General features: G+C 39.7%; 1 non-coding gene and 3 pseudogenes across 1 annotated transcript; 2 read left to right on the top strand and 2 right to left on the bottom strand.

Annotated features, from left to right (window-relative positions):
• The first annotated feature begins 13,034 nt into the window (after positions 1 to 13,034).
• LOC129481454 (small nucleolar RNA U2-19) lies at positions 13,035 to 13,113 on the top strand. Its single transcript, XR_008657443.1, has one exon. It is a non-coding gene; the product is annotated as a small nucleolar RNA U2-19 (small nucleolar RNA).
• A 14,610-nt stretch (positions 13,114 to 27,723) lies between these two features.
• Positions 27,724 to 28,603, bottom strand: LOC129480087 (putative zinc finger protein 137; annotated as a pseudogene).
• A 58-nt stretch (positions 28,604 to 28,661) lies between these two features.
• LOC129480244 (zinc finger protein 701-like) lies at positions 28,662 to 100,638 on the bottom strand (annotated as a pseudogene).
• Positions 40,270 to 41,009, top strand: LOC129480245 (large ribosomal subunit protein uL30-like 1; annotated as a pseudogene).
• Positions 100,639 to 121,306: the final 20,668 nt, after the last annotated feature.

Consider the following 121,306-nt stretch of genomic DNA (forward strand, 5'->3'; position numbering starts at 1 on the left):
TCTAAGGTGTGGTACTGGTATTGTGGTTCTGTAGAAGAATGTCCTGTTCTTGAGAGCTGAAGTACTTAGGAATGAAGTGTCCTGATGTCTGCAGCCTAATTTTCGGATGGTTGAGAAAAGGGAATTTCTGTGTATATGTCCGTGTGTGTGTGTGTGTGCGTGAATGCGCGTACGCGCGTATGGAGAGAGACCAAGGGGATTGGAGGAAAGAGGGGCAGAGATATCAGATATGGTATAAAAGTTACTGCATAATGAATCCAGCTGAGGTTATAGAAATGTGTCCTATTTTGTTCTTTGACATTTTTCAATGACAAAAATTGCACTTCTTAAAGTATGGTTTTAAAATGGTCCTGATATTATATTTTGCTTATTAATATACATAAATTTAAGTACACATATAGGCATATAGTATCTACCAACACAAATAATTTGCTTTGTATGTTTTTAATCCAGTGGTAAATTTACCTTATAGTCTTGTTAAAATAATATCCAATATTAGAATAGCACATTGCTCCGTACATGGTTATGCTCAGCCAATTCTTGTAAGACACACCCAGTGTCAATAAGCTTTTTTTCACAACAACTGTGTAACCTTCTCTTTCCCCAATAAATTCTGATCTTTTCTTGTTTTTCAGACATACCGTAGGCCACCCTAGTCTGTAGGTATGTACCAGATTGCAATCTTTCTTCTTCTTCTTCTTTTTTTTTAATCTCAGCTCACTGCAACCTCCACCTCCCAGGTTCAAGAGATTCTCCTGCCTCAGCCTCCCAAGTAGCTGGGATTACAGGCACCCGCCACCACACCCGACTAATTTTTGTATTTTTAGTAGAGACAGGGTTACATCATGTTGGCCAGGCTGGTCTTGAACTCCTGACCACAGGTGATCTGCCCGCCTTGGCCTCCCTAAGTGCTGGGATTACAGGCATGAGACACCACACCCGGCCAATCCTTCTTATATATAATTCCCAAATAAAACCTTTTTACCTTAAGATTCATATCTCTATATTTTTTATGTTGACAATTGACTAATGGATAGTTACTAAAATCTTTGGACTAAGTTTTGGGATGAATACATAGCTAAGATAATTGGGTAGTTGGGGTAAATGAATGAGGTAGAAGTACAAGGAGATTGGTTGAGGCAATAAAGAGAATGGGGCTGGTATCCATGAGGGCGAAGGTTCCTTCAGGTGTTGTTGGAAACCTAGAGCATGTGAAAGCCCTATTAACATGTCTTTCTGGAAATCATATAGAGAGAATATTGCTGCATTCATCCTTCAGGGCTACCTACTTTATATAATCCAAAATGCTAGTGTGCTTCTAGGTGTGGTGCTATTTTGGAGAATTACAGAGATGTCCTCTATCTGCTTTATGTGGGTCCCAGCAAAACAAGATGTCACACTGAAATAAGGCAATTTAAGAAGAGTAGTTAATAAAGGGATGATATACAAAGGCATGGACAGTACGTGGAAAAATTACTAGGAAGAGCACATGTATTAGTCCATTCTCACACTGCTATAAAGAACTACTTGAGACTAGGTAATTTATAAAGAAAAGAAGTTTAATTGGCTCACAGTTCTGCAGGCTATACAGGAAGCATGGCTAGGGAAGCCTCAGGAAACTTACAATCACGGTGGAAGGCAAAGGGGAAGCCAGCATGTCCTGCATGGCTGGAGCAGGAGGAAGGGAAAGCAAAGGCGGAGATGCTACACACTTTTTTGTTTGTTTGTTTGTTTTGAGATGGAGTCTTGCTCTATCACCAGGCTGGAGTGCAGTAGTGCTATCTCGGCTCACTGCAACCTCCACCTCCTGGGTTCAAGTGATTCTCCTGCCTCAGCCTCCCGAGTAGCTGGGACTACAGGCATGTGCCACCACACTCAGCTAATTTTTGTATTTTTAGTACAGACAGGAGTTCACCATGTTGGCCAGGATGGTCTCGATCTCTTGACCTCGTGATCCACCCGCCTCAGCCTCCCAAAGTGCTGGGATTACAGGTGTGAGCCACCGCGCCTGGCCCGCTACACACTTTTAAACAACCAGATCTCATGCAAACTTACTATCACAAGAATAGCAAGGGGGAAATCCACCCCCATAATCTAATCACCTCCCACCAGACCTCTCCTTCAATAATGGGGATCACAATTCGACATAAGAGTTGGGTGGGGACACAGAGACAAACCACATCAGCGCAACACCACAGTGCTGGTAGCAGCAGGACTCTGCTATTCATCAAAGGCTGAAAGGGAGAGAAGAGGGAGCAGCTGGAGAAATTTTAAAGAAAAAAGGGCTGTGTAGACAGAGCCACCTACCTGGCATTGTGTCTTTAGTTTATGGGTCCAGCTTTTCCCTGTGACCCCAAAAAGAGGGACTCAAGGAAATAAGTACTTCAACTTTACTGTCTTTCTTCCTGCTGATCTTCTGCCAGTGGTCCCCATGTACTATGCCCATCTGGAAGCAATGACATAGCCCCTACAGATGAGCCTCCGAGGGCACAGAGCAGGTGAAGAAGGGTAGAGACTGGATCAGAGAGGAGCTTGAAAGATCTGTACACCGTGAGACTCTGGATGGGGTATGGAAATTCTCCCTTATTCTGTTTTTCTACCTCATTTTGGAGATAATACTTTTCAGTATCTTCATGACTTCTTGGAATGACTTAACAAGGTTTGTTTTGTTGACCAGATCTTACTGATTAAAGAGGCACTATAAAATTGTTCCAAAGAACGTTCTTCAGAGTAAAATGAAATAATTATAAGAGACCAAAAGCCACTGAACTAGGATGAACTGGTAGGTCAGTAGTGATCAACTGGCTGTTCTTGAACCCTTACAGGATCAGTCTCTAAGCTGGCTGCATTCTCTAAGTTGGCTCACTCCCTTCCCCACAGTGCTGGGGAAATCTTGCAAGGAAGATGGTATGGCAGGCAGTTGCCTGAATTAGGCTCCAGTACAGTCAGGATCCCCTTGTGGGTGACTTTGTCAATGAACCCCATTCTCTTTATCCCTAGTCCTAGGATTAGGAAAGAACATAAGTTCCAGAAAAATCAAAATGAACTCCTCAACAGGAAAGGCTGGCAGATGCCTGGGCAGATGGATCAAGATATCTTATAGCAGTCAGATAAAAGGTGAATTATTTTAAGCCAAATGGCCATGTAGTCCATGGGAAAAAGAGGAAGAGCTGCAAACAGTGACACCTCCTGCCAAGAATGACTAAGCAGGGTACAAATTATGAAGGCACCTACTGTGAGTCACACTGCCGGCTCCACAGCCTTGTGTGGGCACCTGCACAATCAGCAGGAACTTTTGAATATGGAAGATAATGACATCGATTTATGGAGAACAAGATACACAACAATACAAAATCCACCAATAGAAACGTGCAATCTGTTTTGGCAGAAATCTTATCTTACATTTTAATCTGACCCTTACATCAAAAGAACTGAGGTAATCAGTGCATTAGTAATAATGCATGCTAGAAATATCTGAAATAGAATAACAAAGCATACGATAGAATGGAAATGCATCTATATTTGTTTTGCTCTGTATACCTCTATATTGTTTGAATCTTTCAATGAAAATTTCATGTATCATTCACGTAATTAAAAAGAAATATTTCTACATCTCTACAGACACTATGCAGAATGTACAGAATGTAGTGGTTCTTCATTCTGATTGTGCATCAGAATCACCTTTGTTAAAATGTGAAATTCTAGAAACCTGGATATCACCTCAGCCCTAAAGAATAAGAATCTCCTGCATGGAAGTTTTTGTTTGGTTTGTACTCCTCCACAAGCAATTCTGACACACAGAGAGATTGAGGACCACCAGGGACATGGTTTCATGTTCTCATTTTGGATTGAACTGTTTGCCGTGGTTTTGCATGATTATGTTGCTGAGCTGCGGCCCACACATACTCAGATCCTTGTCCTGCTACTTATCTCCTGGGAAACTTCATATACACAAGTTAATGTCTTCAAGTCTCAGTTACCTCATTTCTAAAATCAGGGTAATAGCAAGACTGATCTCATCACGATATCATGAGAATCGGGCAAGATGACACAATCAGAACATTTAGTACAGAATGTGGCCCCTGGTAAACACTCAATAAAGATTAATATTATTTAGCTATATAGTCACCCACATTCTGGTATTTATATATTTATAACAAAATAATTATACAGATGTGCCTTGACTTACAGTGGGGTTACATCCCAATAAGCCCATTGCAAATAAAAAACTATTGTAAGTTGAAAATACATTTAATACCCTGATAAACTCACTGGAAAGTAAAAAAGTCATAAGTTGAGGACTATCTTCAGTTGTATGGACATATTTCATTATGATGATAAGCTCCACATTGCATTTTGCAGATTCAGAGGTTTGGGGATTTTTTTCACGCATTTTCATATCCATTAACTAAAAAGCAATGCTTGTGATGAAGAAGTCACTTTACTGAAATTATAAAATGAGAATAAAATATATTGTCCAACTTTATATCGGAATTCACTTTAAATAATGGCAGGTTCTTTGGCACACAAATCAGTGATTCAGTTTATAAAGCCTCAATGAATAGAAAACCTCATATGACGAAAGTTTTCTGCTTTTTTTTTTTTTTTTTTTTTTGAGATGGAGTCTTGCTCTGTCACCCAAGCTGGAGTGCAATGGCGCGATCTCAGCTCACTGCAAGCTCCGCCTCCCAGGTTGAAGCAATTCTCCCATCTCAGCCTCCCGAGTAGCTGGGACTACAAGGGCGCACCACCACGCCTGGCTAATTTTTGTATATTTAGTAGAGATGGGGTTTCACCACATTGGCCAGATTACTCTCAAACTCCTGACCTCAAGAGATCCGCCTGTCTCGGCCTCTCAAAGTGCTGGGATTACAGGCATGAGCCACCGCGTCTGGCCGAAAGTTTTCTGCTTTAAGATTACAGCTGAAGTCAGAATTGTTTGATTACCTGTTTTGAGTTGCTTTTGTTTCTGAAGGACTTCAAATCCAGTATGACTGAAAAAGCTGACTAGGGAATTAACTAGGACTACCTGACGTTAAATTCTAGCTTTGACAAGTATTCACTGTGTAACATTAGGCAAGTTATTTAATCTCTCTGGGCCTCAGGTTCTCATTTGTAAAATGGTGATAATAGTACCTACCTCGGCAGGGCATGGTGGCTCACGCCTGTAATCCCAGCACTTTGGGAGGCTGAAGCAGGTGGATCACCTGAGATTGGGAGTTCGAGACCAGCCTGAACAACATGGAGAAACCCCGACTCTACTAAAAATACAAAATTAGCCGGGCATGGTGGCTCATGCGTGTAATCCCAGCTACTTGGGAAGCTGAGGCAGGAGAATCGCTTGAACCTGGGAAGCAGCGGTTGTGGTGAGCTGAGATGTTGCCATTGCACTCCAGCCTGGGCAACAAGATCAAAAGTCTGTCTCAAAAAAAAAAAAAAAAAAGAAAAAATACTACCTACCTCTCAGTGTTGCTGTGAGTATTAATTGCATTGTTTAGTAAAATGCTAAACGATGAGAGACTGGTGCATAATACAATGCTATGTTGAATGTTTACTATTTTTATTATTTATTCATTCTAATTATAGGCATGTGTAGACTGAAAAAGTAAGAGTCTGAGTTATAGAATGGAATTGAAGCAAGCATAATTTTATTCTTTACAAGAACTCATGGTATACTGCTAATATTAGGCAGCAAATTTAAAGCTTTATGACATATGTGGTAATTCCCCTAGGGAGTTTAGCCTTAGTTATGAAAAATAAAAGGCTCTGATCAATTTCTCTTCTATCAAACTCTGTTTCAAACTCTTATCCGTAAACGCCTTCATACTAAGTCCCTTATTTATACCTGCACCACAGCCCTGATCTGTGTGTAAAAAAACCCATAAGGGACAGTGCAGTACCTCAGGACTATTAGGACCATGGTATATGAGGTTCATTGTTGATGGAAGCATTATGTGGTGCATGACTATACATTAATAATTAAAATGTAAAATAATGTATACACATGGACGTAGGGTGTGGAATAATAGGCATTGGCAACTCCGAAGGATGGGAGGTTCGAGGAGGGTGGGAGATGAGAAATCACCTTTTGGATACAATGTGCATTATTCAGGTGATGGACCCACTAAAAACCCAGACTTCACTGAGCAATATATCCATGCATGGTGGTTAATATTGAGTGTCAACTTGATTAGATTCAAGGGTGCACAGTATTCTTCCTGGGTGTGTCTGTGAGGGTGTTGCCAAAGGAGATTAACATTTGAGTCAGTGAACTGGGAAAAGCTGACCCACCCTCAATCTGGATGGGCACCAACTAATCAGCTGCCAGTGTGACCAGAATACAAGCAGGCAGAAGAATGTGAAAAGACTAGACTGGTTTAGTTTCCCAGCCTGCATCTTTCTCCCACTCTGGATGCTTCTTGCCCTCGAACATCAGACTCCAAGTTCTTCAGCTTTCGGACTCGGACTGGCTTCCTTGCTCCTCAGCTTGCAGACAGTCTATTGTGGGACCTCATCTTGTGATCTTGTAAGTCAATATTCCTTAATAAATTCCCCTTTATATATACATCTGTCCTATTGGTTCTGTCCTTCTAGAGAACCCTGACTAATACACCATGTAAAAAAATTGCACTTGTACTCCTTAAATGTATACAAATAAAAAAATGAAAATAACTAATTAAAATGTGACTAGACGTCACTAGGAGTGATTCAGATAAAAAGTGTTATGCGATTGTCAGAGGAAAGAAAATTTAGTGGAGTAATGATGGGCAATTGATGAACAAAGACTTCAACAGAAAATGGAATTTATATTGGGGTTTAAAGAATGAGCAGAATTTGGATATATGGAGATTAACATTTTAGGCAGAGAAAACCATGGCGCAGAGTTGAAACAGTCAAGAATGAGAAGGGAAATGTTGATGAGAAAGGTCGGGAACATGGGCTGGGTATGTTTGGGGTCACAGTTTGAGACTGTAAACTTTGACAAGAGATTAGTTCATCTTAAACATGATGATTATATTTTAATGCATGTATAAGCAAAGATGAGGTGATTTTTTAAGATTTGTTAAATTATCTACTAAGCAGAATAGTCACCTTTAATCCAGAACCATTTTCATGCCTAAAGGACATGGGTTGAGAGTATTTGCATTACCAGAACATTTGCTGACTGAGTCTCCTTGAAATTAGATTGGATGAAAAATAACTTTCAGAATCTTCTCTTATTATGTAAAACTGCACAATATTTGTACTGTAACATGTATATGAAGAAAAACCCAAGATTGTAAGTTTGATCTTCAACAGGAGATCAAACTTACTACCCTCTGATTATTTCTCAGGTTTCAGAATAAGATCTATACAGTTAGAAAAAGGGAGCCAAAAGCAGCTGAGGGGATTTTTTTTTTTTTTAATTTGGTGGGGCTGCCGGTGGTAGGATGGGGGAAGGTTTGGTATAGAAAGTTGTAGTGGAAATAATTTTAGCTTTGGAATCAAAAACTACAAGCCTCAAATTCCAGTTCCATCAACTGTGTGGTCGTGGGCAGTTCCATTATTTTTCTGAGCCTCAATTTCTTCTATCAACCTATTAAATGGAAAAATAAGAGGGGCCTATGTATAGTTGTGTGTACTGAATTCACACACATCCAGGGCAGGCAGTAGCGTTTAGCACAGGTATTGCAGGAGTAATACAGGCATAATAGAATTGTGGTAAGGAGTCATCCTCATGGGGCAATTGAATCATGATACTCTCAAAACCTTAAATTCCTCCCCATTTCCTATTAAAGAGATTTCAAACTCATATTTGGCAATAGTATCCTATGATTAAATAAAAACTACTTTTTGGGATTTCCTCTCTGTTTTATTCCTTTTCAATAATACTTTTCTTCAGTTTAATAATATTCTCAGTACCCACTACACTCTTTTCTATTTCTGTGTTTCTCTTTGTAACGTTTTCATGTTCCTGGAATTCCCTGCTTTTCCATATTTACTTATACCCCAAACTTACTGGTTCTTCCAAGTTGAACCCAAAGTCCACCTATTCCATGAAGCTCTCCCTGATTCTCCCTTCTCTGACTGAAAAACATCTTTCTTTCACCAATTTGCCCAGCATTGTTCCTGCATCTGCCTCCACCTGAGTCTTCCGCCTTGGGCTACTGGTTTTATTTACATGTCTTATCCTCCCTTTCCCACTGGGAGCAGGATGGAAACAAGATCCACATGTGCATTACCATTATATTCCTCACAACACTGAGCACAGGGCTGTGCATAGTCGGTGTGCTGGATTACCTAGGGTCAACTTGGCATCAGTGCTACCCCTCTCTAAGGTCTCCACTGCAGGAGAAGCTGAGAACATTTCCCAGAAACCCATTGCAATGGGAAGCAAGTGCACAAGATTTGGAAGAGAAAGGAGTCATTATTTTCTGGAAGCAGCTGCAGGCACATGACCAAGATAGAAGGTTTGAAGCAGTTTCCAGGTACGCTTCCCAAAAATCACCTGCATCACTCCTGCAGACTGAGAGGTCAGAGGGAATCTCCCAGAGGTTAATTTCAGGTGTCTTTTGTGCAAACTCTTGAGAACCTCATAGTGCAAAGGCTGAGATTGTTGCTGACAGCCTTCACCTTGGTTTCTGCAGCCTTCTAACAATTGGGTAAGCCTCTAATTCCCTGCATTGAAAATATTCATACTTGGAATATATTGAGAGGCTTCTGCTTTCATGCCTAATCCCTGACTGACTTGTTCAATAAATATTTGGAGAATGAATGAAAAATAATTCCATCATATTAAAAAGTCAGTAGATATTCCACTGATACCTATCATTCAAGGGGAAGGGGCTAATACTAATTGCGAGTCATGTGGCAGGCAGTTTCCTATGCATTATTTACCACCTTCCAGTAATCTTGATAGATCACTATTATTGTCTCATTTTATACATGAGGTTATGGAAAAATGAGAATCAAACAGATACACCAACTCACAAAGCATTGCCATAACGTTCTACCATGTTACCTTAGTGTACGTCAACTTAGTGTATGCTTTTGTGGATAATCACAAGCAATTTCAAGGGCCATTTGAAACCCAATATTAGCCACATTTTTCAGTTTTTCCTAACCACCCAGAGCAATAAATCCTGAGTTCCTCTCAATTATACCACTGAATGGACTACCTATAGCCAATGAATTCAATTAAAATATTTGAGTCTTTTTTTTTCAATTATTTAGATATTATATACTTACCTATTGCTAAGAATGAGCATTTTTTATGGCAGGTAAAATGGCAGTGGTAGAAATAATTTTTTTAATATCTAAAATTTGGGATGAGGTGGATTTAAAAACTCAAAATGGAAAGAACATTGTATCATAAAAGACCAAGCAATATACATTACCAGTTTAGTTACCCTACTAAAATCTGTTTAGCTCCTTTGAAACATGTCCAATAACTACTTCTCCTTGACCTTATGTAAATGCTGAAGACTTTGATCCTAAATACAATCACCTGAAATACTTTTTAAAGAGTTATTGTTCGTTACAAATTATGCAGAATGTTTCAGAGAACATAATTACTTGTGTGCTTATAAACATTATAGCCATTCAATAAGTTATTTTCTATATGTAACAATAAAGTTAATTTATACATTTGATTCAAAAAGGAAATAGACAAAATTATCAAAAAATATAGTGGTAGGAAAATGTAAAATATGTAGTAATATATTTCAGAAAAAATCTCATTCAAAAAGGATTAATGTTCATGAGTTAATATTTAACATTTTGCTAGAAAATTGGTAATCCTACAAAAAGATTAAAATACCTAGGAATATAGCTAACTGGGGAAGTAAATTATCTGCAGTAAGAATTACAAAACACTGCTGAAAGAAATCAGAAATGACACAAACAAATAAAAAAATTCCATGCTCATGGATAAGAAGAATCAATGTTATTATATTGGCCATACTGCCCAAACCAATTTACAGATTTAATGCTATTACTATCAAACTACCACTGTCATTTTGCACAGAATTAGAAAAAACTATTCTAACATTCAAATAGAACCAAAAAAGAGCCTAAATAGCCAAAGCATTCCTAAGCAAAAAGAACAGAGGCATCACACTACCTGATTTCAAACTATACTACAAGGCTACAGTAGCCAAAACAGCACGGTACTGGTACAAAAACAGACACATAGACCTAGAGAACCCAGAAATAAAGCTGCACACCTACAACACTTTGACATTCAACAAAGTCAAAGATAACATGCAATAGAGAAAGAAGTCCCTATTCAATAAATGGTTTTGGGATAAGTGGCTAGCCATATACAGAAGATGGCAGAAGATTGAAACTGAACCCCTTCTCTCATAATATACAAAAATCAACTCAAAATGGAATAAAGACTTAAATGTAAGACCTAAAACTATAAAAAACCTAGGAAAAAATCTAGGAAATACCTTTCTAGACATAGGCCTTAGCAAAGATTTCATGACAAAGTCTCCAAAAGCAGTTACAACAAAAACAAAATTTGACAAGTGGGAACTAATTGAACTAAAGAGCTTCTGCACAGCAAAAATAATTATCAACAGAGTAAACAGACAGCCAACAGAATGGGAGAAAATATTTGCAAACTATGCATACAACAAAGGTCTAATATCCAGAATCTATAAGAAACTTAAACTCAATCAGAAAAAAACAAAGAACCTCATTTAAAAAGTGGGCAAAGGACATGAAAAGACACTTCTTAAAAGAAGACATATAAGCAGACAACTAACATGAAAAAATGCTCAACATCACTAATTAGCAGAGAGATGCAAATTAAAACCACAATGAGATAACATCTCACATCAGTCAGAATGGCTATTACTAAAAAGTCAAAAACTAACAGATGTTGGCAAGGCTATGGAGAAAAGGGAATGCCTATACATTGCTGGTGGGAGTGTAAATTAGTTCAGCCACTGTAGAAGGCAGTGTGAAGATTTCTCAAAGAACTAAAAATAGAACTACCATTTAATCCAGTAATCCCATTATAGTTACATACCCAACAGAATATAAATCATTCCACCAAAAAGACACATGCACCGTATGTTCATTACAGCACTGTTCACAATAGCAAAGACAGAGAATCAACGTAGGTGCCCATCAACAGTGGACTGGATAAAGAAAATGTGGTATTTATACACCATGGAATACTATGCAGCCATAAAAAAGGAATGAGATCAGCCAGGCATGGTGGCTCACGCCTGTAATCCTAGCACTTTGGGAGGCCAAGGTGGGTGGATCATGAGGTCAGGAGATCGAGACCATCCTGGCTAACACAGTGAAACCCTGTCTCTACTAAAAATACAAAAAATTAGCCAGGCGTGGTGGCAGGCACCTGTAGTTCCAGCTACTCGGGAGGCTGAGGCAGGAGAATGGTGTGAACCCGGGAGGCAGAGCCTGCAGTGAGCTGAGATAGTGCCACTGCACTCCAGCCTGGGCGACAGAGTGAAAATCCAAAAAAAAAAAAAAAAAAAAGAATGAGATCATGTCCTTTGCAGCAACACAGATGCACCTAGAAGCCACTATCCTAAGCAAATTAATACAGAAATAGAAAATCAAGTATCACACCTTCTCACTTATAAGTGAGTGCTAAATCTTGGTTATACACATGCATAAAGATGGGAACAGTAGACACTGGGGACTCTAAAAGGAGAGACGAAGGGAGAGGGGCAAGTCTTTAAAAACTTTCTATTTGGCACTTGGTTCACTATCTGGGTGACCAAATAAATAGAAGCCCAAACCTCAGCATCACATAAGATACCCTTGAAACAAATCTGTGCGCAGGACGCCGGGCGTGCGGCAGTCGAAGGCGAGGAGGCAAGGAATCGCTGCGGCGTCTTGGTGTTCTCCACTCTGGTTCGCAGGTGAAGAGATGGCGTTTGTGAAGAGTGGCTGGTTGCTGCGACAGAGTACTATTTTGAAGCGCTGGAAGAAGAACTGGTTTGATCTGTGGTCGGATGGTCACCTGATCTATTATAATGACCAGACTCAGCAGAATATCGAGGATAAGGTCCACATGCCTGTGGACTGCATCAACATCCGCACCGGGCAGGAATGTCGGGATATTCAGCCCCCGGATGGAAAGTCAAAAGACTGCATGCTCCAGATTGTTTGTCGAGATGGGAAAACAATTAGCCTTTGTGCAGAAAGCACAGATGATTGCTTGGCCTGGAAATTTACACTCCAAGATTCTAGGACAAACACAGCGTATGTGGGCTCTGCAGTCATGACCGATGAGACATCCGTGGTTTCCTCGCCTCCACCATACGCGGCCTATGCTGCGTACCCGCCAGGAAACAAACCTGTGCATGTTCCCCCCCAAATTAAAAAAAAAATTAAAAATATTTTTAAAATCTCATTTTTAAAAATAATATGATCAATTAAAATAACTTAAATAACTTGCCAGCAAAACATATAACAATCCAGAATTAAAATATTCAGAAAGCAAGCAAGTCATCTTGTACTACCAGATTCTTTTTGAAGAATGACATTTATAAAATGAAGAGAACCAATTTTACCTGCCTGTACTAAAGGAAAATAAGTTCAAGAAATGTCCTAGTTATAATTTGCAGTTAGCCCAACATTAACATTGCCCAGAGTTTAGTGTGACAGCCACTTTGAAGCCCTTGTAAATTCTGTCACCTTGGATGAATCACAACTGATTGGTTTATCAATGCATATAATTCAGATTGTTCTGAATAAAGCTGGCCTCCCTGAAGGACCCAAGATAACTTCATGAAATAAATGTATCACATCCAGTTAATAGATGAGGCAAAGAACATTATTTATTTCAAAAGAGAAATCTTATTCTTTTGTGGTAGAGTAAAACAAAGATTAAATACAAAATAAAATTGCTAATTAAGAAAAAGGAAAGCCACCTATACTCGTTCACTCATGAAAAAGAAACCTAGCTGAGAAGACTGGCAGGCAAGAAACACAGTGGACTAGTATGCAGGAAGGAGAATGTTGGAATAGAAAAGTTTATTTGTTCTCTGAGATCTGCTCTTATTGAAGTGGATCAGGATGAAAATAACCAAATTTGATCATCAGAAGATCTTCCAGTCTACTTGATGCATGAGCTCTACAGTTTTAAGAAGCAAAACTATAAAACAGTGTAAGAAGATATATTTTCCCTCACCTCACCTCTATTTGTAATTTCATCTATTTATCCTTAAAAGCCACTCTTACAAAAGGATAAGCTTTATACATATTTGCATGGTAGGCACATTCACATATTGCTGTTGTGTTTTTCATTTTACAAGAACAAAATATGTTCATTAGTGGGAAAATAAAATGGAACCATAGACAAGCAAAAGACAGAAAATAGAAAACACTCAGAACTTCACTCACAGACCACTAACTTCAACTTTGTGTGCCCACTTCTAAGGCCTAATCTTTACTTAAAAATTATTTAATTTTAAAATGCAGACATAAATACACATTTCTACATGAACATGAACATATCAAACATATTTTTTCAAATGTTATTTATTTCAAAAGAGAAACCTTATTCCTTTGTGGTAGAGTAAAAGAAAGATTGAATAGAAAATAAAATTTCTAATTAAGAAAAAGAGGTCTAGGTGGCTGGCAAGATGGCCAAATAGGAACAGCTCCAGTCTGCACCTCCCAGCAAGATCAACACAGAAGACAGATGATTTCTGCATTTCTAACTGAGGTACCTGGCTCATCTCATTGGGACTGGTTATACAGTGGGTGCAGCCCATGGAGGGTGAGCCGAAGCAGGGTGGGGCATTGCCTCACCCAGGAAGCACAAGAGGTCAGGGAACTCCCTCCCTAGCCAAGGGAAGCAGTAAGGGACTGTGCCATGAGGAATGGTGCATTCTGGCCCAGATACTATGGTTTTCCCACAGTCTTCACAACACACAGACCAGGAGATTCCCTCAGGTGCCTATGCCACCAGGGCCCTAGGTTTCAAGCAAAAAACTGGGTGGCCATTTGGGCAGACACTGAGCTAGCTCAGGAGTTTTTTTTTTATACCCCAGTGGCACCTGGAATGCCAGTGAGACAGAACCATTCACTCCCATGGAAAAGGGGCTGAAGCCAGGGAGCCAAGTGGTCTAGCTCAGATGATCCCATCCCCATGGAGCCCAGCAAGCTAAGATCCACTGGTTTGAAATTCTCACTGCCAGCACAGCAGTTTGAAGTTGACCTAGGATGCTCAAGCTCAGTGGGGGGAGGGGCGTTTACCATTACTGGGGCTTCAGTAGGGGGTTTTCCCCTCATAGTGTAAACAAAGCCACCAGGAAACTTGAACTGGGCAGAGCCCCCCGCAGCTCAGCAAAACTGCTGTAGCCAGACTGCCTCTCTAGATTCCTCCTCTCAGGGCAGGGCATCTCTGAAAGAAAGGCAGCAGCCCCAGTCAGGGGTTTATAGATAAAACTCTCATCTCCCTGGGACAGAGCACCTGGGGGTAGGGGCAGCTATGGGCACAGCTTCAGCAGACTTAAACATTCCTGCCTGCCAGCTCTGAAGAGAGCAGCAGATCTCCTAGCACAGTGCTCAAGCTCTGCTAAGGGATAGGCTACCTCCTCAAGTGGGTCCCTGACCCCCGTGGCTCCTGACTGGGAGACACCTCCCAGCAGGGGTTGACAGACACCTCATACAGGAGAGCTCTGGCTGGCATCTGGCAGGTGCCCCTCTGAAACAAAGCTTTCAGAGGAAGGAAAAGGCAGAAATCTTTGCTGTTCTGCAGCCTCCGCTGGTGATACCCAGGCAAACAGGGTCTGGAGTGGACCTCCGGCAAACTCCAGCAGACCTGCAGCAAAGGGGACTGAAGGAAAACAACACACAGAAAGTAATAGCATCAACATCAACAAAAAGAACATCCACACAGAAACCCCATCCAACGGTCACCAACATCAAAGACCAAAGGTAGATAAATCCATGAAGATGAGGAAAAACCGGTGTAAAAAGTTGGACAGTTCCAAAAACCAGAATACCTCTTCTTCTCCAAAGGACCACAACTCCTTGCCACCAAGGGAACAAAACTGGATGGAGAATGAGTTTGATGAATTGACAGAAGTAGGCTTCAGAGGTGGGTAATAACAAACTCCTCTGAGTTAAAGGAGCATGTTCTAACCCAATGCAAGGAAGCTAAGAATCTTGAAAAAATGTTAGAGGAATTGCTAACTAGAATAACCAGTTTAGAGAAGAACATTAATAACCTGATGGAGCTGAAAAACACAGCACGAGAACTTCATGAAGCATACACAAGTATCAATACCCAAGGCAATCAAGTGTCAGAAAGGATACCAGAGATTGAAGATCAACTTAATGAAATTAAGTGTGAGGACAAAATTAGAGAAAAAAAAATGAAAAGGAAAGAACAAAGCCTCCAAGAAATATGGGACTATGTGAAAAGACCAACCTACATTTGATTGGTGTACCTGAAAGTGACGAGGAGAATGGAACCAAGTTGGAAAACACTCTTCAGGATCTTATCCAGGAGAACTTCCCCAACCTAGCAAGACAGGCCAACATTCAAATTCAGAAAATACAGAAAACACCACAAGGATACTCCTCTAGAAGAGCAACCCAAAGACACATAATCATCAGATTCATGAAGGTTGAAATGAAGGAAAAAATGTTAAGGGCAGCCAGAGAGAAAGGTCAGGTTACCCACAAAGGAAAGCCCATCAGGCTAACAGCAGATCTCTCTGCAGAAACCCTACAAGCCAGAAGAGAGTGAAGGCCAATATTCAACGTTCTTAAAGAAAAGAATTTTCAACCCAGAATTTCATATACAGCCAAACTAAGCTTCATAAGTGAAGGAGAAATAAAAACCTTTACAGACAAGCAAATGCTGAGAGAGTTTGTCACCACCAGGCCTGCCTTACAAGAGCTCCTGAAGCAGGCACTAAATATGGAAAGGAAAAACCCATACCAGCCACTGCAAAAACATACCAAATTGTAAAGACCATCAACAATATGAAGAAGCTGCATCAACTAATGGGCAAAACAACCAACTAGCATCATAATGACAGGATAAAATTCACACATAACAATAGTAACCTTAAATGTAAATGGGCTAAATGCCCCAATTAAAAGACACAGATTGGCAGATTGGATAAAGAGTCAAGACCCCTCAGTGTGCTATATTCAGGAGACCCATTTCATGTGCAAAGACACACATAGGCTCAAAATAAAGTGATGGAGGAAGGTTTACCAAGAAAATAGAAAGCAAAAAAATAAAAGCAGGGGTTGCAATCTTAGTCTCTGATAAAATAGACTTTAAACCAACAAAGATCAAAAAAGACAAAGAAGGGCATTACGTAATGGTAAAGGGATCAATGCAACAAGAAGAACTAACTATCCTAAATATATATGCACCCAATACAGAAGCACCCAGATTCATAAGCAAGTTCTTAGAGACCTACAAAAAGACTTAGACTCCCACACAATAATAATGGGAGACTTTAACACCCCACTGTCAATATTAGACAAATCAACAAGACAGAAAACTTATAAAGATATTCAAGACTTGAACTCAGCTCTGGACCAAGCAGACCTAATAGTCATCTACAACCTGTCCACCCCAAATCAACAGAATATACATTCTTCTCAGCACCACATAGCAGTTATTCTAAAATTGACCACATAATTGGAAGTAAAACACTCCTCAGCAAATGCAAAACAATGGAAATCATAGCAAACAGTCTTTCAGACCACAGTGCAATCAAATTAGAACTCAGGATTAAGAAACGCACTCAAAACCACACAACTACTTGGAAACAGAAATAACCTGCTCCTGAATGACTACTGAGTAAATAATGAAATTAAGACAGAAATAAATAAGCTCTTAGCAACCAATGAGAACAAACAATGTACCAGAATCTCTTGGACACAGCGAATGTAGCAAATTCAGCAAACACAGCTAATTCAGCAAATGAGAGAGGCAAATAGCACTAAATGCCCACAAGAGAAAGAAAGAAAGATCTAAAATCAATTAAAAGAATTAGAGAAGGAAAAGTAAGAAAATTCAAAAGCTACCAGAAGACAAGAAATAACTAAGATCAGAGCAGAAGTGAAGGAGATAGAGACACAAAACCCCTTCAAAAGAATTAACAAATCCAGGAGCTGGTTCTTTGAAAAGATAAACAAAATAGCCTGCTAGCCAGACTAATGAAGAAGGAATAGAAAGAAGAATCAAATAAACACAATAAAAAATGATAAAGGGGATATCACCACTGATCCCACAGAAATACAAACTACCATCAGAGAATACTATAAACACCTCTACACAAATAAACTAGAAAATCTAGAAGAAATTGACAAATTCCTGGACATATACACCCTCCCAAGACTAAACCAGGAAGAAGTCAAATCCCTGAATAGACCAATAACAAGTTCTGAAATTAAGGCAGTAATTAATAGCCCACCAACAGAAAAAAAGCCCAGGACCAGATGGATTCACAGCTGAATTCTACCAGAGGTACAAAGAGGAGCTGGTACTATTTTTTCTGAAACTATTCCAATCAATAAAAAAAGAGGGAATCCTCCCTAACTCATTTTATGAGGCCAGCATCATCATGATACCAAAACCTGGCAGAGACACAACAAAAAAAGAAAATTTCAGGCCAATATTCCTGATAAACATCGATGTGAAAATCCTCAATAAAATACTGGCAAACCGAATCCAGCAGCACATCAAAAAGCTTATCCACCAAGATCAAGTTGGCTTCATCCTTGCAATGCAAGGCTGGTTCAACATATGCAAATCAATAAACATAATCCATCATATAAACAGAACCAATGACTAAAACCACATGATTATCTCAATAGATGAAGAAAAAGCCTTCAATAAAATTCAACACCCCTTCATGCTAAAAAGTGTCAATAAACTAGGTATTGATGGAATGTATCTCAAAATAATAAGAGCTGTTTATGACAAACCCATAGTCAATATCATACTGAATGGGCAAAAGCTGGAAGCATTCCCTTTGAAAACTGGCACAAGACAAAGAGGCCCTCTCTCACCACTCCTATTCAACATAGTATGGGAAGTTCTGACCAGGGCAATCAGGCAAGAGAAAGAAATAAAGCGTATTCAAATAGGAAGAAAAGAAGTCAAGTTGTCTCTGTTTGCAGATGACATGATTGTATATTTAGAAAACCCCATCATCTCAGCCCAAAATCTCCTTAAGCTGATAAGCAACTTCAGCAAAATCTCAGGATACAAAATCAATGTGCGAAAATCACAAGCATTCCTATACACCAATAATAGACAAACAGAGAGCCAAATCATAAGTGAACTCCCATTCACAATTGCTACAAAGAGAATAAAATACCTAGGAATCCAACTTGCAAGGGATGTGAAGGACCTCTTCAAGGAGAACTACAAACCACTGCTCAAGGAAATAAAAAGAGACACAAACAAATGGAAAAACATACCATGCTCATGGATAGGAAGAATCAATATTGTGAAAATGGCCATACTGCCCAAAGTAATTTACAGACTCAATGCTATCCCCATCAAGCTACCATTGACTTTCATTACAGAATTAGAAAAAAACTATTTTAAATTTTATATAGAACCAAAAAAGAGACCATATAGCCAAGACAATCCTAAGCAAAAAAAAACAAAGCAGGAGTCATCACCCTACCTGACTTCAAACTATACTACAAGGCTATAGTAACCAAAGCAGCATGATACTGGTACCAAAACAGGTACATAGACCAATGGAACAAAATAGAGACCTCAGAAATAACACCACACATCTACAACCATCAGATCTTTGACAAACCTGACAAAAACAAGAAATGGGGAAAGGATTCCCTGTTTAGTAAATGATGCCGGGAAAATTGGCTAGCCATATGCAGAAAACTGAAATTGGACCCTTTCCTTACACCTTATACAAAAATTAACTCGAGATGCATTAAAGACTTAAACGTAAGACCTAAAACCATACAAACCCTAGAAGAACACCTAGGCAATACCATTCAGGACATAGGCATGGGCAAAGACTTCATGACTAAAACACCAAAAGCAATGGCAACAAAAGCCAAAATTGACAAATTGGATCTAATTAAACTCAAGAGCTTCTACACAGCAAGAGAAACTATCATCAGGGTGAACAGGAAACCTACAGAATGGGAGAAAGTTTTTGCAATCTGACAAAGGGCTAATATCCACAATCTACAAAGAGCTTAAACAAATTTACAAGAAAAAAATACCCATTCAAAAGTGGGCAAAGGATATGAACAGACACTTCTCAAAAAAGGACATTTATGCAACCAACAAACATATGAAAAAAAGCTCATCATCACTGGTCATCAGAGAAATACAAATCAAAACCACAATGAGATATCACCTCATGCCAGTTAGAATGGTGATCATTTAAAAGTTGGGAAATAACAGATGCTGGAGAGGATGTGGAGAAATAGGAACGCTTTTACACTGTTGGGAATGTAAACTAGTTCAATCATTGTGGAAGACAGTGTGGCGATTCCTCAAGAATCTAGAACCAGAAATACCATTTGACCCACGAATCCCATTTCTGGGTATACACCCAAAGGATTATAAGTCATTCTACTATAAAGACACATGCACATGTATGTTTATTGCAGCACTGTTCACAATAGCAAAGACTTGGAACCAATCCAAATACACATCAATGATAGACTGGATAAAGAAAATGTGGCACATATACACCATGGAATACTATACAGCTATAAAAAGTATGAGTTCATGTCCTTTGCAGGGACGTGGATGAAGCTGGAAACCATAATTCTCAGCAAACTAACACAAGAACAGAAAATCAAACACCACATGTTCTCACTCAAAAGTGGGAGTTGAACAATGAGAACACATGGACACAGGGAGGGGAACATCACACACTGGCGCCTTTCATTGGGTGGAGGGCTAGAGGACGGATAGCATTAGGATAAATACCTAATGTAGATGACGGTTTGATGGGTGCAGCAAACCACCATGGCATTTGTATACCTATGTAACAAACCTGTATGTTCTGCATACGTATCCCAGAATGTAAAGTATAATAAAATAAATAAAGAAAAAGAAAAAGAAAGCCACCTATACTAGCTCATTCATGTTTTAAATTTAATTTTTGTAAGTTAAAAATACATTTAATGATTATGCAAAGGCAGCAGAACGTTGAGAGAGGCAAATAGTGCAGGATTAAGCCCACAGACTCTAGAGCCAGACTACCTGGCTTCCTGTCCTGGCTGTGCCACGTACAGCAGTGTGATTTATTAGTACTTAATTGTTCTGTGTCTCAGCTTTGTCATCTGTAAATTGAGGGATAATAATATTATTAAGATTATATTTTAATATATGTTTTATATTCTATTACTATATAATGTTATGAGGATTAAATGACTTAACTGCTTTTGAAGTGCTTAGAACAATATTTGATACATAACATTCCTTGGTAGGCATTTAAGTTATTACCAGTTTTCTCCTACAATAGCCAATTTTGTAATGGATAGTTTTTTTAACATATGTCCTTGCACACTTATTCAATTATTCTGTTAGATAATTCCTAGAAATAGAATGGCTGTGTCAAAGGATGTGTACATTTTAAATTCTGATAAAGAGATTGCATGAAAAATTGGCACATTATAAAGAATATGCCAATTTTTGTTCCCTCTGAACAGTACTGAGGCTAAGTATAGTTGTATGTTTCAAAATCTAGTTCTCAAACTTTGGTTTTCATAAGAAACACCTAAGTGCTTATTAAAATAGTAAATTATCAGGACCGTCCTGCAGAGATTCAGTAGATCCAGTATGAAAACTTGGAATCTGCATTTTTTTTTAGATAGAGTCTTGCTCTTTTGCCCAGGCTGGAGTGCAGTGGCACCATCTCTGCTCACTGCAACCTCTGCCTCCTGGGTTCAAGCGATTCTCCTGCCTCAGCCTCCCAAGCAGCTGGGAATACAGGCGCGTGCCACCACACCCAGCTAATTTTTGTATTTTTAGTAGAGACAGGGTTTCACCATGTTAGCCAGGATGGTCTCCCTCTCCTGACCTCATGATCCACCCGCCTCAGCCTCCCAAAGTGCTGGGATTACAAGCATGAGCCCGGCCGGAAGCTGTATTTTTTTAAACAACACCTTGAGTAATTCTGATGCATGTGGCCAGTGGATTGAGAAATATTGTGCCTTATCTTTGACTTCCCTTCTGACACTGATAACTAAAACCCCACTGACATGATAGTCATGTTCAGTAAAAACAATTCTACCAGGAGCTGGGCAGAAAATACCATCTTTCACAAGCCAACTATTAATACATGTTTTTTTTTTTTTTCTTCATGTGGTACAAGAAATTAACCCCTTTTTGGGTGGGTGCAGTGGCTCACAGCTGTAATCCCAACACTTGCATGAGGCCAGGAGTTCGAGACCAGCCTGGCCAACATGGTGAAACCCCATCTCTACTAAAAATACAAGAATTAGCCAGGCATGGTGGTGCACACCTGTAGTCCCAGCTACTCAGGAGGCTGAGGCAGGAGAATCACTTGAACTTGGGAGGCAGAGCTTGCACATTTCCATCAATGACAAATTATTCGGTTATATCACCAAATTTGTTCACGCATAATTTTCCCAATGTAGATCTCATCATTTCAAATGTAGTTTTTATCCTACAAATGTGTCAAACTTCTATACAGTATGCCAAAGTGCAAAATAAAACCAGTTTTTAAGTGTAAGATAAAAGCCTGAGGCTAGCAGTATTGGACAGTTGGGCAGACACAAATGTCTATTTTTGTACATGTGAGACTTTTTGGCCTGGGTGTGTACCAAGGTTGATATTTTTTTAAGCTACCAGTCTAATTAGTTTGTTAGCTCCCCTTCTCATAAAGGCTGGATGCAGAAGGTTGGAAAGAGGTCACTGTGTGCCAGCATCAGAGGCAGCTGTCAAGCAAAACAAGACTCCCTGGCGATTGTTAGAACTAGCTAAATAAAATTTTTAAATTGGAGGAAATCAGCACCAGTCATTCAAATTAATAAGGTAATATCACACCTTTTAACACCAACACATTTATAACTTAGTCTAGTTACAGTCTACCTTTATTTAAAATAATGATGAATTCCAGAAACAGAGAAGTTGCTTTTTAACAAAGAGTTTGCTTCTAAGCTAATCATTCTGCCAAATAAGTAAATATTTAAAGATTATTACTATTTTAGGCTAACATTTCAAAGGTTAACTCCACTTGATTATGTGAATGCCCTGTGATCTTACCTCAACTGTTCCCTGATAATATGCTTCCTTCTCTCTATCTCCATGGACTGCGTATTTCTTTTCCCTTCCCCTCCTCATCCCTTTTGGCTACCATATGGAGTCTTCCCTTCTTTTCACTCCTAAACTCACAGGATTTCTCTCTACTTTCGCATCATTCACTTTCCCATTGATTCCCAGCAAGATGGTTTGTAACCCATCTACTCCTTTGATGAACCAGCAGTGTTGAAAGCCACAAAAAATTTTAAGGGTTAAATTCAATGGACATCGACTCTCAGACCTCATGCCTACTCAGTGCTTTGTTAGGCCCAAAGACTGTTTTCTCTTGTCTTTCTTTTCTTTTTCTTCTTCTACTTTTCCTTTTATTTTATTTTATTGTTTATTTATTTATTTATTTATTGAGACAGAGTCTCACTCTGTGGCCAGGCTGGAGTGCAGTGGCATGATCTTGGCTCACTGCAAACTCCGTCTCCCAGGTTCAAGCAATCCTTCTGCCTCAGCCCCACTACTAGCTGAGATTACAGGCATGTGCCACTATGCCTAGCTAATTTTTTTATTTTTAGTAGAGACAGGGTTTCACCATGTTAGCCAGGCTGTTCTTGAACTCCTGACCTCAGGTGATCACCCGCCTCAGCCTCCCAAAGTGCTGGGATTACAGACATGAGCCACCGCAACCAGCCTTCTTCTTTTTATTTTTATTTTTGTTCAGCATGTTTTAGCAAAAGTTGTATTTCTTCATTTCAGGAACTCACCTGTATCTTCAAACATTACTGCCTGACCATGAGGACACGTGCACATTTATAATGATGCATAGACTATTGTGAATCTTCCTTGACCTCTCTTCCTCTAGTTCCCACTCTTCTTCCCAAAGATAATTTATGGCCATCTAGCTCTTTTCATATCTATAAATTTATCATCAAACTTATCATTCACTCTAATAACATCAAATATTCTGTCCAAGCGATTATCCTAATTTTGACATTTTCAGTCTTTACTGCTGAAATCCCAGTTGTAGATTGCCAACTAATTTCCAGAAATTTCTATTCTTAAACTCATTCTTTTTAAATATATATACATTAAGTTGTAGGGTAACTGTGCACAAGATTTGTTACATATGTATACATGTGTCATGCTGGTTTGCTGCACCCATTAACTTGTCATTTACATTAGGTATTTGTCCTAATGTTATCCCTCCTCCATCTGCAACCCATGCCAGGCCCGGGTGTGTGATGTTCCCTGCCTTGTGTCCAAGTGTTCTCATTGTTCAATTCTCACCTATGAGTGAGAACATGTGGTGGTTGGTTTTTTTGCCCTTGCCACAGTTTGCTCAGAATGATGGTTTCCAGCTTCGTCCATGTCCCTACAAAGGACAGGAACTCATCCTTTTTTCTGGCTGCATAGTATTCCACGGTGTATATGTGCCACATTTTCTTAATCCAGTCTATCATTGATGGACATTTGAGCTGGTTCCACGTCTTTGCTATTGTGAATAGTGCCACAATATATACGTGTGCATGTGTCTTTACAGCAGCATGATTTATAATCCTTTGGGTATATACCCAGGAATGGGATCACTGGATCAAATGGTATTTCTAGTTCTAGATCCTTGAGGAATAGCCACACTGTCTTCCACAATGGTTGAACTAGTTTACAGTCCCACCAACAGTGTAAAAGTGTTCCTATTTCTCCACATCCTCTCCAGCACCTGTTGTTTCCTGACTTTTTAATGATCACCCTTCTAACTGGTGTGAGATGGTATCTCACTGTGGTTTTGATTTGCATTTCTCTGATGACTATTTGATGGTCAACAAATGATGAGCATTTTTTCATGTGTCTGTTGGCTGCATAAATGTCTTCTTTTGAGAAGTGTCTGTTCATATCCTTTGCTCACTTTTGAATGGGATTGTTTGATTTTTTCTTGTACATTTGTTTAAGTTATTTGTAGATTCTGGATATAAGCCCTTTGACAGATGGATTGATTGCAAAAATTTTCTCCCATTCTGTAGGTTGCCTGTTCACTCTGATGGTAGTTTCTTTTGCCGTACAGAAGTTCTTGAGTTTAATTAGATCCCATTTGTCAATTTTGGCTTTTGTTGCCATTACTTTTGGTGTTTTAGTCATGAAGCACTTGCCCATGCCTATGTCCTGAATGGTATTTACTAGGTTTTCTTCTAGGGTTTTTATGGTTTTAGGTCTAACATTTAAGTCTTTAATCCATCTTGAATTAATTTTTGTGTAAGGTGTAAGGAAGGGATCCAGTTTCAGCTTTCTACGTATGGCTAGTTTTCCCAGCACTATTTATTAAAAAGGGAATCCTTTCCCCCTTTCTTGTTTTTGTTAGGTTTGTCAAAGATCAGATGGTTGTAGATGTGTGGTGTTATTTCTGAGGTCTCTGTTCTGTTCCACTGGTCTATCTCTCTGTTTTGGTACCAGTACCATGCTGTTTGTTTACTGCAGCCTTGTAGTATAGTTTGAAGTCAGGTAGTGTGATGCCTCCAGCTTTGTTCTTTTGGCTTAGGATCGTCTTGGCAATGCGGGCTCTTTTTTGGTTCCATATGAACTTTAAACTGGTTTTTTCCAGGTTTGTGAAGAAAGTCATTAGTAGCTTGATGGGGATGGCATTGAATCTATAAATCTATAAATTACCTTGGGCAGTATGGCCATTTTCACAATATTGATTCTTCCTATCCATGAGCATGGAGTGTTCTTCCATTTGTTTGTGTCCTCTTTTATTTCATTGAGCATGTAGTTCTCCTTGAAGAGGTCCTTCACATCCCTTGTGAGTTGTATTCCTAGGTATTTTGTTCTCTTTGTAGCAATTGTGAATGGGAGTTCACTCATGATTTGGCTCTCTGTTTGTCGATTATTGGTGTATAGGAATGCTTGTGATTTTTGCACATTGATTTTGTATCCTGCGACTTTGCTGAAGTTGCTTATCAGCTTAAGGAGATTTGGGGCTGAGATGATGGGGTTTTCTAGATATACAATCATGTCATCTGCAAACAGGGACAATTTGACTTCCTCTTTTCCTAATTGAATACCTTCTATTTCTTTCTCTTGCCTGATTGCCCTGGCCAGAACTTCCAACACTATGTTGAAGAGCAGTGGTGAGAGAGGGCATCCCTGTCTTGTGCCAGTTTTCAAAGGGAGTGCTTCCGGTTTTTGCTCATTCAGTATGATATTGGCTGTGGGTTTGTCATAAATAGCTCTTATTATTTTGAAATACATTCCATCAATACGTAGTTTACTGAGAGTTTTTAGCATGAAATGCTGTTGAATTTTGTCAATGGCCTTTTCTGCCTCTATTGAGATAATCATGTTGTTTTTGTCTTTGGTTCTGTTTATATGATGGATTGCATTTATTGATTTGCATATGTTGAACCAGCCTTGCATCCCAGGGATGAAGCCAACTTGATCTTGGTGGATAAGCTTTTTGATGTGCTGCTGGATTCAGTTTGCCGGTATTTTACTTAGCATTTTCTCATCAATGTTCATCAGGAGTATTGGTCTAAAATTCCCTTTTTTGGTTGTGTCTCTGCCAGGCTTTGTTATCAGGATGATGCTGGCCTCATACAATGAGTTAGGGAGGATTCCCTCTTTTTCTATTGATTGGAATAATTTCAGAAGGAATGGTACCAGCTCCCTTTGTACCTCTGGTAGAATTTGGCTGTGAATCCATCTGGTCCTGGACTTTTTTTGGTTGGTAGGCTATTAATTATTGCCTCAATTTCAGAGCCTGTTATTGGTCTATTCAGGGATTCAACTTCTTCCCGGTTTAGTCTTGGGAGGGTGTATGTGTTCAGGAATTTATCCATTTCTTCCAGATAAATGTACTGTCTCCTTTGTCGTTTGCCTTCCAAAGAAAGCTCCCAAGTCTTTCAGAAATACATCCCTGGGTCATTAAACTGAAAAAAGATTTAGTTTCTCAAAAAACCAAAGTTAGCCAGGCATAGTGGCTCATGCCTGTAATCCCAGCTACTTGGGAAGCCAACGCAGGAGAATCGCCTGAACCCGGGAAATGGAGATTGTGGTGAGGCAAGATCATGCCTTACACTCCAGCCTGGGTAACAAGAGAAAAACTCTGTAAACACACAACACACACACACACACACACACACACCCCTCAGAAGACAGAGGAAATGCATTTACAAATTTTCTAGCTGAATGTGCTAAGAAAAGAGACAAAAGGAAAGAAAATCTCTTCCTTTATTTTTAAAGGTTTATTTTAAATAAACCTCTCATTTATTTGCTTGTTTGTTTGAGACAGGGTCTAGCTTTGTCATCCAGTCTGGAGTGTGGTGGCCAAATCAGAGCTCACTGCAGCCTCCAACTTTCTGGCTCAAGCGATCCTGCGACCTCAGCGCCCCGAGCAGCTGGGTCCACAGGTGTGCACCACCACACCTGGCTGATTTTTTTTTTATTTTTAGTAGAGATGAGGTCTCACCACGCTGCCCAAGCTGATCTGAAACACTTGGGCTCAAGCTGTCCTCCTGCCTCAGCCTCTCAAAGTGCTGGGATCACAGGCGTGAGCCACCACTCCGGGCCCTGACTTTATTTCCATGAAATATAAAATTGTCCTTCACCTCCTTTGTGTAATAGGCAGTTTTGCATGTCACCGTTCAGTTTCCATTATCCACTCAAACAACCCAGGACCTTACTTAAAAAGCCGTTCTAGTTGTCAGTCCCCGCTGCAACCAGCGCCCCACTCCACCCCTTTACCGAGGTCCCTGCCCCCTCCCCCGCCCTGCCCCAGACGGAGGGGAGCTTGCACTGCCTGCAGGATGAGTGACTCTACCTGCTCAGAAAAGGCGCTTTGTATTAAAACCATTTTCAACTTAAGAGGAAAAACGATTCAGCGTTCACTACAGGTTGCCCAATACAATATGTTGTTTTACCTTCGATTGTTTGAAATAATAACTTAAAACGGAGGAAGCATCCCTGTGATATTAGGGGTAATATCACAGCACATCAGAAACAATCCACCAATCAGTACCCGGAGGATCCAGTCCTGCAGGGCAAGAGGATGACAGCAGGCGACATCTGGGGCCCAACTGAGGAGAAAGCCAGGACCCGCCCCCTCCAGGCCCTGCCCTTCAGAACACCTCTTCCAGGCCTCGCCCCCAAGATGATGATCACCCTGTGGCCCCGCCCCTTCCCTCTGTCCGCCGGGCCCCCAAGCAGCCTCCTCATTCTTGCCGCGCCCAGATCCTGTTCAAGGTCCCGCGCCTTCTAGCCAGGCCCCTGCCCCACAGCGGCCTCCACCCCCTCGTAGCCAGGCCTGGCTGTGATCTATGAGCCTTGGCCTCCCAAAGTGCTGGGACCACAGGAGTGAGCCACCCCACCCAGCCCAATCTTCTTAGCATAAACACTTTAATGTCAATTAATGCTTGAACTCAATGTTAAGTCAACTCAATCTCAAGTCAATGCTAAATTGGCTCTAATGTCAATTAAAGCTTTATGATTTTCTATAGTCATTGTATTTGGAACAATTATCTCAAAAATGAATTTTCTGATGTTCTGCAAGGATTGACCTCGGACTGAAGAACTTGCCACACTTATGACATTTTTAAGATTCCTGTCCAGTATAGATTCTCTGATGTTTAATCCCGTGTGAAAGTGAAGTCAAGACTTTGCCTCAATCATCACACTTGAGGTTTCTCTCCTGTATGAATTCTCCTATGTTTTGCATAAGATGAAGCTTGACTGAAGACCTTGCCACAACCATCACATTTGTAAGGTTTCTCTCCAGTATGAGTTCACCAATCAACTGCAAGGTATGATCAATATCTGAAAAATTTGCCACATTTACTACACTTGTAAGATCTCTCTTCATTATGGATTCTCTAATGATTTGCAAAGGTTGTAGCGTTACTGAAGACTATGTAAGAATCATTACATTTGTAAAGTTTTCCTATACCATGGATTGCTTGATGATGAATAAGTGTTGACTGCCCACTAAAGGCTTTGCCATACTATTACACTTGTAAGGTTTCCCTCCAGTATGAACTCTCTGATGTTGTGCAAGGTTTGATTGTTGATTAGACACCTTGCCACATTCAGCTGGGTGTAGTGGCTCACGCCTGTAATCCCAGCACCTTGGGAGGCCAAGGCAGGTGGATCATGAGGTCAGGAGATGGAGACAATCCTGGACAACATGGTGAAATCCCATCTCTACTAAAAATACAAAAAATTAGCCAGGCGTGTTGGTGGGCACCTGTAGTCCCAGCTACTCAGGAGGCTGAGGCAGGAAAATGGTGGGAACCCGGGAGGTGGAGCTTGCAGTGAGCTAAGATCGCGTCACTGCACTCCAGGCTGGGCAACAGAGTGAGACTCCGTCTCAAAAAAAAAAAAAAGAAACCTTGCCACAGCCATTATACTTGTAAGATTTGTCTCCAGTATGAATTGCTTTATGAATTACAAGGGCTGAATTTCAAGTGAAGGTCTTGCCACACTCATTACACTTGTACGATTTCTCTCCAGTATGACATCTATAATGGCATACAAGATTTGCTTTTTGACTAAAAACCTTGCCACATTATATGTATAAGGTTTCTTTCCATTATGAATTGCCTTACGCATTACAAGGGCTGAATTTTGAGCAAAGGTCTTGCCACACTTATTACACTTGTAAGGTTTCTCTCCAGTATGAACTCTCTGATGTTGTGCAAGGCATCAATCATGCCAGAAAACCTTGTCACAAACCTTACATTTGTACCGTTTCTCTCCAATATGAACTCTTAAGGCGTGAAAGGCATGAATTATCCCAGAAAGCGTTGTGACAAACCTTACATCTGTATGGTTTTTCTCCAGTATGAATTCTCCTATGTGTTTCAAGTTGTGATCTGCAACTGTAAACTTTGTTACATTCTTCTCATTTGTAAGGTTTCTGTCCAGTATGAAGTCTATGATGGCATTGAAGGGATGACTTCTGATTGAAGGTCTTGCCACACTCATTACACTTGTAAGGTTTCTCACCAGTATGAACTCTATGGTGGCATACAAGGTATTACTTCTGATGAAAGACTTTGCCACATACATCACATTTACATTGTTTCTCTCCTGAATGGGTTATGTGATGTCTCCCTAAGTGTGAGCTATAATTAAAGGCTTTCCCATACTCATTACATTGGAAAGATTTTTCTCTCATGTGTACTTCCTGTATTTGTGTGAATAATGAAGAATGGAGGAAATTCTTCCCATACTTATTAGAAAGATGGGTTTTGAGCCTACAAGAAATTATTTGGGATGTTGAAGCTGAGGAAGCATCATTGATAGACTGGTCCACTTGATTACCAATTTTCCGTTCAGTCTGAAATATGTGCAGTTCAGGCAGATGCAAATGAAAGCTTAATCCAAGCTGATCTTTAATAGGCTTGTTTCCAGCATGCCATTGATCATGTCAGTCTGTACTACCAGTTAACTCTTTGGTTTCTGTCATGGGTGCTTCATGGCCATTTCTTTCCATTTCTTGCCACTGAAACCCAAAGTCATGAATATCTTTCTTGGTTTCTGGGAAGCAAAAATCTCCAATGTGATGATTTTCATGTCTTTCCAACGTCCCTGTGTGGAACACTTCTGTATTGCCTTGCCCTGTTGATGAGAACTCCATCATGGATTTTAAAGAGCTATCCACAGACTCTAGGTTCCTGTAGTTCTCCAACATCACGTGCCTGTATAAAGGCCTCTGCACAGGGTTCAGGCATTTCCACTCCTCCACTGAGAATTCTTTTTTTTTTTTTTTTGAGATGGAGTCTTGCTGTGTCGCCCAGGCTGGAGTGCAGTGGCGCGATCTCGGCTCACTGCAAGCTCTGCCTCCCGAGTTGAAGCCATTCTCCTGTCTTAGCCTCCCAAGCAGCTGGGACTACAGGTGCCTGCCACCAGGCCTGGCTAATTTTTTGTATTTTTAGTAGAGATGGAGTTTCACCGTGGTCTCGATCTCCTGACCTCATGATCCGCCCGCCTCGACCCCCCAACTCCACTGAGAATTCTATAGCCACATCCCTGAAACTCAAGTGTCCCTGAGGAAGAGCTGCTATCCCTGGCTCCTTTTCTTTGCTCTTCTTGGTGGCTTCTTTACATAACATGAGTCTTTGGAAATCAATCCCGGACGTCTCAATTTTCTCTGAGTTGACAAAGAGGGGCCGGAATTTCCAGGTCTGTGGGGACCCCACGTCCCCGATATAGCAGCACCAGAGAACTTGAGACCCTTTCTTTTATGAGTCCTTTATTGCTTACTCAGTTATGCCTCATTAGTTACTAAACCTGATGAATAAGAAAGCCAATATTTAAGGCACTGGAGGACATATCACTGGCTAGTGACAAGGTTGTTAAATAACATCAAGGTTCTCGATGTTCACACTTAGCATTCTTTTCCCTGGCTAGATGAGGTGGCTCACGCCTGTAATTCCAACCCTTTGGGAGGCGAAGGTAGAGGGATCAATTGAGTTCAGGAGTTTGAGACCAGCCTGGGCAACATAGCAAGACACCATCTCTACAAAAAATTTAAAATTAGCCAGACATGGTAGTGCACATCTGTAGTTCCAGCTACTTGGGAGGCTGAGATGGGAGGATCACTTGAACCCTGATATTCAGTGCTACAGTGAGTTATGATCACACCACTGCACTCCAGCCTGGGCTACAGATACTCTGTCTAAATAAATAAGAAAAATAAAACAGCATTCTTTCAATTGAGTTAGCTTGCAATCCTGGCAACAGAATTTACTGCATTTTATCGTGGGGCTCTGTGGTGTAATGGTGAGCACTCTGGACTCTGAATCCAGAGAATTTACTGCATTCATGCACTATCTTCTAATCCAAAAAATTTAGTAAGCAATATTTTCCTCAATATTAACATAATTTTAGGATGCTGAAAGAGTTCATTCAACTGACCAAAACATTAAGCATTAAATTAAAAAGCAAATTTACAAAGAAAAGATAGATTTTATTTTTAAAAATTATTCCTAAAAATGTTCAATTTGGATCTAAGGAAACTTTGAGAATGTAGTGGTGATAAGGATTCTGATTCTGGCTAACATTCCTTGATGATGGATTTCATCTCATCTTCACAGCATCCCCATGAGGTACGTATGTATTATTAGTCCTGTTTATTGATAGATAAATGGAGGTTTATGAACATTAAGTAACTTGGACAAGGTCATGTAGTTAGAGCCAGAGCTATAACCTAGGTCACCTGGCCTGATTCCAAACCTTGTGTTCTCAATTGAGAGGAAACGTGTGGGCCAAAGTATTCCAGATTTCTCAGAAACTCTGCAGTTCACAGCATAGTTTCTTACTTTTTTTTTAATGCCGGCACATCTTTTCAACAGACTCTAATCCTAAATTGCAGTGCTGATGTTTTCCAGGAATTAGACAAATCATGAACAAAGTGAGTATTTCTCTGCAGAGCATTCTGCAAATCACAGGTAAGAGCAGACCTCTCCATGGCAAAGCTTCTCTTTGCCCAAGTAGTTGTAGAGACTGTCTTGTTTGTTATTCCTAGTAGAGAGACCACTTTCCTGCTGAGAGTGATTCGTTCAGAAAATACGTTTGAGAAGGGGTCATGCATGTGAGGAGAGCAGCTGTGAACACTCATACAGCTCTTTGTTCTCTAATATTTTCTATATTCAGTTCATAATCCACTTGAGCAGTGGTGCCAGCTGGCAGGTCCAGCAGCTCATTTTTCTTCTCATTTTCAGCAGATCATCTAGTTTCTTCCCTATGGGTTCCTACCCCCATTTCATAGCCACTCACCTATTGATAAACAGGCTCTGCCTAAAGCACGTCTCATCTTCCAGTCCATCAACGCAGGATATGAAATTTTCCCAAACTCCAAATTACTATTGTAGTCCTTAATACAACATATATATTTAAATGGGGACTTTGAACACACACAGATGATGAAGGGCTGAAGTAATGAATCCTTGTGCCTGGGTTCTAGTCCATCTGATAGTGGTTTACCCTCTTTGGCCTCTGTTCCCTCATTTATTTTGCAGATTAATTCAGGTTACTAATTCTTATGGGTTTTAAAGGATGCTGAATTCCTAACTCCCAGTCCCGAGAACGTGACCTTATTTAGAAAGATGGTCAGGGCACGATGGCTCATGCCTATAATCTCAGCACTTTGGAAGGCCTAGGTGGGTGGATCACTTGAGGTCAGGAGTTCAAGACCAGCCTGACCAACATGGTAAAACCCCGTCTCTGCTAAAAATACAAAAATTAGCTGGGTATGGTGGCATGCACCTGTAATCCCTGCTACTCGGGAGGCTGAGGCAGGAGAATCGTTTGAACCCTGGAACCTCTGCAGTGAGCCATAATGGCACCATTGTGCCCCAGCTTGGGTGACAGAGCGAGACTCTGTCTCAAAAAATAAAAATAAAAAAAGAAAGAAAAATAGGGGCTTTACAGATGTTCAAGTTAAAATGAGATAGGTCATTAGGGTGGGCCCTAATCCATTATGGCTTATGTCTTGATTTTTAAAAGGTGGAGAAATTTGTATACAGACAGATACTAGTAAGGGAGAAGGCCGTCTACAAGCCAAGGAATTTGTATACAGACAGATACTAGTAATGTCTTCCCCTTACTAGTAGAGAGAAAGCCGTCTACAAGCCAAGGAATGCATAAGGCTGGGAGAATCTAAGAGAGGCATGGAATGAATTCTCCCTCACAGTCCTCAGAAGGTTCCAACCTGCCAAATGCCTCCATTTCAGACTTTCAGCCTCCAGAACTGTTGAGACAATACATTTCTGTTGTTTAAACCACCCAGTTTCTGGTATTTTGTGATGGCACATTAGCGAATTATTGCACTAGACAGCTGACTTTGAATTAAGCAAAAGGGAGGTTTTCCCAGGTGGGCACAATCTAATCACATGTGCCATTTAAACTCATTTAAAAGAGTAGCCAAAGAGAAAGTCAGAGCTGTTCCAACCATGAGAAGGAGTTGATGAGGCAGTACAGGGGCTCTGAAATGGAGGGGCCCCATGGCAAGTAACAGAGGGAAGCTTCTAGAAGGTAACAGTGATCCAACTGAAGACGAGAAAAGATTAAATCCATCTAACAACTGCAGGAAGCAATTCTGCCAACAACCTGAATGAGCCTGGAAGTGGATTCTTTCCCAGAGCCTCCAGATGTAGGAGGCCAGCCTGACATGGATTCCCCGAGCTGGAGACCCCGGATGAACCCATGCAGATTTCTAACCTATAGAACTATGACATAATAAACACGTGTAGTTTTAAGCCACTGTCTGGGGTAATTTGTTATGTAGCCATAGAAAATACACTCTAGCTAGCAAGTATTGAGTGCTTTCTTCACCAGTCACTATTCTAAGTGTTTTACATTCAAAGAAAAAAAAAACCCACAGCTAAGTATTGCCATAGAACTATTGTTGTCCCAAAGCAATAAAGATAAATTTACAGCTGGGAGGGGGGAAATTATGTGACATCTGAGGAACAGCAGCCTGCAACAGACAGACGATAAACAGAACATCCTACTAAAGAGAGAGCAGAAACAGTAGAACAGACAGAATGGGAATTAAAAATAAACACAATAAATGTCTTTATAAAAATAAAGAAGAATGTCAGGAACATGACGCATGAACAAACAATTATGAAGAATCACTTAGAAATATTTTTTAAATGTAATCGTTGAAATACAAACATAGTAAATGGCAAAACAAATCATGCCTGATGGTCCAGTAAAAGCCTGGGGCATCATTTTGCAACTCCCTGTGAGAGTAAATTTCCAAGTGCGTAGAAATTACTGTCAGAAGTTTTTGAAAGTCCAAAAAGAGACTAAAAAATATCTTTAGCAGAATATAATCTGAATGTTTAAACAAGATAATCTTTTAAGAATAGAGACTCTTGAAATAGGAATTAAGAAGTACTATATCTAATTTATTCTCCCTCCCCAAATATCCCACTGTATTACTGAGGCTAAATAAGCCTATTATACATGTGAGGAAAATTCAGAGCAAAAACTTTTAGCCAGGTCACAAACATGATTTAGCTGCACCTAGATTCCTATGTAGACTTACAATTACCTCTCCTCAGGAGCTCGTAAACTTACAATTACCTCTCCTCAGGAGCTCGTAAAGTTAAGAAGAGCAAATAGAATATCAACCAGGCTGAAAGGCTGACCCAGGTGGGGATATTCACAGGCGAATGTTAAGCTTTGGCCAATTTCCAGCCTCTGCTTTCCTCCCCTCCTCACCGCTTGTCCCAGGACTAACCCTGAGGGTCAACAGGAGGGATACAGCATCCCTACAGATGGCCTAGCTCCTCCTTGTCCAATTTTCCCCTAGTTGAAGGAGAGTCCAGCCAGGCTCCAGAACAGAGTGCCCTTAGTGCCCTGTCTAGTGCCACAGTGAACTGGACACAGAGGATGGAGAGCAGACATACAACCAAGGTCAAAAGCCAGTAGCTTGTTACAAAGTAAGCCAACTCTGGCGAAGGGGGCTAAGGTACTGTGAACCCAAAATATCTGAGACAGGTCTCAGTAAATTTAGAAAGTTTATTTTACCAAGGTTAAGGACACACCCATGCCACAGCCTCAGGAGGTCCTGATGACATGTGCCCAAGGTGGTTGGGATACAGCTTGCTTTTATACATTTTAGGGAGATGTGAGACATCAATCAATATGCGTAAAGTGTACATTGGTTCAGTCAGGTAAGGTGGGACAATTCTAAGTGGATAATGGTGGGGGCCTTCCAGGTCATAGGTAGATAAGAGACAAAAGGCTGTATTCTTTTGAATCCTTGATCAGCCTTTCACTGAATACACAATACAGGGTGTATTCACTGAATACACAATACAGGGTGTATTCACTGAATACACTGGCTCAGTGAATCTGCATTTTTACATAAATAGGGCAGAAGAAGCAGTCAGATATGCATTTGCCTCAGGTGAGCAGAGGGATGACAATTTGTACCTGTGAAGATAATTTGTGAAATTCAACAGAACTGTTTTAGGGTAAAGATCTTGAGGTCTACAGTGAATTTCCTTGTAGGCAAATTGTGAGGGAGGTAACTCATATTTTTAGCTATCTTATTTAGGAATTAAAATGGGAGACAAGTTTGCCTGATGTAGTTCCCAGTTTGACTTTTCCCTTGGCTTAGTGATTTTGGGTCCCAAGATTTATTTTCCCTTCACAGTACAAAGTCCAAATGCAGGAGATCAATGAATTAGGAAAGCCACAATTAAAGTAACTGGTGAACCAAGTACAAGGTGGACTGGAGAAGTTCCACTGACAAAGGGCACCTATCTGGGACAGCCTTTTCTGTAGACTAATGGGGCGTTTAGAGCATGAATGAGTGACTTGGAGTTTTGCCCCCGAACTCCAGCTCAGTGGTCCGAACCCTACTACCACTGACAAACTTTTCTGATATTGACTCTCAACCTGACTAGAAATGAAGGGTATTTCTCATTCTTAGATTTTTCCATCAGGATACTCTACAGATTTCATTTAGAAGTCTAATGTCATTTGCCACACTCTTTGCACATCAAGCTCTGTCTGTTGCCACCTGAGTGGTTGGGACTTACCTGGCTCAGGCTATGACTAGACTGCTTCATCCTGTTGTAGTTGAGTGATACATGCAAAGAGTCAGAAATGTGACAAAACTTCCAAGAACAGGAGAGGGCATATCACATTTTATAAATCGCGAAGTCTGTGAGTAAAAGTCTTTGTGCATCATGTTCTGAATATAGACATTCTTGGAATCTCAAAGGTGGTCATTTAGATCAAATCAAAGTAGAGTTAACCTTCAAACAACATGGGTTTGAACTGTGCATGTTCACTTATATGTGGTGCCTCTGCCACCCATAAGGCAGCAAGAGCAACCTCTCCTCCTCCTCCTCCTCAGCCTACTCAACACAAACACGATGAGGATGAAGACCTTTGTGATGATCCACTTCCACTTACTGAATAGAAAGTGTATTTTCTCTTCCTTATGATTTTCTTCATAATATTTTCTTTTCTCTTACTTTATTATAAGAATACAGTATTTAATACATATACCATATAAAATATGTATTAATTGGCTATGTATGTTATCAATAAGGTTTCCAGTCAACAGCAGGCTACTAATAGTTAGGTTTTTGGGAAGTCAAAACTTATACTCAGATTTTTGACTGCACGGGGGTTGGCATCCCTAATCCCCACGTTGTTCAAGGGTCGATTGTACTATTTTTTGCCTAAAGTAGTTATGTCAAAACTACCGGCAAAAATTTTATCAGAGTTGGTGGTCTTGGATCCATGATATAAGAAGACATTCATGAAGGATCTGAGTGAATCCAGGTATGAAAGCTCTATAATAGATTATTAAGAGAAATTAGGGAATATTCTTAGTATTACAAGAGGTTGATGTCCTAAAGGACAACTGCATATGGACTTTTCCTTTTTGTGTATGTAACTAACTCCCTCAGTCAGTGCATGTGGACTTTTGTTGACTTTTTGGAAGGAAGGATATATCTCAGCACCCATTTTCCCTTCCTAAGGGCAACTTTATTTCATGTAGGGGAATTATTTCTCCCAGGGATAGGCAGTCTTGGTGGCACTAAATGTGATCAGGACCTTTGTTGCCTTTCCCCAGCAAAGGAGTGTGTGATTTCATTTGGGACAATAGGAATTTCTCTCCTGGTACTTTGAATTGCCAGCAGGCTGAATTAAGACAAGGAAGACAACTTTTGAGCTTTTCATTCTAAAGAGAAGCCCAGAGTGGATCCTGCTGGCTAGATATCTGGAAGCTGTTCTAAGACTTGTCTTGGTTCTTCAGTTGTCTAACCTCCCATCCATCTGAGAGTTACTACAAAACTCCCTCTGCTTCTTGTTAACTGCAACAAAAAGAATCTCAATTGATATGCCCTCTGCAAAGTAGTATACAGTTAAGGCATGGCTGATGTCTGCTCTTGCACTGACTGGGTTAGTGATTCTGAGAAACTTTATTAGCCTCACTGAGCCCTAGCATCTTCACCTGTAGAATGAGAAACAAAGCCCTCCTTCCAGGTTGTCAATGGAATTAAGTGAGTATTTATGTGAAAGCCTCCTAGCTTACCCAGAAAGAAAATCTGTGAATTTCCCCGTCAAAGTGGTTCATTAACAATGAAAAATTAGGCAGGGCACAGTGGCTCATGTCTATAATCCCAGCACTTTGGGAGGCCAAAGCGGATGGATCACGATGTCAGGAGTTCGAGACCAGCTTGGCCAACATGGTGAAACCTCATCTCTACTAAAAATACAAAAATTAGCTGGGCATGGTAGCACATGCCTGTAATCCCAGCCACTCGGGAGGCTGAGATAGGAGAATCGCTTGAACCAGGGAGTCAGAGGTTGCAGTGAGCCGAGATCGCACCACTGCACTCCAGCCTGGCGGCAGAGGGAGACTCAGTCTCAAAAACAAAACAGAACAAACAATGAAAACTTGGTAATTTGGCTAAAGATGCCAAGATAGAATGTCAGGCAATCATTTAAAATCAGAGATTTTGTAAAGAAAGTTATACTTAATAGTCAAAATACATTTCCCACTTATTACTGTGCTTGGCAGAAGTCAGAATTAGATTTTCATGGGTATATTAATCCTGACAATATTTATTCTTTGTTGGCAATAAAGGTAACAAAGTTTCCTATATGAATATTTAAGAAAAGGGCCGGGCATGTTGGCTTTGAGAGATGAGGTGGGAGGATTGCTTGAGGTCAGGAGTTTGAAACCAGCCTGGGGAACAGAGTGAGACTCTGTCTCTATAAAAAATTTTAAAAATTAGCCAAACATGGTGGTGCATACTTGTAGTCCCAGCTCCTTGGGAGGCTGAGGCAGGAGGATTGCATGAGCCCTGGAGTTCCAGGCTGCAGTGAGCTATAATCACACCACTGAACTCCATTCTGGGTGACAGAGTGAGACCCTGTTCAAAGAAGAAAGGAAGGAAAGAAAGAAGGAAGGAAGGGAGGGAGGGACAAAGGGAGGGATGGAAGGGAAGGGAGGGAAGGGAATGAAAGGGAAGGGGAGGGGAAGGGAGGGGAGGGGAGGGAAGGGAAGGAAAGGAAGGAAGGAAGGAAGGAAGGAAGGAAGGAAGGAAGGAAGGAAAGAAGGGAGGAAGGGAGGTAAGAGAAGGGGAGAGGAGGGGAGGGGAGGGAAGGGAAGGGAAGGGAAGAAAGGGAAGGGAAGGGAAGAAAGGGAAGGGAAGGGAAGAAAGGAAAGAAGGAAGGAAGGAAGGAAGGAAGGAAGGAAGGAAGGAAGGAAGGAAGGAAGGAAGGGAGGGAGGGAGGGAGGGAAGGGAAGGGAAGGGAAGGGAAGGGAAAGGAAGGGAAAGAAGGAAGGAAGAAAGGAAGGAAGGAAAGAAGGACATCTCTGTTTACAATGCTACTTTACATAAATGTTACTTTTCCATCTGAAGTAAGGAATAGACAATACCGGTTTACCAAAAAAATAATTTTTTTGAGCACTCATATCACAGAGAACTGGCCTTTTCCTGGAAGAATTAGAATCGTACCTGGAAGGTTGCACCGTCTCTGGCTTACCAATGCTTTGTTTGGGTTAATATGCTGCAGGAGCTTCAAATCATACATGAATTCTTGCTATTGACCAGGAAAGTAAGAAAGCAAGTTGGCTTCTTTTGATCACTCTCCTAAAAGTGAGAATTTTAAAATTATGCATTGGTGTAACAGTAAATTTTTAAAAACAAAGAACAGTAAAGAGTATCCTATAAAGGGACCCAGCTCTGTGCTAGATAACATAGAGCAGTGGGTCATGGAGCCTTGTTGTGCCCTGCCCCACCTCTGTTCACACTCCATCAAGCAGGAGGAGCAGAGCATGATACAAAACTGGCCTTCTTTACCTGTGATCCACCTGGACTGAGTGAGCACATTTATTTATGAAAATGTGTGCAGGCCAGGTGTGGTGGCTCACACATGTAATCCCAGCACTTTGGGAGGCTGAGGTGGGCAGATCATGAGGTCAAGAGATCAAGACCATCCTGGCCAACATGGTGAAACCCCGTCTCCACTAAAAATACAAAAAAATTAGCTGGGCATGGTGGCACACGCCTGTAGTCTCAGCTACTTGGGAGGCTGAAGCAGGAGAATTGCTCGAAGCCAGGAGGCAAAGGTTGCAGTGAGCCGAGATCATGCCACTGCACTCCAGCCTGGTGACAGAGTGAGACTCCATCAAAAAAGAAAGAAAGAGGGAAAGAAAGAAATGAAAGGAAGGAAGGAAGGAAGGAAGGAAGGAAGGAAGGAAGGAAGGAAGGAAGGAAGGAAAGGAAATGTGTGCAAACTGAACAGTCCATAGATCCTGGCCAAAGGAGAAAAATAGAAGAGCCCAACCACTGCTTTAAGGCAACATTTTTCAAAGTGTCATGTGAGATTTATTCTGCAACCAAATCATCTTGAAATTGTATTTTTTAAAAAAGTGTATATGTGGGATTCACCTTGCTTCAACGAATCAGAATCCCTGCTACTAAGACCTTAAGAGACTCTTCTGCTGAACTCAAGTTTAAGAAACACTGACCTGGGGACCTCAGAAATCTAATTCCTTGCCTTCCCCAATCTACCTTCTAGTCAAGAGAAAACTAGAAGAAACAATGCATTTAGTAAATAATTATAGATTCAGTGTTATGAGAGCTAAAATGCGAGAGAGAATTCTGGATGGAAAGGGATGCACAAGAGACTCTTATTAATTGCAAAAATATATGCTTTCCTCCAATAATACATGTCTCACTTAGTGGTCATCACCTGGCCACTGGAAGCCAGCACAGAACATTTCCCACCCATAAACAACATTGATCAGCACAGTGATTTTTGAAATTTGAACTATCTATGAGCATTTTAGACATAAAAAGATATGGAGTCCTTACTGAAAAGTCAGATCGGCAATAATTGGTTATCACTGAGTAGTAGACACCCTCTTTAGATGGGTATTTGCAGTTGATTTTACAATATCCCCAACATTGTCTCTTCTCCCCAATAGGATGAAAGTGTCTCTTGACATTTATCAATAAGCTTATGCTGGTTTTCTTGCTGTTCAATTAAGAAGAAAGTAAAAGAGCAACACTAGAAAGATGGTGGAGCCAGAGCAAAGAAAAACTCCTTTGGTTCTAGAAAATCTCCTGAAAAAGAGGAAGGCTTCTCAAGCCCTCAAAGCCACCCAAGCAAAGCAGGCAGTTTGGCGAAGAAGGAGCAGAGGAAAGGAAAAGAGCTCAGATTTAAACGACTGGAATCATTCCTACACGATTCCTGGTGGCAGAAACGTGACGAGATGTGTCTCAGACGACTAGGTAAAACCTCACATCTTGGAATTGCCAGATAAACATTCCTTGGCCTTTGTTGTACACATAGAAAGGATTGATAGCGTGAGCTTGCTGGTGCAGAGAACCATTGCAAGACTTCACCTAAAGAAAATTTTTAGTGGTGTCTTTGTAAAAGTCACCCCCTAGAACCTAAAAATGCTGTGTATAATGGAACCTTATGTGACCTGGGGATTTCCAAATCTTAAGTGTGTCTGGGAACTCTCTTTGAAACATGGACAAGCCAAGGTCAAGAATAAGTCCATCCCTCTGACACACAACACAGTGATTGAGGAGCACCTGGGGAAGCTTGGCTCATTTGCTTCGAAGACCTCATTCATGAAATTGCCCTCCCAGGGAAGCATTTCTAGGAGATCTCGTGGTTCTTGCACTCTTTCCACCTCTCAGTGGCCCATCATGCTACCCAAAATACAGTGGGCTTCCTCAAGGATATGGGCACACCTGGCTATCAGGGTGAACTCATCAATCAGCTCATCTGCCAGCTGAACTAGACCCAGATGCCAAACTGCAGTAAATTTTTATCAATGAAGTGGAAGCATGTGTTTTTGTGTTTTGGGGGGAAATTTTTATCGAGTATCTTCAGAGATTATTTCCTGCTTTATATTCAAAAACTGGAAAGGAAGGGTCAAAGAAAAGACAGTAGCTGGCCAGCTGTGGTGGCTCACATCTGTAACCCCAGCACTTTGGCAGGCCGAGGCAGGCAGATCACCTGAGGTTGGGAGTTCGAGACTAGCCTGACCAACATGGAGAAACTCTGTCTCTACTAAAAATACAAAAATTAGCCAGGCGTGGTGGAGCATGCCTGTAATCCTAGCTACTCAGGAGACTGAGGCAGGAGAATCGCTTGAACCCAGGAGGTGGAGGTTGCAGTGAGCCGAGATCATGCCACTGCACTCCAGCCCTGGCAACAAGAGTGAAACTCTGTCTCAAAAAAAAAAAAAAAAAGAAGAACAAGACAGTAGCTTATGTTCACAGCAAGCACCTCTCTTCACAGTCCAGTTCCAAGGAAAAATTCCAGCATTTTCTACATTGGCTGGCGCCTCGTCTGAAATCAGCACATTCCATGGAGGAAGGCATCCTGCTTTGTTGCATCTTCTAGCCCAGGGTTTAATGTTGGTAACTGAGTAACTCTAGCTTTTGTACAAGGCTCCCTAAGACTCCTGCAGCAGTCGACCAAGCCCAGGGACACAACTGAATCTGGGGATTCCTGGGGCCTTGTTTTGTAAAAGACTTGAAATACATGTAGGGAGAAAGGCACAAAAATAAATGTTCACTTGTCTCTGTAAAAGAAAAAAAAAAGAAGAAGAAGGAGAAGAAAGTAAAAGATTATCATTCTAGGGGTTGTCATTCATTACCCACAAGGCCCTGGCCCCTGGAAGCATTCGAGTTTGAAAACTCAAGCAATATTGAAGGAACCCCTAATCCCAGTCATCCTGACCCCACTGTTTGCAAAATCTAGACAGATAAGGTTACTTTGTCAGACACGTAGGCTTTCCATTTTGTATAATTTTGCTATAAGCAGCATTCTTTATCAAAACTCTTGGAGTGCAATTCAGAGGAGGCATTTGAATACATAAAATCATCTATTCAACAGAGGGGGAAAACACTACCTCTAAAAATGTCTTCCAGCATGTTGAAAAAGCACTCAATTTGGAGGCAACAAAGCCAAGCCAATACTGACTGCACAAACAATAGGGTACTTCTTTTCAGATCAAGTAAAACATGCATACATAGGAAACTTTCAAAATAGAATTTTTGCAATCTGCTAGTGAAATAATTTAAGAAGTATACATAACATTTTACATTTTATAAAATGACATTATACTACTCCTTTCTATGTTCACAGCAACCCTGAAGAGGTTATATTATTATCTCATTGTATAGATCAGGACTCTTCTATTTAGTAGTGAACTGATTTATGTAAGGTCAAATTGTACTAACCACTACTAACCAGCAAAGCTGGAGTCAGACATAGTTCTTTTGACATAAATGTATTATTCTCTCCATTACAAAACAACCACATTCCATTATTTGCCTTTCACTAAAATTTCAGAAATATATTCATAAAAATAAAGCCAGAAGGGATATAGCACTGCAAATCATACTAACCATCAGGAGACATCTCACATCCCAGGCACTCAGATCTTTATTTCCCCCAAACAAAATAGAGAAATAAAAAGATAACTACTTTAAACAATTCTTCTTCCTGTTCAGGTTTTAAAAACAATGTTTTTGTTTTTATGTTCTAGATGATTAGTCAAGATATTTACTAGAGGCAATGAAAGGTCATGGAAATACTTATGCTACAGACAAGTTCATTGAAAATTTCAACAAGGAAGTTGTATAGACACAGCCTATTAAAACTGAAAGAGATTCTAAAATTGTGTAACCTGATTCTCTTATTTCTAGATGAGGAGGCAGAGCCCAGAAAAATGGCATTACTTCTAAAGCTGACGTGTAAACCCCCAATCTCCAAAACCCTAAGAGTGTACATTTCTCATTAATTTCTGAGTTCATCCTTTTTGTTCATATTATAACTGTGATCTTTTCCCCCTTCGTATTTTCTGTTTGGAAAGTGATTTCTTTGTAATAATTGGCCTGTTAGAGTTTATTTCTTTTCTGGTGTTCATCTTTGTATAAGAGTTATTGTTAAGTAATATATGGTAACTTAGTGGCAGCGAAACCACCATTCAAACCAAAATCTAGGGCTTTGTCCATAACATGCTACAAATGAACATACACTCCTCTCCATCCAATCTTTCCATACCACTTTATACACAATCTCTCCTTATGCTGAATCTTATATTCAGTCTTGCTGCCCTCTGTATATGGGTCTATTGCATCTGTGTGTGCTCCTAAAAAGTTTGCATGTGTGTCTGGAAATAAACCATCAGATTAAGAATATTCACTCTTTAGTTTTTGTTTTTTGTTTTGTTTTGTTTTGCTCGTCTCTTTTCTTCTTCTCACACTCTAACAATGATATCTTCAGACAGTAATTAACTTTCTGCTTTTCTCTCTAGCAACTCTTTTTTTCACAGACTTGATTCTGTCAGGCTTCAAACTCCAGAAACTTCACCTCTCACTTGGATTCTAATGATGCTATAGTAGATTTCTAATCTCTACCCACCTCTAATGACATCATCTTAATTGCTTATGTGCTTGGACATTGTTCTTTGAATTCAGGATTTTTAATGCTAGTAGTTACATAAGCAGAATATGCATGTACAAAAAAAGAAATAAAGTTACTAAATATATACTCTAAAGAAATCAAGGTGGCCGGGCACAGTGGCTCACGGTTGTAATCCCAGCACTTTGGGAGGCTGAGGTGGGTGGATCACGAGGTCAGGAGTTTGAGACCAACCTGGCCAAGGTGGTGAAACCCCATCTCTACTAAAAATACAAAAATTAGCCTGGCGTGGTGGTGGGCACCTGTAATCCCAGCTACTCAGGAGGCTGAGGCAGGAGAATTGCTTGAACCCGTGAGGCGGAGGTTGCAGTGAGCCAAGATCGCACCACTGCACTCCAGCCTGGGCAACAAGAGCAAGACTCCATCTCAAAAAAAAAAAAAAATCAAGGTTTGGCTAGGAAAAAGTAAATAGCAGAGATAATATTTAAGTTGGAGGAAGAACCTCATGGAGAAGAGCCACCATTCCAGGCACAGATAACAGAAATCTGGACTTTTACATGACAATTATTTTTACCTTGTCTAAGCTACTGTTACTTGAGCTCTTTCTATTTCTTATCTCTGAACCTAATTATAGCTAAAATGTTGGTTTCTGTGGGCCATAAAATAATAATGGCTAACATGAACTGCTTATTTATTAGTTTCCAAGACAGGTGTGAAGAACCGAACATCTACTACCTCATTTAATCTTCATACAACTCTCTGAGTTGGTCGCCACTATCATTCTCATTTTAGATAAAGCTTTTTCTTTCAAAGCACCTGGTTCAGGGTCCTAGAGTCAGAAAGTGATTGAGCTAGGATTCCACTCTTAACCACATCTCCATTCTTCTTTCTCTCACAGGTACTTCATAACAACATATGGACTGCTATGTTATTAAATTATAAACCACTAATCTGTTAGATAAACTGACTTTCTAAAAAGACTTTCTAATTACTTTATTTCAGTTACTGAAGGATCCAGTGAAAAGAACAAAGATCTTTTCACTCAGGGCCCAGATCCAGCTGTAGCAGGGTTTTCTGTCCCTTACCTACTGAATTTTAAAAAATTCAGGCCTGAGGACTTTTTGTAACTGGTCCTTCAGATGTAAATAGCAGTGTTTACCCTCTTGTATCACATAAAGATGATGAGAGGATTTGTTTTATGGTTCAGAGAAGTATTGAAGCACAATTTTTCAATCCTTATGGTAATTTTTACCAGTGAGAAATTGCTTCTGTCTGTTTGCAATGTGACCTGACTACAGTGGTCTATAAATTAGGGCTGTTTATTATTAGGTGGCAAAAAGGAACTCATCCCAGCTGAATCAGGCCCTTGTAAGGAATTTCCAGGAAGCCCCATCCAACAACATTCCTCATACATTTTATTGATTGTCCACCTATAAATGCAAGGAAAGTTTAGAAATGCAGCTTGGTATATGGCTGTCATTAGCTTGGTATATGGCTGTCCCAAATACAATCTGTTGCTAAGGTAGAGAAGGAGGAGAGACTGGGAAGGCAACCAGCAGTCTCAGCCAAACGAATAACCACCATGGGTAGAGCACACAGACACTTCACTGTTGACTCTGCTTACCCCTACATCTAGACCTTCACGGGAGTGTGGATGGTTTCAACTAACATGCAACACAACATGTTTTTATCTTTTGAAGGTCAGCATATCAGGCAGAGAATAAGAGAGTGAAGACCCTGGAAGATGCTGGAATGTCTGCTTCCAGTTCAGGAGATGATGGACTCCTTTATTCATCCAGGTGGACTTCTTTTGAGTATTAATTGGGGTAACAGTTCTGTTATTAGAAAAGGGAACTTTTTCACCTTGGTTCTGATGCTGCACTGAAAACCTGACATTTTGATTCTTTTTAGATGGCCCTATTGAAAGCAACACAAGGAAAATACTTAGCATGTAAATCTCTTTCTTTTTCATCTGAAAATAACATCAGTTATTGCATCATCTGAAAAGAAGTAATCTCTTACAGTTAATCAATGTCATTGCCTTTGAATATTCAATTCCTGTCAACACAGAATTTGAAACTTCAATTAAGTTGTATTAGTTAATGATTATCAGGCCTACTAAATGACCTTCTGTAACCTGTCATCTGGGGAAATGGAAACAAAGGGATCTTTCCAGTAATTACAGTTATTGAAATGATTTAATATATGCTTAGAATTGAAAAAACTTAAATATGTCCGTATAGGACAATATGCAAATTTAGATGATTCAAATAATGCAGTTGCATCAATAATATGGGATTATCATTAACTTTTGTAAGCCTTAATGCCACTAGTTTAGGTAAATTTAAAATCCCTCTAAAAGTCAAGCCTTCCTTACATTTGGTCATCAATCAAACACTTCCCTCTGGGTTCTCCGTCTTGGAAACAGACATCAGCCTTCTCCCAGGTATCCAAGCCAGAAGCATGTTAACAGAATAACCAAGTTCTGTAAAATATTTAAAGAGGTTTACGCTGAGCCAATATGAGTGACCATGCCCCAGGGTACAGTCTCAAGCTATCTTGAAAGAGTATAACCAAGGCAGTCAGGTTACCGTTTTGCTTTATGCATTTTAGGAAGACAAGAATTATAAGTAAATTCATAAATCAATACATGAAAGGTATACATGGGTTCAGCCTAAAGAGGCAAGATATGTTGAAGTTGGGGGGTGGGAGGAGAGGTGAAGGGTTGGGTGAGGGGGCTTACAGGTCATAGGTGGATTCAAAGATTTTCTAATTGGCAGTTGGTTGAAAGAGTTAAGCTTTGTCTAAAGATTTGAAGTCTGTAGAAAGAAATGTTTGAGTTAAGATAAGGGGGGGTTGTGGAGACCAATGTTGTAATAAGATAATAATATAGATGAAGACTCCAGATAGCCGCCTTCAGAGAGAATAGATGGTAAATGTCTCTCTTCAGACCTTTAAGGTGTCAGACTCTCATTTAATCTCTCCTAGATCCAGGAAAGACCTAGAAAGGGAAGTTCTGGCTGCATTAATGAAGATTCTTTACACATGCAGGTTTCCTCCACAAGACATCGCTTTGCAGGACATTTCAAAATATATCAAAGAAATATAGTTAGGGGTAAAATATTTTCAGTTCCTTCAGGGTGTGCTATCTGTCATGTGATGCTATACCAGAGTCAGGTTGGAATTTGATATCTTATTGAAACAAAGAATCTGTTTTGTCAGTCTTATGATCATTATTTCAATGGTAATGCTGGTCAATTGTGCCCAAACCCCAAAAGGGAGAGGGTATGACTTCACTTTTCATCATGGACAGGAATGCAGTTTTGCAGGTTTTCCTGGGGTCCCCTTGACCAAGAGGGGGTCAGTTCAGTAGGTGGGGAGGCTTAGGATTTTATTTTTGGTTAACAAGCCTGAGAACCAACCTAGACTGTTCCCTTTTCCCTCATGCCCACCCCCATCTAGCTAGTTACTTTGTCCTGAGGATTTCACCTTCCCAGTACTAATTGCACCTGCTCTGTACTTTCCTCTTCCAGGCCACTGTTCTGGTTAAGTCCTTGTCATCTCTTATCTGACAAGGTTTCAGCAAGAGTCTCTGATGGGGTCCCTTTGCCCACAATTTCAACTCATTCAGTCCATTCAAATCCTGTAGAGTTCCAGAGATATTTCTAAATTACAAATCTGAACTTGTCACTACTCTCTTGTTGAAAATCCTTTATGGCTCTACAATTTCCAGGATAAAGGCCAGTCTCTTTGGCTTAGCACTTGAGGGTCTTTTTGTCCTTGCTTTTGCCTGTCACTCTAATCTTATCCCTGTCACACCCTTTACACATCTTTGCTCCAACCTCACTGAACAACTAATTACTCCCTATGTATGTCATGCTGTTTACTACCTCCATGACATTTCAGTTCTTTCCCTCTAAAATTCCCCTGGAATCCCTTGCATTCTCTTCCTTAATTCTTTAGCGTCTTCATCTTGTCCTTCCAAACTGCTCAAGTGCTACCCTTCAAAGAAGCCCTCTTTTCCTACCTTCTCATTTAGCTGCCCAGCCTCTGTGCTTCTAAGTCACCCAGCACACATCTAGAAATAAGTCACTCTACTTGACCACTTGGAATTCCTTCATCTACTTGGGTCTCACCACTAATAAAGAAAGAGCTCCTGGAAGACAAGAGCTATTTTTTTCTCTCTTTTATATTCCTAGAGCCCAGCACAGTGTCTGTCACAGAGTGGATGCTGAATAAAACTTTAGTAAGCAACATAAGGAAAGAATCACAGAGTTTGGAATATTAAGCAGTATCAGTTTTTACAAGTACCCACATTAGCATACTCAAAAAAAAAACAGCCTCTGCCATGCCACATCCCAGCCACCTTTCACTCATCCCTTACTATTTGCGATTAACACTGACATAGTGAAGAGCACATCCTCGTTCTCAACAATTCTACTGAGGGAAAAAATGAAGCACCTTTTTTAACCTTTTGATTACATTTGAAACACAGAAGAACTTGAACAGGAATGGAAATTACCCAAAACAAGTGTTGCTCCTCCTTTCTCACATTTATGGCAGACATAACCATCTGATGAGAGCACTCTATTCTCTGAGATCTCAGAACCAGACTCCTATCATCCCATGAGACAGCCACAACTAATCAGTCAGCATGTGCTCTCCCTGAACTAGATTAATAGGTATGTGTGACATAGAAACACTAAACTATTGGAGGGGAGATGGGGAGCAGGTTAGCACATGGGTCCCTCTAGACTGGGATAGTGGCAAGTGCCCCTTCCATCTTCAGAATGTCTCCCCTGTTCCTTCTGGGGAATGTCCTTGCCCACTCCAAACACGGGGCTTGAATGGATGCTGCCTTTTCTCATAGGCAAGCAGTGGGCGCTAGACTAAAGGTGACTTAGTTATCATCGTTTTCTGCTGTTTTAAAACTCGACACTATTAGTGTCACTATCAATGTTGAGTTTTAAAATAGCAGAGGCAAAGTGAAATGGGAATAATCTAGTAGTAGTATTAGGTTGGTGCAAAAGTAATGCGGTTTTTGTCATTACTTTTAATGGCATTGCCATTACTTCTAATTTGTCATTACTTTTAGTGGCAAAACCACAATTAGTTTTTCACCAACCTAATATAATCAAGTCATTGTGTAGTAGTATTATCAAGGAGAGTGAGGCTCAGGAACCGTTGGTCACCATTTTTACCTCCATGTTGACAAATCAATCTTCCACAGGAGAGAAACCGGGGTGATAAAGAGCAAGTCTTGAAGGTTATTAGTGATCAAGACCCTAAGCCCCAAAGTAGGCATCACATGTCAGCTCTTCCCACAGATAGTGACTTGTCCTAAAATCTTTCCAATATGCCTCTGCTGGCCTTAAACTGATTCAAGTTAGTTATCTGTAACTAGTAGCACAAAGAATTCTGACTAATTCAAAACTGTAATACCTAGGACCTTAATATTCATAGAATCAGCAAGACTTAGCCAAGAATTTGTGGCTTTAAAGCTGTTAGGAGAAGTGTTGTAAAACACTGACAAACAACATAATTTACCCTTTGCTGCTTTAAGCTAATAGAAAAGTGACTGATATGTTAACATTTTTACTTTTGATTATTACAAAACTCTTTTATCTTTTCTAGGAAGCACTAGGGTGAAGTGGGATAAAACCCTATACTGGGAGTCAGGTCCCTTAGAGTCCGTTTCTGTCCTACCACTAATTAGTTATGCAATCATTAAACCCAGCCAGTCTTCAGCCATGCATGTTTTTAAAGGAAGCACAAGATTTCAATGCACAAGATTTTGAAAATATTTGGCAAACATCAGTTTAATGTCTTTAGAATACTTGAATAAGAGAAAGATGAATATTTCAGCAGAAAATAAACAAAAGATGTGAACAGGCAATTCATAAAAAGATATAAAAGGTTAATAGAGCTTTGAAATAGGCTTAACCACATTTATCACCAAAGACATACAAATTAAAACAACCGAGATGTGGGGGCAGTTCCAAGATGGCCGAATAGAAACAGCTCCAGTCTACAGCTCCCAGCATGAGCGACGCAGAAGACGGATGATTTCTGCATTTCCAACTGAGCCTCCACTGCTGATACCCAGGCAAACAGGGTCTGGAGTGGACCTCCAGCAAACTCCAACAGACCTGCAGCTGAGGGTCCTGACTGTTAGAAGGAAAACTAACAACCTGAAAGGACATCCACACGAAAACCCCATCTGTACGTCACCATCATCAAAGATCAAAGGTAGATAAAACCACAAAGATGGGAAAAAATCAGAGCAGAGAAACTGAAAATTCTAAAAATCGAGCGCCTCTCCTCCTCCAAAGGAATGCAGCTCCCCATCAGCAATGGAACAAAGCTGGACAGAGAATGACTTCGATGAGTAGAGAGAAGAAGGCTTCAGACGATCAAACTTCTCTGAGCTAAAGGAGGAAATTCAAACCTTTGGCAAAGAAGTTAAAAACCTTGAAAGAAGATTAGACAAATGGCTAACTAGAATAACCAATGCAGGGAAGTCCTTAAAGGACCTGATGGAGCTGAAAATCATGGCATGAGAACTACATGACGAATGCACAAGCTTCAGTAGCCAATTCAATCAGCTGGAAGAAAGGTTATCAGTGATGGAATATCAAATGAATGAAATTGAAGCCAGAAGAGAATTTTAGAGAAAAAAGAATAAAATGAAATGAACAAAACCTCCAAGAAATATGGGACTATGTGAAAAGACCAAATCTATGTCTGACTGGTGTACCCGAAAGTGACGGGGAGAATGGAACCAAGTTGGAAAACACTCTGCAGGTTATTATCCAGGAGAAATTCCCCAATCTAGCAAGGCAGGCCAACATTCAAATTCAGGAAATACAGAGAACGCCACAAAGATACTCCCTGAGAAGAGCAACTCCAAGCCACATAATTGTCAGATTCACCAAAGTTGAAATGAAGGAAAAAATGTTAAGGGCAGCCAGAGAGAAAGGTCGGATTACCCACAAAGGGAAGCCCTTCAGACTAACATCAGATCTCTACAACCTAGAAGAGAGTAGGGGCCAATATTCAGCATTCTTAAAGAAAAGAATTTTCAACCCAGAATTTCATATCCAGCCAAACTAAGATTCATAAGTGAAGGAGAAATAAAATCCTTTACAGACAAGCAAATTCTGAGAGATTTTATCACCACCAGGCCTCCCGTACAAGAGCTCCTGAAGGAAGCACTAAACATGGAAAGGAACAACCGGTACCAGCCACTGCAAAAACATGCCAAATTGTAAAGACCATCAAGGCTAGGAAGAAACTGCATCAACTAATGAGCACAATAATCAGCTAACATCATAATGACAGGATCAAATTCACACATAACCATATTAACCTTAAATGTAAATGGGCTAAATGCTCCAGTTAAAAGACACAGATTGGCAAATTGGATAAAGAGTCAAGACCCATCAGTGTGCTGTATTCAGGAAACCCATCTCACGTGCAGAGGCACATATTGGCTCAAAATAAAAGGATGGAGGAAGATCTACCAAACAAATGGAGAACAAAAAAAGGCAGGGGTTGCAATCCTAGTCTCTGATAAAACAGACTTTAAACCAACAAAGACCAAAAGAGACAAAGAAGGCCATTACATAGTGGTAAAGGGATCAATTCAACAAAAAGAGCTAACTATCTTAAATATATATGCACCCAATACAGGAGCACCCAGACTCATAAAGCAAGTCCTTAGTGACCTATAAAGAAACTTAGACTCCCACGCAATAATAATGGGAGACTTTAACACCCCACTGTCAACATTAGACAGATCAATGACACAGAAAGTTAACAAGGATATCCAGGAATTGAACTCAGCTCTGCACCAAGCAGACCTAATAGACATCTACAGAACTCTCCACCCCAAGTCAACAGAGTATACATTCTTCTCAGCACCACACTGCACTTATTCCAAAATTGACCACATAATTGGAAGCAAAGCACTCCTCAGCAAATGTAAAAGAACAGAAATTATAACAAACTCTCTCTCAGACCACATGCAATCACACTAGAACTCAGGATTAACAAACTCATTCAAAACCGCTCAACTACATGGAAACTGAACAACCTGCTCCTGAATGACTACTGGGTACATAACGAAATGAAGGCAGAAATAAAGATGTTCTTTGAAACCAATGAGAACAAAGACACAACATACCAGAATCTCTGGGACACATTCAAAGCAGTGTGTAGAGGGAAATTTATAGCACTAAATGCCCACAAGAGAAAGCAGGAAAGATCTAAAATTGACAGCCTAACATCACAATTAAAAGAACTAGAGTAGCAAGAGCAAACACATTCAAAAGCTAGCAGAAGGCAAGAAATAACTAAGATCAGAGCAGAATTGAAGGAAATAGAGACACAAAAAACCCTTCAAAAAATTAATGAATCCAGGAGCTGGTTTTTTGAAAAGATCAACAAAATTGATAGACCGCTAGCAAGACTAATAAAGAAGAAAAGAGAGAAGAATCAAATAGATGCAATAAAAAATCATAAAGGCAATATCACCACCGATCCCACAGAAATACAAACTACCATCAGAGAATACTATAAACACCTCTATGCAAATAAACAAGAAAATCTAGAAGAAATGGATAAATTCCTGCACACATACACCCTCCCAAGACTAAACAAGGAGGAAGTTGAATCTATGAATAGACCAATAACAGACTCTGAAATTGTGGCAATAATTAATACCTTACCAACCAAAAAAAGTCCAGGACCAGACAGATTCACAGCCAAATTCTACCAGAGGTACAAGGAGGAGCTGGTACCATTCCTTCTGATACTATTCCAATCAACAGAAAAAGAGGGAATGCTCCCTAACTCATTTTATGAGGCCAGCATCATCCTGATACCAAAGGCTGGCAGAGACACAACAGAAAAAGAGAATTTTAGACCAATATCCTTGATGAACATTGATGCAAAAATCCTCAATAAAATACTGGAAAACCAAATCCAACAGCACATCAAAAAGCTTATCCACCATGATCAAGTGGGCTTCATCCCTGGGATGCAAGGCTGGTTTAACATTCGCAAATCAATAAATGTAATCCAGCATATAAACAGAACCAACGACAAAAACCACATGATTATCTCAATAGATGCAGAAAAGGCCTTTGACAAAATTCAATAGCCCTTCATGCTAAAAACTCTCAATAAATTGCGTATTGATGGGACATATCTCAAAATAATAAGAGCTATCTATGACAGACCCACAGCCAGTATCATACTGAATGGGCAAAAACTGGAAGGATTCCCTTTGAAAACTGGCACATGACAGGGATGCCCTCGCTCACCACTCCTATTCAACATAGTGTTGGAAGTTCTGGCCAGGGCCATTAGGCAGGAGAAGGAAATAAAGGATATTGAATTAGGAAAAGAGGAAGTCAAATTGTCCCTGTTTGCAGATAACATGATTGTATATCTAGAAAACCCCATCGTCTCAGCCCAAAATCTCCTTAAGCTGATAGGCAAGTTCAGCAGAGTCTCAGGATACAAAATCAATGTGCAAAAATCACAAGCATTCTTATAAACCAATAACAGACAAACAGAGAGCCAAATCATGAGTGAACTCCCATTCACAACTGCTTCAAAGAGAATAAAATACCTAGGAATCCAACTTACAAGGGATGTGAAGGACCTCTTCAAGGAGAACTACAAACCACTGCTCAATAAAATAAAAGAGAATACAAACAAATGGAAGAACATTCCAGGCTCATGGGTAGGAAGAATCAATATCGTGAAAATGGCCATACTGTCCAAGGTAATTTATAGGTTCAATGCCATCCCTATCAAGCTACCAATGACTTTCTTCACAGAATTGGAAAAAACTACTTTAAAGTTCATATGGAACCAAAAAAGAGCCCGCATTGCAAAGTCAATCCTAAGCCAAAAGAACAAAGCTGGAGGCATCACGCTACCTGACTTCAAACTATACTACAAGGCTACAGCAACCAAAACAGCATGGTACTGCTACCAAAACAGAGATATAGACCAATGCAACAGAAGAGAGCCCTCAGAAATAATGCCACACATCTACAACTATCTGATCTTTGACTAACCTGACAAAAACAAGCAATGGAGAAAGGATTCCCTATTTAATAAACGGAGCTGGGAAAACTGGCTAGCCATATGTAGAAAGCTGAAACTGGATCCCTTCCTTACACCTTATACAAAAATTAATTCAAGATGGATTAAAGACTTACATGTTAGACCTAAAACCATAAAAACCCTAGAAGAAAACGTAGGCATTACCATTCAGGACATAGGCATTGGCAAGGACTTCATTTCTAAAACACCAAAAGCAATGGCAACAAAAGCCAAAATTTACAAATGGGATCTAATTTAACTCAAGAGCTTCTGCACAGCAAAAGAAACTACCATCAGAGTGAACAGGCAACCTACAAAATGGGAGAAAATTTTTGCAATCTACTCATCGGACAAAGGGCTAATATCCAGAATCTACAATGAACTCAAACAAATTTACAAGAAAAAAACAACCCCAGCAAAAAGTGGGCGAAGGATATGAACAGACACTTCTCAAAAGAAGACATTTATGCAGCCAAAGACACATGAAAAAATGCTCATCATCACTGGCCATCAGAGAAATGCAAATCAAAACCACAATGAGATACCATCTCACACCAGTTAGAATGGCAATCCTTAAAAAGTCAGGAAACAACAGGTGCTGGAGAGGATGTGGAGAAATAGGAACACTTTTACACTGTTGGTGGGACTGTAAACTAGTTCAACCATTGTGGAAGTCAGTGTGGTGATTCCTCAGGGATCTAGAACTAGAAATACCATTTGACCCAGCCATCCCATTACTGGATATATACCCAAAGGATTATAAGTCATGCTGCTATAAAGACACATGCACGTGGATGTTTATTGTGGCACTATTCACAATAGCAAAGACTTGGAACCAACCCAAATGTCTAACAATGATAGACTGGATTAAGAAAATGTGGCACACATACACCATGGAATACTATGCAGCCATAAAAAATGATGAGTTCATGTCCTTTGTAGGGACATGGATGAAGCTGGAAACCATCATTCTCAGCAAACTATCGCAAGGACAAAAAACCAAGCACCACGTGTTCTCACTCATAGGTGGGAATCAAACAATGAGAACACTTGGACACAGGAAGAGGAACATCACACACCAGGGCCTGTTGTGGGGTGGGGGGATGGGGAAGGGATAGCATTAGGAGATAAACCTAATGTAAATGATGAGTTAATGGGTGCAGCACCCCAATATGGCACATGTATACATATGTAACAAACCTGCACGTTGTGCACATGTACCCTAAAACTTGAAGTATAATAAAAAAAAGAAAAGAAAAAAAAAAACCAACGGAGATGTAATTTTCTGACTTCCACATCACCAAAGACTTAAAAGATACACAATTTCTAATATTGTTGAAGGCATTTGGGATCAAGAATTCTCATACCTTGATCTTACGAGATTTCTACAGGCAATGTGAAAAGGCGTAGTAATATTTTATTGTGTACTCCCTTTATCCCAGCAATCCCACTATGGGGAATTTATCCTAGGGAAATATCAAAACAAGGGCGCAAAGATGTCTGTACAAGTTCTGAACATTGAAGTGTATCATGGCAGTGTTTGTCATGTATAAAAGTAGGAAAAACCTAAATTTCCATCAATCAGGTATTGGCAAAACGTAATATCACAGTGAATCCAATTAGTAGAATGTTGCACAATTTTATCAAAGGGAAGAGTTAGATCTACATGCCTACAATAGTGGCAACCCTAGAAAAGTGTTTGGTGCTGAGTATGTGCTCAATAAACAGTTGTTAAATGAGTGAATTATTCTTAAAAGGTGTCAGATATTATAATATATTAAAATATTAAGAGTTAGAACATGATCTTATTTCTTGAAAACAAAAATGAGTTGTTTTTGTACGTGCACAAACATTTTTAGGAGAAGATATGTAAGCTTTTGTGGTGGTTATGTTCCAGAGGTTTCACAGAGAAACGTTCACTTTCTATTTAATACACTTCTGTACTTTTTGTTTGCTTCTTTTTACAGTATGTATTGCTCTTATTTATGAGTTTATTAATTGTATAATTAATATATGAATACAGTCTCATATTTTAAATATTAAGCTATATAATGTAATTGTGCTCTCTTGACCAACCTCCAATTCCAGCCCCCTTTCCAGAAGTAAGACTATTGACAGCATATTCTTCTAGACCTTTTTATACGTGTTTAACCACACTGGTTTAGTTTTACTGGGTGCTGTTTCTCGCCTTAAATTATATCATATTGTGTGTATTACTCAGCTACTTCCTGGTTTTATTTAACAGTATGTCCTGAGAGTCTTTATGTGTAAGATAGACGTATCTTACTCTTTTTAACTGAAGCATAATATTCAAAACTATAGCTGTACCCTAAAATTATGTAACCATTATTTTATTGATAGAAACTCAGGTATTTGGCATTGTTTTGTTTTTCAAACTTGGCCTAATTAAAACATTGGTACAATTAAAATTTTTGAATAAGACTTCTTACACACATTTCCTAGCTGTTCTTTAAACAGGTATCTGGGAATTGAATTGCTTAGTCAGTACAAAAGCCATTAAAATTCTTAATAATTTTTCATAGGCACTGCCCAATGCATACCAAAACAACTTTACGCTTACACCAACAGTGTACACCAACCATATATACCAAATATATACACCAACAGTATATATTTTCTATACACTGCTCTGATACACAATAGATTATTTTTTCTGATCCTCTCCCTTCCCCACCCTCTTCCCTCAAGTAGGACCCATTGTGCATTGTTCCTCTCTATGTGTCCATGTGTTCTCATTATTTAGCTCCCACTTATAAGTAAAAACATGGTATTTTGTTTTGTTCCTGCATTAGTTTGCTAAGGATAATGGCCTCCAGCTCCATCCATGTTTCTGCAAAGGACATGATCTCATTCTTTTTTATGGCTGCATAGTATTCCACGGTGTATATGTAATAGATTTTCTTTATCCAGTCTACCATTGATGGGCATTTAGGTTGATTCCATGTCTTCACTATTGTGAAAAGTGTTGCAGTGAACATGTGGCTGCATGTATCTTTACAATGGAATGATTTATACTCATTTGAGTATATATCCAGTAACGGGCTTGTTGGGTCAAATGGTAGTTCTGTCTTTAGCTCTTTGAGAATCCCCACATTGTTTTCCACAATGGTGGAACTGATTTACATTTCCAGCAGCAGTGCATAAGTGTTCCCCTTTCTCTGCAACCTCACCAGCATCTGTTTGTCCTTTTTTTTTTTCACTTTTTAGTAGCAGTCATTCTGACTGGTGTGAGATGGTATCTCATTGTGGTTTTGATTTGCATTTCTCTAATGATCAATGATATTGAGCTTTTTTTATTATTATTATACTTTAGGTTTTAGGGTACATGTGCACAATGTGCAGGTTTGTTACATATGTATACATGTGCCATGTTGGTGTGCTGCACCCATTAACTCGTCATTTAGCATTAGGTATATCTCCTAATGCAATCCCTCCCTCTTCCCCCACACCACATCTGCATCAGTCCTGACTTGATGCAGAAAACATTCAATAGCAACTCTCCCTAGAGGTTTGAGTTGATGGATGAATTAATAAACAGGTCAATGAAAAAAAATAAAATAAAATAAAAAAAGTAAACAGGTCAATGAATTGGGAGACATCATTCATCAAAATTCAAGGGATCTTTATCCTCAGTATCCCAGAGAGAATTTAGTTTTGACTTCAAACTGAGGACTGTGCTTCAAAGATTCTTGCTGCAGCAGAGAAAAAAACATGGACTCAGGAAAATCAGAATTGGACTCCCGGTGCTGCTCTCACTAGCTAGTTTACTTTGGTCTGGTTACATAACCTCTTTGAGTCTCAATTACTTTTTTTTTTTTTTTTGAGATGGAGTCTCGCTCTGTCACCCAGTCTGGAGCGTGCAGTGGTGCGATCTCGGCTCACTGCAAGCTCCACCTCCCGGGTTCACGCCATTCTGCTGCCTCAGCCTCCCCAGTAGCTGGGACTACAGGTGCCCGCCACCACGCCTGGCTAATTTTTTGTATTTTTAGTAGAGACGGGTTTTCACCGTGTTAGCCAGGATGGTCTCGATCTCCTGACCTCGTGATCCACCCACCTCGGCCTCTGAAAGTTCTGGGATTACAGGCGTGAGCCACCGTGCCCGGCCGAGTCTCAATTTCTTAACCTGTAAAACTGAAATAAGAACACCTTCTCTGAAAATAATAACGATGACTATCTTACATACTTTGGCCCAAGCCACCATCCGCCCTCACTGGATTAATGCAAAGCTTCTGAATGCTCTCCCTGCCTTCACTGCTGCTCTCCCTCCAGTCTATTTCCTGCCCATCAGCCTGTCAGATCGTGTCAATCTGTGAGATTCAGAGGGGTTCTTCCATCTCACTCAGAGTAAAAGCCCAAGTCCTTCCTACCATAGTCCTATCAGATCTGATCTCTTGTTAGGTCTCTGACCTCTTATTCTGCTTCTCTCCCCTCACTCACCACAGACCAGCTCCACAGGTTTCCTTGCTATGCTTCAAACATACCAAGCACGCTTCTTCAGGACCTTGGCACTGACTCTACTCTCTGCTGGGAGTGCTCTTCTCCAGGTCTCTGTTTGGCTTTCTGTACTCAAATATCACCCTCTTAGTTAGCATCTGTCTTTCGTGTTCTGCCAAAAAGTTCAACCTTTCCTTCTCCCAGATGCCTTCTCTGCATTGGTTTTTCCTCTTAGCAGTTATCACTAGTTAACTGCAATGAACCTAGTGTGTCCTCCCCACAATTCATATGTTGAAACCCTAACCTCTAATGTAATGGCATTAGGAGGTGGGGCCTCTGGGAGGTGATTATGTAATGAGCCCTCATGGATGGGATTAGTGCCCTTACACAAGAAACTCCAGGGAGAAGCCTCGGCCCTTCCATCATGTGACAACACAGCAAGAAAACACCATTTGCGAACCAGAAAGCTGGCTCTCACCATGCAACAAATCTGCTGGCACCTTGATCTTGAAATTTCCAGCCTCTACAACCGTGAGGAATATATTTCTGTGTTTATAAGCCATTTGTTCTATGATATTTTGTTATAGCAGCCTGAACAGACTAAGACTCTAACATACAATATATTTTACTTATGCTAGCTATTGTCTATTTCTACAACTAGAGCAGAAGCTCCATGTAGGCAAGGACTTCTTTCTATTCTGATCATTTATGTTCTAGTGCCAAGAATTGTTCTGGCTCCTGGTAGATGCTCAAGACATATTTGTTGAATGAATGAAGAATAATTAGAGATAGTGCTTGTAAAGCAAAAAAAGTATAGGGTAGCAGTCCAGAGTACAGCTTTTGAAACCAGACTATGTAAGTTCCCATTTAACTTTAATGCTTAATAGACATGTTACCTTGGGAAAGTTACTAAACCTCCCTGGTCTCTGGTTTTATCATCTTTAATATGGAACTAATCATAGTATCTATGCATAGAGTTGTTGGGAAAATCAAAGGAGATAATATATGTAAAGTGTCTGCAATAACGGCTGGCACATAGGAAGCTGTCAAAAAGGTATAACAGTTGTGATGGACATATCTAGCCCACAGTAGGTGTTTTGATAGTAGTTGTCATCGTTATTAAACTCAATCTCAAGAGGCTGGGGGCATCAGAGAATGAGTAGGTTTAAGAGGTGGAGGATGCAGTTATCTTGGACATTAGAACTGAAAAAGCAAGCTTGTGAACTGCAGGGGAGTCTGTAGCGAAGCTGACCATCTCTAATTCAACTATATGTATGCAGCTAAGCTAAGAACAGCTGTACCCCAGACAGCTGAGTAAGCACAATATGATTAACGGAGAAGTGGCACCACATAGGACAAAGGGCCAAGGCTGTGGTCACAAGGTTGTTCTAAGTCAGAAGGCTCACTTCATTTCTCTGGGAATGCAGAGTATAATTAAACAGAGGGGAGCACAGAGGCCTTCTGTTTCTGAGTCCCCTGAGCAGTCTTGTAACGGCTGAATGAGGAGGCAGGCACAGGAGATTATTAACCATTCCATAAGCAAAGGCACATAAAAGCAAAGTTGTCCTTTGTCAGCAAATTCCATTGCAGACATATCATCCAGTGACAGAAGAGTAATCCTGGAAGCAAAGAAGCTATTCATCACATGATTCTCAAACAAGTCAGTACCTCCCTTTCACCCAACTTCTCCCCCTTCTGATGATGAGTTTGTGAATTTTGGGGAATCGGTACAAATCATTGCTATTCTCAAATCACATAAGCTGTTAAATGATCTAAAAGAATTACAGGGGCCGGACGCGGTGGCTCACGCTTGTAATCCCAGCACTTTGGGAGGCCGAGGTGGGCGGATCACGAGGTCAGGAGATCGAGACCATGGTGAAACCCCGTCTCTACTAAAAATATAAAAAAAAAATTATCTGGGCGTGGTGGCGGGTGCCTGTAGTCCCAGCTACTTGGAGAGGCTGAGGCAGGAGAATGGCGTGAACCCGAGAGGCGGAGCTTGCCGTGAGCCGAGATTGCACCACTGCACTCCAGCCTGGGCGACAGAGCGAGACTCCGTCTCAAAAAAAGTAAATAAATAAAAAATAAAAGAATTACAGGCTTTCATTATTATTTAATTAATTGTGTAATTATTATTTTATTAAAATAAAATAATTATATTATTATTATTCCATGATTGTACTTATAAAAGTGCTAGCTGAAAAATGGAAAAATACTTAAATGAGTTTTTTTTGAATAACCAGTTTGACCTACTCTTGATGACTGAACTGCCTATTGTTATGTTATGGAGTCACCATCTAAGGTTGGTGCAAAAGTAATTGCAGTTTTGGACCATGAATTTTAAATCATTATAACTAGGCTCAAACAAATCTTTATTACTCAAAATAGGAAACATTACAATCAACACATTTTTGCCAACAAGAAATAACTTTGTTTATTCCTGTAGTACAAAAATTCGGTGAAACCCCGTCTCTACTAAAAATACAAAAAATTAGCTGGGCGAGGTGGCGGGCGCCTGTAGTCCCAGCTACGCGGGAAGCTGAGGCAAGAGAATGGCGTGAACCCCGGGGGGGCGGAGCCTGCAGTGAGCCGAGATTGCGCCACTGCACTCCAGCCTGGGTGAAAGAGAGAGACTGTCTCAAAAAAGAAAAAAAAATTCGAGCTTTGGGATTCAACAAACTCTTGAAAGCATTTTTTGCATCCTGTTGGTTGTGGAAGCATTTTCCCTTCAAAAAGTTGTTGAGATGCTTGAAGAAGTGGTAGTTTGGTGGCGAGAGGTCAAGTGAATATGGTCGATGCGGCAAAACTTTGTAGCCCAATTCGTTCAACTTTTGAAACATTGGTTGTGTGACGTGCCATCAAGCATTGTCGTGGTGAATTGGGCCCTTTCTGTTGACCAATGCCGGCTGCAGGCATTGCGGTTTTCGGTGCATCTCATCAATTTGCTGAGCATGCTTCTCAGATGTAATGGTTTCACTGGGATTCAGAAAGCTGTAGAGGATCATAACCGGCAGCAGATCACCAAACAGTGACCATGACCTTTTTTTGGTACAAGTTTGGCTTTGGGACTTTGAAGCTTCTTTCTTGATCCAATCACTGAGCTGGTCATTACCAGTTGTCATATAAAATTCACTTTTCATTGCACAATCCAATGGAGAAATGGTTCATTGTTGTTGTGTAGACTAAGAGATGATACTTCAAAATGATGATTTTATTTTATGTTTGCTAAGCTCATGAGGCACCCGTTTATCGAGCTTCTTTGCCTTTCCATTTGCTTCAGTGATGAACAACCATAGAATGGTTGACGTGGTGTTCTTGGGCAATTTCTCATGTGGCTGTAAGAGGATCAGCTTCCATGAGTGCTCTCAGTTGGTCGTTGTCAACTTCCGATGGCTGGCCACTATGCTCCTCATCTTCAAGGCTCTCTTCTGCTTTGCAAAACTTCTTGAACCACCACTGCACTGCACATTTGTTCATTAGTAGTTCCTGGGCCAAATGCATTTTTGATGTTGTGAGTTGTCTCTGCTGCTTTATGACCCGTTTTGAATTTGAATAAGAAAATCGTTTGAGTTTGCTTTTTGTCTAGCATTATTTCCATAGTCTAAAATCAATATAAAATAAACAGCAAGTAATAAGTCATTAGCAAAAAAAAAGTAAAATGAGAAATATGCATTAGAATGATGTATAACATAGCCACATTTACTTAAGAATGTATTCCAGTGTCAAATGGCAAATTTCAACAATGCAAAAACCACAATTACTTTTGTACCAACTTATATAGGTTGTTATATGAACCAATTCTATAACATATAGAATTATGAGGAAGAGAAATAAAGCCATGACCACATATCACTTGAATCTCTGCAAAATGTCACTCATGTATGCCTTTGCCTCACAACCAACGGCTCCCCTTTCCCTCCTAAGGAGGGAGTCTTTGGGATCAGTCTTGCCCCAGGACAGAAAGTAAACCCTAGTTCAACAACACCGCACAAGTGAATCTTAGGGCCAGACTGACTTATTCTAATTGCCGAGGTCCACTTCATTCCCTCATGTCTGAGTGCCTATTGCTAGTCGGCTTCCTTAGATTCAGAAATCCGACTTGGATGACCACTCCTGCCTGTCCCCACTGAGATAACAGACCAGTCCCTAACCCCCAAAAGGAACTGTTTCCTCACAGAAATCTCAGATTTTGGGGACGCCTAGATGCCCTGAGACTGAGTTCCAGCCATCAAGGAGTCACTGCCTTTCTCTCTTGGCAAGCTTCCCTCTTGCTGACAATTTGCATAGATGACCATCCTTAGCGCTTCGCTCTCTCCTAGCTAGAGTTCTTTCTGTAGCCTGCGGCCAGGGCTACTGCCTGCAGCTCTTCCCTCCAGCTCCACTCCAGTGGCTGGGTCTGGGTGTGGGTCTGCGTCTGGATCTGGGTCCAGCACATTCTGTTTGGCCTGATCATGTAGCAGGCACTTTCATGTGCAGTCCTCCATTTCATACACACGATTTGGTGATACAGGTATCCAAATTCTTATTACCATCCCCATTTTACAGTTCAGGAAATTGAGGCTCAGAAAGGTTAGTGTCTTGCCCACCTCAAGGCAAGAACTAAGTGGAGTCTGGTCTCAAAACCAAGTCTTACAACTGTACAATAAAATATAACTCATCAAAAAAGGAATGAAGTGCTGGGATATGCTACAATGTGGATGAACCTCGAAAACATTATGCTAAGTGAAAGACGCCAGACACAAGGGGTCACATTAAATGATTTCATTCACATGAGTACTCAGGATAGAGACAGAACACAGATTATTAGCTGCCCATAAAATTGCTGATAATGAAACTGGTGATGAAAATATTTTGGAACTAAATAAAGGTGTTGGTTGCACAACACAAACTGAATTGCTTACTTTAAAATGATTCAGCTTAGAGAGACATGTTGGCCACACCTGTAGTACCAGCTACTTGGAAGGCTGAGGCTATGACTGTGCCTGTAAATAGCCACTATATACCAGCCTAGGCAACAAAGCAAGACCCCCAGCTCTAAAAAAAATGAAAAAATAAAATAAAATAAAATGGTTACACTTATGTCATGTGAATTTCATGTCAATCTTTTTTTTAAAAACTTAGGTCTTTGGATTTCCACAGCCTGAACTTCTTTCACTGAATTACTTGTTTGCCAACTCTGAAGATACATAAAAATTTTATTATCTTCTATTACATTGTAAAAGTAGATATAGAAAAGCAACTTATTACCTTATTACTTTTTTACCTTTTTGCTTTAATATGCGATACAACAAGAAAGACTTTAAGTTTAAATAATATAAAAGTGAAGGCTGGGCGTGGTGGCTCACGTCTGTAATCCCAGCACTTCGGGAGGCCGAGGCAGGTGGATCACGAGGTCAGGAGATTGAGACCATCCTGGCTAACATGGTGAAACCCCGTCTCCACTAAAAATACAAAAAAAATTAGCCGGGCGTGGTGGCGGGCCTGTAGTCCCAGCTACTCGGGAGGCTGAGGCAGGAGAACGGCATGAAGCTGGGAGGCAGAGCTTGCAGTGAGCCGAGATCATGCCACTGCACTCCATCCTGGGGGACAGAGTGAGACTCAGTCTCAAAAAAAAAAAAAAAAAAATGAAGTAGGTACATGAAAAAGTTTAAACAGTATACAATAGCACAGATAACAATACAAGCTTACAACTTTCCAGCCACCCCAATCTCACTCCCTAGAGATAAGCATTTTTAACAGTTCTCTGTGTAATTTCTCAGAAGGTTTTCTGAGCATATGTATAACCATATAGTCCTGTTTTTTCCTTCTTTTTTTTTTTCAATTAACAACAGCTCTTGGAGAATGTTCATAAGAGAAAATATATCTAGCTTATAAATTCTAACACATGCATAATATTCCATTTTATGGACATACCATAATTTATTTCACTTCCCTTGCACCCTAATACCTAATACTTCTCTCCAAATGGTCCTCCATTCTAAGGTGTCATGTTTAAAAGCCCTTTGCAGGCATAAGGAGTAAGAGTAGTTTTCAAACTTCAGTATGTGTAAAAATCATGTATGGAGTTTAGTAAAAAAAATAAGGATTCCTGAGCTTCATTCCCTAGAGAGTCTGATGTGGTGTATCTAGGGTGGGTCCAATAATTTCCATTTTTCAAAATAAGTACCCTAGGTTATTCTGATGTGTTTCCTAATCCTACTTTGAATAATACTGAAACAAAACAAGGAACCTCATTCATTCCAGCAAACCACCATTGAGCTGTTGCTATGTTCCAAAATCTGTGCATGCGCTGGGAGTGCAAATATTAATAAAACACAGCCCTGCCCTGATGATAGAGAAGAAAAGTAAACCAGCTAATGCCACCACATGAGGAACATACAATAGAAGTACATACAGAGTTCTGGAGCTCAAACAAGGAAAGACTTACCTTGGGCAGAGTTAGGCTTCATCAAGGAGATGATGGCTAAGCCTAACAGTGGTGGATTTACAAGGATTTTCCAAGAAGATGGAACTTGAGATGGCACATAGCTGAAGCTTCCAGACAAAAGGAGCATCTTGTGAATAGTCATCAAAGTAAGAGAGAACAGAGAAGAAATAATAACAATCCTATCATTGGGTGCACCATATTAAGGAGCTGGTCTTAATCTGTGGGTAATGAAAACCATGAACTACTTTGAACAGGAAAGTAACAAGGATCCAACTTGCATTTTAAAGATCATGGTGGCCACCAGGGGAAAGATGGATTCAGGCGGTCCTGAAGTTGTAGGCAGGGAGATTCATTAAGAGCCTATCACAAAATCATGACAAAATGATGATAGTTTTAAAAGAAATGTGTAAAAATACTGGAGGAAAACATGAAAAGATCTCCTTACAATTTTAAGTAGGGAAAATTCTTTTTAAGTTTGTTATAAAACTCTCAAAAAATGATAAATTGGACAACAAAAAAATTGAAAGTTCTGTGTATCCTAAAATATAAAGTTCAAAACACAAACAACAAACTAGGAGAAATTTTTGCAACCCTTATCACAAGCGCTAATTTCCTCAATATATATATGAAGAATTTCTGTGAATCACTGAGAATAGACCAATGATCCACTAGAAAAATGAACAAAGAAAATGAGTGTCATTCACAAGAGGGACCTATAAATGGCTTTTACATAGTAGTCAAAAGATGCTTAATCTCATTCATAATTAGAGCCTACCCAAAATGAAACTATACTAAAATGCTGTTTTTGCTTAGCAAATTATATTGCCATTTTAAAACTTCTGAAATTTTTTAAGAAAAAAAAATCCCAAAGACAAGAAATTATTAGAGCATAAACTAATAAAATGGTTGTGATGCAGATAACTGTAAAGTCCAAATGCAGTGAGTACAGAGTGGTTACAGGCAGCTGTGCAAATGCCCATGTGGAAGAACACCTATGGCGTTAGCCGGCAATAAATGCAATAGGCTTAATGCTGAAAAACAATACTCTCAGGATGATTCCACTCATATAAAAATGTTTTAAGGGACTTCACAAAATCCAAACAGTTTTATAATCTGACGTGGTTACAGAAGCAAAAACAAACAAAACCAAAACATCCACTGGGGTTTTGGTCTGCCATAATAGAAATATATCATCCAACTTATGGAACATGAAGCTCCCTCACACACTAAATATAGAACAGCCTTTACATTTATATTAGCTGAATTTCAATTCTTTCTATTGAATGATTAGAGTCCAATAATCTTACCTTTCAAATCTTTCATTTTCCTGTTTGTAAAATGAGCTAACAATGATCCATTCTCAAAGTTTTGAGGAGATTAAGGAGATAACGTGTGAAGCACCTTAGCTTTGGTGCCTGGCACAGAATCTTTGCTTAATTCATGTTAATTGTCTTCTGTTTTTTTCTCCTCTCTCCTGAACCCCTCCCCTCCTAGGGGACTACATTGGTGGAGAGTACTTAATTATCGAAAGAGACAATGGCAGAATTCTTAGACGAGTTAAAGCTATGGAATTAAAAAAAAAAAAATTAACAGCTAAGCCAGCCAAGCAGAGCTTCAGAATAAAGTGGGATAGAAAGGGCTGAAAGTCCAAGTTGAGAGAAAGGAAGAGGGGTCAAGGGTTTGTTCCAGCGAAGCAGTGCTGAGCAGGCTGACTGCGTCAGTAGCCTGGGTCAGCCACAGGCACTTGCAGAAAATATTCACATCTGCAGCACATTTTCAGAAATGTCTCCTTCAGCAGCAGTAGAAGGGTGAGAGGCAGATTGAGGAAGCTCCACTCAGAGCCAGGGTGGTAGCAATAGCCAATGTAGAACCAAGGAAATCAGAGTCCCAGCTGAATCCAAGCAGGTCAGAGGACGGCGAGCTGGAGCCAGATACAAAATTAGAGCAGTCCTCTGGCAACAGGCTGTGGAACTGGTGAGAATATCCACCAGCTTTGTTTCTCAGCCGCAGAGCTACTCTGAGAGGCTGGGAAAATTCAAAGGGATGCAGATAAGTATGAGGGGAGAGGTGAGGGCCTCTCTACAAGGCCATAGCTGTTGAGCCAGAAATCAAATGGAATCAAAACCACTAGGGACCTGAAAGGAGAATGTTAGCAATTCCTTGCTCCTAGAGCAAAGGTCAAACCTACGAACTGACCCCCATCACCTGTGAAATAGCCCCAAACATCAGTGGCAGGTCATTTGTCGCAAAATTAGGTGGGTTGGGAGGTCTTAGTGAGGATAAAAAGAAATGGATATCTTGGTTTTAGAGAAGCTGTGGTCAGGTTAAAACCAAAGGCAGATTCCATCCTCAGCCTTTTCTCTCTTCTTTCTCTCACCATGGTCCTATCATCCACTGCTGTGGCTTTAAATACTCCCCATATGTCAGTGATGTACCCAGTTGGGCTCCATTCAATGCTGCTCCCTCTTCTCTCCCCACCCCACTCCATCATGGACAACCTCCTCACTCTGCTCAAGTTCTGAGGTTAAATATTTCTTCCTAAAAGCTCAACTTTGCATATGATTACAAAATGCAAATTAAAATAAAAAGCCATTTTTAACTATTAGACTGTCAAAGATTAATAAAATTGAGCTGGGCACAGTGGCTCACGCCCGTAATCCCAACAACTCAAAAGACTAAGTCAGAAGAATTGCCTTTGGCCTGGAGTTTCAGACTGACCTGATCAATATAGCAAAACCGTGTCGCTACAAAAAATTTTTAAAAAAAAAATTTAGCCTGCACTCCAGCCTGGGTGACAGAGTGAGATCCTTGTCTTTAAAAAATGGAAGTATGTAAATAAATAATAAAATTGCAGATACCTAATGTTTGGAAAGGTATGGGAAGACAGCACTTTCGCTGAACAAAATTTTGGAGCAAACTCCTTAGAGAACAATTTTTTCCTGTCTTTTTAAAATTTTTTGATTAACAAATAATTGTAATGGAGAGCAATTTGAAAAATATTTTGCAAAATGCAAAAGGTGTGTGTGTGTATATTCATATAACTCCCTTTGACTCAGTAATTCCATTTCTAAGAATTTTTCTGACAATTTTTCAAATGAATATCCAAAGATAAATGTAGAAATTTTAATTGCAACATTGTTTGTAATCACAAAACAAAAACAAAAACCAGCCTAAATGTGCATTAATAGAGAAATATTTAACTAGATCATGATATGCTGAAATAATCTGAAGCCATAAAAAAAATTGAGGTAGAACTTCATGTGCTAATAAGCAACAACCTTCAGAAGACATGGTTCAGCTGAAAAAAAAAAAGTAATTGAATATGCAGCACAGTATGATTTCATTTGGTTTAAGTATGTATGTGTATGCATAGACATTTTCAGGAAGGATAATAATATGAACATTACCATAGTATAATTCCATTGTTAATATACATAGAAATTTTCTGGAAGAATGAAGAAGAACCTGTTCATAGTGATTTCTTCCAGAAGAGCAAGACTGAGTCAAGGAAGAATGAGGTAAACTTAATTTTCCTTCTGTTATTCTGTATTGATGAGTTTTTAATCATATGCATGCATTGCTTTTATTTTTAAAAATAATTACATTTTAAACTATTTTGCTGTTTATTAGTCATTTATATTTTCCATGGTCAATTTTTTTATTATTAAAGTTTCATTAATATTTTACATTTATCTGTCATACCCATGAAATATATTTTTACCTTTTTGCCTTTGACTTTTTATTGACTATATAGGTATGGACGAATATAAAATAAGTGTACTGCTCAGTGAGAAGTGTAGCTATCATGTAATCAAACCCAGATCAACAAACACAGCACTATCAGCATCCTAGGCCCAGACACCTCCCCTTCTCCCTTTCAATCTCTATCTCCATGGCTGACTTCTAATTTTATTTCTAATTTTTATAAAGAAAGGTCTACTATGCTTTGGTTCTTCAACTTATTGCTCTATTCCTTTGAGAATATTTTCATTGCTTTTGTACATAAAAGTCCTTCTTCATCTAGAGATAAAATGAATACTCACCCATATTTTCATCTGGTATTAAGAATGTTGGCCAGGCATGGTGGCTCACGCCTGTAATCCCAGCACTTTGGAGGGGTCTCGGCAGGTGGATCACCTGAGGTCAGGAGTTGGAAACCAGCCTTGACCAACATGGTGAAACCCTGTCTCTATTAAAAATACAAAAATTAGCTGGGCATCATGGCATCTGCCTGTAATCCAGCTACTAGAGAAACTGAGACAAGAGAATCACTTGAACCCGGGAGGCGGAGGTTTCAGTGAGCCAAGATTGTGCTATTGCACTCCAGCCTGGGCAACAATGAAATTCCATCTCAAAAAAAAAAAGAATGTTTTATTTCTGTACATCACTGAGCTTAGTGAAATTTATTTTGAGATGTGGATGAGGATTTCAATTAAATTGTTTTGCCAAGTAGTCAATCTTTTGTTCTTAGGAGTTCACAGCTAGATAATTTAATGAACTTCATTTCATCATCTTCAAGGCCCCACAGCACAGGAATCATGATTTCAGTTTAAGGAGAAGAGAAGGATCTCCCTGAAGTATTAGCCCTGGCTGCTCATACTGAGAAATCCAGAAGAAATATTTATAATAGTGTAAAAGAGTATACATCCTTATGGTACAGTACTAAAGTGACTCAAAAGTTTTATATACATATTTAGACCTAGCTAAGCAGATATTCTGAAATGGGATGGGTAGGGCTTGGCTAAACATTATCCCAACAATATTAGATAAGTGAGAAAATTGAAAAAAGGCCATTGCCTTCACCAGAGAACATCAAAATGGTAGTCTTTGATATTTTCTGGGGGAAAAGCCCACAAAATTATTCACAAACGAGCCAGGAAACAGTTTAAATGGAGGCTCAGTGAGGGAGTTTGGCCACAAACCACAAGAACAATGTGGTGTCTCCAGTGCACCACAGCTTTCCCATGCATGGGAGGATTGTGCTTGAAAGGCAAGCTGGAGACAGCAGGCTGCAAACTGTGGAAATGAGTCAGGGGATGGGCTGCTCTGCCTGACTTGCTGTGGAACAGGAATTTCTGGTCAAGTGAATTAATTGAAAGGAAATTTAAAAAGTCATCAAAGATGAGATTGAAATTTTTGAGAATTTTATTTCTGTGCTCTCCTTCTGAATGGGAAAAGATCGTTCTGAAGCTATAGTGGAAAGAATGTGAACTTTGTAGTCACACTAGGATCCAAATCCTGGCTCTACTCCTTCGTATCCATGTGGCCTTAAGCACATTTATTCACCTATGAACTGCAGTTACCTTCCTGTAAAACGGGGGAAAGAGCAATACTTCTTTCACAGAATTGTAAGGATGAGATGAAGATACACATAAAGGACCCAACAGAGTGGCTAGCATGAAGTTGGTACTTTATAATTCATCTTTATCATTTCTGTCAAGAGTGTTTTCCTCTACCTATTTATAAATACCAGGTTTATTATTTTAATGTCAATAAAATTAAATTTGATAAGTGTAAACAAGAGATGTCGTTATTGTGATCCCCTTGATATTAACATCCCCCATAATCTAGAGTGAAGTTTCTCAACAGCAGCACTGTTGACATTTTGAGAAGGAATATTTTTGTTGTGGGGCTGCCCTGTGTATTGAAGGATGTTTAGCGCATCCCTGGTCTCTGATTCCCGTAGCATCCTCCAAATTATGGCAACCAAAAATGTCTCCAGACATTGCCAAATGTCCCCTGGTGGCAAAATTCCCTCCAGTTGAAAACCATTACTCTAGGGGGCTTTTCTGGTAACTAAAGGGAAGATAGGGAAGAGATCCATCAGGACAGCGGAATGGGCAATCAAGGATATGGGGTTAGCTTCAAGTATGGTTTTCAATAGTACAATATAGAACTGTTTTTCATTGTTTTATGAATATTTTCCCAGTAGTAAACTAATACAAGGGATGGGCTAGACATATATTCAGGTAGCACAGAGCTTAAAAGTTTAGATAAGATGACTGTTTTTAAAAGGCTTATCTAAATATCTCCTATCAGCAAAACCGACTGAAACACTGGAAGAGAGCCTGATCATGACAGAAGATTTTGGGTCATCTACGTCAAAACCAGGAAGTAATTATATACAGATAGGTCTTGTAACTAACGATATGGAGGACATCTTCTAAACTCTCCAGAGCGTAGGTGAGCAAGGAGTTCCATGATGGCCCTATGATTCACCTGACACATCCCATAAGGATAAGCTGAGTCTCACACCTTATTCCAGGAACCCTGCCTCAGCCCTATTTATTGGCATTCTCCTGCTCATCATTGAAAAGTAGACTTCTCTAGAGTAGAAACTAGCAGCTGTTTAAACATCATCAGAATACTGTGCTGAAGTTCAGAATAGAAAGCAAAGGGAACTTTTCCAATTAAAATCACAGGGATCACTCAAGAAGTTAATAAACAAGCCACATGTGGTGGCACACACCTCTAGTCCTAGCTACTTGGGAGGCTTAGGTGGAAGGATCACTTGAGCCCAGGAGTTTGAGTGTGTAGTGAGTTATGATCATGCAACTGCACTCCAGCCTGGGTGACAGGAGCAAGACCCTGTCTCTAAAAAAAAAAAAAAGTTGATAAACAAGGGTACTCTGACAGTGTGTTCTGCAAAGATCCACCCTGAGCACCATGACATTAGAGAACCACAGATAGCCACTGAATGCCATTTCTTTTTAAAAACCTCATGAAAGTCTTTATGGACTTTCATGAGGTTTTTAAATATTTATGGAAATATTGGTGCTAGGAAAAAAGGCTATATGATGATGGCTTTGAATTTCTGATTCCAAATCATGTATTCCTTCCACTAGTATTTGTCTAGCACCTGCACACCAAATATTGCCTAGGCATTGGAAACAGCAGTAATCAAGACAGTTCAGTTCTTTCCCATTTTATCTGGGGATGTAAGACTAGCTTCAGATAAAAATAGGAAAACTGGAATTGCGTGCCTTTCAAGTCTTTTCCAATCCTTATGCCCTAAGGTATGGCTTCAGTAGCAAGCCTCTTTGGTACTGAACACCAAGAGGCAAAAATAAGGAAACAGTTAAGTGGACAAATTCTGAGATAGAGGTTCAAATATTGGTTATACCATCTGCTAGCTATGAGACTTTTTGAAGTATATAACTTAGTGCCCAGTTTCCTCATCTGTAAAATGGGGAAAAATGATAATACCTGCATTGTAGGATTTGTGAGGGAATTGAATAATAAAATCTATACAATTATTAAGCACGAAGAAAATGCACAATCAGTAGTAATTAGAATAACGAAAAGAGCAAGCACACATTGCTCCAGAACTTGGGGCCTCATACCATCTTTTACTTGAGCAGACCTCAAAAGCACCACTAGCATCCTCCACCCAGACATGCTTTTCAAATCAGATCTCCCAACCCCTTGAAGCCTTGCACTGTAGAGCACTGAAACTCTCTCATCCAAATTCTAGTCTCCTTATTTGATTTCTCAGGGCTGGAATCATTTGAAATGAATGGAGGCTAGAAAGGATCTTGTAGTTTGAGGGTTGCAATGGACCAGCAATACCCTTGCTAGTTTGGGTTAAAAACTTCTGAGAGCTAATGCTATAGGAAATCATGAAAAAATCAGAGAAATATACAGACATCTCAGAAAGAATGGTTTTTTTGAAATATAATAACATTCTAGGACTCAAGAGAAATTCTGAACTATAAAAGCTAGACACCAAAGAATCCTTCACTAAGTAGTGGGTTTTATTTGTGGGGAGGGAGGGCTGGGAAACATCTGCTGCAGTAGCATCGTAGACCAGCTATTACTAAGTGACAGCTGGCCCAATGATAGCAAAGCCTTTCCTTTCAGCAAGAACAACAAGGAATTGCTGGATATGGGTGCTAATTAGCCATGTTGACTTTGCAGATATAATATCCATAAATATGATATTATTTTTATGGGTTTAGCCCAATGGGGGCATAAAGCTGATTTGAGGTCACCTGATGTGATTTAGATAAGGGATAGTGGATGAGTTTTGTCATGAGTACCAATCAGATGATGTGGTAGTGGGCAACTGAGACAGTGTCTGGGGAGGGTGTGAGGTTATATACAGACTTTGTAAGGAGAGTATGTGGTGAACTCTCTATCTATTGATGATTGAGCTGGGCAGATGAGCAGATAAGGAAGGAGTATCAACTTAATGCTACTAGTTGAAAATGAAGATTAAGCTTATTGTGGTTTTCCCCATTAGATTTTTTTTTAAAGTAGACTTTAAGAGTCCAAGCAAGTTTATTCAATAGATAAGTCCAAATAAAATGACTTTAATATAAAAAAGTATTTTCCATTTATTTTTTTGCTCAACAAATTAATCATTATATTTTAGACACCGTGCTGGATGCCGGGGGAAGAAGAATAGAGGATGTGGTCTTTACCCTCATAAGGCTTAGGTGGAGAGCTAGAACTTAAATAATCATCCAGATAAACATAGAAGTGCAAACTGAAATAAATGTCCCAAGAAAAATATCAGGGAGCTACGTGTATATAACAAGGGGGCTTAACACTTCCTCAGTAACTAGTTTGGACATTGTGTGCATAGCTTCCTCCTAGGGGCACAAGTACAAACATCTTCATTCAATTAATAATAAGTATTGGAAGTCAAGTACTGAGTTAGTTGTTGAACACACAAAAATTTAAAAGACATTGCAACTCTCTGGACTTACTCTCTCAGTGATCTCTTCCCATCCCAAGGCACTGAATACCATCACCTGATGATATTCAATTGATGACTGAATGAGATCAAACTGATGACTCCCAGAAGTATATTTCTAGCGAGAACATCTTCAATTGCTTTTACAGCATGGGCATCTGCATTTTTAATTGAGAACTTGCTCTTCTCATCCAACCTACCTTATTCCTCCCTCTCTCCCTCCCTCAGTCTTCCCCATCTCAATCAATGGTAACTCTACCCATTCTTTTGCTCAGGCCAAAACACTTGTATTCATCTTTGACCCTTCCTTTTCTCTCACAACACACATTCAACCCATCAGCAAAGCCTGTTACCACTACATTGAAAATAGTTACAGAATCCATCCACTTCTCACCACTCCCACTGCAACTCCACTGGTTCAAGTCACCATTATTACTCACTTAGATTGTTACTGTAGTCTCTTAACTGGTCTTTCACCTTGTGCTTGTGCCTCCTTCAATTTATTCTGTTCAAAATAAATGCAACACCTAGAGAGATCTCTTTAAAATATAAATCAGGTCAAAATATAAGTCAGAGTTCTTCCTGTAACCTTATCTAATCCCAGTGGTCTGGCCTCCAGGCAGCTCTCTGACCTCATCTCTTACATCTCTTCCCTTTGTTTGTCTCCTTGTCCATACATTCTAGTCACACTGGCCTCCTCACTGTCATTCACGTAGCAAGTGCCTTCTTGCCTCAGGGCCTAAGCACCTGCTGATCCTTCTTACAAGAACAATCTCTGTCTACATTTCAAACACCTCATATCCCTGCCTCTTCCAGCTCTTTACTCAGAAGTCACCTGCTCAGGAAACCTTGCTCCTGGGATATCCTATCTGAAACTTCAACTGTCCTTCCCCTAACACTTTTTTTTTTTGAGACAGGTTCTCATTCTGTCACTCAGATTGCAGTGTAGTGGCACAGTCACAGCTCACTGCAGGCTTGACACTCCAGGCTCAAGCAACCCTCCCGTCTCAGCCTCCTGAGTAGCTGGGACTACAGGCATGCACCACCACACCTGGATAATTTTTTTTAAACATTTTTTGTAGAGAGGAGGTTTTGCTGTGTTGCCCAGGCTGGTCGTGAACTCTCAGGAGCTGATTTACTCATTAGGCAGAGTAGTCACAGTGCATAGGGCCCATAATACTTTCAGGGTCCCACAAAATTGTTTTAATTTTAACTTCATTTAAAATCAGAAGAAAAAAAGAATATAAAATAATGAATCCAGCCTGGACTAGAATTCTTTTTATACGAATACAGTCTTCAAATAAAAATTCTAGTATTTCTACATAAAGGAAGGGTCCCATAGAAGCAATATGCCTAAGGCCCATGAAAGTCACATGATGCCCTGGGAGAGACAGACAATTAACAAGATTTAAAAGTAAAATACACAGATGCCCCTCGACTTATGATGGGGCTACATCCCAATAAGCCCATTGTAAGTGGAAAATAACATAAGTTGAATTGTGACATTTTTAATTTAAAGATGGGTTTATTTGGATGTAAACCCATCATAAATTGAGCATACCGAATGCACATGGCTTTTGCATCATTATAAATTCAAAAAATCATGTGTAACTAACTATTGTTAGATTTGGGGACTGTCTGTATAGTGTATTAGAGAAAGAAACAAATCAAGAAATGGGAATTAAAAGTGTTTGGCAAAGGAGGCTGGGCATGGTGGCTCACTCCTAAGAACACTTTGGGAGGTCAAGGCAGATGGATCAATTTGAACCAGGTGATGTGAGAGACAGTGGTAGTTCCTGGACTTTGGTAACAGTGAAGCAGGAAATTTTTCCTGACCCCTTTGCAGGCAGGAACTGGAGTGCACAGGCATCATCAGGGGCAAACTCCATTTACTCGAACTCACCGCACTCAACCTTTCTGCAGGAGGGAACATGCAGGTGAGTGGGTTCAGGAGCCGGGGCGAGTGCTTTGGGCACCAGCAGGAATTAACTCCGTGCTGGATCTGCAGCAGCATCTAGGAGGGTGCCCACAACCCCTGAAGCCCCAGAAGGAGTGCTACAGTCAGTACTCTTTTAGCTTTGCCATCCTTGGATGGTTTAAGTGTTAACAGCTCAGTGGAGAGTCAGTGTGACAGCCTTTTGCACCTGCGCCTGAGTTCGTGTCCAGCGTCCAGGAGGAATGAGGTCACATGAAAAAATTGGAGATGGTAAATGAGGGGGATTTTATTGCCAATGAAAGTGGCTCTCAGTGGAAAAGGGAGCTAAAAAGGGGACAGAGTGGGAAGGTAATCTTCCCCCAAAGTCCAGCCGTCCTTAGCCAGACTCCTCTCCAAAGCAATGCCATCAAACTGCTCCTTTGAAGTCAAACTGCTTCTCTTTGAAGTCCAACTGTAGTCTCTGGCATCCAGCTACTTCTCTTCTTCTCCCTCTGCCAGCAAAGCCTGGGGATTTTATGGGCACAGAATGGGGGGCAGGGTAGGCCATGGGTGATTTTGCAAAAGGCAGCATTCAAGTGGGAAAACAGGGATGTGAAGTTCTCATTTTGGGCTGTGGTTCCAGCTTGAGGGTGGAGTCCTCACCAGAATTCCCCCTGCCTCCTGTCCCTGTCAACAGGTACCAAAAGGGCTGTTCCTCCAAGACACCATTCTCTGTTGTAGACATCTCAGTCTGAACCCTCGCGAGGGCAAGTGGAGCAAGTGTTTGGCAGCTAAGCAAGTATTGGTAAAGGTTAGTATGATGGCTTGAAGATATCTCACAGAGACTATTTCCTGTGTTCTGCTGACCTTGTCAACAAGTGTGCTGTACTTCAGACAGTTCTATTTTAGAAGATGTTCTCTTACATGTCTGTGACATGAAGTGAGGCTGTCACATCAACTAGGGCTTTTAAATACAGCAGTCGTATTCTATCAGGAAATATCTTTGAAAGACTCCATTTCAAACTATACATATAAGGCAATTCTGCCACATGTCCCCAAGAAGGCTCTAAAACCAACAGTTGAGGTCGTTGGAGCAACAACAAGCAATGTCTTCTCTAGGCTATAAATTATATTTCAAAAATTAAAATTGTTTCACGTTTAAATTGTCAAGTTTATCTGTATTTTTATCTTGGGTGATGTTTGTGTGCTCTACAAATTAGAAGATAATCAATGAGTTTCTTTTCTTTCAAACACTCACTTTGTCTGCTATATAGCAAGGGTCACAATTTAATTTATATCATGTTTACCCCAGGATTCAGAGTGGGTGAACTATCATGAGTAGTCTATTTATATCAGGGGTCCAGGAACATCCTGAGAAAAACTCATTTTTTTGCTTTAAAGGAAAAGCATCAAGACTGACAAGTTTCATTCAAGAACAATGAGGAAGTTTTTGAAGGGAGAAGGGAATTGAAATTGAGCACAATATTTGTCATATGTTTACTATCATCTCCCCCACCACAGAGAAGAATGTAGGTTTTATGAGAGCAAGGACTTCATCTATTTTGCTCACTGATGTGTCCCTAACCTAGAACAAAGTGTGTACATTGCAGGTGCTCAGTAAGTATGTGTTGAATAACTGAATGAATTGCACAGATTTCTCTGAATGGTCACATGAGGGAGGTACAAAAACGAAAGCATTAGTCCTGTTTTGCAAATTCTGAAGACACAACACAGCTGCTGGACTGCTGACAGAAGTTTGAACAGTGGCCAGAGAGAGTGCTGGCACCTTCAGAAGGTTGCACCCTTACACCAACATCAATGTTCTTGGCTTCAGACATGGCAGCCATGAGCAAAAGTAATGAGTAGCATTGGAGGTCGTGGCCTTGGTAGCCACTGGCAGAAGAGCTACTGCTTTTAATAGTGATGGAAGACATTAGTCCCTGGGAAGCAGAGCTGAGAGGGAAAGAAATGGAACCCACAAGGGAATCAAGAAAAGTAGTTCATGACTCAATAATCTCAAGTACCAAACATCACTATGTTCTAAAGTAGTTATTTTTAAGCGCTACGACCTGTCTTGAATTGACTGTTGATCTTGAAAGTTGATTTGCCTTGCCTGCAGCCATCCAACTTCCTGCTTTTAAAAGTATTCTTATTGGCATTAGAAGATATTTTGTAATGAGTCCTGATAACATCAATAAGAAAACAGCAAGTTCCAACGATGTTCCTTTATTGCGACAAAATTACCTTGGGCTAATCCTGCCCTAAGTCATTATTTCATACAGTGTCAGGGACTCAAAAGGAACATTATTGAACCACAGTTTTTGTCTTACAAGTACCCCTGAAGTCTCTGTCCCTTCTCAGGCAACATACATTTTTATAAAGACTATTTATAAACAATATCTACATCTTTATCATTTAACCCCAATGTCGAATTTGAAAAGGGAATTAGAGGTCAGTCAGGAGTGAACTACAGCTCAGAGATGAGCAAATTGAGGAGGGACCCTCAAAGGGGACATATTTCAGTGCCCCTCACACCACACCACTGACCTGTGTGGAGGGCTGTTCTAGGATTGTAATCATTAGTGTCTTCTCTCTGGTCCCTGCTAGGTCAAAATTTAGCCACGGATAAACCCAGTTAGGACTTGAGAGAAACACAATGGTCTTCTTTCTTTTTAGGAGAGTCTGTGAGATCCTTAAGAACTAGTCTTGGACTGGGACCAAATGGGCAGATGTTGGGGCCAGAAGAAGATAAACTAACACTGGAGCTGGAGAAGTACCCACAAAGGAGGCTGACACCTGGAGGGGCATCCCTTCCATGGGATTTGGATCATAATCTCAAAAGACGCAATCCTGAACACCACAATCCCAAATGTTGAAATCCCAAAAGATCAAAATCCCTAAAGTCTAAAATCCCCAAAATCACAATCACAGGAATCATAGATAAATTTTAAAAAGAGCAGCACCACATAGAAAATGAATATGAACATATTCTCCAAGAAAAGCCATGTCCTAAAAGAAAGAAAAAGCAGCTATTCATTGTAATGCAAGACTTCAAAATACAGTTAATGATTGTAAAAGCTAGCCATCTCTTATAGAGTATCTCTGTGCAATTGCCCATAACCTATCCCTGTAACATACTTTTTCATATGTTGATTTTTTTAGTTGTTTTGTTGTTGTATTCTTTTTTTTTTTTTTTAGCTTTTCCCACTATTTTAAATTGTCAGCATTGTTTTTGACAATTCACTATGCTCTGTATTTTTTCTTGGCATCATTTCCAGTATTGGAGGTATAAATTGTGTAGAGATTTTGAGAGTTCTAATTTACTTTATGCAAATTTGACTCCACAAAAGTACACACAACGTTGACTTGTGTATACTTGTGTGTGTACATACAAATGTCAAAAGTCCCTCAATAAATGAAGAGATGTCCTTTTTGTACATCTGCATTTGTGAAAGACAAAATTTCTTGGCTCTCTGGGTGATGGCATATGCAGTAGTGACCCATCACAATTTTCGACAGATCCCGTCAAAGGCCCCAGTTGCTTAGCACCGTATTTCAGATGACCACAGTTATAAAGTGGAGTGCACACAATTACCAACCATAGTGACATGCATTTATTCATTTCCCTTTTTGTCCTGTTTCTTTATAAATATGGTTCATCTACTCATACTGTTACACCCACACAACTGTTTTTAGTATGTGTATTTATGCTTGCAAAAACAGGTATGTTATCATTGCTTATTTTACTGTGTAAAGTGGCCTATGAAGTATTCTTTCATGTTTTTATGTGTTTCTCAAGTAAACCACCTTTTAAAATGTAAATAAGCCTGAGCAATATAGGGAGACCCTGCCTCTACCAAAAATTTAAAAATTAATCTCTCTCTCTCTCAGTTTGAACTCTCACCAGCGTAAACTGCTTAATCTATCTCATTTACCAAGCTTTTAGAAGATGGCCCTACTCCAGTTTGGCATTCAGATCAGCTAAAGTGCCTTTTAAATGTATTAAAACATCCTGGATACTAAACTACTTGACTAAGTTTTAAATCCAAACCAAACATTGATACAGGAAAATTATGTTCTGCAAAAGTAAACAGCTGTTTCAACATTATATGGTCTAGTTATAGAAAAGAGTGGTGGGAAATATTTCTATTAAATGAATTTGCGTTGAGTAATTCTACATATTCATCACAGAATATTTCTGAAGACTTATTTTAAATATATTTTTTATCATAGTTCTACATGTCAGGAAAGGCTGTTCTTGTGAGCACTTGTAAAATATGTCTGTGCCAATAATTGAGTTGTCTCTCAGCTCCAAACCCTCCCTCCTATTCTTCTTTTTTTTTTCTTTGTTTTTCATGGGGATTTTTGTGTGTGTGGCTTTTTTGTTTTTGTATTTTTGAGACAGGATCTCACTTTGTCACCCAAGCTGGAGTGCAGTGGCTCAATCATGGCTCCCTGCAGCCTTGACTTCCTGGGCTCAGGAGATCCTCCCGCCTTAGCTCCCCAAGAATTTGGGATTACAGGTGCGCACTACCAAGCTGATCTAATTTTTATATTTTTTGTAGAGATGGGGTTTCATCATGTTGCCCAAGTTGGTCTTGAACTGGGCTCATGTGATCCACCCACCTCAGCTTCCCAAGGTGCTAGTATTGCAGGTGTAAGCCACCGCAGCCAGTCCCTCTCTCCTATTTGTTAGTGGATCCTATCAAGAAATGGCAATTTCTTGATAGGATCCACTAATGGGGGCACAAAATAAGACTGGAAGGCTTGAGGTAAACGTGCCTTAGGCCTTTGTGTTTGCATACTGTTCTTGTCAGGTCACTCTGAAAACAGCTCTCCCCAACAGCAGCCTTGATTCAAGCTTCTAGCTTCTTCAGTCCCTAGGGGTCTGAGTCCTGCTTCTGTAGAGTTCCTCCTCTAAGCTTTTAGGTTATGGTAATCCCTTCTCTGGGTTACCTCAGTCATCTTTTTATTTGCTTTTCAGACTCCAATGTCTGTTTAACTAATTCCCTATATTAAATCCCCTCTATTTAAAAACCTAGTGTGGTTTCTAACTGGCCCCTGACTGATAGTTTACTTAAAAACAATCTATCTCATAGAATTGATGTCAAGAACTCAATGAGATTATTTATGTATTTATTTATTCATTCATTCATCCATTTACTTTTTATTTGTTTATTTATTTGAGACAGGGTCTCTCTCTGTCTGCCTGGTTGGAGTCAGTGGTGTGATTATGGCTCACTCACTGCAGCCTCAACCTCCCTGGCTCAAGAGATCCTCTTGCCTCAGCTTCATGTAGCTGGGACCACAGGCACATGCCAACACACCTGGCTAATTTTTTTGTTTGTTTGTTTTTAGAGATGAGGTCTCACTTTGCTGCCCAGGCTGGTCTCCAACTCCTGGGCTCAAGTAATCCTCCTGCCTTGGCCTCCCAAACTGCTTAAATAAAGCACTTGACCATAGGTTAATGTGTCTGACACATAAGAGATATTCGGTAAATTTTCACTGAAGTCTTAAATGGATGAATGAATAAATATTATCCAAATATGATTTATTTTTATTAGGCTTAATATAGATTGTGATAAAATAATAAAAATGAAAATTGATAAAATTTCAGTTGAGGATGTGAAATAATTTTTCTTCGTGAAAATAGTTTCAGGGATAGTAGTATGTGTGTCAGAGGAAGTTTGAAATTGATATTTTGTATCAGCTAAGTCGTTGGTAGGAAATGTTTAATGAGTAGACCTAACAGCATGTTCTCTGAGCAGAGAATGATGCTAGGTATACTTTCTCATTGCTTGAATGGAGAAGTCTTCTGTAATTCAAAAATAAAAAATAGACTCTACACAATCTTTTTTTTAACCCTGCAATATAGCATAATGGTTATAAACACAACTGCCTTGTTCTGCCACATCCTAGCTATGGATTTACCATAGGTGAGATATTAATCTCTTCCTATGTCAGTGTTCTCACCTGTAAAATGAGAATAATAATAGTCTCTTCAAGGATTATAGTGAAAATTAAATTAGTTTACATAGGGGGCTGTGCTTGCTACCTGGAGCAACCATGGTTGTGGCTCTTCCGGGACTGGGGCTAGAATAAATGGCGCCCACCAACTGCTTCTCTTGCCCTGCTCCAGTGCTGCAGAAATGGACTTCATTTCCTGAGGACTGGGCTGCAGTGGTCTTTGGGCTTGGCCTCGGCCATCAGCCACCTGGCTTAAGGAAGCTTCCATCCCTGCAGAGGAAAAGGAAAAATGAGTGGAAGGAGATGCTGGCAAGGTTGCAGAGAAAAGGAGATGCTTATACACTGTTGGTGGGAGTGTAAATTAATTCAGCCATTGTGGACAGCAATGTGGTAATTCCTCAAAGAGCTAAAAACAGAGCTACCATTCAGCCCAGAAATGCATTATTAGGTATATACACAAAGGAATATAAATCATTCTATCATAAAGACATATGCATGCATTTGTCACTGCAACACTATTCACAAAGGCAAAGATATGGAACCAGCCTAAACACTCATCAATGGCAGACTGGATAATGAAAACTTGTTACATAAACACCATGGAATACTATGCGGCCATAAAAAGTATGAGATCATGTCCTTTGCAGGAACATGGATGGAGCTAGAGGCCATTTTCCTTAGCAAAGTAATGCAGGGACAGAAAACCAAATACTGCATGTTCTCACTTATAAGTGGGAGCTAAATGATGACAACTCATGGACACAGAGAGAAGAACACACACTGGTGTCTACTTGAGGGTAGAGGGTGGAAGGAGGGAGAGGAGGAGAAAACATAACTCTTGGGTCCTAGGCTTAATACCTGAGTGACAAAATAATGTGTACAACAAACCCCTGTGACACAAGTTTACCTACATAACAAACCTGCATACATACCCCTGAAGCCAAAATAAAAGTTTAAAGAAATAAAAAAATAAATAAGTAAATAAATAAAACAGTTAACACATGAAGTGTTTAAAACAGTGCCTATCATGTTAATAAGTACTATATAGTATTTCTCATTATTATCTTTATGTAAAATATGCTACCTGAGATGAGTAATTTTGTGTGTCAACTTGACTGGGCCACAGTGCCCAGATATTTGGTCAAACATTATCCTGGATGTTTCTGTGAGGGCATTTTTTGGATGAGATCAACATTTAAATTGACAGACTTTGAGTAAAGCAGAGTGCCCTCTATAATGCGGGTGGTCCTCATCTAACCAGTTGCAGGCCTTCACAGAACAAAGACTGACCTTCCCGAAACAAGAATGAATTCTGCCAGCAGACAGCCTTTGGAATTGAACTACAATATTTTCTCTTCCCTCGGTCATTTGGCTGCCAGCCTACTCCACAGATTTTGGACTCACCAACTTCCATAATTTTGTGAGCCAATTTCTTAAAATAAATCTGTTTCAATAGATAATCTATATAAATAGATAATTCTAGAGAGCTAGATCTAGATATACATAGGTACACACATACACATAGAAACAGATCCTCCATTGGTTCTGTTTCTCTAGAGAACTTTGACTAGTACAGGACCTAAGCCAGCATCAGACACAATCATAGGCATTGGAGACTTGTGGGGTCTAGGTTGCTCCAGATTGTCTGTTTGCCATATTAGGCTCCATAGAGAAACATAATTTGTTTTTAAAGCAACAGTTTACTTTGATCTGTAAAAACTACAGGTAACCCCTGCATCTGGGATGATAGTTTATACATAGTAAGCATCAGTAAATATTTGATAAATATTTTTTAGACAACACAATTTAAAGCACCTAAAGTTATCTAATGGCATCATATTCTAACTACTAAAAACAAACAAACAAACAAACACTCCTGGAAAGCTTAACCTGAAGATCTAAAGTAAAAGTCATAGCCAAAATACTGTGGTGTAGAGAAGTAGTGGAATTTGGAAACTGGAGATCTAGAGTTTTGCCACCCTTTTTCTCTCCCTGAAAGATAATTTTCTTCTGAAAAATCAGTGTTTCACAATACAATGCAATGCAAAGAGATTTATTAAGAACAACACTTTTCTTCATGCTATACCTAATTATAGTTAACATACATACATGATAGATTTGCTCCCATAAACTAATTAAATACTAGTGCAGGGATATAGAATTGCTGAACAAGTGCAGGATGGTTGATTTAAAGCTTATGTGTTCTCTGCTGTATGAATCATACAGACCATTATCTCTATAAGGGGCAATGATGAATGGGCAGGTATTGATTTCAGAATTCCAAATAATGTCAGCTTTCTTAAATTATAGGATAGAAGTTATTGAAGTGGAGACTGATGCCTTTGTGGGACCAGAGGCCAAAGGACAAAGTGTCTCATTAAAAAAAGGAAAGAAGGGGAGAGTTCTCTCTAAGGAAAACACTCTTAAGGAACAGAGAATTTGATATCTAGTTCTATGCCAAGCCCAAATAAACAGTTACTTTACTACCATTGCAAAACTACGTGGTTTCCGTAGAAGCTGTACATGATACTCATGAGAAAATGACTTTGTACTATAGCAAGTGTCATTTGTTTCATCAGATAACTGCAAGAAGTTGGGAGTTCTCACTAATCCCAAGAATAAACGGATAGCATAGCAGAGACCACCTCTCTGGCAATACAACTGATTTGTAATTATCTCTTAGCCTTAGATGGCCTTTGTTTGCAGCTCACTCCTTCTGAATTACCAGAGGAGTGAGCCATGATCTCAGAGACAGATCATTCTCTCTTCCCACCCACAATTCCTGATCTCCTAATCCTAACCTGAGTCTTCTCTTCCTAATCATAAGGTGGAACATCCTTTCCCAAGAGACTACTGACATATACTAAAGTTCACACAGGGCTCCAGTTGACCAACAAATTAATCTCATTTAGCACTTCACATGAATGGTGAAATCAATTGCATGTTTAGTGATGACAATAAATCTCTACTCCCTATCCCATTGAAAGCTTTACCATAATGTCTGTCTGCGTTGGGGTTATACTTTCAACATCTGCTGTTGCTACACATAAAAGATGAAGTTCAAACGTGTGACACATTCATGAGTATATTTAAATAGGCTTCACATTATGTGAATGAATCTGTAGTTCTGAGCCTTTTTTCTCCCATTCTATAAAGCATTCAAGAATGTGTGTGTGCGTGCGTGTGTGTATGTGAGAGAGAGAGAGAGAGAGAGATAGAAAGTAGTTGATATCTAATTTAATATTTTTAAAATGCTTTCTTATTCCACCACCCTCCAGAAGTGACTCCCAGGATGTTAGAGAACTAACCCACCGAGGGCAATGCTATCTCAGATGAAGCTACTGAATTACTAAATTTAAAAATAAACCACAGTTTTCCACTCAACCATAATGAACAAACTGTTACTGGGCTTGCCCTTTGACAGCTAAAAGAAATTCAAACTGGGAAAAATACAGGAAATGATTGTTTTTAGACATTGGCAGCCCATCACTATGCTTCCTAATGGAGGGATGCAAATGTGGTCAGCCTGACCATCAGCCCCCAGCTTGCTCTCTGGAGGGACTTTCCAGACTGAGGCACAATGAGATGCCAGAGTGCTTCTGGCTGTCCAGGCATTCAAAGGCAAGGGGCAGGATCCCCCACCTCACCCCCTCTTCAGCATTTCAAATTCCACTGCCTTGAGGCCCTCTTCTCCTCTAACCTGGAATACTGATATTTCTTCCCAAATTTATCTTCCTCCTTTCATTTTCACACCTAAAAATCCGTCCTTGAAATATAGATCAGATTGCTTTTTTTCTAAAATATAAATGTGATTGCAATTATTTCAGTTAAAATTATTAGGTGACTTCCTCTGCCTTTGGAATACATTAAAAATAGAAGCATGGAACACAAAATTTTAGTGGCCTGGCTTCTATATATTACTACTCCCATCTCAGAGTAAATAGATAGGAGCAGTAACTCTGCCTTGCTTCTCTACCTCCACATCTGACACTCCAATCTTACCAGTAGTTGCCTGAATAGGACATTCTTTCATAAGCTCATGGCCAGCTTCATGGGCACACAATCTGTGTGGCCCAAGAGGACCTTGTGCTCACAACGGCCCCGTATTTGGTTTAAGACTCTGCTGTCGCCATCTTGAAATACTCAATAATTTTTAAGAAAGTGCCCCATATATTCATTTTGCACTGGACTCCACAGGCACATGCGTACACACATACACACACACACACACTAACACACACACACAGACACCTAGAATAAGACAAGACACATGAGGAATGGAATAGTGTGTGGGTGGAATATAAAGAGCACTGGGGCACTTAGGTTTGAGTTTCAGCCCTATGAGATTTTAGCTCTTAACTTCTTTTAATCTGTTTCATTACCTGTAATGAGGATTCAAATACCACTCCTGCATACCACAATGGGCCTGTTAAAAGAATTGGCTGAAATAATATAAAAGTTCGTAAACAGTAAAATACAGTTAAGGGTTTTAATCATATCATCATCATCTTAATTGGTTTATTTGGTTCAGTTAATATCAACTAATCTTCATTTCCAGAAGGAAGTATTAAGCATGTCAAAGAAACTCATTATCTATTATTCTCCAACAAAAACTAGGAGGGCTTTAATAGTGGATTTGTAAAGTTTGTATTCAAGAATTGCATGAGTTTAGAAAAAAATGTTTATAATACGCTCCTCGTAATATAAATGAGAATATCTTGGCTATTGTGTAAGGAACAAATTATAGGTCAACTAAAGCAGAAATTACGAAAATATTTCACAATTGAATCATCTATTAATTTATTTTGAAGAGGATGCCGGTTCCTGTGAAATGAACACACTCATGTTGCTGGAAGAAATGGAGAAAGAAAATGTCGATCCATACAACAGAATATTATTCAGCAAGAAAAAGGAAGAAGCTACTGATACATGCTGTATGATGAACCTGAAAAACAATGCAAAGAAAGAAGCCAGATGCAAAAGATCAGATATTTTATGATTCCATTAAATGAAATTTTTAGAAAAAGCAAATCCATAGAGATAGAAAGTGATCTGTGGTTGTCTGGGCCTGAGGTTGGGAGTGCAACTGATTGCAAATGGCACACAGCAACTTTTTGGAGTAATAGGAATGACTTAAACCCAGATTGCAATGATGGTTGCACAGCTATGTGAGCTTCCTAGAAATCATCTAATTATACAAACAGTGAGTGATTTCATAATTGTACCTCAATAAAGCCACTCAAAAAAGAAAATAAGAAGGGAAGGAAAGGGGGAAGAAAGGAAAGAAAGAAGACAGACATGAGAAAGACAAAAGAAAATAAAAAGAAGAGAAAAACTCACTGCTATACAATGATCACTCCTGGCCCTAGCCCCACACTGCTTAGCACCAGCTCTAATACCAGCTTTGTGATCTTGGCCAGTTGTTTAATAAATGAAAGCTTAAAATGTCTTCCACTGATCTTAAAGGAAAATGAAACAGATTTGTTAATAGCTGTTGAGATGACCTCCCCTTCTCTTCATTAGAATTTCCTAGCTTCTTATTTTCACTAGGAAGAAAAAGATCATATCAAAATAAACACCTCAGTTTGCAAACTAAAATTTTGTTTGGCTATTTCTCCTTCTCTCTTGCAAGAAAATTTCTTATTCTGAATTCTTGAATCCATCATCTTTTTTTTATTTTTTTGCATCATCATTCTTCCCCTTTCTGTGAATCCTCCTTGACCTATAAATGTACTCAAACCTCTCAAATTTAAAAACAAAACAAAACAAAACTCTATTTACTGTTCTTGAGCAGGGGTGGAATTTGTAATTACTAATTAGTCATACCTTAAATCTTCCTCCCTTGAGAATCACCAATAAGCTCCTGAATGCCAGATTCTGTAGTAGTTTCTCCAACCTCCTCAATGGTCTTTCTATAGCTCACATCTCCATAATGCAATATTTTTTGAAACCATTTACTTCTGGTACTGCTAGGGTATTCTGGGTTATGTTATTTTTCTCCTGCCTCTCCTACTTCTTCAGAGGCTAATTTTCATGCTTCATTTCCCTAGCTATTTTTAAATGGAGCTTTTCATCTAGGTTCAAACATGTATGTGCCATACTATTCTATATCCTACACTCTACCCCCACCACCAGGCCTCTTTCATTTTTACAGTTTCAACCCCTGCCGCGAAGATTTTCAATCCTAACTTCTACCACCATCTCCAGGCCCACATTTTTAACTTCTTTCTGGATAACTCCACCTGTATGTATAATTTGCAACACAAACTTAACATGCCCGACTCCAACTCAAAAGCTTGTGCTCATTTCAATCTGCCATAATAACTCTTAAAAATATGTAAAATGTAATACTAGTTTCCGTTTGTTGGAACTATAGTAGGATATGGAGATTTTGAAAAGAAAGGCAAGAGGGCTCAAGGTGAATATGGCCTTGAATAATTTATTCAGGGGAAGAACTAAACATCCTATAACATTGCAAGGAAAAAAGCAGGACTGTTGCCCACAATTTGATTTAATTATTACTTCAATTTAATTCCTTTTTCATAGGTTCTCTTGACTTGCCCTAATTCCATCCACCAAGCTGCACTCCTGGGCTTCCAGAATTTAGACTTAATTCTTTAGGATGACCAAACTGAGGAAATTCTGCACTTGATTGTCTGCCAGTAGACTGTACCACTTGACTTGGTGATTCCTGTAACAGAATATTAATCTTGAAGAATTACCACCCTGATATTGGTCCATACTTGGGTGTGGCTCTAGTGTTACAGGATTTCTTCGGTGCTGCTTTGCCAGTTGGAAATGCTGCAGCCACCACTGCCTCTATCCAGGACTTGCTTGGGCCCACTGGACTCACTCCACCTGCTCAGCTTTGCAGGTTGTGCTTAATTCATGCCCACTCAGATGCCATTCCTGCCACAGCTCCACATCCAGCCCACTGCTGGACTGGGCATGCTGTGAATGGCTTCCATGGCACCCAAGTGCCAGTATCTAGATGAGGGGAACATGGTAGCACCCAAAAACCCAGAGATGATAGCAACTGTGGAGCCCCAAAGAGTGTTACAGCTCTTGCTCAAGGAGTCCCAACATCTGAGCCTCCAGAAATGTCACAGATCTTTGCTCCTGCAGCTTGGTGAGGTGGGGGAGGGGGATGTTACAGCTCTCTTTCTCCTGTGGTCCCATGAGCAGGAGCATGTTACAGCTCTTTTATTCCCGTTGTCTGCAGCTCAGCAAGTTCTGGGCTCTTGTCCCACAACCAAGAGGAATGATGTGCATAGACACCAGAGAGAGAGTAAGGCAGAGAAGTATTTTATTGAGTGACAGAAGAAAAGCTCACAGCTGCAAGAGGGAACCCCAAAAGCAGAGGTAGCTGCCCATGAGGCTGAGTCTGGGGTTTTTAGGGGCTTAGAATGAAGGAGCGTGTGCTGATTGGTCCATGGGCAAGCTTGGAAAAAGTACAATTTGATTGGTTAAAAGACATTATCCAGAAGGAACCAATGGAGAGAGAGGGTAAGACAGGAATAGAAGTTCTAACTTCAGTCATGGGCTCTATCCTGATCTGGCCTCTTGGTTTTCAAATTTTAAACTGGCTTTGGCCTGAAGGTCTGGTTTCGCCAGGGACCCATCCCTGTCTGCCTAGGAATTTGTCTGTCTTCCATCACTGTCACCAGTACTGCAGCAAGCTGTGGAAGACAGAGTCAATAACCATAACAGAGAGACTGCTAACACAGCCATTGCTGTTGCATCATTGCCTTGCAAGAGCAAACAAAAAATAAGACAGCATCCTCAGCAGATTCTGCCATCAATTACTTTAATTTCAGAAATCATTTGCATTTAAAATATATTAGATTCAGGAGTGCTTTGGTGGTCCTTGAATTTCAGAGTATTTTTCATTCAGATTGAAATGTCACTAGCTTCTAAGTGAATGACAGAAAAAGCTAAAGTGATCTGTCACTGGAAATTGCTCCTGAATTCTAAATATAAATCTACTCTGATGTTAAAAGAAAAAATAAAGGCTTTCAGTAAAAATCTCACCAAAAATATTTTCCCTCTTTACTAAATACATACACTTTAATTGACATTTTTAAACTTTATTATAAAAAATGTCAAAATACACCTATCACCCAGATGTAACAATTATTAATATTTTCAACATTTGTTTCTATTTTTACTGACATCTTAAACCTTACTGTATCAGGGTGCCCCGCTAAAAGATATGGGCATTTTTCTACCTAACTATAATAATATTACTGTACCTAACTCAATAATAATTTATTTTCAATAATAATTAATTTAGTGTCCAGTTCATATCCAAAATTACCTAAGGTCCTCAAAATATCTATCTATTTACAGTTGAATTTGTTCAAATTAGTATTAAAAGTCCGCCTATTACATCTAGTTTCTGCCTTTTAAGTCTCTTTTAATTCATAATACTTTTAATGTCTATAGTTTTCCATTTGAAGAGAGAGCTGTACTTTTTTGTTACCATGTCTATAATTTCTTTCACTGAATGTGAACTTCTTCATTTGTGAAAATGATAATAACTCCAAATTATTTTCTGAAAAAAATGACAGTAAGGTATTCCATCTATAAATGAATTTATGTCACACACAATACCATATAAAGCCTAGCATAATTTTGAGGGTACAGTAAGATAAAAGGTCAGAAGCAATTCTATTATATGAAAATTTTTTCCTAAACACATGGTATCAGAGACCTTTAGAAGAGGTGGTAATGTAGAAAAACAAAAATCCATTTACTAAAGTTGATTTAAGAAAGCTGACACATTGGAGGGCACTTCTTAGGTTTTTGGAATTGTCATAAAGCATATTATCAACATGAGTGTTAGAATTGCGAACACAGTCAATGCACATAAAGGTCAAAGTAATTATAATTTCCACCAACAATAGATGAGTTTATTTACCTAAAAATTTGATTTCTCCTCAAAAGTAAGCCAGGAAATGCCAGAAAATGAGAAAGAGAGGGACAGAAAGAGAGTAAGAGACAAGTATACATAACCTCAAACTACAGTCTTTACTCATTATCATTTTATTCAGATAAGAGCAGGAAGGTTCTAATCAATGAGCCATGCAATCTGCATGCATTCCATAACACTTACTAATCTAAGAAATTTAACAATAAAAAACCTTACACTAACCATCAGAGAAATGCAAATCAAAACCACAATGAGATACCATCTCACACCAGTCAGAATGACTATTATTAAGAAGTAAATAGGCCGGGCGCGGTGGCTCATGCCTGTAATCCCAGCACTTTGGGAGGCCAAGGCGGGCGGATCACGAGGTCAGGAGATCGAGACCATCCTGGCTAACACAGTGAAACCCCGTCTCCATTAAAAATACAAAAAAATTAGCCGGGCGAGGTGGCGGGCACCTGTAGTCCCAGCTACGCGGGAGGCTGAGGCAGGAGAATGGCGTGAACCGCGGGGGGCGGAGACTGCAGTGAGCAGAGATCGCGCCACTGCACTCCGGCCTGGGTGAAAGAGCGAGACTCTTTCTCAAAAAAAAAAGGAAGAAAAAAAGAAGTAAATAAACAACAGATGCTGGTGAGGCTGAAGAGAAAAAGAAATGCTTCTATACTGTTGGTGGAAATGCAAATTAGTTCAGCCACTGTGGAAAGCATTTTGGACATTTCTCAAAGAACTTAAAATAGAACTACCATGCAACCCAGCAAACCCATTACAGTGTATATACCCCCAAAGAAAATAAATCTTTCTACAGAAAAAGACACATGCACTCACACTCATCAGAGCCCTCTTCACAATAACAAAGACATGGAATCAACCTAGGTGCCTATCAACAGTGGACTGGATAAAGAAAATGTGGTATATATACATCATGGAATACTATGTAACCATAAACAAAAGAAAATCATGTTCTTTGCAGCAACAGGAATGCAGCTGGAGGCCATTATCCTAAGCCAATTAATGCAAGAACAGAAAACCAAATATCGCATGTTCTCATTTATAACTGGGAGCTAAACTTTGGGTAAACATGGACACAAAGATGGCAACAATAGATCCTGGTGACTGCTAGTGGGGAGAAGGAGGGACCAGGGCAAGGGTTAAAAAACAAATTATTTGGGTACCATGCTCACTACTTGAGTGATGGAATCATTCGTACTCCAAATCTCAGCATCATGCAATATACCCAAATTTGCATATGTACATTTAACAAATTTGCACATGTACCCTCAGAATTTAAAATTAAAGTTAAAATCTTTTTTTTTTTTTTAATTTCAGCAGGGAGCCAGAGGCCTGTTTTGGTTTATCACCTCTACAAGTTAAATTAAGATGCTTGATCTTATATAACATCCTGTTATAGAGTAAGTTTTAAGATGGCCTCAGAGTAGCATCTGCTTTTAACCATAATTTGAAGAATACCATAAATGGATCAGAACAATCTCTTTATTTTAGAGAATATAGGGAAAGGGTTGAATTTGCAACCCAGTCAGTCCCCTTCCATTTTACCTTCTAGAAATTTCCCCTCAACATAGTAACTCACAGCAGTTTATCCTTCAAAAAAATTCCCCAGAAAAAGAGTTAATTGGTTTGAGGAAATATTTTTTGACATATTATATAAACAGGCCCTATATCCAGGAGTTGAAGACATATATCTAGGGGTTGGATGTATGCCCTATATTTGAGTTGGAATTCGAATAGACAGAAATCTCCTTAAAACAAAGGTTATTGAACAGTCATGAGAGTCTTAAAATGACATTTATTTATCTATATAATATTTTGGTGAAAGAAGGAAACAGAGAGAAGCTAGTGCATTTGGAAGGCCAACTGTGTCAGGATAGATGCTTTGAAATACTTTTTCACTAATATCATAGCATCCTAGAATTTGAAAAGAAAACATTAAAGGAAATAAATTTGGAAAAAGAGGATATGAAAAGTAGGGTTGTTCTATTTTACTGAAGAAAGATGAATATATCCTCAACAAAATAGTAGCAAAAATATTCAACAAAATACTAGCAAACCAAATCCAGTAGTTTATTAGGAGGATTATGCATCATGACCAAGTGGGATTTTTACCAGGTATACAATATAATATGCCACAGTAATAGATGGAGGGAAAAAAACACATAACCACATGATCATCTCAACTCATGTAGACAAAGCATTTGACGAAATGCAACATCATATCATGAGAAACACACTCAACAAAGTAGGAATAGAAGGGAACTTCATCCACATGATAAAGAGAATTTTTGGAAACCTCATAGGCAATATTAATGCACTGGTGAAAGATAAAAATTTCCTAAAATTAGAAGCAAAACAAGAATACCACTTTCACCATTTCTATTCAACACTGTACTGAAGTTCTAGTTGTCTACTAAGGCAAAAGAAAGAAAGACAGAAAGAGAGGAAAGGAGGAAGAGAGGAGGGAGGAAGGGAAAGGAAGGAAGAAGGGAAAGGGAGGAAGGAAGGGAGGAAGGGAAAGGAAGGCAGGAAGGCAGGAAGGAAAAGAAAAGAGAAATGAAATGCATCTAAATTGGAAAGAAAGATGTAAAGTTATTTCTTTTCACAAAAAGATGATCCTATATATAGAAAGTCCTAAATAATTTACAAAAATTATTGTTAGAGCTAATAAGTTCAGCAAACTTGCAGGATATAAGGTTGATGTTAAAAATTCAATTATACTTATATATGCTAGCAATAAAGAAACATAAATTATGAAAACAATCTCATTACAATAACATCAGAAAGAATAAAATACTTAGAAACAAATTTAACCAGCATAGTTGAAGGACTTGTACACTGAAAAGTATAGATCACTGTTGAAAGAAATTACAGTGCTAAATAAATGGAAAGAGTACATGTTCACAGATCAGAAGACAATATTTTAAAGATGGCAATACTATCTAAAGTGATCTGCAGATTCAATGTAATCACTATTAAATCATAATAATATTTTTATAGAAATGGAAAAGCTCATTCTAAAATTTATACGGTATTGCAAGGGATCCCAAATAGCCAAAAGAATCTTAAAAAAGAAAAGCAAAGTTTGAAGAGTCACACTTACTGATTTGAAAACTTACTAAGAGGGACAATAATAAAAATAGTGTGGTATTGATATATGGAAAACATATAGATCAATGGAATAGGATTGAGGATTCAGAAATAAATAAGCCAATACATCTATGGCCATTTGATTTTTTACAAAGGTGATAAGACTATTCACTGAAAAAAGAATACTCTCTTCAACTAATTATCTACATAAAAAAGATTGAAGTTGGACTTCCACCTCACACCATGCATAAAAATTGAGTTAAGATGAATCAAAAACCTGTATGTAAGAATAAAAATTATGAAACACAAGAAAATATAAGTTAAATCTTTGTGACCTTAGATTTGGTGAAGGATTCTTAGATATGTTATAAGAAACACAGCAACAAAAGAAAACATAGATAAGCTGGATTTCATCAAAATTAAAAACTTCGGTGCATGAAATGACATGATCAAAAAAGTGAAAAGATAACATACAGAATGGCAGAAAACATTTACAAATACAATATCTGATAAGAATCTAATATCCACAACACATACAGAACCGTTACAAATCAATGACAAAAGATAAACGACCCAATTTAGAAATGAACAAAGGACGTGAATAGATATTTCTCCAAGAATGGGCAACAAGCAGAAAAAAAAATGTTCAATATTATTTGTCATTAAGGAAATGCAAATCAAAACCACATTTCACACCCAAGTGGACAACTACAATTTTTTTTAAAAAAAGGAAAATAACAAGTATTGACAAAGATGTGTAGAAATTAAAACCCTTGTACGTTGCTGGTGGGAATGTACTGTGGAAAAAGTTTGGTCAGATTTTTTTTTTAAGTTCAACATAGAATTACCATATGACCCAACTATTCTACAATTCAGTCTGCACCCACAAGAATTGAAAACAGATGTTCAAACATAAACTTGTCTGTGGATGCTCATACTATTTACAACGGGAGGAAATAAACCAAATATCCATCAAGTGATGAGTAAATAAACACGATGTGGTATATCCACACAATGGAATAGTATTTAGCCATAGAAGGAATGTAGAACTGATATATGCTAAAATATGGATGAAACTCAAAAACATGCTGAGAGGAAGAAATTGTATGATTGCATTCATATGAATAGGTAAATCCACAGAAACAGAAAACAGATCAGTGGTTGCCAAAAACTAGGAAGTTTCTAGGGAATGAGGAGTGACTGTTAAATGGATGTGGGGTCTTCCTCTGGGGTGATGGAAATGTTTTATAACTAGATAGATGCCAAGGTAGTACAACATTGTGAATTTGTGAAATGCCACTGAATTGCACACTTTAAGTTGGCTAATTTTACTTGTGCATTTTACCACAATTTTAAGAAGATGAGAAAACATTCACAATAATAAGACAATGCAGAACAATTTAAAGTTTTTGAGGAGGGAAGCGACAGGACATGACATTTAGGAAAATAATGTTGCCAGAGCATGGAAGTTTCACTGGAGAGGGAAGAAATTTCAACCACAGGCAGTCACCAGCTTTTTATGATATGATTTATGACAATGAAAGTGGTCATGTGTGTGTGGAGCTGATATGAAATTGGAAGGATGAAAGTAAGGAGTGAATCATTCCAATATATTCCTTTTCATATAAATTTGATCTTTGAAAATCATTGTTTTCAAATGTTGTTCAAATGTTTCAAACAAAATCATTGTTTTCATTTGAAAATATATTCTAGATGCAGAATTCAAAAAGCATTAAATTAAAAGAGAGGCAAAAAGAATGATCAGAAAATATTAAGAGTCAACCAAGAATGAATGAATGCCTTGCCTATTGAAAATAAAATAAAATTATATTGGATAAATTTAGCTTCATGAAAATATTTGATGTTTCACGGAAATATTGAAAAAGAATAGTCCTTCCTTTTCCATGGTGCCTCATGTTTCCGAAAACTTTTCTTAGATTAGCCTCCAATTCTCTCACCTCCTCACCTCTTTAATTCAGCCTTCTCTATCTTTTACTTCAGTTGATTCTAATCTCTTGCTATTATCAACAATGTCACAATGAATAAAATTGTGCTTGTATTATTTCACAAAGGCACATTCACCATGGTAGAACAGATTTTCCAAGAGAACTTGCTGTAATTTTGATAGATATTGCCCAATTTCCCTTCACCTGACAATTGTAACTTTTTTCCTTGGTCATAAGCAATGCAAAGAGTATCCATTTATAACGTCAAAATTTGTGACATCTTCTAATATAGATGTGAAGTGACATCAAAATATAGTTTTAAATTGTGTTGTTCTTTTTATGTTTATACCGAGCACTTTTTCATATTTAAGGCCATTTCTTATGGTTATTTTCCATGTTATCTGCTAGTCATTTCATTTGCCTGCCTTTCTAATTGGACTCTGTTATTCTTTTCCCATTTCTAGGGAATCTTTACATATTAGGGACATTAGCCATTCTTGTTTAAGTTGCAAATATCTTTTCCAAGGATGCCATTTGTTTCTGGACTTTGTTATTGTGCCTTTACTGCCATGCCATATAGATATATAAAATAGGCTTTATATACCATATATATACATATATATATATAATATGCTAGTATTTTTCTGTTTTCTAATTTTGTTGATCTTGGATTTGAAGTCACAGTTAGAAAGACACTTTTTACACTACGTAGGAATAAGTTTGCTCATGTTTTCTTCTAGTAGTTAGGTGGCCTTATTAGCATACTAATAGGGTTTGGCTGTGTCCCTACCCAAATCTCATCTTGAATTCTACTCCAATAATTCCTGTGTGTTGTGAGAGGGACCCGGTGGGAGATAATTGAATCATGGGCGCAGTTTCTCCCATACTGTTCTCCTAGTAGTGAATAAGTCTCATGAGATCTGATGGTTTGATAAGGGAAACCTGTTTTGCTTGGTTCTCGTTTTCTCTTGCCGCTGCCATGTAAGAAGTGCCTTTTGCCTTCCGCCATAATTGTGAGGCCTCCCTAGCCACGTGGAACTGTAAGTCTATTAAACCTCTTTCTTCTGTAAATATCCCAGTCTCAGGTAGGTCTTTATCGGCAGCATGAAAACAGACAAATACACATACTATATGTATTTTTTTTTTTTTTGAGACAAAGTCTTGCTCTATCCCCTAGACTGGAGTGCAGAGGTGCGATCTCTACTCACTGCAACCTCTGCATCCCGGGTTCAAGCGATTCTCATGCCTCAGCCTCCTCCATGTAGCTGGGATTACAGGCATCTGCCACCACCCATGGCTAATTTTGTATTTTTAATAGAGACAGGGTTTCACAATGTTGGCCAGGCTGGTCTGGAACTCCTGACCTCAGGTGACCCACCCACCTCGGCCTCCCAAAGTGCTGGAATTACAGGTGTTAGCCACTGCACCTGGCCATGTATTTTTATTTATTGTCCACTTTATTCATTTGGAAATTACCCTCACTTAAAGAAATATGTCCAGCTTTGTCTTAGTCTATATAACTTCCCAATTGCACCATTTTTTAAACAGTCAAATTTATCCCACCTATTAAATAAGCAGAATAAATCCTCACATTTATTTGGGTCCATTTCTGGGCTTTCTGTTCTGTTACATTGGTCTGTGTACAGGCAGCTGCAGTACTGCACTATTTTAAATATTAAAGTATTATAGCATATATTAATATTTAGTAAGGCTAACCTCCTATTACTGCTCTACCTTTTCAGAGTTTTCCTGGGTATTTTCTTTTCTCATTGTCTGTTGTGAACTTCAGAATCAACTTATTTTGTTCCACAGAAACAACATATTGATATTTTAAATGGAATTACCTTTGATTTGTAAGTTAACTTAGAGAGAATGATGTCTTTACAATATTGACTTTTACTATCCGCATACATTGTACAGCTTCTCAAAGGTTCAAATCTTCTTTTATTTCTTTCATGAATATTAGGAAGCCTTTCTCTCTCATGTTTTTCTCATTTCAAATTAATTTTTTTCTATGTAATTCATCTTTTTTGTAGCTTCTCAATCTTTATATGGACTAATTAGTTGCTGATGAATATATGAAAACTACTGATTACCAATTTATGTGTAGTAATTTTTCAGATGGGAATTTTTTTCTTATTGAATAAAGCCCAGACTTTGTCTGTCTGTCTGTCTGTTTGTTTGTTTGTTTGTTTGTTTGTTTATTGAGATGGAGTCTCACTCTGTCACCCAGGCTGGAGTGCAATGGCACAATTTTGGCTCACCGCAAACTCTGCCTCCCGGGTTCAAGCAATTCTTATGCCTCAGTCTCCCGAGTAGCTGGGATTACAGGTGCACGCCACCAGGCCTGGCTAATTTTTTTATTTTTAGTGAAGACCGGGTTTCACCATGTTAGCCAAGCTGGTCTCAAACTCCTGACCTCAGTGATCTGCCTGCCTCAGCCTCCCAAAGTGCTAGGATTTCAGGTGTGAGTCACCGTGCCTGGCCTTCCCAGAATTGTTTAAAATACAATTAAACTGTCCAAAATTTATCTTTCTGGCACTATGTGTGATTTTTTTTTCCTCCACCTTCCTGTCCAGCCTCTCTGGTTCCCTTACTTTTTCTAACCATGCCACATAGTTTCATATTAATGTGGTTTTGTCTTTTTGCTTTGTTTCCATTTCAGCCACCAAATAGCCAAAGTCCAAATTATTAGTATTGGCTCCATGCAGCTTTCTCAAATGTCGAATTTATCTAGTGAGCATAGCTCCTGTCTCTCTTTTGCTGCAGCATGTTGCATAGATCTGGTCCCTCTCTTATATGCTACTTGATCAATTGCATTTCTATGATCCCCCTAGCTTTTGAGTTCCTTAACAGCCATGGCTCTTTTTAATTTCTATGTTCCTTTTGTATCTTGGATGAGTGCTTAGACCATAGTATATATATATTGAAGTACATAGAATAGATAGATAGATAGATGATAGATGATAGATAGATAGATAGATGATAGATAGATAGATGATAGATAGATAGATGATAGATAGATAGGGAGGTCAGTAGATGATGGAGATAGAAGATGAGATACATAGATACAGATAGAGAGATAGATGATAGATAGATACAAAAATACATATCAGTAGTTTCTGGACTTTATTCTTTCATAGACCAATAACATTTCAAAAAAATTTGGAGACAAGTACAAAGTTGTTACGTTTTGTTTGTCTAAATGAGAGCGTTAAAAAAACACCACAAAATGGTCTTCCTATCCATCTTCATTTGACATGAGAAAGGACATATTAACCCCAAATTAGTAATAAGGACATGAATCTTAAACTCAAGCATTGTCCTTTCAATTGGATAAATTTGGTAGGAAAATGGCAACAGCATAGTTTTGAATCTTCTCACTTCTGGAAATCATATAGAGCGATGAGGATAACAACACTATCAACCACAATAAAAAGTACAAACTACATCCTCAGCAAAATGACAATGCCAAATTTCCAAATGACATTGAGGTGTGGTCAAAACATCGGAGACCTGAAAAGCAGACCCAAGAAGCAGCATTGGTGCAGTCCCAGCATTGGGAAGAATGGGAGAAAGAGGGGCCTGGTAGTGGTCAGTCTCAGAGACTGACAGAAAACATTTTCTACTGAAACCATGCAGTCTTGCCATAATGGGAAATGCCAGGCCAAGACGGAATAGGGAGCGATAACTGGAGAAGGCAGAGGGAAAAACCATGGGTAGAGCTCGAGGAAGGCCTAAGATGACTAAACTCAGAAAATACTCCTTTTAAAAAGGGAAAGATACAGTGGAAGGCAATAGCTAGGATTCTTGTTAGCCATGGCTCAGAAGACTCAACGCTTTTGTACACTCTTGTGAGAACAAGGAAAGGTGGAGCTACACAGTGGGGTCATAGTTTTGAAGAAATAATTCATCACTGCAGCATGAGAAGAGGAAGAATTTGAGCAGAATAATCTGGAGAACTACCCTGGGCACTCCCTCACTCCACAGGAATCTTGCTAATGGCTAGACTGGAAAAAAACCAACATATTCAAGTAAGTGTAAGCATAACATCCAAACAAAGAAACTCTTTATTTTTTTAACTTGAATAACATGGGTTTTAAAAAGAAACTCTTTAAAAGAATATGAAGAAAACGTGTCAGAAAATAATGCTGTCACAAAGCAAATAAAAATTGTAACTCCTACATAAATAGACAAAAAAAAAACCAACCAACTCTGGACTTCAACTATGAAGTTGGCTGATAGTAAGAACAAGGCCAAAAGACTAAAATTACTTGACACAAAAATGTGTGGCACGATGAGAAAAAAATAAGTGGACCAATAAGACTGTAAGTTGGAGGGCAAAAAAATCATACATGTTTCCAGAAAGTCTTCTGGCGGATAAATTGTGGGGAGTTTAATTGCTCCACTAAACAAGTCTGGGCTTTTCTCAACAAGTAATGAAGGACAATTTAAGAGTCTTGAGGAGAGTGAGCTGATTCATTCTGTGTTTTTGGAAGATAACTTTAGTTCTTTGAGTGAAAGATAAATTGTAGAGACAAGAGAGTGATAAACTAGATCAGTTAAAAAAAAAACCATGGTAAAATCTCTGTTGATTTATTTATTCATCACCTATTTATTGAGTGTCTATGATGTGCCAGGAACTGTCTCAGGTCTTTGGAAATAACAGTGAACCATAAGAATCCCTGCCCTCAGGTAGATTATATTCTAACAAGGTGAGATCACTAATACAACAAACAGACATATACTGTGTCAGGTGATGATATGCACTCTTGAGGCAGGATAGGTAGTCAAGGAAGTAACCATGCTCTCAGGATATGAGAAGTGTGGCCAATGCACTGTCAGCACAATAAGCCCCAGGATTTGCATCGTAGCCAAACTCCTTCAAGCACAGCTATGTCCAGTAGGGGATTTCTTCCATAGAGAGCAAGTGTATTTTGATTTTGCCTATCCTCAAATTGACCCTTTGGTCATTAGAACAAGCATGTATAGCTACTGCGAATGTACACCCAGAGGGCTACCCAGAACATGCTTACTAGTTACGCTTCCTCCCACCCTCTTAGGAATAATCATGTAATACTCCCATAAAGAGCATTTACCCAGTAACAGTCAATGCTGCCATCCTCATGAGCAGCCTGCCTGGAATCCTCTCTCTCAGAGCACGATGTCTATTCTGCAACTAACTTTTGGAGTATTCTTTCTCCTTTGCAATAAATTGCTCTATGCTGCATCTCATTTGCTGTGTGTCTCCTATTTAAATTCTTTTAAACTAAGAAGACCGTGTGTTAGTCCATTCTCACTCTGCTATAAAGAACTTCCTGAGGCCGGGCACGGTGGCTCATGCCTAAAATCCCAACACTTTGGGAGGCCGAGGCTGGTGGATCACCTGAGGTTGGGAGTTCAAGACCAGCCTGACCAACATGGAGAAACCCCATTTCTACTAAAAATACAAAATTAGCTGGGGTGGTGGTGCATGCCTGTAATCCCAGCTACTCAGGAGGCTGAGGCAGGAGAATCGCTTGAACCCAGGAGGCAGAGTTTGCAGTGAGCCGAGATCACACCATTGCACTCCAGCCTGGGCAAAAAGAGCAAAACTCCATCTCAAAAAAAAAAAAAAAAGAAGAAAGAAAGGAAGAAAGAAAGAAAGAAAGAAAGAAAGAAAGAAAGAAAGAAAGAAAAAAAGAAAGGAAAGGAAGGAGAAGAAAGAAAGAAAGAAAGAAAGAAGAAAGAAAGAAAGAAAGAAAGAAAGAAAGAAAGAAAGAAAGAAAGAAAGAAAGAAAGAGACTGAGTAATTTATGAAGAAAAGAGGTTTAATTGACTCACTGTTCTGCAGGCTGACAAGAAGTATGGCTAGGAGACCTCAGGAAACTTACAATAATGGTGGAAGTTGAAGGGGAAGCAAGCACATCTTACTGTGGCAGAGCAAGAGAGAAAGAGGGAGAAGGGAGAAGTGCCACACACTTTTGAACCATCAGATCTCATGAGAACTCACTCATGAGAACAGCAAGGGGGAAATCTCGCCCCCATGATCCAATCACCTTCCACCAGGCCTCTCCCTCAACATTGGGGATTACAATTCAACATGAGATTTGTGTGGAGACACAGAGCCAAACCATATCATTCCACCCCAGCCCCTCCCAAATCTCATGTCCTTCTCAAATTTCAAAACACAATCATGCCTTCCCAACAGTCCCCCAGACTGTTAACTCATTTCAGTATTAATTCAAAAGTCCAAGTCCGAAGTCTCATCTGAGATGAGGCAAGTTGCTTTGGCCTATGAGCCTGTAAAATAAAAAACAAGTTAAGCTACTCTCAAGATACAATGAGGATACAGGCATTGTGTAAATAGACCCATTCCAAGAGGGAGAAATCAGCCAAAACAAAGGGGCTATGGGCCCCACGCAAATCCAAAACCCAGCGGGGCAGTCATTAAATCTTAAAGCTTCAAAATGATCTTCTTTGACTCTATGTCTCACATCCGGGCCACACTGATGTAATGGATGGTCTCCCAAGACCTTGAGCAGCTTTGCCCCTGTGGCACTGCAGGGTACAGCCCCTACAGCTGCTTTCAGGGGCTAGCATTGAGTGCCTTTAGCTTTTCCAGGTGTACAGTGCAAGCAGTCAGTGGATCTACCATTCTGAGGTCTGGAGGATGGTCACCCTCTTCTCACAGCTCCACTAGGCAGTGCCCAAGTAGGGACTCTGTCTGGGGGCTCCAGCCCCACATTTCCCCTTTGCAGTGCCCTGGTAGAGGTTCTTCTTGAGGGCTCTGCCCCTACTGTAGACTTCTGCCTGAACATCTGGGCATTTCCCTACATCCTCTGAAATCTAGACAAAGGTTCCCAAACCTCAACTCTTTCCTTCTGCATACTTGCAGGCCCAACACCATGTGGAAGCCACCAATGCTTAGGGCTTGCACCCTCTGAAGCAATGGCCCAAGCTGTACCTTGGCCCCTTTTATCCAAGACTGGAGCTAGAGCACCTGGGACATATGGCACTATGTCCTGGGGCTGCATAGGGCAGGGGGCCCCAAACCATTTTTCCCTCTTACACCTCCAGGAGGAGGCCTCCCTGTGATGGGAGGGCCTGCCACAAAAATCTCCGAAATGCCGTGGAGACATTTTCCCCATTGTCTTGGCTATTAACATTCAGTTCCTTGTTACTTGTGCAAATTTCTGCAGCAGGGTTGAATTTCTCCCCAGAAAAGGCATTTTTCATTTCTACCACATGGCCAGGCTGCAAATTTTCCAAACTGTAAATTCTGTTTCCCTTTTAAATATAAGTTCCAGTTTCAGATAATCTTGGTTCATGCATATGATCATACAGTTTTAGAAACAGCCAGGTTACATCTCGAATGCTTTGCTGCTTAGAAATTTCTTCTGCCAGATAACCTAACTCATCTCTTTCAAGTCCAAATTTCCACAGATCTCTAGGGCAGGGTCAAAATGCCACTAGTCTCTTTGCTAAAGCATAGCAAGAGTGACCTTTACTACAGTTCCCAGTAAGTTCCTCATTTCTGAGACCTCAGCCTCAACTTCATTGTCCATATCACCATCAGCATTTTGGTCAAAACCATTCAAAAAGTCTCTAGGAACTTCCAAATTTGCCCTCATCTTCCTACCTTCTTCTGAACCCTCCAAACTCTTCCAACCTCTGTCTCTTACCCAGCTTCAAAGTCACTTCCACATTTCAAGTATCTTTATACCAATGCCCCACTTTCCTGATACCAATTTTCTGTATTAGTCCCTTCTCACATTGCAATAAAGAACTACATGAGACTGGGTAATTTATGAAGAAAAGAAGTTTAATTGAGTCACAGTTCCACAGGCCATACAGGAAGCATGGCTAAGAGGCCTCAGGAAACTTAAAATCATGGTGGAAGGTGAAGGGGAAGCCAGCATATCTTACAAGACCAGAGCAGGAGAAAGAGAGAGAAGGGGGAAGTGCAAGACACTTTTAAACCATCAGATCTCATGTGAACTCACTCACTATCATGATAACAGCAAGGGGGACATCTGCCCCCATGATCCAGTTACCTCCCACAAGGTCTCTCCCTCAACACTGGGGATTGCAATTCAACGTGAGATTCAGGTGGGAATAGCACAGAGAATTATTTTGGGGTGGGGCAGTCAGAGAAGTCCTATCAGATGAGGTACCATTTGTACTGAGACCTGGACAAAGTGAAAGAAGCCATGAGCCAATCTCAGTGAGAAGACAGTACTTGGCAGAAGTCAGGAGCTGGGAGTACGTGTTAAAGCAAATGGGTTGGAGCCTTTCCATCATTTGAGATAGTGTTTAAACACAACCTGACACAAATAGAAGTACAAAATAACAAACCTATGGTTGTCTTAGATGTGGAGAGATATACTGTATGAAGACACCGAGAATGTAGAGGCTAGGAGACTGAGATTTGGAAACCCTCTAGGCTGGTTTTATCAGAGCAATGTCTTTTTGCTTAAGACAACTTATTCACCTTTGCCTGATGAACATAAAGCTAAGAACGTTGCTTCTGGAAGTGATTGGTCTTTTTTTTTTTTCCACCATGCTTTAGGAATAAGCCCAATTGCACTAGGGAGGAAAACAAAACAGGAAGGAGAATGATTTGGCAATCAACTAGGGGAAAAAGCCAGCCAGTTGTTTCAGGAACATGGTATTACAGTCCTTTCCAGCTTAAAAGGGAATGTTAAGTAGAGTTGACCTTTTTAAAAATGGTCTTTCCTCAGGGATGGAGCCAAGATGGCCAAATAGGAGCAGCTCCAGTCTACAGCTCCCAGCATGAGCGACACAGAAGATGGGTGATTTCTACATTTCCAACTGAGATACCAGGATCATCTCACTGGGGAGTGTCAGAAAGTGGGTGCAGGACAGTGGGTGCAGCACACCGGTGTGAGCCAAAGCGGGGCAAGGCATCGCCTCACCCGGGAAGCACAAGGGGTCAGGGAATTCCCTTTCCAAGTCAAACAAAGGGGTGACAGACGGCACCTGGAAAATCAGGTCACTCCCACCCTAATACTGTGCTTTTCCAATGGTCTTAGCACACGGCACACCAGGAGATTATATCCCGCTCATGGCTTGGAGGGTCCTATGCCCACGGAGCCTCGCTCATTGCCAGCACTACAGTCCGAGATCAAACTGCAAGGCAGCAGCAAGGCTGGGGAAGGGGCACCCGCCATTGCCCAGGCTTGAGTAGGTAAACAAAGCAGCCAGGAAGCTCGAATTGGGTGGAGCCCACCACAGCTCAAGGAGGCCTGCCTGCCTCTGTAGACTCCACCTCTGGGGGCAGGGTATAGCCAAACACAAGGCAGCAAAAACCTCTGCAAACTTAAATGTCCCTGTCTGACAACTTTGAAGAGAGTAGTGGTTCTCCCAGCACACAGCTGGAGATCTGAGAATGGACAGACTGCCTCCACAAGTGGGTCCCTGACCCCCAAGTAAACTAACTGGGAGGCACCCCCCAATAGGGGCAGACTGACACATCACACGGCCAGGTTCTCCTCTGAGACAAAACTTCCAGAGGAATGATCAGGCAGCAATATTTGCTGTTCACCAATATCTGCTGTTCTGCAGCCTCCACTGCTGATACCCAGGTAAACAGGGTCTGGAGTGGACCTCCAGCAAACTCCAACAGACCTGCAGCTGAGGGTCCTAATTGTTAGAAGGAAAACTAACAAACAGAAAGGACATCCACAGCAAAACCACATCTGTACGTCACCATTGTCAAAGATCAAAGCTAGAAAAAAACACAAAGATGGGGAAAAAACAGAGCAGAAAAACTGGAAACTCTAAAAATCAGAGCGCCTCTCCTCCTCCAAAGGAACACAGCTCCTCACCAGCAATGGAACAAAGCTGGATGGAGAATGACTTTGACGAGTTGAGAGAAGAACGCTTCAGACGATCAAACTACTCTGAGCTAAAGGAGGAAGTTCGAACCCACGGCAAAGAAGTTAAAAACCTTGAAAAAAGATTAGATGAATGGCTAACTAGAATAACCAATGCAGAGAAGTCCTTAAAGGACCTGATGGAGCTGAAAACCACGGCACGAGAACTACATGATGAATGCACAAGCCTAAGTAGCCGATTCAATCAACTGGAAGAACGGGTATCAGTGATGGAAGATCAAATGAATTAAATGAAGAGAGAAGGGAAGTTTAGAGAAAAAAGAATAAAAAGAAATGAACAAAGCCTCCAAGAAAATATGGGACTATGTGAAAAGATCAAATCTACGTCTGATCGGTGTACCTGAAAGTGACGGGGAGAATGGAACCAAGTTGGAAAACACCCTGCAGGATATTATCCAGGAGAACTTCCCCAACCTAGCAAGGCAGGCCAACATTCAAATTCAGGAAATACAGAGAACGCCACAAAGATACTCCTCGAGAAGAGCAACTCCAAGACACGTAATTGTCAGATTCACTAAAGTTGAAATGAAGGAAAAAATGTTAAGGGCAGCCAGAGAGAAAGGTCGGGTTACCCACAAAGGGAAGCCCATCAGATTAACAGCTGATCTCTCGGCAGAAACTCTACAAGCCAGAAGAGAGTGGGGGCCAGTATTCAACATTCTTAAAGAAAAGAATTTTCAACCCAGAATTTCATATCCATCCAAATTAAGCTTCATAAGTGAAGGAGAAATAAAATCCTTTACAGACAAGCAAATGTTGAGAGATTTTGTCACCACCAGGCCTCCCTTACAAGAGCTCCTGAAGGAAGCACTAAACATGGAAAGGAACAACTGGTACCAGCCACCGCAAAAACATGCCAAATTGTAAAGATCATAGAGGCTAGGAAGAAAGTGCATCAACTAACGAACAAAATAACCAGCTAACATCATAATGATAGGATCAAATTCACACACAACCATATTAACCTTAAATATAAATGGGCTAAATGCTCCAATTAAAAGACACAGACTGGCAAATTGGATAAAGAGTCAAGACCCATCAGTGTGCTATATTCAGGAAACCCATCTCACGTGCAGAGACATACATAGGCTCAAAATAAAGGGATGGAGGAAGATGTACCAAGCAAATGGAAAACAAAAAAAGGCAGGGGTTGCAATCCTAGTCTCTGATAAAACAGACTTTAAACCAACAAAGATCAAAAGAGACAAAGAAGGCCATTACATAATGGTAAAGGGACCCATTTAACAACAAGAGCTAACTATCCTAAATATATATGCACCCAATACAGGGGCACCCAGATTCATAAAGCAAGTCCTTAGAGACCTACAAAGAGACTTAGACTCCCACACAATAATGAGAGACTTTAACACCCCACTGTCAACATTAGACAGATCAATGAGACAGAAAGTTAACAAGGATATCCAGGAATTGAATTCAGCTCTGCACCAAGCAGACCTGATAGACATCTACAGAACTCTCCACCCCAAATCAACAGAGTATACATTCTTTTCAGCACCACACCACACCTATTCCAAAATTGACCACATAGTTGGAAGTAAAGCACTCCTAAGAAAATGTAAAAGAACAGAAATTATAACAAACTGTCTCTCAGGCCACAGTGCAATCACACTAGAACTCAGGATTAAGAAACTCATTCAAAACCGCTCAACTACATAGAAACTGAGCAACCTGCTCTTGAGTGACTACTGGGTATATAACAAAATGAAGGTAGAAATAAAGATGTTCTTTGAAACCAATGAGAACAAAGACACAACATACCAGAATCTCTGGGACACATTCAAAGCAGTGTGTAGAGGGAAATTTATAGCACTAAATGCTCACAAGAGTAAGCAGGAAAGATCTAAAATTGACACCCTAACATCACAATTAAAAGAACTAGAGAAGCAAGAGGAAAAACATTCAAAAGCTAGCAGAAGGCAAGAAATAACAAAAATCAGAGCAGAACTGAAGGAGATAAAGACACGAAAAACCCTTCAAAAAGTCAATGAATCCAGGAGCTGGTTTTTTGAAAAGATCAACAAAATTGATAGACCACTAGCAAGACTAATAAAGAAGAAAAGAGAGAAGAATCAAATAGACACAATAAAAAATGATAAAGGCGATATCACCACCGATCCCACAGAAATACAAACTACCATCAGGGAATACTATAAACACCTCTATGCAAATAAACTAGAAAATCTAGAAGAAATGGATAAATTCCTCGACACATACACCCTCCCAAGACTAAACCAGGAGGAAGTTGAATCTCTGAATAGACCAATAACAGACTCTGAAATTGAGGCAGTAATTAATAGCTTACCAACCAAAAAAAGTCCAAGACCAGACAGATTCACAGCCAAATTCTACCAGAGGTATAAGGAGGAGCTGGTACCATTCCTTCTGAAACTATTCCAATCAATAGAAAAAGTGGGAATCCTCCCTAACTCATTTTATGAGGCCAACATCATCCTGATACCAAAGGCTGGCAGAGACACAACAGAAAAAGAGAATTTTAGACCAATATCCCTGATGAACATTGATGCAAAAATCCTCAATAAAATACTGGCAAACCGAATCCAGCAGCACATCAAAAAGCTTATCCACCATGATCAAGTGGGCTTCATCCCTGGGATGCAAGACTGGTTCAACATACACAAATCAATAAATGTAATCCAGCATATAAACAGAACCAATGACAAAAACCACATGATTATCTCAATAGATGCAGAAAAGGCCTTTGACAAAATTCAACAGCCCTTTATGCTAAAAACTCTCAATAAATTAGGTATTGATGGGATGTATCTCAAAATAATAAGAGCTATCTATGACAAACCCACAGCCAATATCATAATGAATGGGCAAAAACTGGAAGCATTCCCTTTGAAAACTGGCACAAGACAGGGATGCCCTCTCTCACTGCTCCTATTCAACGTAGTGTTGGAAGTTCTGACCAGGGCAATCAGGCAGGAGAAGGAAATAAAGGGTATTCAGTTAGGAAAAGAGGAAGTCAAATTGTCCCTGTTTGCAGATGACATGATTGTATATCTAGAAAACCCCATCGTATCAGCCCAAAATCTCCTTAAGCAGAGAAGAAACTTGAGCAAAATCTCAGGATACAAAATCAATGTGCAAAAATCGCAAGCATTCTTATACATAATAACAGACAGAGAGCCAAATCATGAGTGAACTCCCATTCACAATTGCTTCAAAGAGAATAAAATACCTAGGAATCCAACTTACAAGGGACATGAAGTACCTCTTCAAGGAGAACTACAAACCACTGCTCAACGAAATAAAAGAAGATACAGACAAATGGAAGAACATTCCATGCTCACGGGTAGGAAGAATCAATATTGTGAAAATGGCCATACTGCGCAAGGTAATTTATAGATTCAATGCCATCCCCATCAAGCTACCAATGACTTTCTTCACAGAATTGGAAAAAACTACTTGAAAGTTCATATGGAACCAAAAAAGAGCCCTCATTGCCAAGTCAATCCTAAGCCAAAAGAACAAAGCTGGAGGCATCACGCTACCTGACTTCAAACTATACTACAAGGCTACAGTAACCAAAACAGCATGGTACTGGCACCAAAACAGGGATAGAGACCAATGGAACAGAACAGAGCCCTCAGAAATAATACCACACATCTACAACCATCTGATCTTTGACCAACCTGACAAAAACAAGAAATGGGGAAAGGATTCCCTATTTAATAAATGGAACTAGGAAAACTGGCTAGCTATATGTAGAAAGCTGAAACTGGATCCCTTCCTTACACCTTATACAAAAATTAATTCAAGATGGATTAAAGACTTACATGTTAGACCTAAAACCATAAAAACCCTATAAGAAAACCTAGGCATTACCATTCAGGACATAGGCATTGGCAAGGACTTCATTTCTAAAACACCAAAAGCAATGGCAACAAAAGCCAAAATTTACAAATGGGATCTAATTTAACTCAAGAGCTTCTGCACAGCAAAAGAAACTACCATCAGAGTGAACAGGCAACCTACAGAATGGGAGAAAATTTTTGCAATCTACTCATCTGACAAAGGGCTAATATCCAGAATCTGCAATGAACTCAAACAAATTTATAAGAAAACAACAAACAACCCCATCAAAAAGTGGGCGAAGGATATGAACAGACACTTCTCAAAAGAAGACATTTATGCAGCCAAAAGACACATGAAAAAATGCTCATCATCACTGGCCATCAGAGAAATGCAAATCAAAACCACAATGAGATACCATCTCACACCAGTTAGAATGGCAATCATTAAAAAGTCGGGAAACAACAGGTTCTGGAGAGGATGTGGAGAAACAAAAACACTTGTACACTGTTGGTGGGACTGTAAATTAGTTCGACCATTGTGGAAGTCAGTGTGGCAATTCCTCAGGGATCTAGAACTAGAAATACCATTTGACCCAGCCATCCCATTACTAGGTATATACCCAAAGGATTATAAATCATGCTGCTATAAAGACACATGCATACGTATGTTTATTGTGGCACTATTCACAATAGCAAAGACTTGGAACCAAACTAAATGTCTAACAATGATAGACTGGATGAAGAAAATGTGGCACATATACACCATGGAATACTATGCAGCCATAAGAAATGATAAGTTCATGTCCTTTGTAGGGACATGGATGAAGCTGGAAACCATCATTCTCAGCAAACTGTCACAAGGACAAAAAACCAAACATCACATGTTCTCACTCACAGGTGGGAATTGAACAATGAGAACACCTGGACACAGGAAGGGGTGGGGGGGGGGAGGGATAGCATTAGGAGATATACCTAATGTTAAATGATGAGTTAATGGGTGCAACACACCAACATGGCACATGTATACACATGTAACTAACCTGCACATTGTGCACATGTACCCTAAAACTTAAAGTATAATAAATAAATAAATAAATGTCTTTCCTCATATATTTCTCATAAAATGAGATAGCTACTCTGGAAGATCATTTGGCAGTTTCTTAAAAGCTAAACATGCACTTAACCATACAACCCAGCAATTGCATTCTTGGGCATTTACCCCAGAGAAATAAAAACTGATGCCCACACACAAAAAAAACTGTAAGTAATTGTTCATAGCAGCTTTATTTGTAACACTTAAAAACTGAAAACAACAAAAATGCCCCTCAATAGATGAATGTTAACACAAATATTGTTACAACCATACTATGGAAAACTACTCAAAATAAAAAGATACAAACTATTGACTGATACACACAATGACTTGAATGGATCAAGAGGACATTGTGCTGAGTGGAAAGCCCTATCTTAGAAGGTCATATGCTGTATGATTCTATTCATATAACATTCTCTGTATGACAAAATTGTAGGGATGAAAAATAGTGGTTTCCAGGTGTTAGGGATGCTGGGGGATAGTGGGGTGAGTTTCACTACAAAGGCACATGGGACACCTGTGTGGGATGGAATTTGACTTTGATGTTGGTTATACAAATCCTCAGATGTGATAAAATGACATGGAGCTACATAATACATTGGTACCAATGCCACATTTCTGGTTTTGATATTACACTATAATCACGTAAGATAGAACCATTGGGAGAAATAAGTGAAGGGTACATAAGACCCATCTGTACTATTTTTGAAACTTTCTGTGAATCTATACTTACTTTAAATTTTTTTTTTAATTTAAGATTTTTAAACCCTACTGAGGGTCTCTGGACCTTAGAAAAAAATTATCTTCCACTTTTTCTGATCAGAGGAACTTACACAAACAGAATTGACATTAATAAAGCATATTTATACTTTACAGAATGGTACAGAATTTTCAGTGGAGTCTAGAATTGCACAGATTTTAATCAGAAGTCATGTCTAAAATATTGTTCTATGGTTTCTGAAAAAATTGAAGTCTGACCTCATTCAGGACCACTCAGGGGCCAATTTGGCTTTTGTCTGGTAGTCTGAGCAATTGCCTCTTCTCTTTCTTCTTCCGAGTTGAAAGAAATCTGCAAAGCATCCACTCCTGATCATTAAAGTTCAGGCTGGTTCACACAGGCTGGCAAGAACAATGTAGCTGTCTACAATGTTAGCTGCTAGTTGTTTCTTTAATTTCTGTATTGCAGAATGCTCCTTGGTGTTTACTTCTCAATCCAAGAAAGTGTACCCAATGTCGGCCGGGCGCGGTGGCTCACGCTTGTAATCCCAGCACTTTGGGAGGCCGAGGCGGGTGGATCACGAGGTCAGGAGATCGAGACCACGGTGAAACCCCGTCTCTACTAAAAATGCAAAAAATTAGCCGGGCGTGGTGGCGGGCGCCTGTAGTCCCAGCTACTCGGAGAGGCTGAGGCAGGAGAATGGCGTGAACCCGGGAGGCGGAGCTTGCAGTGAGCCGAGATTGCGCCACTGCACTCCAGCCTGGGCGACAGAGCGAGACTCCGTCTCAAAAAAAAAAAAAAAAAAAAAAAAAGAAAGTGTACCCAATGTCATATATATGGCCCTTGGCTTTTAGTCATCTAATATTTTATTGGATTTAAAAGGTATTTGATCACACAAGGTATTTGATCACACAAGTTTTCCACTTGCTTGTTCATGATGCCCAGCTCAACTGCCATTGTCTCCGTCAAGATTTCTCTGATGTCCCTCCCCAACCCCATGCCCATTGTTTTTCTTTTCTATGTCCACATGTGACTTATACTTACAACCTATAGATGTCACAGATTCTGTGCTTCCACTGAATTTTAAGATTTTGCTGGCAAAATCTTAAAGTATCTACTATTGTTCTTATCATAAAATAAGCAGTAAAGAAACATTGGTTGAATTTAATTTACACAATTATTTAATAAATTTCTTGCTGAAAACTCAGGCCCTAGAATTTAAGGGTTCTCAATAAGTAAAGTTATGAAAGAAAATAAACCTTGCATTTCTAAGCTGCAAGTAGTCAAACTGTAAGATTAGGTGATTTCATTACAAAACTGTAAAGCAGGCATCTCCCATATTCTTAGGGAAAACTGTTACCTGGACAAAATTTTATTCTGAATGCAAATGCTCTAGACTAAAATCAGTGCATGCTAAGCATTTAGCACAGTGCTAGGCACAGAGTTAGCACTCAATAAATGTTACCTACTACCTATTTCAACAATTTTTAAGATGTACCTGTTTTGTTCACATTTTAACTTATAGAATCGGGATGCATCCTATAATCCATGGTATCTTACAATATCTTTCAGCCAGAGGCAGTGCTGATGTAACTGTTTAAATGCCTTTCCTTGACACCATTTACTAAGATCAAGCAAGCACCAAGAGCCAAGTGTCTTAGGCTTAGTGAAATATGCATATTAAAATTCTGCCTGGTTACATCCTGGAATAGTGCCTGTCACAGAGTAGATGTGAATATGTGTTGAATAATAACTAATATGATAACCTTTGGTTACAATTTACAATACCTTGTAAATTGGAAATGTGTCTAAAAGACAAGAGCTCCCTTCCTCGGGTAATGTCTATAAATGTCAGCAGAATGTCACCCTTGTTCTGTCTTATATTCTGACATAGGCATTACCAATTATTGCAGGAAAGGTGCAGATTAGAAAGGCAGATGGTATTTTGCAAATATATGCATTGAAGGGGCAAATACCTAACTGCCAACGTGGACTAGTTTCTGTTACCATTTCTTCTCAACAGAGTTGATCTTGAGCTATTTCCTGCTTTCTTGGTAGAAGATGCATTCCCTATGTTACTCATTTCCAAAAGCATCATGAGTTACTTTGTCTTAAAAAAGCAATGTGAATTTCTTGTGATAATAGAATATACATGGCTCAAGTACAATTTTTTAAAAATCATGTAGTATAGCCATTATAAAAAAACGTTATGAGGCTCCCTCAAAAAAGTAAAAATAGAAATACCATATGATCCAGCAATTCCACTACTGGGTATATATCCAAAGGAAATGAAATCAGTATATTACAGAGGTATCTGCACCCTCATGTTCACTGCAACTTTATTCACAATAGCCAAGATATAAAACCAACATATATGTCCATCAATGAAAGAGTAGATGAAGGAAATGTGATACATAGGCACAATGAAATACTATTCAGCCTTTTAAAAGAAAGAAATCTTGTCATTTGCAACCACATGGATGAACCTGGAGGATATGATGTTACATAAAATAAGCCAGGTACAGAAAGACAAATACTGAATGGTCTCACTTATGTGTGGAATCTAAGAAAGTCAAACTCGTAGAAGCAGAGAGTAGAATGATGGTTATCAGGGGTTGGGGGGTTGAAGGAGTTGGGGGTTGAAGGAGTAGGAGGTTGGGGAGACATTGGTCAAAAGATAACAAAATTTCAGTTAGGAGAAATAAGTTCAAGAGACCTATTGAAAAACATGGTGACTACAGTTAATAACAATGTATTGTATTCTTGATAATTGCTGAAAGTACACTTTAAGTGTTCTCAACACAAAAATTGATAATTATATAAGGTAATGTATATGTTAATTAGCTCCATTTAGCCATTCCACAATGTATGCATATTTCAAAACATCGTGTTGTACCATAAATATATAAATTTTCTTTATCAATTTTTAAAATTAATTTTTTAAAGAATCATTGGAGGAAAGACAGTATCAGATGTCTTTGTCTCTTAACTCTGATAGAGTGTATTTCCCAGTTTCCTCCCTTGACCTTGAGACTTTATAGAAACGATACAATGAGAATTTTCTGTTTTAATTTCCAGGATACAAGAGAATTTAGGAAGACATATACAAATAAAAACACAGAGAAAAAGACGTCCTCTGAAATTCATCTCTTCTCTTTTACTGTCATTAACCACTGTCCCATAAATCAGGCATTTTACCTCTTTCTCACCCCACAAGTCGAACCAGCCACTAAGTCCTGGACATTCTGTCTGCAGGATAGTCACTGTCCTTCTGCCCATTTCCACGTCTACTGCCAGTTCAAGTTCAGGCTCTTCCTATCCAGCCCAGGTTATAATAGCCTCTAGTTATATAATTTTCTCTAGTCCAGTCTTTCCTGTTTTGAAGTGTCCTACACTGATGGAAGTGGATTATCAATTTCACATTCAAAATTTTTCAGAAGCTCTTTCTTGCCAATTTGATGGCTAATAGACATCCAAACTCAGTATGTCCAAAACTATGGCCCTGGCCTTTCCTTCCAAACTCTTATTTTCCATAATCTTTCTATTGCAGTTGATGGTAGACATCTCAAAATCAATGTGTTCAACTTGCAAGACCTTATTTATTTATTTATTTATTTATTTATTTATTTATTTATTTGAGACTGGGTCTCATTTTGTTGCCCAGGCTGGAGTGCAATGGCGCAATCACGGCTCACTGCAACCTCCGCCTCCTGGGTTCAAGCAATTCTCCTGCCTCAACCTCCCGAGTAGCTGGGATTACAGGTGTGTGCCACCAGGCCCAGCTAATTTTTTGTATTTTTAGTAGAGATGGGGTTTCACCATGTTGGTCAGGCTGGTCTCGAACTCCTGACCTCGTGATCCGCCTGCCTTGGCCTCCCAAACTGCTGGGATTACAGGCGTGAGCCACCGCGCCTGGCCCGCAACACCCAATTTATGTTTCAAAACTCACTCCTCCCACAGTCTTCTCCATCATTCCAGTTAATTGGGTGTAAAAGACTTCAAATCTTTCTTGACACCTCTCTTACCCCACATCTAATATCCAATCCTTCAGAGAAAAAAAAATCTGTCAACTCTAATGTCAAAATAAATAGCCAGAATCCAGCTACTTCCTGATACCTCCATTGTTATTTCCATTAATACCTGGTTTGAGCTACTCTGGGCTTTTGCCTAGACTGCTGTAATAGCCCCTTCTCTAGCTTCCCACCTTCTATGCTTGACCTTCTAAAGTCTACTATTCTTATCACAGTACTGAATGATCTTTTAAAAACATAAATCAAGCCAGGCACGGTGGTTCATGCCTCTAATCTCAGCACTTTGAGAGGTCGAGGCAGGTGGATCTCCTGAAGTCAGGAGTTCGAGACCAGCCTGGCCAACCTGGTGAAACCCCGTCTCTACCAAAAATATAAAAATTAGCTTGGCATGGTGGTGGGCGTCTGTAATCCCAGCTACTCGGGAGGCTGAGGCAGGAGAATCACTTGAACCCGAGACGCAGAGATTGTAGTCAGCCGAGATCATGTCATTGCACTCCAGCCTAGGCAACAGAGTGAGACTCCATCTCAAAAAAAAAAAGAAAAAAAAACCATAAATCAGATTTTATTACTCCTTTGTTCAAGACTTGACAATGGCACTCGATTTCTTAGAATAGTTTGCAAAGCCTCCAGGATCTGCTCACTATTTCACCTCTCTGAACTCGTCTTCTCCTGCTCCCCTTCTCATTCACTCCACGGCAGCCACATTGGCCGTCTTGCCGAGTTCTCTAAACAAACCAAACATGCTCCCAAACTGAGGTCTTTGTACAGTCTAGTACCTCTGCAGGAACTCCTCTTTCCCTGGGTATTTACCTAGCTAACTCCCTTACATCCTTTATATTTTTATTGAAATGTCATCTCCTCAATAAATACCTTATACAAATAAATAAAATATCTTATACAATAAAATAAAATAAAATACCTTATACAAAATCAAACCCTCCCCACTGCCCAGTATGCATGAGCCCCCTTACCATGCTCTGCCATTATTTTTCCAAAGTGTCACTTACCCCCTTCTAACACACTGTACTATTTTCTTATTTATTATTGTTATTGTCTTTCTCTCCCTGATGCAACAGAAGCTCCACAAATACAGGGATCTTTGTCTTTTTTGTTCATGAATGTACACCAAGCAACTATAACTGTGCTGGATACCTGTGAGCACTCAATTATTTTTTGGTGAACTGAATTAATTAAATGCCAAACAAGAATAAGTTTTCCAGGCATGGTAGGAAAACACCCACACAATAATTTCTAACACATTTTCCCATTTTAATCTACTTCAGTACTTTAATTTTTCTGTGCTTCAAGCTGGGGTGCAGTGGCGGGATCTTGGCTCACTGCAACCTCCACCTCCTGAGTTCAAGCCATTCTCGTGCCTCAGCCTCCCTCCCGGGTAGCTGGGATTACAGGCGCGCACTACCACGCCCGGCTAATTTTTCTATTTTTAGTAAAGACGGGGTTTCACCATGTTGGCCAGGCTGGTCTCGAACTCCTGACCTCAAGTGATCCACCCGCCTAAGCCTCCCAAAGTGCTGGGATACAGGCGTAAGCCACTGCCTTAGTTCGTTTTTATGAAAATAAAATACTAGAATAAAATATTCCTTCATTTAAAAATTTTAACTCTGGGTCACCTGTCCAAGTTCCAATGCTAAAAAAAAGGAGACTGATTCGGTTGCCCTTCAGTCGTTTCCAAGGTGGTTGCTTGCACGATGGCTAAGTCAAGATGGAATAGCGCCATCTGCTGTCAGCCCGCTGATTTCAATGGAATTATTTATTTGGGCTGTTAGCTTCTTGAACTTTGTTATAATTCCCATGTTATCACACAAAAATTTTTTTTTTTTTTTTTTTAAACAGAGTCTCGCTCTGTCGCCAAGGCTGGAGTGCAGTGGCGCGATCTCGGCTCACTGCAACCTCCGCCTCCCAGGTTCAAGCGATTCTCCTGCCTCAGCCTCCAGACTAGCTGGGACTACAGGCGCCTGCCACCAGGCCTGGCTAATTTTTTGTATTTTTAGTAGAGACGGGGTTTCACCGTGTTAGCCAGGATGGTCTCGATCTCCTGACCTCGTGATCTGCCTACCTCGGCCTCCCAAAGTGCTGGGATTACAGGCGTGAGCCACCGCGCCCGGCCAGTGTCTCACTCTGTCGCCGAGACTGGAGTGCAGCAGCGCGGTCATGGTTCATGGCAGCCTCGATCGCCTGCCGATCCTCCCACCTCAGCCTACCAAGTAGCTGAGACCACAGGAACGCCATTACCATACTTGGCAATTTTTTTTTTTTTGGTAGAAATGAGGTCTTGCCATGTTGCCCAGGCTGGTCTTGAACACCTAACCTTAAACAATTCTTCTGCCTGGGCCTCCGTAAGTGCTGGGATTACAGGCGTGAGTCACTGAGCCTAGCTGCACACAAAATTTTTTAATCTGGCAATCTAAAGTTTATCTTTCTGTCTTTCCTTCTCCTCCTCCTCCTCCTTCTCTTCCTCTTCTTCTTCCTGTTCTTCATTTTTTTCTTCTTCTCCTTTTTTCTTCTTCTCCTTATCCTTCTTGCAAAATACATTACTACACTCACCTTTACAGTGATTTCAACATTTTATAGTTTAAATTACTTCTGATTTCAACTGCTTTTGAGAAGTGAAATGACACTGTTGCGCAGCGGAAATACTTGGGCATGAATTACAATTCTCTGGCCTGGACTGCACCTCCTAGCAGGTTCACATTAGTCAGTGGAGTTTTTCAAGATAATTCAAGTTATGAATGACTAAATGAGATGGACATTAGATCAAAGGGCCCCCAATATTGCCAAGCACAAATGGTTTCTTTTTCTTGAAAATGTCCTTGTGAATTTAGACAAAATTTTGTCTCCTTGAGCATGCTATCCTTCAGGTGAACTAAACTACCTTACCTCCATTTATTTATTTATTTAGAGACAGGGTCTGGCTCAGGTTGGAGTGCAGTGGCGTTACCTTGGCTCACTGCATGCAACCTCTGACTCCTGAGTTTACATGATCCTTCCACCTCAGCCTCCCAAATAGCTGGGACTACAGGTATGCACCACCACACCTGTCTAGTCTTTGTATTTTTTGTAGAGATGGGGTTTTGCCATGTTGCCCAACCTGCTCTGGAACCCCAGTGCTCAAGTGATCTGCCTGTCTCAGTGTCCCAAAACACTGGGATTACAGGCATGAGCCACCTCGCCTGGCTGTATTTATTCTATACAAAGTAAGTTTGTAATCACCACCCAAAAAATTGTCTAACTGATATTATATAACTTAAATATAGAGTTTTATAATAATATAATAATATAATGACTTTTATAACTTAAATAAAAAAGAAAATAATTCATCCAGATCTCATCTCTGGAAACTTAAGGAAAGAGTTAAGGTAGTAATCCCAGTTCTTCTAGCATATTAGTTATTTGGCATAATGTTTAACGGTCCTGAGTAAAGATAATAGAATATTTCCTGCAGTAAAAATGTGCTTATGCCCTGATTTTTAGAAACGTAGATGTCCTTTTTTTCCCCATAAGTGATTATTATGTTCATTGCTTATCATAGAGTCTATTCAATAAAGGCAACATTAGTCTATCTGACTCTAAATGTCATTGGTTCATCCAACAAATATTTATTGGGTGTCTACTATGTGCCACACTCTGTTGTAGATGATGGTGATTCAACAGAATCCAAATCTGACAAATTCCCTGTCTTCAAGGAACTTATGTTCCAGTTGTTGGTTGTTCATTCATTCCTTTTTTTTTTAGCTAGGTTGGGAAGACTGACAATCCCTGCACTCTTGTCAATTGGGGGAAAACAAACAGTAAGCATGACAATTTAAACATATAGTATGTTGGCCATGAGTGGTGGCTCACGCCTGTAATCCCAGCACTTTGGGAGGCTGAGGCAGGCAAATCACTTGAGGTCAGGAGTTAAGAGACCAGCCTGGCCAACATGGTGAAACCCCATCTCTACTGAAAATACAAAAATTAGCCAGGTAGGCGCCTGTAATCCCAGCTGCTCGGGAGGCTGAGGCAGGAGAATCGTCTGAATCTGACAGGCATAGGTTGCAGTGAGCTGAGATTGTACCACTGCACTCCAGCCTGGGCAACAAGAGTGAGACTCCATTTCCAAAAATAAAATAAAATAATTAATTAAAACTATACCATGTTGCATGGTGTTATGGGTTGAATTGTGTCCTCTCCAAATTCCTAGGTAGAAGTCTTATCCCTTAGAGCCTAAGACAGTGACCTGATTCGGAAATAGGGTCATTGCAGGTTTCATTAGTTAAGGTAAGATGAGGTCAGATGGAGTAGGGTGGACTCCTAATCCAATATGACTAGTATCCTTATAAAAAGGGGAACTTTGCACACTGATACACGCACATAGGGAGATTCCATGTGAACATGAGGGCAGAGATCAGGGTGATGGGCCTACAAACCGGGAACACCAACATTGTCAACAAAGCCAGAAGCTAAAAGAGAGGCATAGACAGATTCTCTCTCAAACCTTCAGAACAAACCAACCCTGCTAACGCTTTGATCTCATGCTGGTAGCCTGTAGAACTATGAGATGATATATTTCTGTTATTCTAAGCCACCTCGTTTTTAGTACTTTGATATGGCAGTCCTAGGAAACTACTACAATGGTGATGAGTTCTACACAGAAATAATTAAAGCAGGGAAAGAGGATACGGAGTGTGGCAGTTATGATTTAAACTGGAGTAAGCGACTGCCTTAATGGGGACAGAGTGTTTTCTTTTGGGGTGAAAAAAACGTTTTAGAACTCGCTAAAAGTGATGGTTGTACAACATCGTCAATGTCTTACATACCACTAAGCTGTACACTTTAAAATAATTTTTTATTTTTTTGAGACAAGGTCTGGCTCTGTCGCCCAGGCTGGAGTGCAGTGGTGCAATCTCAGCTCACTGCAACCTCCACCTCCTGGGCTCAGGGGATCCTCCCACCTCAGCCTCCCAAGTAGCTGGGACTACAGGCACACACCACCACATCAGGCTAATTTTTGTATTTTTAGTGGAGGTGGGATTTCACCATGTTGGCCAAGCTGGTCTCGGACCCCTGACCTTAGGTGATCCACCCACCTCAGCCTCCCAGCCTCGAACTCCTGGGCTCAAGTGATCCTCCCACTTCAGCCTCCCTAGTACCTGGGACTACAGGTGCACACCACCGCACCAAGCTACTTTTTAAATATTTTGTCGTGAGAGGGTCTCCTTTTGTTGCTTAAGCTGGTCTTGAACTCCTGGCCTCAAGCAATCCTCCTGCTTCAGCCTTCCAAAGTGCTGGCATTTTAGGCATGAACCACCGCATTCAGCCAGGAATTATTTGTTTTTTTAAGGGAAATGAAGTTTTCTGTCTTTTATAAAATTGTTGATAGCTCATAAATTCATCTGTGGCATACAAGGTCTAAACCGACCACTCTCTCACCCCTCTTTTCCCCACAACACTAAGTTCTTTCATGTCTCCTTGCTTTGACTATACTCCTCTCCTGGCAAGAATGACCAGCTCCTACTCATCCTTCCAGACCTGCTTCAAATGGCTTCCCTTCTTCGAAGCCCCTCCCTCCTGCTCACCAGGCAGGTAACTTGCTCTCCTCTGTGCCCACTATGCTTGGCTCAGCTCCCTCTTTCACCCGTTCCCTAATTGGATTTGACTTCTCGGCTTATACTACTATTTCCTCCACCAGATTCACAGCAATGTGACATCGGGAAACATGTCTTCTGCTGTTCTGAATTTTTAACACAGAACAGTATTAAGTTATGGGCACATAATAGGTAAATATTTATTTTTTTATTGATACATAACAGTTGCACATATTTATGGGGTACATGTGATATTTTGTGGTAGATACTTACTGAATGAAGAAATGAATAAAAAATCTAATAGAAATGGCATTTCATGGTGTTATTCTCTGCATAAAGTAAATTGATGACAAGGTTTAAAGTAAGTTATTTGGAGTAAACAGTTTTATTATTTTGTAATATTGAATTCAAAATTAATTTACTATATAAGCAAGAAATTATCCAAAAACAATTCCTCTGTCAAAGCCTTTCTTTTCCATAACTGGTCTTGACATTTCAACTACATATTTTGAATTGTTTACAAGTCATGTTTGTGCCAGAAACACCACTTCTTCATTAGATTTTTAAGGGGTTTGATGGTTATAAATGTCCTTTTTATGATATTCAGACATTCTCCCCCTTTTAAATCCAAATGAAAATTTTACTGAGCTAATAAATCATCAGTTCTATTACTGCTGCAAATTATAACTCTGTTTAGTTTTACCAAAAATGCCAGATGTTTGATGATTTTGGTCAAAACTAAAAGTGTAAACTGTCTAAGGTCACTAGCTACCAATCGCCTCCTACAGATAAGCATGTTTAACTTAGAACATACTGTTAGGTAACATGGGGTACCTTAAAATGGCACCGTACCTTAAGATGGGGCCAGTTCCAGGTTCTTCTCCCCTCCTTGACGGGGCACTGTCTGAACCCGCCAAAGGAGGGCCAATCAGAAA

This window comes from Symphalangus syndactylus, chromosome 4, assembly GCF_028878055.3.
Source record: "Symphalangus syndactylus isolate Jambi chromosome 4, NHGRI_mSymSyn1-v2.1_pri, whole genome shotgun sequence".
Taxonomy (NCBI): domain Eukaryota; kingdom Metazoa; phylum Chordata; class Mammalia; order Primates; family Hylobatidae; genus Symphalangus; species Symphalangus syndactylus.